Genomic DNA, 144,179 nt, shown 5'->3' with positions numbered 1-144,179 from the left:
CAGGTATCTTTCAGACCACAACACTGAGAAACTAGAAATCAACCAGAAGAAAAAAATCTGGAAAGAGCACAAATACATGGAGGTTAAATAACACACTACTAAACAATGAAGGGGTCAACCAAGAAATTTAAGAATAAAAAAATTACATGGAAACAAACAAAAATAAAAACACAATGTTCCAAAATTTGGGGATACAGCAAAAGCAGTTTTAAACAGGAAGTTTATAGCAATACAGGCCTACCTCAAGAAACAAGAAAAATCTCAAATAAACAACCTAGCCTTCCTCCTAAAGGAAATAGAAAAAAAAAAAAAAAAAAGAAAGAAAAGAACACACAAAGCCCAACTCTGGCAGAGGGAAGGAAATAATAAAGATTAGAACAGAAATAAATGATATAGAAACTAAAAAGAAAACAATATAACATGTCAATGAAAGCAGGGGCTAGTTCTTTAAAAAGATAAAATAAAATTGATTAACCACTACCCAGATTCAAGCAAAAAGGAGAAAGGACTTAAATAAACAAAATCAAAAATGAAAGAAGAGAAATAGCAACCAACAACCACAGAAAGAGAAACAATTATAAGAGTATTATAAAAAATTATAAGCCACCAATTGGACAACCTAGAAGAAATAGATAAATTCCTAGAAATATATAGCCTACCAAAACAGAAGCACGAAGAAATAGAAAATTTGAACAGACCAATTACCAGCAATGAAATTGAATCAGTCATAAAACAAAGAAGAAAGCAAAAATATTCTTGACAAACAAAGTTCTAAAACCAAATGGCCTCATAGACAAATTCTACCAGATATTTACAGAAAAGTTAATAAGTATTCTTCTTAAAGTGTTCCAAAAAATAGAAGAGAAAGGAAAACTTCCAAATACATTCTATGAGGCCAGTACCATCCTGATACCAAACCAGGTAAAGACACCATAAAAAAAGAGTAAGAACTACAGGCCAGTATTTCTGATGAGCATAGATATAAAAACCCTCAATAAAATGTCAGCGAATGGAATCCAACAATACATTAAAAAAAAAATTCACCAGAGGTGTCTGGGTGGCTCAGTCAGTTAGGCATCTGAGTCTTGATTTTGGTTCAGGTCATAATCTTAGGGTCATAAGATCAAGCCCTGTGTTGGGCTCTGCACTCAGTGGGGAATCTACTTGGGATTATTTCTCTTTCCCTCAGTCCCTCTGCCTGCTCATGCATTCATTCTCTCTCTCTCCCTCCCTCCCTCTTTCTCTCTCTCTCTTTAATAAATGAATAAATAAGTAAATCTTTTTAAAAAATCATTCATCAGGATCAAGTGGGATTTATTCCAGAGATACAATGGTGGTTTGATATTCACAAATCAATGTGATACATCAGATGATTATTTCAATAGATGCAGAAAAAGCATTTGACAAGATACAACATTTATTTATGATAAAAACTCTCAACAAAACAGGTTAGAGGGAATATACCTCAACATAATAAAGGGCTTAGATGAAAAATCCACAGCTAATATCATTCTAAATGAGATTTTCCACTAAGGTCATGAACAAGACAAGGATATCCATTCTCACAACTTTTATTCAACATAATACTGGAATCAATCAGACAACAAAAAGAAAAACGCATCCAAATTGGTAAGGACGAAGTAAAACTTTCACTATTTACATATGACATTATATATAGAAAATCCAAAAGACCCCACCAAAAATCTACTAGAACTGATAAATGAATTCAGTAAAGTTGCCGGATACAAAATCAATGTGCAGAAATTTGTTGCATTTCTTTACACCAATATGAAGTAGCAGAAACTGAAACCAAGAAAACAATACCATTTACAGGTGCACCAAAAACAGTAGAATACCTAGGAATAAACTTAACTAAAAAGATCCAGAATAGATCACATATTAGCCCGCAAAACAAGTCTCAACATTCAAAAGAATCAAAGTCATATCAGGTATCTTTCAGACCACAACAATGAGAAACTGGAAATCAACCAGAAGAAAAAAATCTGGAAAGAGCACAAATACAATGAAAGACCTGTATTCTGAAAACTATAAAACAATGTTGAAAGAAATAGAAGATGACATAAAGATTTGGAAAAACATTCTATTTTTATGGATTGGAAGAACAAATATTGTTAAAATGTCTGTATTACCCAAAGCAATCTACAGGTTTAATGCAATCCCTATCAAAATACCAACAGTATTTTTCACAGAACTAGACTAAACTATCCTAAAATTTGTATGGAACCACAAAAGACCCTGCATAGCCAAAGCAATCTTGAAAAAGGAATGCAAAACTGGAGGCATCACAATTCTGGGCTTCAGGTTTATTACAAAGCTATAGTCATCTAAATAGTAGGATACTGGCACACAAATGGACATGTAGATCAATGGAACAGAATAGAAAACCCAGAAATAAACCCACAATTATATAATCAATTAATCTTTGACAAAGGAAGAAAATCTACACAATGTAATAAAACACAGTCTCTTCAACAAATTGTGTTGGTAAAACTTCAGCTACATGCAAAAGAATGAAACTGGACCACTTTTGCACACTACACACAAGAATACACTCAAAATGGATTAAAGATATAAAATGTGAGACCTAAAATCATGAAAATACTAGAATAGAACACAGGCAGTAATTTCTGACATTGTTTGTGGCAACATTTTTTTCTAGATGTCTCTTGAGGCAAGGGAAATAATAGCAATAATAAACTATTGGACTACATCAAAATAAAAAGGTTTTGCATGGGAAAAGAAACAATCAAAAGAATGGAAGAAGATATTTGGAAATGTCCTAATAAAGGGTTATTATAAAAAATATGTAAAAAACTGATACAACTGAACCCTCCAAAACCAAATAACCCAATTATAAATGAGAAGACATGACTCGACATTTCTCCAAAGCTGACATACAGATGGTCAACAGAAATATGAAAAGATGTTCATCATTACTGACCATCAGGGAAATGCAAATCAAAACTACAATGAGGTATCGGTTCACTCATGTCAGAATGGCTAAAATCAAAACCATATGAAACAACAAATGTTGGTAAGCCTGTGGAGGAAACGGAAGATTTTTGCACTGTTTATGGGAATGCAAACTGGTGCAACCACTGTGGAAAACAATATTGAGTATCCTCAAAAGGTTAAAAATTGAACTACCTTACAATCCAGTAATCAACCTACTGGGTGATACAAAAATGCTAAATCAAAGGGATACATGTGCCCCTATTTTTTATAGCAGCAGTATTTACACTAGCCAAAGTATGGAAGCAGCCTAAGTGTCTATTGATAGATGAATGGATAAAGATTTGTGTGGAATATTATTGAGTCCTAAAAATGAAGGAAATCTTTGTCACTTGCAACAACATGGATGGTCTAGAGATTATAATATTAAGTAAAATAAGTCAGTCAGACAAATATTCTATTATTTCCCTCATAGTTAACAACATATGTGAGCAAAGGGGGATAAAAAGACAGAGAGGGACAGAGAGAGAAACCAAAAAACTTAACTATAGAGAACAAACTAATGGTTACCAGAGGAGAGGTAAGTAAAAGATGGGTGAAATATATGATGGGGATTAAGAGTACACTTAGCATGACGAGCACTGAGCAATGTATAGAATTGTTGAATCACTAAATTGTACCACTGAAGCTAATATAACACTGAATGGTAACTATACTTGAATTAAAATTTTAAAACTGACTAGCACATGATTAAATTAAAAATAAACTCAAGTAATATTCAAGCATCTTTAAAATAGACATTAATTAAAATTCTTCATAGTTTTCCAAATGGCCATGAGCCAATGCCAAGAGGCCATTGGCAACCAGGGATGCTGTTTAAAGCTCTGAATTAGGGCAGCCCTGGTGGCGCAGCGGTTTAGCGCTGCCTACAGCCCAGGGTGTGATCCTGGAGACCCTGGATCGAGTCCCACCTCAGGCTCTCTGTATAATGCCTGCTTCTCCCTCTGCCTGTGTCTCTGCCTCTCTCTGTCTCTATGAATAAATAAATGAGATCTCTAAAAAGAAGTAATGAAGCTCTGAATTACAGATTATAAAGGATTATCTCAAAGTTTTAGCATGCATTTTTATAGTCTGCTTGCATGCACATGATAAATGGTTAGTGGAAACCTACTATATGTCTATCTGATAAAAATCACCCATGTTGTGTGCTTTGTACTTGAAGGTAGAAAAGGATTAATTTAAAATTTCATCAAATTATACCACTATAATAAGTTAAACCTCTTAGTTTTCTTATGGTATTTTATGCTTCAGTAAGGTTTGTGTGAGGAAAATTTTCAAATGCTGATTACATATCCATAAGTTCCTATTTATCATAAAATAAACTTCCATTTAAATGGACTGGGATTGTTTTTCCTGGGAATACCATTATAAATTCAGATTCAACTATATTTTTATGCTTTGAAAAATAAAATATATTTGTTTAATATTTTGCTAAAATGATAGTAAAACTAGGAAATTTCCAAAATGTTCAAGCAAGGGCACCCTTTTAATTTTCTGAAGGAAGATAAATATTACTTTGTTGCTGAATTTATTCTTGCAATATTTACGTTCTAGGTAACCAACTAATCTTGACAGTCATTAAGTTCATCCAAGGTGCAAAATATTTAATATAAATAAAATAATGCTTAGCTTTATACAGACCAGGAAATGTTGATGAGGTTAAATGTCATGAGACAAAATATGCCGAGGTTATGAAGACACTACTTCAAATTTCCAGATCCTATTCCCATTTCCATCATGGGACAAGTGAAATAAAATTGTTTATTTACCTTTTCTATCCACAATATCTAATTATACAAAAAAATGGAAATTAAATTAATTGTACAAAAAAACCAACTTAAATGTTGAAAACAGTTGTTTAAACTCAGATGCAACATTAAAATGTCTAATTTGGCAGTTCTAGTCAACATTATGCTGAAATTCCTAACAAACAGTAAGAAAATCAGCAAAATTAAATGCATACACACTGAAGTGAAGGAAATAAAATTGTTATTATGTTCAGATAATGGACTATATAGAAACTCTTCTCAAGTTGTACAGATAATTAGAATCACTAAGAGATTCTACAGTAAGCTGCTGCATATAAGAGGAATATAAATTAGTCAATTGTACTTCCATGCATGCAAACAAAAAATATTTAAATAAAACTTGAAAATTGAAAGCAATTATAATAGCATCAAAACTATAAATATTTGAGGATAAATCTAATGACGAAAGGGCAAGGACAACATGTAGATTATTATAGAACTTTAATAAAAGATATATAGATCAATATTCCATTTCATTGAGAATACTTAATATAGTAAACATGCTACTATTCTTCATGCTGAGCTTAAGGAAGATCTTAGAATTCATTGTAACTTCAAATAATATTCCAAAAAGTTATTTAACTTAAAAAGTTGATTCCAAATCATACAGGAAAGAGTAAAGCCCCAAGCTCCATTGAAAGAATGACAGATTGACAACAGCAACAATGGAGGGAAAATATTATGAAATACTATCTTCAGTATGCTAAGAAAAAAATATCTGTCAATTTAGAATTCAATAACAAGAAAATATATCTTTCCATAATGAGAGCAAAAATAAAGGCATTTCAAACAAGCAAAAACTGAGCAGATCCTCCAGAAAGAAAATGCTAGAGGATATTCTTTAAACAGAACAATTAGAATTCCCAAAGGAACAGCCAAGATATAAGAAATGATGAGACTTTCACACTGAAACTACAAAACATTGTTGAAAGAGATTTAAAGTTAAAAAAAAATCCATTGTATGGATTGGAAGACTTAATACTGTTAAAATGGCAATATTCTTCAAGTTAATCTACAGATTCAATGCCATTATTATCAAAATTTCAACTTCCTTGGCCAGCCCGGGTGGCTCAGCGGTTTAGCGCCACCTTTGGCCCAGGGCCTGATCCTGGAGACTGGGGATCAAGTCCCACATCGGGCTCCCTGCATGGAGCATGCTTCTCCCTCTGCCTGTGTCTCTGCCATTCTCTCTCTCGCTCTGTGTGTGTCTCATAAATAAATAAATAAAATCTTTTTAAAAAAATGTCAACTTCCTTAATTATAGAAATGACAAATAGATCCTAAAATTTATATGGAAATCAGAGAAACCAGTATAGGAAAAATAATCTTGCAAAAGAAGAACAAGGTTAGAGGACTCAGACTTTCTGAAATTGAAGTCCACTAAAAACAGTCACCAAAATAATGTGGTACTGGTACAAATATAGACATGTAGATCAATGGAATAGAGCAGTCTAGAGATGAACTAAAACATCCATAGTCAATTGCGACAAGGGTGCCAAGTCCATTCAAGGAGGGAAGACTACTCTTTTCAATAAATGGTGCTGGGATAACTGGATGGCTACATATAAAATATTGAAGTTCAACCCTCTACTTCACACCATAAACAAATTAATTAAAAAGCATTTTAAAAATTAAATGTAAGACATAAAAATATAAAATCTGTAAGAAAATAAAGATGTAAATCATCATACTTGGCTTTAGGCAATAGTTTCTTAAATATGATACCATACCGAAAACACAAGCCATCAAAGAAGGAATAATTAGAACCTCATCAAAATTAACAACTTTTGTGACTCAAAGAACACTATTAGGAAACATAAAAAGAGAAAACAACCACAGGGTGGAGTAAAATTTGCCTATCATATATCTGATAAGTTATAGTATCCAAAATGCATGAAGACCTTCTTACATCCCAATAATAAAATGGCAGATAATCTAATTTAAAAATAAAATATTTGAACAGACATTTCTCCAAGATAGATATAAATGGCCAACAAGTGCATAAAAAGATGTTCAACATCATTAGTCATCAGGCATATGCAAATTGAAATCAAAATGAGATACTACTTCATACTCACTAGGACTTCTATAATCAGAAAGAAAAAAAAAAACAGAAAACAACAAGTGTGGATTGGGATGTGGAGAAAATGGAACCTTCATAGATTGCTGGTAGAAATCCAAAATAGAGTAGACTCTGTAAAAATTGATTTGGCATTCACAACAGCATTATTCAAGTGACCAGAGGTTGGGGCAGCCCCGGTGGTCAGTGGTTTAACACCGCCTTCAGCCCGGGGTATGATCCTGGAGACCTGGGTTCAAGTTCCACATCGGGCGCCCTGCATGGAGCCTGCTTCTCCCTCTGCCTGTGTCTCTGCCTCTCTCTCTCTCTCTGTGTCTCTCATGAACAAATAAATGAAATCTTTAATAAAAAGAGAGAGAGAGAGAAAGAGAGACCAGAGGGTGGAAGTAATAAGCAAAGTGCTCATCAAGTGATGAACAGAAAAAACAACAACAACAAAAAAAACCCACCAAATGAGATATATGGCCACAATGAAATGTTTTTCAGTAATAGAAAGGAGGGAGGTACTAATATTACAACATGGTGGAAACTTGAAACATTATGCTAAGCGAAAGAAGCCCATAAAAGGCCACATATTCTATGATTTATATACACAAATCTCTACAAGAGACAGAGAGTAGATTAGAGGTTGTCAGAACCTTGGGAGAGTGGGACAGGGAGTGACTAGTAACTCACATGGGCTTTGTTTTGCTGGGGGTGGGGGTGATAACTGTATTTTAAGATATTGGTGACAGTTGCACAACATTGTGAATATATTAAAAGCCATTGAACTGTACATTTTAAAATGGTGAATTTCATCATACGTAGATTATATCCGAATAAAAAAACCAATGAGAAATAATATTGGTAAAAACATCAGTTAATGTAACACTCAACTGTATTTTTTTCTAACTTCTTAAAGGAAATATAACAATACTTATTTTTTGGTAGGAAAATAAGCCAGATCTAAAATATAAGAAAGTATTAGCATAACGCTACAAACAGAATGTTTGTGTTCCCTCCAAATTCACATGTTGAAGTTCTAATTCCTACTTTGATGGCATTTAGAAATAAGGCCTTGGGAGGCAATTAGATTTAGATAAGGTCATGAGGATAGAGTCTCATGATGGGATTAATGCCCTTAAAATAATAAGAAGAGACCAGAGCCCTCTCTCCCTTCCATGTGAGACAGAACAAGAAGGTGGCCATCTGCAAACCAGGAAGAGAGTCCTCACCAGGTACTAAATCTTCTTGCACTTTATCTTGGGCTTTTAGTTTCTAGAACTATGAGAAATAAATGTCTGCTGCTTAAGCCACTGAGTTTATGCTATTTTGTTATAGCAGCCTGAGCTGACTAGAAAACATATCAAGCTGGAAGGGACAATCAGAGTTAAAGTGTGGTAACATCCTTGCATTGCTTGGGACAAACAAAGTGGTTGGTTATTTTAAAAATCTGTTAGGTTTGCATATATGTCAAAATATCTAGGCTATACATTAAAAGAAAATAATAAAGGCTATATAAGTCTTTGGAAACATAATTACAAAATCATAGAGCAAAAAGTGTAATTTAAAAAAGAAAACACTATTTAATAAAAATGCAAATAGGTACCAAATCATCAGAAAAAGTAGGACAAAAGAATTCATTAAAATATATTTCACATGTGTGGGAAGGATATGAACTATATGACCAAAGGGAAGACTGTATGTAGCATGTTATATTTTCTTAAAATAGTTACAGTAGCAGTTTTGGTCTGATGTGCTCTTCAGAACTTTGGCAATCCTTTACCAAGAAGTAGAATCCATTCCCATTTCTTTCAAAATCCGGTGAGCTTACATGAGTACTATGACAAATAGAATGTGGTGGATACAATATTGCATGGCTTTTAATGCTGAATCCTAGAAAGTGACACAGCTTTCATCTGCCTTCCTATCTAGACACTCACCCTTAGAACTGATACCATATCTTTGGGAAATCAGATTAGATGAAGATGCTGTGTGTGGGTAGTATGGCTGACATTTCCAGGTAAGGCCCAGCCTACAGCCAGTATCAAGAACCAGACATGTGAGTAAATGAGGATTCCAGGCCTTAACCCTTGAACGGTCCCAGTAGATACCAGAGTGGGAGAGATACACTGTCCTCAATGAGGTCTGCCAAAGTTACAAGTTCATAAGCAAAATAAATGTTGTCATAAGCAAAATAAATGTCATAGCTTCCCTCAAACCTGTAAGTTTCAGGTAGATTGCTATGAAGTATATTCAATCCAAACCATTAAACTCTTTAGTATAACAGCCCCTAATTTTGGGATAGCTGTTTTCTGTTATACAGAAGAAAATATTAGGCTTCCTTTCAAATGGCTTTATTTATTAATGCAGTGGACTTAGTTAGCAATGCAGTGGTTCTCAACTTTCTGGAATCTATGACTTGCTTTTAAATCCTAGATATGTTGGCAGGAACTTGAAAAAGTTATATGATTTAAAACAATATGAAACATATCAGCAACAACCAATGCCTGGTTTTTGATGAGAATCACAATATCTCACACAATTTCTAGAAATCCACAGCTACATTATCCACTTGGTCCTCCCTCAAGGCTGATGTGTTTTTGTAGAACTCCTTATTGACAGAGAAATGAGTAAATATACTTATGGCATCAGTAAATCCATAACCTTCCTTGGTATTGGATCTTGTTCCTCTTTCCCCTGCAGCCAGTTGTACCCTCCTCTGAAGCTAGTGGTATAATGTGCCTAGCTCAATGTTCCTTTTGACAACTGGTACAAGAATAACCCAACTCATTAATTGAGAGTTGGTGTCACAATTGGGATATCACCCACTACGCTGATGAGAAATAGCATCAATTATTATCTCTACAAGGGTTGGAAACATAGGAAATGGATGTTTCTATAGTATTCCAAACTTTCTAAGGAAATGGTTCAGCCTTACAAGATAACGAAATAAGGTGCTGTGGCAAAAATTGGAAAAATTACTTGTGGTTGTATAATTTTAGAAGAATTTACTACTATAGAAAGGCTTCTATTGATATTAAAGAGATGGATTTTTAGAACAGTTTCCTTGGACTAAAGAAAATGTCACTGCTGTTTACTCTCTATGCATTTTCTTTTTCAGGATGCAGATAGTAAACAGGTACAACTTATCATCTCCCTTAAACCTGCTTAAAAATTAAAACTGCAAAGAAACCCTGAGAGGAGCACAGGAAAATTAGTGGAGAGAATGAAGCAGGATTTTGTTATGAATTTACATTCTTCTGGCTTTCTAAGAAGACCCAGTTCATCAGAGCTTGAACTTGTCTAGATGATATACAAAAAGCTAACTATTGCTAAGAAGCACATTTTGCACAGGCTATCTTATTTAAAATAGGACATGTTTCTGGCTACTTATTTCACATATGGTTTTTAGGCACATATGCTCCTAGAAGCTGCATATAAGAATATATTATGATTTAAACATACATATAGATATCAGTATGGAATAGATATACTATATATATATATATATATATATACTACACATATATATAATCTATCTATACCATAATATGTAAATATATAATACAGATATGCATAACATCAACAAAATTTCTATCTTTTTGGTGTTCCTAGTCTATGTGGAGAGAAGCCCACTTCCTTGGAAGCGATGATCTAGTCTCTTAGAATTACTGAATTCCATTTTCTGGCTCACTCTATGGCCACCCATTATTGGTGGAGTTCTAAGATCTCTGGAAAAAGCCAAACTAAGAAGCATCCAGGCTCCATGCACTTCACACTGCATCAACTGTTACTGTGATTGCCAAGAAAATCTGAGAGTTTAAGATATACTAGAACTTTTTAATATCATGGAGGGATAAATTAAGGTTAGTAAGTAAGGGAAAACTTAAAACAGAGGCATCAGGATTGTGCCAATTTTCATAGCTACTGTAATGGGGGGACCAGGGAGGAGTTCAAGAGCTTATATTTGATTCTATAGTTTCCCTCAATATCCTAAATATTTAGAGTATTTCTTGAGATATGAGAAAAGAAAATATAAATCATATTTCATGGATACTGTGGGGGGGAAATGAGAACTTTTAGGGTTTTTTTATACAGCAAAGCTAAATTAACTTCAAAACTGAATTACTTCATAACTTTAAAAACTTAAATTTGGCAGGATGTAATATGATAGTCTTAGCATGCCCATTTTCCTTTTTGGTCCCTGTTTTCTATGATATTGCAGGCATTTGTATTTCTGTGATAAAGTATTATGTGATTTCCTAAAATATGATTTCATATGGAGACCAACTGTTTTGGGTGCTTCTGTAACTTCAAATACTACAGGATCATGAAATGAAACTTATACAATTCAATCTGCTACTTTTATTACTATACTTAGTATGCTAAATATAGAAATAAATATTACCCCGAAAATGGTTTAACTTTAGTAATTTAATTACATTTATGCAAGTAAGTATGTATGTTATGTATGCAATATATGTAATCTCTATACCACATGTGGGGCTTGCACTCATGACCCTGAAATCAAGCATCGCATATTTTCTTGAATGAGCTAGTCAGTTTCCCCTAATTTAATTACTTTTAAAGATGAAATTTTATTCTTTATCATAAGTTACTTGTATTCATGGAATATAGAATTTCTTAGTTTTTGCTAGTTTCACAAGGTTAGTAAAAACTTAAAGTCTACTATTGTTTTTGTAAAACAAAGAAAGTGACTTTTGGGCTCAAAGGTTTTTCATTTATCCTGTTTTGTTATCTTTTCACTTCGAACCATCCCATAGTGTGCTGTTGTTAAACTGATTTAAACGTGGAAATGTAAGCATTTAAAAATATTTTTCTATGCTATAATACAGGTAAGCACAGAGGATAACAAAGCACAGAAGGGTGGCATTATAAGGGCCTGGTTTTAGGATAGTGAGGTATAGGATTTTTATGTGGAAGTTACCCTTGAGTAGGAAAGGGAAAGAACATTTCCCTTTCGCTTAGAAGAATTTACTACTATAGAAAGGCTTCTATTGATATTAAAGAGATGGATTTTTAGAAGAACAGTTTCCTTGGACTAAAGAAAATGCCACTGCTGTTTACTCTCTATGCATTTTCTTTTTCAGGATGCAGATAGTAAACAGGTACAACCTATCATCTCCCTTAAACCGTGTTTAAAATTAAAAATGCTTAAAATTTAAAACTTAAAAATTAAAACTGTGTGCCATGTGTGAAAAGGAAGAACATTTCGGGAAGAGAACAAGAACAAAAGCAAAGAGGAAAAGAGAATATGTTTGTGCAATTGCTAATAATCATGTACTCACTTATGGTGAGAGCAAAGGGTACATGTGGAGTGGCTGGGATTGCAGCCAGGATTGGGAGGCCATGTTTGCTGTGCTGTGCTAAAACACACAGACAGGGGATCCCTGGGTGGCGCAGCGGTTTGGCGCCTGCCTTTGGCCCAGGGTGCGATCCTGGAGACCCAGGATCGAATCCCACGTCGGGCTCCTGGTGCATGGAGCCTGTTTCTCCCTCTGCCTGTGTCTCTGCCTCTCTCTCTCTCTGTGACTATCATAAATAAATTTAAAAAATTAAAATAAAAAAAATAAAATAAAATAAAACACACAGACAGAAAGTCATGGTTCTAGGAAGTCATGGTTTCCTATGAAGAAGGACAGCATGGTCAATTTTTAATGGCACGAATGGGTAGGTTATTTTTTAAGGTATCGAAAAATAAATATGTTTTGGGATGAAGAGAAATGAGTTACATTTTTGACATGTTGAATTATAAGTGTTGTTATGGTACCCAGCTAAAGTTATCAACAAGAAGCCTAAAGATACGATTGTGGATCTCAAGAGAAAGCTCCATGCTGGAAATAATTGCTTTGGGATTCATCGACATGTGCTAAAAGTGGAGAGTGTTCATTAACACAGATTACACCACATGAAAAGTGAGTAAGAGGACCAAATCATATCTTAAGAAAATATTATTTTTCCTAAGTTTATTTCTGACATCATTTCATTGTGCTTCTGTACATTCACAAATGTGGAAAAGATTTCAGAATGTGTAAATTGTCAATTAAGCAAGATGTTTATAAATTACATAAACTCCTCAGGGGCAAAATTTTGCATCTGTTTTACTCATTGCTATGTTATCAGCACCATGAATAGTACCTAGCATTTAATAGGTTATCAGTGACCTATTACAATATTTATTAGTTAAAAAACTAAAAAAGAAATTGATACCAAAGAGGAAGATGGGGGAGTAGGTAAATCGTGAGCTCAGATTCTCCCACAGACAAACTGAGAAAATAACATGTAATGTAACTCACTCTGATAATGACCCGAGTTTGGCTGAGCAGATCTTCCACAGCTAGAGGCATAAAAGAGAAGACCCATCGAGAAAGGCATGAAGGGAAGAAACAGGGTAGGAAACCAAACACCTCGCATACAGTGATGCATAAGTGGGAGAGATATTACAAGTGTGGAGGTCCTCCCTGAGGAGCAAGGGATCAAATCTCACAATGGGTACCCCTGTCTCTGAGGATTAGGCACTGGGAGAATAAGCTCTCATAACACCTGGCTTTGAAAATCAGTAGGGCTTAGATCTGGGAACTTTGAATACTAGTGGGCTTAACTCTGGGAGAGTGGAAGGAGTATAGGAAGCTGAGTCTCAGCTCTTCAATGGCCTACACACTATACCACTTGGTCTAAGACTCGTCATGGAGGTGGCAGTTTGAAAAATGCCCGAGGTTTGTTAAAGATTTATTGGCTAATTTTAGGATGTCTTGCCTTCTTTTAGCCTAACTAGCCAAATGCTTGTGGGAACCAGTTCTGACTCTCCATACACCTTGCTAGTACCAATTCCACACACCCTTCAGGCATTTCCTAGGAACCTGCCCTATCTAATTCACTTGCCCCAGTAGATGCCCATCCAAAGCAGCTCTGCCCTGCTACCTCCAGCAGGCAGCCTCAGTTGAGACCAGCATTTCCCCAGAGCAACTATCTCTATACCATATCTGGAAGGCAGCCCCAGCTGGGGCTGGTGCCCCTCCAAAGTGACTTCTGCCTTGGAAAGGGTGCCAGCTAGCACCACTGACCAGTGTACTCATAGTAGCTACAGTTGGGCTTATCAGTCAGCTGTAACAGGAGCCAGCCCCATACACCAGAATACCCATAGCAGTTGTAGCTCAGCCACAATATGAGGGTGCACACAGCCCACACAGGGGGACATACCTAGAGCACTTGGTTCTGGTGACAGGGAGGGATTGCCTTACAGGTACCAGAAGATGCCTTCTACAAAAGGCCACTACTTTCAAGTCCAGGAGATGTAGCTAGCCAACTTAATAGTAACAAGCAGATAGACAAAATGAGGAATATGACCCAAACAAAATAATAAAACCCCAGAAAAAGAGTTAAACAAAATGAAATTAAGCAAAATACTTGGTCAAGAGTTCAAAGTAATGGTCATAAAAATACTCATTGGACTTGAGCAAGAGTGGATGAACTTGTGAGAACTTCAACAAAGAAATAGAAAATATAAGAAAGAACCAGTTACAGCTAAAGAATACCATTACTAAAATGGAAAATCCACAAGAGGAAAACAAAAGGAGAGATTACAGGATGTAGAAGCAATCTGAAATACAGGATTAATGGGAAGTAAGCTGAACAACAAAAAGAAAAAAAAGAATTAAAAAAATGAGAAGAGGCTAAGGGGCATCTGTGATATCAGCAAGTGTAATAATATTTGTATTATAAGGGTCCCAGAAGGAGAAAAGAGAGAGAAAGGAGCAGAAACCCTTTGAAGATATACTAGCTGAAAATTTCCCTAACCTAGAGAATGAAACAGAAATGCAAGTCCAGCAATCAAAGAAAACCTTGAACAAGGTGAGCCTACGAGGTCCAAACAAAGACACATAAGAATTAAAATGATAAAAATTAAAGATAAAGAATCTTTTTTTAAAAAAGTTTTATTTGGGCAGCCCAGGTGGCTCGGTGGTTTAGCGCCGCCTTTGGCCCAGGGCATGATCCAGGATACCTGGGATCAAGTCCCATTTTGGGCTCCCTGCATGGAGTCTGCTTCTCCCTCTGCCTGTGTCTCTGCCTCTTTCTCTCCCTCTCTATGTCTCTCATGAATAAATAAATAAAATCTTTTTTAAAAATCTTAAAAAAAGTTTTATTTATTTGAGAGAGAACATGAGCAGAGGAAAGAGCAGAGGAGGAAGGAAAGCAGACTCCTACTGAGCTTGAAGTCTGGATACAGTGCAACCCCAGGACTGTGACATCATAACCTGAGCTGAAGTCAGATGCTTAACTGACTAAGCCACCCAGACACTCCAAAGAGATCATCTTAAAAGCAGCAAAATAAGGCACACAGTTATGCACAGGAGAAATCCCACAAGACTATTAGCTGATTCTTCAGCAGAAACTTTGCAGGCCAGAAGAATGGCATGATATAGTCAAAATGCTAAAAGGAAAAAAAAAAGAAAACAAACCCTACAGCCGAGAATACTTTACTTGGCAAAAATATGATTCTAAATTGAAGTAGAAACAGAGTTTTCCAGACAAACAAAAGTTAAAGGAGTTTATCACCATTAAGCCAAACTTAGCAGAAATGTTAAAGGGACTTCTTTAAAGGAAAAGACAAGACCATAAACAGAAGTAAAAAAATTATGAAAAGAAAAAATTTCTATGGTAAGAGCAAATATAAAGTAAAAGTAGAAGTTTAATCACTTACAAAGCTAGAATGAAGGTTAAAAAACAAAGGGTAGTAAAATAAATTATATCTCCAAAATTAGCCAAGAATTGCACAAAATAAAAAGATACATGACACCATATATGTAAAACACAGAAGGGAGACAGTAAAAATATAGTGTTTGAATCTTTTATAGTTCACAATGTTTTTGAACATAAGCAATTATTAACTTAATATAGACTGCTATATACATAGGATGTTATATATAAACTTCATGACAATCAAATCAAAAACCTATAATAAATTAAAAAATAAAGAGAAGGTATTCCAATCATAACACTAAAGAAAGTCTTTAAATCACAAAGGAAACAAACAAGAGAAGAAAGGAACAGAGAATGGCAAAACAACCAGAAAACAATTAACAGAATGGCAATAAGTATGTAATTACTTTACTTACTAATTACTTTAAATTGAAATGAACTAAATGCTCCAATAAATTACTTCAAATGGAAATGGACTAAATGCTCCAATAAAAAACATATGGGTGACTGAATGGATTAAAAAAATCAAGACTCATCTATGTGTTGCCCACAGGAGACTCACTTCAGCCCTAAAGACACATACAGACTGAAAATAAAGGGATGGAAAAACATACTTCGTGCAAATAGAAGCAAAAAAAAAAAAAAAAAAAACTGAGGTAGCAAAACCTTTATCAGACAAAATAGACTTTAAAACAAAGACTAGGGATCCCTGGGTGGCGCAGCGGTTTGGCGCCTGCCTTTGGCCCAGGGCGCGATCCTGGAGACCCGGGATCGAATCCCACGTCGGGCTGCCGGTGCATGGAGCCCGCTTCTCCCTCTGCCTGTGTCTCTGCCTCTCTCTCTCTCTCTGTGACTATCATAAATAAATAAAAATTGAAAAAAAAAATTTAAAACAAAGACTAGGGATCCCTGGGTGGCGCAGCGGTTTGGCACCTGCCTTTGGCCCAGGGCGCAATCCTGGAGACCCGGGATCAAATCCCACATCAGGCTCCCAGTGCATGGAGCCTGCTTCTTCCTCCGCCTGTGTCTTTGCCTCTCTCTCTCTCTCTCTGTGACTATCATAAATAAAAAAAAAAAAAAAAGAGGGGTTTTCCTAAAAAAAATAAATAAATAAATAAAAATAAAAAATAAAACAAAGACTGAAGCAAGAGACCAAGAAGTATGCTACATAATAATATAGGGATCAATCCAGCAAGAAAATATAACAATTGTAAATATCTATGCAACAAACATAGGAGTACCTAAATACATAAAGCAAATATTAAGAGACAAAAAGGAAGAAATTGACAGTAATACATTAATACTATGCTTCAACACCCCACTTACATCAATGAATAGATCATTCAGACAGAAAATCAATAAGGAAAGATCAGCTTTGAAAGACACATTAGGCCATATGTACTTATCATGTATTTACATAGCATTCCATCTGCGAACAGCAGAATACACGTTCTTTTCAAGTGCACCTGAAATATTCTCCAGGATAGAGCATGTAAGGCCACAAAAGGATCTCAATAAATTTAAGAAGATTGAAATCATATTTATCATCTATTTCAACCAGAATAGTAGTAGACTATAAATCATTGCAAGAAAGAAAAAGCTGGAAAAACCACAAACACAAGACTAAACAACATGCTACTCAACAACCAGTATGTCAATGAAGAAATGAAAGAGTAAATTTAAAAAATTACCTTGGAGACAAATAAAAATAAAAATACAATAGTTCGGGACAGCCCCGGTGGCCCAGCAGTTTAGCACTGCCTTCAGCCCAGGGCATGATCCTGGAGACCCGGGATCAAGTCCCATGTCAGGTTTCCTGCATGGAGCCTGCTTCTGCCTCTGCCTGTGTCTCTGCCTCTCTCTCTCCCTCTCTCTCTCTCTCTCTCTGTGTGTGTGTGTCTCTCATGAATAAATAAATAAAATCTTAAAAAAAAAGAAAATACAATAGTTCAAAGTCTTTGGGATCTAGCAAAATAGATTATAAGAGGAAGGTTTATGGTCATTCAGTCCAACTTCGAGAAACAAGGAAAATTTCAAATAAATGATCTAATGTTACACCCAAAGAAACTAGAAAAAGAAAATCAAACAAATCCTAGAATTAGTACAAGAAAGGAATAAAAATCAGAGTGGAAATAAAGGAAACAGAGACTAAGAAAATAATTAAAAAACCCAGTCAAGGAAATGAAGAGCTAGTTCTTTGGAAAGATAAATAAAATTGGTAAACCTTTAGCCAAACTAAAAAAAAAAAAAAAAAAAAAAACAGAGAACTCAAATCAATAAAATCAGAAGTTAAAGGAGAGAAGTTACAACTGATGACACTGAAATATAAAGGATTGTAAGAAACTACTATGAAAAATTATACCTCAAATATTGGGTAAACTTGAAGAAACGTATAAATTCCTAGAAACATATAATCTTCCAAGACTGAATCAGAAAGAAACTAAAAAACTGACCAGGCTGATTGTTAGTAGGGAAATTGAATCAGTCATTAAAAAAAAAAAACAAAAAAAAAACACCTCCCAATAAATAAAAGCCCAGGACCAGAAGGATTCACAGGTGAATTTTACCAAATTTTTTAAAGTAGAGTTAATTCTTACCTTTCTCAAAATATTCCAAAATATCCATGAGGAGGCATTGTTTCCAAATTCATTCTGAAGGCCAGCATTACCCTAATAACAAAATCGGACAAAGATACTAAAGAGAGAGAGAGAGAGAGAGAGAGAGGAAACAGCATGCCATTATTCCTGTTGAACATAAAGTAAAAATCCTCCACAAAAGAGTAGCAAACCAATTCAAAAAAACATTAAAAGAATTATTCACAATGATCTAGTGAAAATTGATTTGCAGTTATTGAACTATCCTTGGAATCAATCAACATAATACACCACATTAAAAAGTGATGGATAAAAATCATATGATCATATCAATAGATCCATTAAACAACACTTAACATCTTTCATGATAAAAACTTTCAACAAAGTATAGAAGGAACATATCTCAGCATAATAAAGGCCATATATGATAAACTCACAGCTAACATTACACTCAATGGTGAAAATTTGAAAATTTTTCCTCTAAGATTAGGAAGAAGACAAGGATGCCTATCTCACCATTTTTATTCAACATGGTGTTGGAAGTTATAACCATAGAAATTAGACAAGAATAAATGACAACGTGCAAACTAGTAAAAAAGGATTCAAACTGTCACTATTGACATATGACATAATACTTATATATAAAACCCTAAAAACTTCACCAAAAAACTATTAGAATAAGTGACTTTAGTAAATCTGTAGGATATAAAATCAATATACAGAAATCTGTTGTGTTTATGTGCAGTAATAATGAAATACCAGAAAGAGAAATTTTTTAAAAATCTGATTTACAGGGGCACATCATGGCTCAGTTGGATGAGCAACTGGCTCTTGGTTTTGGCTCAGGTCATGATCTCATGGATTGTGAGATCAGGCCCCATGTTGTGTTCTGCGCTCAGTGGGGAATCTGCTTGATGATTCTCTCCCTCTCTCTCTCTAAAATAAATACATACATAAATAAATCTTTAGAAAATCCCATTTACAGTCATATCACAGAATAAAACAACTAGAAATAAATTTAACCAAGGATATGAAAGACCTGTACCTTGAGAACTTTAAGACATTGATGAAAGAAACTGAAGACAAGACAAATAAATGAAAACATATAACATTCTCATGGACTGGAAGAATTAATATTATTAACATAGCTATACTATCCAAAGCAATCTACAGATTCAATGTAATGTCTATCAAAATACCATAGTACTTTTCACTAGACTGTAAAAAAAAAAAAATCCTAAAAGTTGTATGAAACCCCTAAGACTCTGAATATCCAAAGCAGTCTTGAGAAAAAAGAACAAAGTTAGAAGTATCATGCTCCCAGGTTTCAAGCTATACTACAAAGGTATAGTAATAAAAAGAATATGATACTGCCACAAAAGCAGACATAGATACCAGTCAAACTGAATAGAGGATCCAGAAATAAACTCACGTTTATATCATTAATCAATGATAAAGGAGGAAAGAATGTACAATGGGGACAAGACATTCTCTTCAATAAATGATGCTGGCAAAACTGGACAGCTACATGCAAAGGAATAAAATTGGATTACTTTTTTTATCTCATTCACAAAAATAGATTTAAAATGGACTAAAGAAGGCAGCCCTGGTGGCTCAGTGGTTTAGTGCCGCCTTCAGCCTGGGGCATGATCCTGGAGACCCGGGATCGAGTTCCACGTCAGGCTCCCTGCATGGAGCCTGCTTCTTCCTCTGCCTGTGTCTCTGCCTCTCTCTCTCTCTCTCTCTCTCTCTCTCTGTGTGTGTTTCTCATTAATAAATAAATAAAATGTTAAAAAAAAATAAAATGGACTAAGGACCTAAATCTAAGACTTGAAACCATAAAACTCCTAAAACACAACACAGACCACATACTCTTGGATATTTGCCTTAGCAATATTTCTCTGGATATGTCTCACTAGGCAAGGGAAGTAGAGCAAAAAATAGAAAATTGGGACTATATCAAACTAAAAAAGCTTTTGTACAGTGAAGGAAACACAAAAAGCAACCTACAGAATGGGAGAAGATACTTGGAAATGATACAGCTGATAAGAGGTTAATATCCAAAGTATATCAAAAACTTATACAACTCAACATCAAATAACGTCTAAATAACCTGATTTTAAAATGTACAGAAGACTTCGATACACAGTTATGTATTGAAGATATACAGATGGCCAACAGACGCATGAAAAGATGCTCAAGACAACTAATCATTGGGCAAATGTAAGTTAAAACCATAATAAGACATTATCTTATACCTGTCACAATGGCTAGTATTAGAAAGACAAGAAATAACAAGTGTTGGTGAGGATATGGAGGAAAAGGAACACTTGTGCACTGTTGATAGGCTTGCAAATTGGTACACCCACTATGGAAGACAGTATAAAAGTTGCTCAAAAAACTAAAAGTAGAAATATTATACAATTCAGTAATTTCAGTTCTAATTATTCACCCAAAGAAAATGAAAACACTAATCCAGAAAGATATATGTATCTTTATGTTTATTGAAACATTATTTACCATAGCCAAGGTTTGGAAACATCCTAAGTGTGCATTGATTAATGAATGAATAAAGAAGATGCAGTATATGCACATAATGGAATACTACTCAGCCTATACAAAAGAATGAAATCCTGCCATTTGAGACCACATGGATGGATCTAGGAGTTATTGTGCTAAGTAAAATAAGTCAGAAGAAAGAAAGACAAGTACCAGATGATTTCCCTTACATCTAGAATCTAAAAAACAAAACAAAAAAACAAAACAAAACAAAAAAAACGAGCAAATGAACATATAAACACATAAACAAACAGAAACAGACTCATAAATACAGAGAGAAACTGGTAGTGGCCAAAGGGGATAGGGAGGGGCTAGATGAAATAGGTAAAGGGGACTAAGAAGTATAAATTTTCAGTAAAATAAGTCATGAGGATGAAGAGTACAGCATAGGGAATATAGTCAATTATATTGTAATTGTACCATGGTGAACATTTCATAATATATATAATGTTTGAATCGTTATGTGGTACACCTGAAACTAGTTTAATCTTATATGTGAACTATACTTCAATGAAAACTATAGCAATACCAGATACTGTTTTAAGTGCTCGGGATGCAAAATGATTAAGGCATATCTCGTATGTTAAAGGAAGTCATTCTCTTGTAAGGAAGGCACATCACGAAGCAATAATTGTAAAATAATATGATAAACAGAAATTATGGAGGACAGTTTAACTGAGAGCACAGCAGGAGAAGAGGAATGAGGACATGAGAAAGCACAGTATTTACAGAAGAGTATTTGTTCAAGTGCCAGAAGCATGAGACGTTTCAAGTCCTAAACATGCAATATGGTTAATGTGGCTATATGTAGTAACTAGTCTCATGTTTCTGCTTTTGCAATTTATATACAAAAACTTTAAAGCTGAATACTTTTTATCTACAAATTTATTTGTTTGAAACTACCAGTTACATTATCAATCTGAATTGCATTCAACTGCAGTTAGCAGAGTCTGAAAAAAAAAAAAACACCTTTAACGAGAAAAGTAGTTCACTTTTATCATGCAACATCGAATTCCTATGTTGGGGTTCAGATCTGGGGCACCTGGTTAAGGAACCAGACTCTTCTGTCTTCTTCCTGCTTTACCGTCTTAATATGTTACATTCATTTCCTGGCTCCAAGGTGGGTGCTCCACCTCCAGGCATTGCTTAAAGTTCCAGGAAGGAAGAAACAGTTCACCACCACCACCCCCTTTTTTAAATTAGGAAAGTGAAGGGAGCCTCAGTCAGTGGAATTCCACTTCTACTTCTTTGTCCTGAACAAGGTTACATGGCATAATCATGCCACTATAAATAATCTTAATGTGTGTGTGTATATTTTTAAAGATTTTATTTATTTATTCATGAGAGACACACAGAGAGAGGGGCAGAAACATAGGCAGAGGGAGAAGCAGGCCCCCCGTTGGGAGCCCAATGTAGGACTCCATCCTGGGACCCAGGGATCCCAGGGATCTGCCAAAGGCAGATGTTCAACCACTGAGCCACCCAGGTGCTCCCTTAATGTATATTTTAAAGAAAAGATTAGTTAGAAACTATGGGACTAGACTTCCAGTTGTAACATTATGTTTGACTTGATAACATAAAAGCCATCTTTCTTAAAATATCTAGAAATTATGTAAAAAATAACACAGATTTGGTTATATACAAAGCTACAATCTTGAGAAAGATAACCAAGATGCTGAACATGAAAATGGACACAGAAATCACAGCAGTTAATGTTGATGCTCAGTGGGATGGGAAGGGAGCTGGGGATAGTTCAGCCTTCATATTCTAGGGATTTGGGTGAGAGTAGCCATGTGTGGAGAAATCACAGACCTTGGGCTACCTAAGGCAAGGTGTGAAGATTGAGAACCCACGTTAAGAAAACACCCTCAAGTAGTGATCCTCCCAAAAAGAGTGTGGCAGAAAAACATCATCCACCTCAGAGAGAGATGATAAGAAAGGTATTGTTTTCTTTTCATGTTTTTATGGAAAATGTTTCTCCTGAGAGTCTCACCTGGACCTTATAAGCATTTAAGGTACAAATTCTGGTTTAATAAAATCTAAGCCAAGAAACTAACACACAATACAAGTCCCTAGATAGTGATACACCTAAGACCACAGACAAAGCAAAAGCAAACTGCTCTGAAATAATACTCCCATAACTCTGACCAGCGTGGATTCCCACAAGAAGCCAGCCTATCTAAAGATGAACTCACAATTTTGAAGTGGTGTAACACTTAAGTAAACCACTTTGTAAACCACTTTTTTGAAGTGGTGTAACACTTAAGTAAACCACTTAAGTAAATCACTTTGATTAGAAAACATAACCCAAGAATTTAAAGAAAGAATGTAATAATCTCAAGGAAGAATATAAAAGTAATTTTAAAAATAATTACAAACATTAAAAAGAACAGAAATTCTATGGCAAAGGAAGCAAAATACTAAGAAAACAAGGTACTAAAAAGAAAGACTTTTGAAAAGATCTAAACTTTTTATTTATTTTTTTATTTATGATAGTCACACACATAGAGAGAGAGAGGCAGAGATACAGGCAGAGGGAGAAGCAGGCTCCATGCACCGGGAGCCTGACGTGGGATTCGATCCCGGGTCTCCAGGATCGCGCCCTGGGCCAAAGGCAGGCGCCAAACCGCTGCGCCACCCAGGGATCCCATGAAAAGATCTAAATTGAAATTAAGATGAAGAAAATATGGTCAATTAGATGCAGGTGAAGAGACAAAGAGATGGTAAGTAGGGAGATAGGAAAGAGTTACACAAAATATTGTCCAGAGAGGTGAAAGGTGGGCAAAAAAGGTGGGTGAAGGATAAGGAGGATAAATTTAAAGATCTCATGCATAATAAAAGCATTCAGAAGAAAGAATATGGAGAATCAGTGAGAAGCAATATTCAAATAGAATGGTAAGTAAAGGGCAGCCCCAGTGGCCCAGTGGTTTAGTGCCATCTTCAGCCCAGGGTGTGATCCTGGAGACCTGGGATTGAGTCCCATGTCGGGCTCCCTGCATGGAGCCTGCTTTTCCCTCTGCCTGTGTCTCTGCCTTTCTCTCTCTGTATCTCTCATGAATGGATAAATAAAATATTTTTTTAAAAAAAGAAGGATAAGTAAAAAATAATTTCCTAACTAAATATATTGTAGTGAAATTTTAGAAAAGCAAAATAAGAGAACATCTTAAAATTAATGAGACAGGAAAAACAGGTTATTTCCAAAGAGATAGGGATTTGTTAGATCACTGACTTAACAATAATGTTTCATGCTAAAACATTAGACTGAGGAAATCAGTAGAACTGGGAATTTTTCTACAGCAGCAATTCTAAACAGAATTCAGCAAATAAAAGCTTGGTACAGATCTATCCCTTTGGGTCAAAAACCTACCTATTTCTGACCAGAACAAATAAGTATTGCAGAGAAGAATCCTGCAGTATATAGACACTTTCTATCTTTTTATACGTTTAGGATAAACAAATGGAAAGCTCAGTGCTAGTACTAGTCAGTGCTTTACATAGCTATAAATAAAAGGAATTAGTTTATATCTTAGGTGGTATTATAGGGAATAGAGGTTTATATTTAAAAACTAATTGAGTCAAACATCTATCAATCTATCAATACAGAGGTCTAGTAAAAAAAAAAAAAAAAAAAAGTAAAAAAAAAAATACAGAGGTCTGCAGCACTACAAGTATTAACAAAGCTTAAATTTATCTCTAAAAACTACATCAATTTACGAACCTTAAGAATGTAAAATATACCAGATCTTTTGCTACAGTCTTTAAATCAGGATAGTTCTCAGCAGGGACAATGCACAGTTCTAATCTTCTAGACCTAAAAAATATTTGGCACATCTATCTTATACAGATGAAATGTGCTCTAATATATTTAATGACAATTTTAAAAATCTATGAGCTCATCGTGATTCTAAAATGGGAGGAAAGAGCTTCTTTATATGGGTGCCTGGGTGGCTCAGTGGTTGAGCATCTGCTTTCAGCTCAGGTCATGATCCCAGTGTCCTGCGATGGAGTCCTGCATCAGGCTCCCTGTGGGGAGCCTGATTCTCCCTCTGCCTATGTCTCTGCCTCTCTCTCTCTGTGTCTCTCATAAATAAAAAATAAATAAAATCTTAAAAAAAAAAAGCATCCTTAGGAAGAATACCAACTAATAATTGCAGAAATAATGGTATAATTAGAAAACTCACCACATTAACCATTGTAACCATTGTTACATTATTCTTACAACTGATTCAGGCTAACACCTCAACTTTAATAGTCAAACTATTAGGTGAAAAGTTGCTGGAGAAGAGGACCCATTCTCAAAGTGTTGCCTCACAGACTATCTTTCTGAAAAGGAACACGGAACCTGTATAATGATGAAATCTGGTAGATGATCCAAAAGATGAACCTTAATATCACAAAAAAATTAGACAGCATGCACTGCCTTTATGAAACATCCAGACATAGCACCAGGCATGGTAGTAACTGGCCAAGAAGCTGAACCTGAATCTAGGACTGAGGAAATAATCAGACAAGTACAAATTGAGGGACAATCTGTGAAACAAATGATCTATAGTCTTCAAATTAATGTTCATGAAAGATGAGAAAAAATGCTGGGGATTTTCTATATTAAGAAAAAAGAAACAGAACTACAAAAAGCAAATAGTGACCCCTGATCATTGTGTTCTGAATCAAAATAAAAATAGTTAAAAACAATATTATTAGGACAATTGGTAAAATATGAATATAAATAGTATGCTACCTAATAGCATATCAGTGTTAAGCTTCTTGAATGTGTTTCTTATACTGAAGGTGTGTAGGAGAAAGTCCTTGTTTCTAGGAGATTGCACATATATATTAAAACATGGAAAAGGGCAGATACAGCTAATGTGGTAAAAAGTGAACAGTTGGTGAATCTTGGTAAATATATAGTGTTCACTGTACTATACTGGAAGCTTTCTATGTGTTTGAAGTTTTTCAAAATAAAAACTTGGGAAAATGTGATTGTCTTAAGTCATTTATTACACTTAGAAATTCACAATTCCATTTTTTAAATAAAAATTCTCAGGAAATAGACAAAACTACTGCCTCATGATTGTAAGATTTCACCTATGTAATATGTTGATAATAATTATTCTTACCACTTACTATGTCAGATACCATCCTAAGCACTTTAAATATATTCTCTCATTTGCCTCTCAAAGCCTCTAACTTGTTATAACTTTTACATTTCACATGAGAAAATTGGATTTTAGTAACATTACATTAACTTGCCTGAGAGGCTAAATTAAGACTTAAATGCATCATTCTCTTCCCAGCGTCCAAGTTCTTACTTGTAAAATCTCCCTAGGAAATGTCTTTACATCAAGACTGTGCATCTGAACCAGGAGAGGTGCATGATAATAAAACAAACAGTTCCGTATTCAGCTGCAACTGTGAACTACCTGACACAGGTGGCACTTTATTCAAGAGAAGGGAAATTAAAAAAAAAAATTTTTTTAATTTAAAAAGAGAAGGGAAATGAATGAAAAATGCAGATTTAAGTCCAATTTAATAAATACAATCACTTTCAGAAATACTAAATATTATTTTTATTGAACTAATACTATTTGACAGAGTCTATAAATACATTTTTGGTTCTCACATTCATGATAATCTTTTACTGGTTTATTGCTTAATATATCCTATTATGATTCAGGTCTCATTCCTAATCAATGTAGATTAAAACATGACATGAGAATAAATCAGACTCTCTTAATAACATGAAGAAGATGAATTCTCTGAAGATTCTTTATCAGTTGATTCACACTTTTTTCTTTGATGTCTTTATTTTTCTGTTCTCTGAGATAACAAGGCATCTTCACATAATGCTTTATAGTTATTTTAATAATTAAGCTGGATAACCTCTAACTTTTTTGGTTAAGATTATAGGAAACAATTTGTGAATAATATTTCAGCTATTGTATGTGGAACCAACAGAAACAGCAAAATGGTAGGTATAGCATCAGGCAGATAGAGACATTTTTTACGGAAAGAATTGGAGAAAAAGCTTTGAAAACATCTGTCATAAAAGAGAATTTACCCAAAGTGGCATAGTTCTATTGGTTCTAGAAAATATTTGTCTTTTCATCCCTCCTTACTTAAAGGAACACCTAACATAAATAATTTCTTTCAGCCTAAGAGAACATTATATACTTTATAGAAAATTAGTCACTCAACATAATCTTGTCAAAATGTAGAAAATAAATCCATTCATGTAAAAACTTATTTGGTTCTTTCTATGCCAGAAATTATGCTAGTTGCTTGAAGGATAAAATGTCATTAAGAAAAAGATCAATTCATCAATGCCAATACCCGGTGTGCTAGTCCTGTAACACAGCTTCTACTGAACATTAAAAAATTTTAGCCATTGGCAAGAATTGTAGGTCAGAGCCAAAGGTTGTTAAATTCTCTGTAAACAAAATAGCTAAGTTAATTAAAATACAGGAAACTCTTTTTTTTTTTTTTAAGCAAAAGAGTAATGGCCTGATGACTCAGAATGAAACACTGCCATCTTCTAAAAGGTCAAAAATATATGACTTAGAGCTAATTAGCCAACCGACGAATGCAGTTAAGACTTGTTCCAAAGCAAGTAACTATTTTCTAATCATTACATGAAAGGTTAACTCCTACCCTCCTTGCTTTCTCTGAGCATACCAAGGTGAACTAAATAGCCAGTGGCATCTCCAGATCCAAAGTGGAAGAGAAAAAAGTACCTGAAAGTGAAGGTCAAAAACCATACAGCCAACCTTCACTGAAATTAAGGTAAATTCATAGGTTAACTTTTTAGACTAGATATTACAAAAGACAACATAAAAACTCTACCAAAAACAACAACAACAACAAAACACAGAAAGCAGAAACAAACCAACATTTAAAGAATTCTAGAGGGGAAAAAAAGAGAAATAAATTCATCAGTGACTCTAGAGTCTGCCAAGAGGAAAGTTGAAGGCTGTTTGGGAGCAGGATCTGAAAGTAGGCGAAGGTACTAATCAAGGCCCTGACACTATTACAGGTATCAGACCAAAGGCACTGAGTGGGAGGAAGATGGAGATGGAGTGGGTTTTGTGTTTTGGCATTTGGTCACTTTTTACTTGATATTCCTCTAATACTTCAAACATGCTGTTATTAACCTCCCCCATTGCACTGCGCATTATTACTAATGCCTCCCTGTATGACAGAGACTAGAATAGCTCCTGGCAGAGCCTCTTTGCATTTCCAGAATATATTTTTGAAGATTAAAGAGAAAAAAACTCACAAATACACCTAAAAGTCAGAGTGAGGATAGATTATTTTTAGTGTCCTTTCAGTGTCCTTTTCTGTTGCAGAGACAGAAGTGGAACACAAACTAGATTAAACAAAAATGGAATTTATCAGATCATTAAACTGAAAAGCCAAAAGCTGGCATTGGCTTTATCTACAGCAGGATCCAGGGCTCAGAGGATATCATCAAGGCTCCTGTCTTCCCTGGAACTCTGGGCTCTGCTTGTCATCAGGCAGCTTTATTCTGCATCTACCTATAAGCATAGGGCATGTCGTCCACATATTAATCCCACAAAATGATTCTGACAGTCTCAACCTGGCTCTCAGCTCACCTCTTTCTCAGGACTAGAGGAAGGTAGAGTGACCGAAAATTTTATCCTGTGAGGAGGAGGAGGAGGGACTGGTTTTCCCAAGGAGAGGTTATTCCCCACAGTATGCCATTACTGTTTCTTGAATGAATGAATGAATGAATGAATGAATGAATGAATGAATGAATCAGTCAATCGGTGAGATCATTTCTAGAATATCAGACATTTTTTTTGAAGTGGTCAAATTTCTGTATTCCTTCCCCTTACCTTATTTCTTGCTTCATTAAAATATTCTTAGCAACTAGAAAATAAAATGTTATAAATAGGAATAAAAAATACTGAGACAAGTACCTACTGTAAGTAAAATGCTACACGTGGAAGTGGAGACTTTAACAGTGAGGTAGTAAAACTGACAAAGATGACCTGACATTTCATGAGATTCTTAAGGATAGGGTAGAGAGGTATGGGGAAGAAAGGCAAATCCACAGAAGTTTGAGTCACTATACAGCAAAGTAGTAGATTCATTTGTTTTCTATTTTTAATAAACTTCAATTTAGGAACAATTTTAGATTTACAGAAAACTTGTAAAGATAATACAGAGAGTTCCTATATAACCTATACTCAGCTTCTTTTAATAATAATCTTTTTTTCAGCTTTATTAGGGTATAATCAAAAAATAAAATTAGAATATATTTAAAGTATCCAAACTAGTGATTCTTAGAGAATATAACTCAAGTAACCTTGGTAGCATATTCAAATCAACATCACTGTCCAAGAAAGATTCCGATATGTCCCCATAGAATGAAGAAAGACATCTATTCAAGATGTTTTTTTTAAAGATTTTATTTATTTATTCATGACAGACACAGAGAGAGAGAGAGAGGCAGAGACACAGGCAGAGGGAGAAGCAGGCTCCATGCAGGGAGCCTGACCTGGGACTCAATCCTGGGTCTCCAGGATCAGGCCCTGGGCTGAAGGCAGCGCTAAACTGCTAAGCCACCCGGGCTGCCCCTATTCAAGGTGTTAATAAACAAAACTCATTTGACATGCTTTTATGATGAGTGACAAAACTGGTTTTGACATGATCCAACAAATTTGAAGCATTGAGCCCAAGCTAGCAAATTTACATAAAACAGATATAGATGTCAAGTTCCATGAGTAAGTTTTAAATGTATGGGAACAGAACAGAAAGGCTTAGATCATTTGGAAGGGGGAACTCAGGATCAGAGAACTCAGTCAGGAAGTCACAGTTGCCATCTGTCTTTTTTTTTAACAATTCAAAATAATTTACTCATTCTACACATTTTGATATTTCCTTATATTGTCACCTTGCCTTCTCCATATAAAATTTCTCGAAACTGACATTTCTTAGCTCCCCTGGTTGCTAAGGTGAAGGCACATGACTTTTATTCCACCTCTGGGATGTACCTACATATGTCAGGTCAGAATCAAGCTGCCCAAGTGGAAGGCATTGATTCTGGGGGTGCAGGTGGACTCTGTTATTGCCAGAAACCCTCTAAGCTGTGGTTCCAGGCATTGTTTCAGGTTGCTTTTGTACCTGTTATAGAGTTGACCAAGTTTCTGAGAGCTAATATTTTGAAAAACAAACAAGCATATAAATAAACAAGTTCCCCACTTAAATGGGATTCTACTGTTTTTCTTTCTTTTTAAAAATATTTTATTTATTTATTCATGAGAGACACACAGAGAGAGGTAGAAACATAGGCAGAGGGAGAAGCAGGCTCCCCCTAGGGAGCCTGATTCAGGACTTGATCCCAGGACACAGAGATCGCAGCCTAAGCGAAAATCAGATGCTCAAACACTGAGCCACTCAGGTGCCCCTTTTGTTTTTCTTTCTGAACACTGATGACAGAGGCCTCTGCTGTTTCTTTGCAAAACTGAGATAACCATATTCTGCAAACCTTTCAGGTAGAATGAAATGAGGTGAGGTATGTTAAACCACTTGAAAAGGTACTAAGGAATGATAAATATGTAAGATTTAATGTGAAATAAACCTATTTTCAGATGCTCCCAAAGACAAATCTACATCATACTGGAGCCACAGCAAAGAGAGAAATTCTGAACAAATATTCCAAGAGATTAGAGTTGTCCAGTGTTGGGACAGGCAGACTGGTAAAGGAAAGAGCCTCTCATACCAAAGGTATCAAAGCATAACTGGGTGATTAACAAATATACAGCAACTGGGATTTTTATTTCTGAAAGAGACAGACTAGATGTTACTAAATTCTCCTATAACTTTACTATTCCCTGATGTTGCTTTGTCAATTTCACATGAAGAGATTTTCTGGCCCAATCTCTATATTTTTTCCATGTGTACATTGATTGTATCACATTTATTAATTTTATGCTATGATAAAATTATTTGGTATCCCTTTAAATAATATAAATATTGAGTCACTTAATTCATATATATATGTATTATAGATATATCAAGATACCAAATACATATGTGTGTGTGTATATATATATACATAATGTGTATATATATATATACACATAAATAAACTATTATATGTTATATACATATATATATATATCACACATATATATTTCTTTTTGAGAGAGAGAGAGAGCATGAGCAGGGGGTGGGGAGGGATAGGAACAGAGGGAAAGGAGGAGAGAGAGAATCTTAAGCAGTCTCCTGGCCTGGAGGCTGATGATGGGTTTGATCTCATGACCCCGAGATCATGACCCGAGCTGAAATCATGAGTCGGAGGCTCAACCATCTGAGCCACAAAATACCAAATATAATGATACATAATTAAAACTAAAATATACTGATACATGTCAATTTTTTCAAGATATATGTATAAAATTCCCTTACATCAATTAATATAATTACATTGACTAAGAGCATGTAAAAACATGTATAGTTACACTGCATGCATTTGCAAAATAACTTATGATATGGTTTTGTGCTTTTTTTTTTACTTTTTATAAAGAAAAGTACTATTTTGATCTCTATTTCAGTTTGAAATATATACTTTTTATCTGGGATAAGTTTAGTATATATAAGTTTAGTATAGTAGAGGTGCTTCTTGGGTGCTGAGGTTACAAACTCAATCCCTAGAATTATGAGGGTAAATACACACATACATGAGCATGTGATAATGTGTGGCTTCCCCACACTCTGCAACAAGGGGACTTGACTCATACTTCTACTATCACTAAAGTATGTATTCATCTGCCATTCTATCTGCTGGATTAGGAACTCTTCAATGACAGGGCTCATTAAAATAACAGCTTCATTAAGACACAACTCATACCTGGTATGATTCACCCATTCACAGTGTACATGTATATGTTAGTATAAATAATAATTGAATACGTTACTGATATCATGATTTTGAACAAACTATTATGTTAAATTAAGAGGAATGAGGATTTTTTAAAAAAGAGTTTAGTTATTTATTTGAGAGAGAGTGTATATGCCCACACATGCACTAAAGTGGCGGGGGAGAGACAGAGCCAGAGAATCTCAAGCAGACTCTGCCTTGAGCATGAAGTCCAACGTAGAGTTCAATCTTACAACCTTGAGATCACAATCTGAGTCAAACCAAGAGTTGGAAAGTTAACTGACTAAGCCACCCATGTGTCCCAAGAAGAACAAAATGCATTATTTATCTTTACTCTTCCTTCTTCATTGTTCAGATGTGAGTTTCTGATCTGTATTATTTTCCATTTCCATAAATAATTACTTTCAACATTTTTTTGCAAGGCAGATCTATTGGCAACAAATTCTCTCAATTTTTGTATGTCTGAGAAAGTATTTCTCTCTTACTTCTGAAGAATAATTTTACAGACTTCTAAGTTGGTGGACTTTTTCCTCTAAACACTGTAAATATTTCATTCCACTCTTTTATTACTTACATGGTTTTTGAGGAGAAGTTGAATGTAATTATCTTTGTCCCATTATAGGCAAGGTGATTTTTCTTCCCTCTGTCTTCCTTCAGGGTTTTTCTTTTCTTTTTTTTTTCTTTTTTTTCTCTTTTTTTTTATTGGAGTTCAATTTGCCAACATATAGCATAACACCCAGTGCTCATTCCATAAAGTGCCTCCTTCAGTGCCTGTCACCCAGTCACTCCATCTCTCTGCCCACCTCCCTTTCCACCACCCCTTGTCTATTTCCCAAAGTTAGGAGTCTCTCAGGTTCTGTCACCCTCACTGATATTTCCCACTCATTTTCTCTCCTTTCCCCCTTTATTCCCTTTCACTATGTTTTATATTCCCCAAATGAATGAGACCATATAATGTTTGTCCTCTGATTGACTTACTTCACTCAGCATAATATCCTCCAGTTCTATCCACATTGAAGCAAATGGTGGGTATTTGTAGTTTCTAATGGCTGAGTAATATTCCATTGTATACATAAACCACAGCTTCTTTATCCATTCATCTTTCAGTGGACACCAAGGCTCCTTCCACAGTTTGGCTATTGTGGACATTGCTGCTATAAACATTGGGGTAGAGATGTCCCAGCATTTCACTGCATCAGTATCTTTGGGGTAAGTCCCCAGAAGTGCAATTGCTGAGTCGTAGGGCAGCTCTATTTCTAACTATTTGAGGAACCTCCACACAGTTTTCCTGAGTAGCTGTACCAGTTCACATTCCCAACAACAGTGCAAGTGGGTCCCCTTTCTCAACATCCTCTCCAACGTTTGTTGCTTCCTATCTTGTTAATTTTCACCATTCTCACTGGTGTGAGGTGGTATCTCATTGTGGTTTTGATTTGTATTTCCCTGATGGCAAGTGATACGGAGCATTTTCTCATGTACTTGTTGGCCATGTCTATGTCTTCCTCTGTGAAATTTCTGTTCATGTCTTTTGTCCATTTCATGAATGGATTGTTTGTTTCTTTGCTGTTGAGTTTAATAAGTTCTTTATAGATCTTGGATACTAGCCCTTTATCTGATACGTCATTTGCAAATATCTTCTCCCATTCTGTAGGTTGTCTTTTAGTTTTGTTGACTGTTTCTTTTGATTTGCAGAAGGTTTTTATCATGATTAAGTCCCAAGAATTCATTTTTGCTTTTGTTTCCCTTGCCTTCATGGATGTATCTTGCAAGAAGTTGCTGTGGCCAAGTTCAAAAAGGGTGTTGCCTGTGTTCTCCTCTAGGATTTTGATGGATTTTGTCTCACATTTAAATCTTTCATCCATTTTGAGTTTATCTTTATGTATGGTGTGAGAGAATGGTCTAGTTTCATTCTTCTGCATGTGGATGTCCAATTTTCCCAGCACCATTTATTGAAAAGACTGTCCTTTTCCCAGTGGATAGTCTTTCCTGCTTTGTCGAATATTAGTTGACCATAGAGTTGAGGGCCCACTTCTGGGATCTCTATTCTGTTCCATTGATCTATGTGTCTGTTTTTGTGCCAGTACCACACTGTCTTGAGGATCACAGCTTTGTAGTACAACCTGAAATCTGGCATTCTGATGCCCCAGGTCCGGTTTTCTTTTTCAATATTCCCCTGGCTTAAGAGTCTTTTCTGATTCCACACAAATCTTAAGATTATTTGTTCCAACTCTCTGAAGAAAGTCCATGGTATTTTGATAGGGATTGCATTGAATGTGTAAATTGCCCTGGGTAATATTGACATTTTCACAATATTAATTCTTCCAACCCATGAGCATGGAATGTTTTTCCATCTCTTTGTGTCTTCCTCAATTTTTTTCAGAAGTGTTCTTTAATTTTTAAGGTATAGATCCTTTACCTCTTTGGTTAGGTTTATTCCTAGGTATCTTATGTTTTGGGGTGCAACTGGAAATAAGATTGACTCCTTAATTTCTCATTCTTCAGTCTCATTGTTAGTCTGTAGAAATGCCACTGATATCTAGGCATTGATTTTGTATCCTGCCATACTGCCAAATTGCTGTAGGAGTTCTAACAATCTTGGGGTGGAGCCTTTTGGGTTTTCCTTGTACAGTATCATGTCATCTGTTAAGAGGGAGAGTTTGACTTCTTCTTTGCCAATTTGAACGACTTTTATTTCTTTTTGTTGCCTGATTGCTGAGGCTAGGACTTCTAGGACTATATTGAATAGCAGTGGTGAGAGTGGACATCCCTGTCTTGTTCCTGGTCTTAGGAGAAAGGCTCTCAGTGTTTCTCCATTGAGAATGATATTTGCTGTGGGCTTTTCATAAATGGCTTTTAAGATATTGAAGAATGTTCCCTCTATCCCTACAGACGGAAGAGTTTTGATCAGGAATGGATGCTGTATTTTGTCAAATGCTTTCTCTGCATCTATTGAGAGGATCATATGGTTCTTGTTTTTTCTCTTGTTGATATGATCTATCACATTGATTGCTTTATGAGTGTTGAACCAGCCTTGCATCTGGGGATAAATCCCACTTGGTCATGGTGAATAATCTTAGTGTACTGTTGGATCCTATTGGCTACTATCTTGGTGAGAATTTTTGCATCCATTTTCATCAGGGATATTGGTCTACAATTCTCCTTTTTTGTGGGGTCTTTGTCTGGTTTTGGAATTAAGGTGATGTTGGCCTCATAGAACAAGTTTGGAAGTACTCCATCCCTTTCTATCTATCGGAATAGCTTTAGTAGAATAGGTATTGTTTCTTCTTTAAATGTTTGATAGAATTTCCCTGGGAAGCCATCTGGCCCTGGACTTTTGTGTCTTGGGAGGTTTTTGATGACTGCTTCAATTTCCTCCCTGGTTATTGGCCTGTTCAGGTTTTCTATTTCTTCCTGTTCCAGTTTTGGTAATTTGTGATTTTCCAGAAATGCATCCATTTCTTCTTGATTGCCTGATTTGTTGGCGTATAGCTGCTCATAATATGTTTTTAAAATAGTTTGTATTTCCTTGGTATTGGTGGTGATCTCTCCTTTTTCATTCATGATTTTATTAATTAGAGTTTTTTCTCTTTTCTTTTTAATAAGGCTGGCTAATGGTTTCTCTATCTTATTCTTTCAAATAACCAACTCCTGGTTTTGCTGACCTGTTCTACAGTTCTTCTGGTCTCTATTTCATTGAGTTCTGCTCGAATCTTTATTAACTCTCTTCTTCTGCTGGGTGTAGGTTTTATTTGCTGTTCTTTCTCCAGTTCCTTTAGGTGCAAGGTTAGCTTTTGTATTTGATTTTTTTCCAATTTTTTGAGGGATGCATGTGAGGTATGCATCCTTTTTTGAGGATGATACATTGCAATGTATTTCCCTCTCAGGAATGCTTTTGCTGTATCCCAAAGATTTTGAACAGTTGTATCTTCATTCTCATTAGTTTCCATGACTCTTTTTAATTCTTTTCTAATTTCCTGGTTCACCTTTTCACCTTTTAGCAGGATGGTCTTGAACCTCCACGTGTTTGAATTTCTTCCAAGTTTATTCTTGTGATTGAGTTCTAGTTTCAAAGCATTATGGTCTGAAAATATGCAGGGGACAATCCCAGTCTTTTGGTATCGGTTAAGACCTGATTTGTGACCCAGTATGTGGTCTATTCTGGAGAAAGTTCCATGTGCACTTGAGAAGAATGTGTATTTAGTTGCGTTTGGATGTAAAGTTCTGTAAATATCTGTGAAATCCATCTGGTCCAGTGTATCATTTAAAGCTCTCGTTTCTTTGGAGATGTTGTGCTTAGAATATCTGTGATTTGTAGAAATGCCGTGTTAAAGTCTCCCAGTATACGTGTATTATTATCTAAGTATGTCTTTACTTTGGTTATTAATTGATTGATATACTTGGCAGCTCCCACATTAGGGGCATAAATATTCATGATTGTTAGGTCCTCTTGTGGTATAGACTCTTTAAGTATGATATAGTGTCCCTCTTCATCTCTTACTATAGTCTTTGGGATAAACTTTAATTTATCTGATATGAGGATTGCTATCCCTGCTTTCTTTTGAGGAGCATTTGAATGGTAAATGGTTCTCTAATCTTTCATTTTCAGGCTGTAGGTGTCCTTAGGTCTAAAATGAGTGTCTTGTAGGCAGCAAATAGATGGGTCTTGCTTTTTTATCCAGTCTGAAACCCTGCGTCTTTTGATGGGATCATTAAGCCCTTTCATGTTCAGAGTTACTATTGGAAGATATGAATTTAGTGGCATCATTCCTATTCAGTCCCTGTTTTTGTGGGTTATTTCTTTGGACTTCCTCTTTCTGTTAGAGTCCCCCTTAATATTGCTTGCAGAGCTGGTTTGGTGGTCACATATTCTTTCAGTTTCTGCCTATCTTGGAAGCTCTTTATCTCTCCTTCTATTCTGATGAGAGCCTTGCTGGATTGAGTATTCTTGGCTGCATGTTCCTCTCATTTAGGAACATGAATGAACCCTGAATATATCCTACCAGCCCTTTCTGGCCTGCCAGGTCTCTGTGGAGAGGTCTGCTGTTAATCTAATATTTCTCCCCATATAAGTTAGGGATCTCTTGTCTCTTGCTGCTTTAAGGATACTCTCTTTATCTTTGGAATTTGCAAGTTTCACTATGGACGTCCAGGTGTTGAACAGTTTTTATTGATTTTAGGAAGAGATCTCTCTATCTCCTGGATCTGAATGCCTGTTTCCCTTCCCAGATTAGGGAAGTTCTCAGCTATGATTTGTTCAAATACACTTTCTGGACCTCTGTCCCTTTTGGCGCCCTCTAGAACCCCAATTAAATGTAGATTTTTTTCCTTCTGAGGCTGTCATTTATTTCCCTTAACCTTTCCTCATGGTCTTTTAATTATTTTTCTCTTTTTTCCTCAGCTTCCTTCCTTGTCATCAACTTGTCTTCTAAGTCACTCACTCATTCTTCTACCTCATTAACCCTCATTGTTAAGACCTCCAGTTTGGATTGCATCTCAATTGATTTTTAATTTCAGCCTGATTAGATCTAAATTCTGCAGTCATGAAGTCTCTTGAATCCTTTATGCTTTTTCCAGAGCCACCAGTAGCTTTATAATTGTGCTTCTGAATTGGCTTTCTAACATCAAATTGTAATCCAAATTCTGTAACTCTGTGGCAGAAAGTACTGTTTCTGATTCTTTCTTTTGTGGTGAGTTCTTTCTAATCATTTTTCTCAGTGCAGAGTGGCTAAAAACAAGTTGTACTGGAAAAAGGAAGAAAAAAATAGAAAAAGAAAATAAAAACAAAAACAAAAAACTAGGAGGGGTATCCTCTGGTTCTATATTCTGTAAATCCCTCAACTTCCTCTGGACCTTTCCAGTGCTGCTTGGTCAAGATCTTGCTCTTCCCCTGTCCCTCCAGCTGGTCTTCCAGGGGAAGGGTCTGTTGTGCTGATTCTTGGTGTGTGCACCTGGGGGAGCTGCCCTGCCCCTCCCACCAGTGCATGGCTCAGTGGGAGCTGTTTACCCCATGAGGCCTCTGTCCCCTGGGGTCTTGCTCTGTCTCCGGCACAGGGTGACACCAGGAAGAACAACCCCCCACTGGCGGGGGGTGGTGGCCAGCTTTCTGGCCCTGGAGTCAGTCAGCTCCCTCAGTAACTACCACAGCTCGCAGTCTGCAGTGGCCTAGATGCTCCCACCGCAGAGGGTACTGACCTGCACAACTCGGGGCCACCCAGTGGCAGGAGCATCCTCGGTTTTCTGTGCCCCCCCGGCTTCTGCCTGTCCCAAGTGGAGTGCAGGATCCTGGGCTGTGCCCCTGGCGCCCTGGGCTCCGGGGCCTGCGCCACTGGAATTGCGCTCCCGGGACACGCAGCCCCCCTGCCCAGAGCCACTACTTGAGCTGCTCCTGAGGCCCCACTGGGCATACGCTCCAGACTTTTACCGGATGAGCTGGTGGTGTGTGGCACACTCTCTCCCAGGGAGCATTTCCTCTGTTAGTGACCCCGGGAACCTGGAGGCTCCACCGCCCCTCCTGGGATCCTGGCCAAGTTCCCTGAGAGCGCCTTTCCCTCCGGGAAGAATCCAGTGCAGATTTTATTTTATTTTATTTTATTATTTTATTTTATTTTATTTTATTTTTATTTTTTATTTTTTATTTTTTCCAGTGCAGATTTTAAAAGTTCCTGCTTCTCCCCGGTGGGGCTTTCCTGTCCCAGAGGCTTTCGCTGCCCACCTTAGCCCAGGTGTTCCCGGGGCTCCTCCCCCACTGGATGCTTGCTTGCTTGCTTGCTTATTTATTTATTTATTTATTTATTTATTTATTTATTTATTCCCATCTTCCTACCTTGATAGAAGCCCAAACTCTTCTCACCATAGCATTCCAGCTGTTCTCTCTAAATCTCAGGCCGAATTAATAGTTATCTAAGTATGTTGGTGTGGACAGGTGACTTGGGGACCCTACTCTTTGCCATCCTGCCCCGCCTCTCTCAAGATTTTTCTATTTGCTGTTCTGTAGTTTAAAAATGATTTGCCAAAGTTATAGGTTGGTTTGTTTGTTTTATCCTCCTTGGTGTTCTCTGTGCTGTTCAGATCTGTGGTTTGGTATCTGACATTTATTTGTTCGTGGAAAGTCTCAGTACTCTCGAAAATTTCTTCTATTCTTTTCTCTTTTATCTCCTTCTAGTATTCCCATTATGTGTATGCCATTTGTTGTAGTTGTTCCAGAGTTCTTGAATATTTTGTTATGTCTACTTCCCTCTTTGCTTTTTGGTTTTCAAGTATTCTATTGATCTATCCCTCAGGTCAATTTTTTTTTTTTCATTAGCCATGCCTAGCCTATCATATCTGCCCATTAAAAGTATGCTTCATTTCTGTATTTTTAATTTCCAGTAATTTTTTTTTTGGTTCTTAGGATTTCCATCTATCTATATTGTCCATGTGTTCCTGCATGCTATTTTCACCAATAGGGTCCTTAGCATATCAATCACAGTTTTTACAGTTCTTGGTCTGACAATTCCACCAACACTGCCATGCCTGATTCTAATGCTTGTTCCATGTCTTCACATTGTTTTGTCAATTTTTTTCCTGATAGCCACAGTTAATGTACTGAGTGAAAGGAACTGCTGTAATTTAGTCCTGTGGTGGTGAGGTACAGGGAGGGCAGAAATGTTCTACAGTCCTGTGATTAGGTTTCAGTCTTTCAGTGAGCTGGTGATCTCTGGACTGGGAACTTCACAAATATTTCTTCATTGTTGGGCTTTTTTTTCTCCCCTCTTAGGTGGGACAAGATGGCTGTAGTGAGGTATTAACCTTTCCAGGTCTGTCAGGTTCTCATAGAAACCTAGCAGGTTAGGTCTGGTTAACCAGTTTCTCCCATGGTAAGTCTTTGTTAATAGGAACAGAGTGCTCTGGCATAGTTCAGAATAGTTATTTTTCCTCTTCCCCTGCTATAACCATAAGGGGACTGTACTGTGATACTTACTGTGCAAAATTAATGGAATTCCTGAAGCCAAATCTCACAATCTTATGGGGCCCCCTCTGACTGAGTTCCACTGGAATATTTAACTCTGGTAGTTGTTCACACTGAGGCTCCAGGAATTCATCAGTATGGTTTAGGTTTTCCTATTCTGGCACTGGGTATCACAAATGTTCTGCTCGTGAGTCTCTGCTTTGGTAAGTGTCAATGACCTGTAGTCACCTGTCTTTACAATTTGGAGGTCAATGGTTTGTGCAATGTATTCCCTTCTCTTATGACTCCAACAAGAATTGTTGATTTTTCAGTTTGTTCAAGTTTTTACTTATTGTTAGAGTGAGGTAGAAACTTCTAATCTCCTTGCATGTGGAACCAGAAACTAGGAGTCCTTGCTTATTGTATTTAAATTTATATAACTATGTGTGGCACCTTTTTTATTTTTTTAACACAACAGTAGAGTAAAAAGAAGCATTTCAGCCCTTTAATTCTGCTATGTGATTAATGTGACAAGAGTGTCTAAGCTCATGGTAAAAAAAAAAGGCCTGACCCAATGTCACAAAATAAAATCACTGTTTTTTAATATGTTTTTCTGTTATGTAATTATTTCTTGCCTGTAACATTCTATGTTCTTGTCAATTCCATTCTTGCATGTAGTGAAACAGTTAAATTTATAAGAATTTCAACTATGTGGTTTTTTTTGTTTTGTTTTGTTTTTTGGAAACAGAAAAGAGAGTTCATTTTGGTATTTTAGATCTTATATTCTTCTGAATTACATAAGTCCAAAAAGTAGAAATGCTAAATGAGAATGCTAGCAAGCCACTTAAAGTATATCAGATATAATGTCTATTTTTACTATTTGCCAGGCATTGTGATATCCTTTATGGACATGATCTCTTTTTATCTTTATTCCAACAATTGGAGGTACGTGCCATCAAACTGAGTAAGAATAGAAAACCAAAAAAAAAAAAAAAAAAAAAAAAGAAAACCAAAACACAGATAGGTTGAATAACTTAACTAAAGTCATAGAGGAAGATAGATTTGGGGCCAGTTATTTGAGTACAGTTATGATCAATTTGAAAGCTCATAATCTCAACAAATAATTACAGTAGGGATTATTATGATTTCTTCATTTTATGAATAAGGAAAATAAGATCTCAAGATATTTAATGATTAAACCTAACCATGCAGGGCCATGGAACACAGTTGCTCAGGTTGTGTATTATACAAATGTAGGAATATCACTTACACCATGCTGCTAGAACTTAACTCATTCAATCTTTTTTTTTTTTTTTGCCATGATAGCTCTCAAATATTTGCAGATTCCTATCATGTGCTCCTTAAAACTCTATATAACTACTTTTTATTTATTTAATTTTATTTTTTCTGCTTTTTATTTTTAGTCATGTGGTCAGATTTAATTTTTGATCTAATTCTCATTTCCAATAGTTAGATTTGTTTGTCACAGCCTGCACTGTGTCCTGGGATCCTTGAGATATTAGCTGAGTTTTTAAAAAGCTTTCATATGGTAAAAGTAACCTTTGGTTGTAACAAAGACATAGAACCAAGTATCTACCAAGCCAGTTCCAAAAAGAATACGTCCCTATAAAGTCACCAATAATCCTGGTTCCCTGGAAGAGAGATTCCTAGCACACAAGCTTTTGGTTTTAAAATTGGGACAATCTTGAGAAAACTAAGAGGAATAGTCAGTCCCTATTTCTAATACTTTACAATTTCCTGTCTGCAGTGATTTCACTTATATGTGGAATATAAGAAACAAATGAACATAGAAAAAAAATAGAAAGGAAAACCAAGAAACAGACTCTTAACTATAGAGAAGAGACTGATGGTCACCACAAGGCAAGTCGGTGAGGGATTGGTTAAATAGGTGATGGGGATTAAGGGGTGCACTTGTGATGAGCACCAGATGTTGTATAGAAGTACTGAATCACTAAATTGTATATCTGAAACTAGTATTACACTGCATGTTGATTAACTGGAATTTATATAAAGACTTGAAAGAAAATTCCCTTTTGCAATCTCTTTGTAGTCACCCTGTTTCACCAAATGTCAACCCTTGGCAATCACCCATCTATTTGCTGCCATGTCTATAGTTTTGCTTTTTTAAGAATGTCGTTTTAATGTTTTCATGTAATATATCCTTTCAGAGTCTGGCACTGTTACCTCAGTTCTTTGATGGACTTATGAATATTCATTAATTTATAGTTTGTCTAGATTTTCTTTTATTGTAAGGTGGAAGTGCTGCTTTTTCTTTTTCCAATTTTCCATGATTCTAAGACAAAATCATTCATCTACTTTTTGAATTAAAGGAAAAAAAAATAACAGAATCCAAATAGTGGTCTAAATTTATGAATTGCTTACATATGATAAGCAAATATGAAACATGATATTTTGATAGTTTTATTCAAAAAGTTATGCCAGAAAAGGAGTAGGTCAAAACAAAGGGAGGAAGCAAAAATACTCAAAATTGTGTAGAACACAACATGCAAGCCTCAGTGCTAGTTACTGTAGGAAGATAATGGTTCCCTTTTGAGTGTCTAGGGAAAAAAAGATACCTTTAAGCAGTTCTCTGCTAGCTGTTATTATACTCTGGTATCACCAATTAAAGACCAATGTTTCATGGCAAACAGTGATTGGTATCATAATTCTCTTTCCATGGTGCTATAAGGAATACACAGTTGGCAATCACTGTTTCCTAATAGACTCATCTCCTCACAACAATAATAAAATTATTACTCAGCAACCTTGCAAATGATTACAAATTACAGCAAAAGGTATTCAACCTCATTTTTACACAATCAAGGCATTTTAATATTAATCAAAGAAATCAGTAATGAGCAAATGAGGCATTTCTTCTTACAAATAGAATTGTATAGTTCTATTTAACCCCACTCCCCTTTCCCTGTAAATTATTTTCAGGTTTGAAAATGTAAAAGTAAATTATGATCCTCTTCAAAACACTGGCACTCGCTACATAGCACACTTCCTAGATTCACATTTTAAGTCTCCTTTATTGAACACAAGAGTAATAATTTTATGTCAATATTTAAAGAGAGAAATTTTATTCTGGATAGCTGATGAGAAAGCAGCAAAAGGGAAAAGGCAAATATTGTATCATGTAGTTCTTCAAATAATTTTCAGAAATCAAAACTGGCAAAAAAATTTTATTCACTTCAGTAATATCATCAGAAACATAACAAAGCCTAAGGTCATACTGGTAAAAGCAAGAAAGGACCATCCGCTTTTTCTCTTCTAACACATGATCTAAGATATAAGTGAGAGAAAAACATAAAAACAGAAGCACACACACAAATTCATTGGCTAAAATTATATGTACAGTGAGAACGACTTTGGGGAGCAAGATAAAATACCAGTTGCCAAAACTGGCACAAAGTCAAAGCCAAACTAATGTGACATGATGCCAATTCCAAACAATTTGGTCACAGATCCTGAAACTATTTCCAAAAAAGGGTTTCAAAGTTAAGTCAGGCATTTTGAATAGAATGGTACATGTTAAAAATAGAAAAGTAGAAGAGATTGCTAACCTGGCAAAGTCTGAAATAGCTAGTAAAAATACACAAGTGTACTTGATAAAACTATAATGCCTATTCAATGCACCCTTCAAAATCCATCTCAAAGAGCCTGTACTAGTATACCTATGAGAGGCTAACTGTTCTTAAGGATTTCAAAGCTACCCTGTGAAGCAAAGGATACTAGTTTCCATTCCAACTTCAATTTTCCCTTTGAGAGTTAAAAATAGATCTGCCCTATGACCCAGCAATTGCACTGCTGGGGATTTACCCCAAAGATATAGATGCAGTGAAACGCCAGGACACCTGCACCCCGATGTTTCTAGCAGCAATGTCCACAATAGCCAAATTGTGGAAGGAGCCTGGGTGTCCATCGAAAGATGAATGGATAAGGAAGCTGTGGTCTATGTATACAATGGAATATTACTCAGCCATTAGAAATGACAAATACCCACCATTTGCTTCAACGTGGATAGAACTGGAGGATATTATGCTGAGTGAAATAAGTCATTCGGAGAAGGACAAAAATTATATGGTCTCATTCATTTGGGAAATATAAAAAATAGTGACAGGGAATAAAGGGGAAAGGAGAAAAAATGAGTGGGAAATATCAGAAAGGGAGATAGAACATGAGAGACTCCTAACTCTGGGAAACGAACTAGGGGTGGTGGAAGGGGTGGTGGAAGGGGAGGTGGGCGGGGGGTGGGGGTGACTGGGTGATGGGCACTGAGGGGGGCACTTGATGGGATGAGCAGTGGGTGTTATTCTATATGTTGGCAAATTGGACACCAATAAAAAAATAAATTTACAAAAAAAATTTCCCTTTGCTTCTTGATAACAGAACCCCAAATTTTAGCTGGGCACATTGCCTCCTGGAACCAGAGACTACATTCCCTACCCTACCTCACAGCAATATATGGCCAAGTGACCAAATCCTGGCCAATGAGGTGTAAGCAGACATGAGACTCACAGGCTCCTTTAAAAGGGAGACAGACAGCTTTTCTCTTTTGTCCTTTTTGTTGCTGAGAGAAAAGAAATGAAGAATGGAACTCCAGAAGTTTTCTTGGACTGTGAGTTAACCTTGATAATAGAAGAGACCTGCTGAAGAGAGAACAGAAAGGTACATGAAAAATGGGACCTAAATCACTGGTGGAACAGAAAAGCCACCATAATAGTCCTGGGTAATGTATCTCTAGACTGTTTTTATGTGAAAGAGCAATAAAATATCTTTGAAACAACAATGTTATCTTGTTTTTGTTGTTGTGTAAAGTCAAACCTAATCCTAACAAATATGTTGTTTTTGTTTTAGACTATGGCATATTACCATGTGACTTTGTGTGTGTGTGTGTGGTTGGTTGGTTGGTTGATTGGTAAAAACCTATCTAGAGTCTATAGACTTTCAGAATCGTGAATGAATTATTTTTAAAAAGTAGCATATCTATGAATTCATATTCTCTGTGATGGTGAGTTTTATGTGTCAACTTGACCAGGCTATAATTCGAGTTGGTTCATCAGTCATTTAAGTGTTGCTGTAAGGTATTTTGAAGATGTAACTGAAGTGTAGTATCAGTTGACTTTAAATATGGAAGGTTATTTCAGATAATCTGAGTAGGTCTGATTCAATCACTTGAAAAGGTTTAAGGGAGAGTCAGGCTTTCTGATGAAGGAAAAACTCCACCTGTGTAGTTTCTACTTCTGCCTGTGAATTCCAGCCTGCCTTTCCTCATACCTTAATACCCTGTCATACAGACTTCCCTCATGCTTACCCAGACTCCCAAATCACATAAGCCAACTACTTACAATAAGTCCAATATATATCTGCTACTGGTTCTAATTTTCTGGATCTATCTTGACCAATACAGCCTGAGATTTAAAAAATAAATAAATAAATATAGAGCAAAAGAACCACTGTGACAAAAAAAGGAAAAACTTACATGAAGACATTTACAATTTTTAATCATATGTAAGTTTTAATTAGAGAAATTTTGTTTCTTCATTTCTTCCTCCGGGCATTAGAAAATTTGCCATCTTAAGCAAAATTACTCTGTGCTTTTAAAAAAATTCTCTAAATATTCTCTCTCAGATTATTTTATCCAATAACATTTCATCGGATGAATTTTTTTCCACATTTCCCTATTAAGAGCACAGCCAATAGAAACATTGTACTTTGTGTTAGGAAAGAGCATTTGTGATAAACTATAGACACTGGCTTTGATTCAGCTACTCCATTAGTTTAATCCAGTTTTCCATTTCTCTTTTAAGATAGAGTCTATAAATGGTTTCCAGTATTCACAAATTGGCTTGTGGATGGTTAATTTTCATCACTTCCTGACCTCTGTCCAGAAATAATGTTAGGGTTTCTGCTTATATTCTTTGTTCTAATAGATAAGAGAATAGGGTGTATATTTTGAATGTTAACAATTGAGACTGCATTTTTGTATATACTAATTATCTCTCGGATCAGCCGTGGGAGATCACCTATCACAATATTTTGCTGGATCCAGAATCACTGTGGTCTTTTTAAGTATTTTAAAGATGGCAGTTAGTAATGTTGAGACAATTTGACTTTATAAGCACAGCACTTCCCCTGATCTGTTTGTTTGTTTGTTTTAAGACAAACTGATAGAAATATTAGCATGTTTTATATGAAAAAAAGTAAAGATTTCATAGTTGTTATGGGCTGAATGTTTGTGTCCTCCAGAACTCATATGTTGCAGTCTAATCCTCAGTGTGATGGTATTTGGAGGTGGGGGTCTTCGGGAGGTAATTCAGTCATGAGGGGAGAGTCCTCATGAACAGGGTTAGTGTTCTAGCTTATACACTCTCTCCACCATGTGAAAGTATAGCAAAACATTGGCAGTGCCCCACCTGGAAGAAGGCCCCTATCAGCACCTGACCATGCTGGCACCTTGACCTCAGACTTCTGGCCTCCAGAACTGTGAGACATAAATGTTTGATGTTTATAAGCCACACAGTCTATGGTATGTCGTTATAGCAGCAGCCTGAATTGACTAAAGCAATAGTCAAGTAATTTGAGGAACAGTGAGTTAAGCAAAGTTAAAAGATGTCTCTACTATAGGATTTCTGAGAGCCATTGACATGCAATTGTGCATCTTAAATTCTCAAATTACCCAGAAGTGGAGTCAGCATACAGCATTTCCTATTCTACAGAAACCAGATTTGAGCCAACTGCCCCAGATAATCTATTTGATGGATTATTGCTAAATGTAATAGTCTGAGAGCTCCCACTAATACCTGAAATAGAGACACATTATCTTGTCATAGAGTTACTCCAGGTAACATAATGTAAGATACTCTCTATTCATCTATTTAACATTGATTTTGTGCTATACAGTATATAATTTAGAATTTGATACTGAAAATCCCAGAACCATCACAGGCCATATGTAATTTTTGCCTTATCTACAAAATGAGGTTAAGGTTTAAGATATTTTGTGACTACTTATTCATAGTTTCACTCCTGCTTCCAAACTCCACTGAATATTTTATTTCACTCCCCTCCAATACCTACTATATACAGGAATCGTCATCAATTTTTCACTACCTCCTCCTTGCAAAAGTATTCATGAAATCTTGCAAATGGGCAGGAACCTTACATGCTTTAAAATAACGATTTTCTAGTCTAGTCTGTGGGAGGCTAAAATTCATATAAAATTTGTTTTTGACTTTTAAAATATGATGTTTTTGCACAGCTCCTAAGAAAGCTGGGATCTTGGCCAATTTTCCCTTAGTAGGCCTTGGAAAATCTGCCTATTTAAATAAATGTGGAAGGGTATTATTTGCTCATAGAATTGGATATAGTCTTAGCTCATTTACATGGACAATGATAAATTGCCAAAATTTAGCACAACTGTAGCACTTGTGTACCTAGTACACATTCCATTTCTTTTCTGTGTTCTATTTTGTTTTCTTAGGCAGCATCTTTAGTATATATCCCTACTTGCTCTGATGCTAAAAGAAACATACATGTTGAACATTATTGGTGCACAGACCTTCAGCATACTAGGACCAGAACAGACACTGTCAAGGTCTATATGGTGTTATCACTTTTTCATTGTTGATGTCTAACATAAATGCTGTGGGGAAGGTGAAAAGATGTCTAGTTATAGTGAAAAAGGCTTATACTGATTCAGAAAATATTAAGGCAGAACTCAATAATATATTTTGAACTCTGCCTATGAAAATGTGTCCCTTTTCCCCTTTAGCCTTTTCTAAGGTTTTAATATTTGTCAACTTATTTTAAAAAATACAAACTTTGGGATGCCTGGGTGGCTCAGGGGATGAGTCTGCCTTCAGCTCGGGTCATCATCCCAGAGTCCTGGAATAGAGTCCCACATTGGGCTCCCTGCAGGGAACCTGCTTCTCCCTCTGCCTATGTCTCTGCCTCTCTCTCTGTTTCTCATGAATAAATAAAATCTTTAAAAAATACAAACTTTAATTTCTCCAATATTCTAAAGCTAAAATAAATGTGATATGAATCATACAGATTAACAATTAATTCTACAAAAATATTAAATTTGTTTTAAAACTGTAAGTTGATCCTCTTGATGAAGGAGCAGGGCTAGCAGAGGACAAAGCACAGCTGATATCCCACAAACAACCCCCACCCAGGATCAAATATGTATGACATTTTTAAGGAAGTTTCCAATTGTCTTAATGTTAATACTTTGCTAGAGGAAAAAGCAATCTTTGACAATGGCAAGGCCTTCAATATCTTGTAGGTCCTCCTTAACATACGAAATCCTTTTGGAAACTCCTTTTTGCTTAACTCTCCGAACCCCAGGGTATATAATCAGCCACTCCTCACAGGCCTGGGGCAGCAGCTCTTCCTGCCCACCAGTCCTGTCCTCATTCTTTAATAAAACCACCATTTTGCACCAAAGATGTCTTAAGAATTCTTTCTTGGTAGTTGGCTCCAGACCTTACCCCACAAAACCTCACCTATATTCCAAAACTTCATCACTCTTTCTTGGACAAGTTTTGTTTTCCTAAAAATAACTTTTTTAGGCAATGCCACTTTTAAAAATGATATAACCAATTTGTAAAAGTCTTACATTTTCTACTTTTTAAAACATATGTTTCTGAGGAGAGAATAACAAAAATAAATATATCATATCTAAAATACAGAAGAAAAAGCTTTTTTTAAAAAAAAGTCATTGGTGGGACGCCTGGGTGGCTCAGCAGTTAAGCATCTGTGTTCAGCTCAGGGTGTGATCCTGGAGTCCTGGGACTGAGTCCCACATCGGGCTCCCTGCAGGGAGCCTGCTTCTCCCTCTGCCTCAGTCTCTGCCTCTCTCTTTCTGTGTCTTTCATGAATAAATAAAATTTTAAAAAAAATCATTGGTTATCCTATATCCACCCAGAAATAACAAAAAGCATTTGGTCCTTCCCTCCCTTCTTACAGAAGACATCAAATCTTTATAAGTTCAGACATTCTATGTCTATAAGGTTATGTGTAAACCACGTAATGCTGTGACCCACACAGTTTATCCCAGGATCACTGCGAGAAAAGAACTGAGTATATGAAAACAATGGAAGATATAAATAAGCCTAAGTGGTTTACAGTAAGTCTTCAATAATATGTTAGAAATTCACTTTTCCCCTCTCATTTGTCACAATTGCTTCTGAATCTTTCTCCTTCACCAACCACAGAAAAACAACCCAAATCTTTCCCCAGGCTGCGTTCTCCACCTTCCCATTTTCCTTCATTTTCTAGCACATTGTTGAAAGGATCTAAGAAGAGGGGAAGGTAGTAATAGACCTCAATTTATTTGAGAAGATAGACAAGAGAAATGCCTTGGAAAATCTGAATTATTGTTATTTTCAACATGCTCTTGTCTAGTGCACATGTTCTTATATAATTATGAAGCCTTTGGGAATTGTTTCTAACATTAGCCTCATCTGTTTGTCAATCTGGGGGGTTTACTCTTTATCTTATTAATCTTTATATGCACCTAAATTTTTAATTAGTTATGTGCATTACAAAAATAATTTTCCCCAAGTTTATAATTCACATTTGTGAATTGCATATATATTTCCATCACCTGTTTGTCTACTTGGGTCTTAGTTATTTATGTATTTATTTTTAATGCGCTGTCAGTTATATGAATTACAGTTTGCTCAGCTCTATTTTCAAGTCATTTATGATAATTTGTCCATGCAGAAGTATAAATTTTCCTGTATTTAATTCTATTGTTCTTTTTTTCTTTGTTAATTGCTTTGGGGTATAGGTCCACAACTCACCTTTACAACAACATTTTGATGTGTGTTTCTCCTAGTACTTTTAATGCATTTAAAATAATTTGGAGCTATTTATTTATCAAGGGTTTATTTTGGTGTAGTGTGAACTAGAGACCCTAACTTTAATGTCTCATATTTGGTGTATTTCATCATTAATATAAGATAAATTCAGAAGCTTTACTTTAGTTGCTAAGGACTTAAAAAAATCTTAAGTACCTCTGCTTAAGTGCTGGAACACATTTATTCGTCAGTCAGTTTGGGATGAGGCCCTAATGTTATTAGGGAAAAATAATTTTTTGACTTTAACTCCATTATCTGTTTGTTGTGGTTTTTTGCCCTCTTGCCCTTTTTTGAGCCTGTTATTCTAATTTATATTAAAAATGGAAAGGTTTAAGTAATCTTAGAAAAGGGAATAATGTCGACTTCATAGGTATTCAAATATATTCTCCAAGACTACCAACAACTTGTTCTCACTTCTCCTAGGATGAGAAACTGCTTTGGATTTGTTGGCATCCAGGACAAAGAAGGCACTGTTCTAGAGGAGAGAGTTTCATGGCTTGATATTATTAGAGTTCTTTTGAGGAAGGTTCTCTTTTTCCTTTCCTATCCATTTGTTTGAGATGTTTGCCTGGCCTAGAGCAATCCTTAACATTGCAAGCTGACTTGCTGTCACTCATTGTTTTCTGTCTTCCCTGGCACTATTTGGTGTATGATCAATCAAGGTCTGGGTTTTACCTTAGGAAATAAGGAGATTAGTTAGTTTGCTAGTCTAGTCGACAATACCCTAGGTCAGTTAACTCGAGTTCAGATTAGATTGGGGCCAACATCTGTATGAGTGCCATAATTTTTTGTGAGTTCCTGTGTCATCATTTTGTTAGGTAACTCCCTTGATAACCTCTCAGAAAAAAAGAGCCCGTGTCTGATTTATTTGTTTCTAGGTTTGTAGTCCTAGTACCATTTAACACAAATGCAAATTTGCCATTAGTTTTCAGAAGCATTATATATAAGGACTTTTAATGTGAAAGAGCTTCATTCATTTGAATACAAATTGTATGAAGGCTAATATGGGTGGAATTGAGAGAATCATGGAAGAATTTGAGGAAAATAAGGCATAAGGGGCCATGTGGGCCCAGCATGAGCAGGATTTCTCAATAATACCTCGTGAAATACTGGCAAATTTCTCGTAAGAGTAATTGGGAAGGCTTGTAAGAGTTTTAAATAAGGGAGTAAAATGATAATAATCTCTTAAAATTCCTGATGAAAAAAAACTACTCTTGGTTTTTCCTTGCTTGACAACTAGCTTCTAATTGTTTAACAATTCTATCGTTAAATTAGAAGATTTATTAAGACCTCTATCATTTTTTTATTTTGCTTATTGATCAAAGACTTAAAATGGTATGTTATAATATTATTACTGTTGGTTTTCTCATTTTTTTACTCATGCTGATGTAATTTATTCAGCACATAAAAGTTCCATGAAAAATATGTCTTTATGGTAAAGGGGAATTCTTATTAAAATGCCAAATGCACACAAATCATGGAAAAATGAATGTTTACCAATAATTAAATTAACCTTTGCCAGGTGTGTGAAATATTTTTTTCTGAATCCAGAATATAAAAAGCAAAATTTGAAAGTCAACACAAAAAATACATTAGAATTGGAAGAAGGTGAAAGAAAACCACTAAAATTTTGTCATCACTTTAGCAGCATACCTAGCTCTCCAACTCATTGTCATTCACTGTTAGCTGGTCCCCTAGGGACCAATAAAAGATGTTCCGGTTGGGAAACTATAACTACTAGTGCAGAAAAGAATTGTGTTTGGTTTATTTTATCATGTCATGGAGCCTTAAGGAAGGCAATAAAAATCTCAGATGCTCTCCAGAAAAGGAGAAGCTTACCACATGGAAACAAATGCTCTGAAAAGCCTTTAGCCTTTGAAGAAGAGTTCAACTCCTTATTGGTGAAGGAAAAGAGAAGCTGTATATCCATGGAAAATGTAATATCAGCAGAATTAAAAGAACTCTATGGGAAATACAAAGACAAATAACCTAGATGAAAAATGGACAAAGGATCTGAATAGACATTTTTTCCAAAGAATATATACACATTGCCAACAAGCACATGGAAAGATGCTCACCATTATCAGTCATTGGGGAAATGCAAATCAAAACCATGATGACATACCACTTCATACCACACTAAGATATCTAGAATTAAACGGTCAGATAATAGCAAGTGTTAGCAAAAATGTGGAGAAATTGGACCCCTCACACTGTTGTAAAATAGTAAAGTTGCTTGAGGAAGTGGTCTGTTGTTCCTCAAAGCGTAAAACATATCTCTTAAGATCCAGAAATTCTACTTATGTATACTCTCAAGAAAAATGAAAGTATATGTCCACACAAAAACTTGAACATGGATATTCATGAAAGAACTATTCATGATAGGCAAAAATGGGAAACAACTCATGTCCATCAGCTGATCAATGGATAAACAAAATGTGATATATCCATATGACAGATTTTTTTTTCATAAAACGTACAAGGATCTGATAAACACTATGACAGGGATGAATCTTGAAAACATGCTAAGTAAAAGAAACCAGCCACAAACCCATTCCCACTAACTGCCCTGAATAGGGAAATCTATACAGATAAAACGTGGATATAAAGTTAGAGAAGACAAGGTTTTAGGTGGGTGGGACCTACAGTCATGAAGTTGGTCTCAGACTGACTGGTGATGATTGCACATATCCAGAAATATACTAAATATACTAAAAATCACTGAAGCTTACCCTTTAAATGGGTGAGTTGTATGGGTATGTGAATTATTTCTAAATAAGGTGGGTTATTTTAAAAACAAGAACTCAAGAAATTGTGCCATTTGCCCTACCTGTAACCTGTGATTTTATTCGATAGATTTTAATATGGATCCAAAAACCAAAACACAATAGTGCAGAATCATATTCCAATCATATTTCATATTATTGTGACACTTTAAAGAGGTAAATACTCTGAGATATTGCAAACTTTGCTGTTCAAAATTTGCTCCCTTTGACACAACATTAAAAACCTTCCCAGAGGTCAGATAGTGTGTGGGTTACACTAGCATTTGAAAACTATTCCCTCTCTTGTATGCTATTTGGCAGAAAACATAGATCTTATTGGAGGCACATAATAAACCACTTACTTTTACAAATTATGATTCTACAAAATATCCATGACGTTGAATTCCAGGTTTAAAAATAAGGTGATAAGCAATACTTGTATTAATTACAATTCCAGAGCAACTATCTTATTCTTACCTAGGTTTTATGTGGCTAGTAACATGATACTAGTATAAACTGAGCACTGGATTCACAATTATATACACAGAGTTTTCTGTGACTTCCTCAGTTTTAAATCACCAGTTTCAGTGTTTCTACATATTCATACCTATTAGGCAGCATATCCAAATTTATCACTTGATAATATAATCATTCTGTTTTCATAGACTTATTGGGTGATGGACTTCAGAAATGCTCCCTGTCACTAAAATATATATATGTAATTACATTATATATATGTAATTTTAAATATATATGAAATAATTGAGGGAGATTAATAAATTAATTCAAATCAATTATTTCATTTTAGAAATTTCTTTGAGAAGGTGAAATCAAGTATAGAGGCCATAATGTGCCACAATGACATCAAAATGCCATTTGCTAGGCTAGCACTATAAAACAGAAATATTACTGTGCAAGACAAAATAAACCTTTCTCTAAAGGGGAATTCTACTAGCTGGTTTTCTGGAATTGTCCCTCTAAGTATTCCCTTTCACTCAGGGTGATGGTAGAAAGCATGTGTTTTTAGATGCCTGCTTAAGTGCTATTATTCTCTACATTCCACAAAACCTAGTTATTTTAGACTTTGGCAACCAACTCTTTCCCAGAAGTCTCTATTTCTTAATTTTTTTCCCAGGAGATAACTGCTCCCACCCCATCAAGAGAGATTTACTAAGTCAGCACAATATGCATTTGAATATTCAACTCATGTTTGCTAGATTGAACAACCAATTGCCTTTGAACTCCTTAGCTATTCTCATCTAAATAACTAGATATATAAAACTACTATCAAAAACTTAAAAGTACTCGTTTATAATGAGCCAGGTCCTTCCAGGACTAAAACTACGAACAGGCTTGGTTAGGTACTTTTAGAAGCTATATTAACTCTTTAAAACCACAAGGGATCTATTTAGTAAATTGTTAGTTCTGTGCTAATTTGCATGGCCGACTTGCTCTAATTTTTAGTTGGGATGGGAACTTGGTAGGACACAGTGAATGAGCTGTTATTTTGAATGACTATATATGAATGAGCCAAATTATAACCGAACATTAGAACTTGGTAAGTTTACAAAGTATTTTCAATAGTTGGCATAAAGGCTGAGTACTGTAACAAAGATGCTTTGAAAAATAGTGGTTTAAAGAAACTTAATATAAACATTTCTTTGTCACATAATATTCTACAGGTTAAAGGAGAATATGATAGTTACCCAAATCAGTGGCAAATTGCTGATGTAATGGTGTTGAGAACAATTCTGCTTCTTGAGATCATGTAGAGACGAAGAATCTTCCTATCCTGCTGCGTTATGCCTTTGTTCTGTGTCAAAGCTCTATGCAGCAGTATATTTTTTCTCACACTTTTAGGCAGGATGGAAGGGAAGATTTAGAGCAGTGACATTTCTTTTAAGGAAGTGGTACTCATCATTTCCACTCATATTCCATTAGTGAAAACAGTCACATGGTCATTGTAGGCTGCAAAAAAAGTTGGGTAGCCATGTGCCTTGCTAAAACACAGTGAGCTTCTGTGGCCAAAGGGGAGGATGCAGGATGGTTCTGCAGATGGAACGTAGATTTGAAACAGTGGTAATGACGTGGTTCATTTGAACCTCATGGTGAGCTAGCTGTTGAATGCTTACTCTTTTCTTACCTTTTTACAGAGGATGAAATTAAACCTTGGGAGATGAAAACAAATTTAAATTTGTATCTATTATAACTGTAGCCAACAGATAATTTCTAAAGGAGATAAGTAAAGAATAAATATTAGAAGAATGCCAGAAGAAATGATTCAAATAGTTCAAAGTGAATGCCTCCAGGGAATAGGGCTTGAGATTTGTGGAGGATGAAAAGAGATTTGGTTTTCCTTGTAAATGTTTTGGTTTAATCTGATTTGCTAAAATATATGCATATATTGCTTTGATAAGAGTTGAAAATACAAAGAACAAATTTTCAAAAGATATATCCATTAAGTAAAATCACCAGCCATAATTGTAGCAGATTGCCTCTAGTTATCTCTAATGGCCCCTGATAATAGCAATGCTCTCTCTAAATGTTCTCTAGGAAATGTTAAATTCTAAGTCATGATATTCTTTTGAAAATAGATATGTCAAAAAAATTCATCTCATCGTACTGAAGTCAGTCCTTACCACCTCCACATCATAAATTCACCACAGATTTGGGTAGTTAGAAAAAAACACAGCTGTTATGCTTCATTTGGCTGAACATTTTCTAACACCTCCAATCTCAATGAGTAATGACCTTTACCCAGTTCTATTCAACTCTGGACAAATTGAAAATTTTTGTCATGGACACAGTCACATGAATGGAAATTTATTAAATATATAAACGAAATTAGAGTTTGTGGACTAACTGTGGGATACATTGGGTTTGCTATGGCTTATACCTGTCTCCTGGGAACCTGGGTATTGAGGACAGTGTTATCATGAAGAATTTGGTTTTATAGAGTGCATACACATACACTTAATTGTTATTTTGCCATGCCCTGGATGGAGAGGTAAAAATGACTTTCAACAATTACACATTTAGAAGATGCAATTCTTTTTTTTTTTTAAGATTGTATTTATTTATTCAAAGAGACACACACACACACAGAGGCAGAGACACAGGCAGAGGGAGAAGCAGGTTCCATGCAGGGATCCCAAAGTGGGACTCCATTCCGGGTCTCCGGGATCATGCCCTGGACTGAAGGCGGTGCTAAACTGCTGAGCCACCCGGGCTGCCCAGAAGATGCAATTCTTAAATTAATGACTGCCAACCACCAGTAAGGTAGGTCATGGAAGTAATGTTAGTATGTTGGAGGTCTCTCCATATAGAAATATGAAGAAGAAAGGCACTTCCCTTCTAAGATTATAGTTAAACCAGGCTTTCTCACACTATTTTATGCCATTAATTTCTATAATTGTACTGGGGGACTTTATTTTTTGTTACTAATATATTTTTAAAGATTTTATTTATTTATTTGGGGGGGGGGAGAGAGAGAGAGAGAGAGAGAGAGAGCACGAGAGCATGAGCAGAGGGAGGGGTAGAGGAAGAAGCAAACTCCCTGCTGAGTTAGGAGCCTGATATGCGGCTCAATCCCAGGACCCTGAGATCATGACCTGAGCCAAAGGCAGACGTTTAACTGACTGAGCCGCCCAGGCACCCCTGTTACTGTCTAATCCTATTGTTTATTTCAGATTGTAATTCTGAATTGTCAACTTTGTTCTATCTATCTGCCACTTAATGTACCAGCTTTGTGTAAATTAGGTTATTGATAAGTATTTCTATATTTATTAAAGTCATTGGCTATTCTTTTCAACAGAATGATACAAAATCCTAAAATAGGCCATTAGAGACTTCTGATGAGTGTGAAATTATGCCAGGGAAGCTGTTGTACCTGCTGGTCCCACAGTTACATGTCTTTATGTTATTGTACATGGTGCCCTAAAGCAGAAGCCACGTATTATCATTTGAGGTGGCAAAAAAGAAACAAATGCTACATCCCTGCATTATCACTTCTTGGTCTTATCTGTAGATCAATTTAGTTGATTTTACTTCAATTGGTAGACTGCTTCCAGTGTAGAGATATCCTCTTAAGGTGTAGGACTTTTCAGGAAACAAAATCAAGTTGAATACTCTTGATTTTCCTATTACAAATAATTCCCTGTAACCATGGCAGTCTGATCCCTTTAAGAAAAAAGTTTGCATTTAATACTTTATAGTTGCTGGCTATATTACACTTGTAGAGCTAATTCAGTCTTTCTATTCCCTCTCTTTCTTACAGATTTGTCAGGGAAGTAAGATTACCATGTGATTCACTCAAGGATCATTGCCCTTCACACATCTCAGAAGTGAGATTGTGCCATTATAGCTGTGTCATCTACAACTTTCATATTTTTGTTACTGAAAAAAATAGCCAAACCTTTTGTTTTTGAAAAACAAACAAAATTGTATTGTTACTGAATTTTCTATTTATAACATCAGAAAATTGGTTAGCACTTAAAAATGTTACATTTCAGTAAAATTGATCTATATGTCAGGATTTCTTAATTCTACTTTTACAAAAATTATTCAGATTCCTATTTTTATTCAAAGTTAATTCACATGTTTATTACAGATCTCAATTTTATATTATGCCTTTAAAACTCATAAGACCCACTGACTCATTTTTCTTTTTTGAGTTACAAAAGGAAATTATAAGTTCTTTCAAAAATAGCCTGTTCTTCCCATGATCTTTTCTTTTGACATTTAAAAGAGTTCTTACACCTATGTTTAAAAAAATTCATAATGAAGCACAATGGGTCACATCTAGTCACTCAAAACACATTCATGTTGATGCTGCCTTATATTTGCACAACACATCACAACTGAAACATGACCTCACATGTACTGTCTAATTTGTCCTATATAATTCCAGTAAATATCCTGGATAGATGCTATTTCCTCCATTTCATAGGTAAAGAAACAGAGCCTCAGAGATGTTATGTTCCTGTGATAAAACATCACTAGTGGCAGGACTAGAACCTGAGCCTTAGTCTGCCAAACCCATTCACTTTACTGTGACCAGTAACAGTAGGTGCTCTAAGAAATACAAAAGATAATGATGGTAACCTACGATCAAATTAAGGAAAAGATAATGGTGGTTCTCCATCATATTTAAGATGGTGGTTACATTTTTTTAAGACAGTTCTAGTTTTAAGAAGAGAAACATGTCCAAATAATTCTGTCCAATCCTGTTAAAGTCCCAGTCCTAGTTGACATTTTCTTCTTTTTGGATTAGTTACCATTTCAATCAACCAAATGCCAAGATATTGTGGCAGGCATTGAAGAGAACACTGAGTGCCATGACCCTGAAAAATAGCTCTGCGTGTGTGTGCAGGTGCGCACACACGCAGAGAGAGTTGTAATAAAGCTAAAGCACCAAAGACCTAGAATAAGATGTTGTTCCTGCCCAACCTGGTCACATTCTACTCGAGTGACCTCAGCCTGATTCATTCAAGTCCTGGATTCAGGTTTTCCTTTGTGCAGTGTGCAAATAAGAAACTCTACCTCATAGTGTTGAGAAGGGCGTTATGCATGAAAGTATTCCTGAACGTTTTTATAAACTACAAAGTATGTACAATTGTTAAAAGTTGTGGGGTTGTTTGTTTTTGTTTTTTAGAAAAAGAGTGTGAGTGGGTGTAGGGCAGAGGGAGAGGAGAGAGAGGATCTTAAACAGGCTCCACATCCAGCATTGTGCCCAACTTGGGGCTCAAACTCACGACCCTGAGATCATGACCTGAGTTAAAAATCAAGAGTCAGACCCATAACCGACTAGGCCACCCAAGCATCCCAGAAGTTATTTTTTTAATAAAGGTTTTATTTATTCATGAGAGACACAGGGAGAGAGGCAGAGAAATAGGCAGATGGGAGAAGCAGGCTCCATGCAGGGAGCCTGATGTGGGACTCGATCCTGGGACTCCAGGACTATGCCCTGGGCCGAAGGCAGGTGCTAAACCGCTGAGCCACCCAGGGATCCCTGCAGAAGTTATTTTTAATCCTAAATCATTTTCAGATTGGAGAAGAATATAATATGGATTAACTCTGCTTCTCGGAAAAAGCCTATAAACATAGATAACGTTCCCTTTTGAACAAATACATAAGCTACATCTAAGAACACAAAATTCAACCTCTGAATTGTTTGCTTATACTTTATACCAATATTCTGAGAATAAAGAAGAAATTGTCCTGTTCTTTTGCTGTGAGCACAATATCCGCATATGCTATTACACTTACCCCAAACAAGACATAATTTGGTCACTGGGAAAGGATGCTTCTACTCTGGTGGCATAGTAAAAGCAGTATTTCTATCAAGTAAAAATGTGATCTCGTTGATATCCTCCCAAACACAAACCTAACAGTTCACAGACTCAGAGAGGGAGGTCATGGCAAACACGGCTGTAATCCATAGGCCCACTGGACTGGTCTTGGGCTGCATCACCTGCAGCTGCAGCAAGGGGAGGGCAGCCAACAAGAAGTCACAACTCTGCAGTGCTGATTTGCACATCTGTGTTGGTGTTCTCTCACCAGTTATGGTGCTACCAGGACACCCCACTGTCTTCTAGGGGAGCCCTCATTACCCTTTCAAGCTCTGGTTCCAGGTTGCTGATAAACTATGCCCAGTGTGGTCTGGCCTCTGAGTGGTGCTGTGATCACAGATATTCAACCCAAAAATAAATTTAAATCACCTGGAATTCTTCAATTGCTTTGCTTAAACTCTTTTTGGGTCTCTCATCCATATACATACATACTTCACCTGCTTCCGTACTTGTACTTGCAAATGATTCATCTCCAATTTTATAGGACACTTTTTTTTAAAACTCTCCCTCCCTAGTCTTTCCTTCAGATACTATATTGTATGCATATGTGCATGAACAGGCACACGGGCGCAAATGCACACACAAGCTGTCTGGTAGGGCAGCTCTGTCACTCAAGTGCAGAGAGGGGAAGACATTGAGAGAACCAAGGTGGAGTCCTTTGATGGAAGGCAGCAAGGCAACATTGAAGAACCTTCTTATTTTAGTTTTTATCCCCCGATAGTTCTTTCTGTGGTTACTTTCAGAATAGCTAAGATAAAATGTAATACTCAGGGAGAATTTATTAAACATCAAGGGGACATATGAAAATAACCTCAAAATTCATAAGGAATCAGCTTCCTCCTATGACCAGAAACACTGCACTATATATAAAGTCTGATAAGAAAAGAGAACCTTGTGCTAGATCCAAACTTAATGCGTGGCCTCAGACACTATTTGAATCTCTTGCTCTTGTCATTTCATTTTTTACCCCAGAATCCCAGAAACAATTTTTACTTGCTCCAAATTCCTGCTTTTGGCTCCAGAAGGTACAGTCACCTTTTTCTTTCTTCCTTTTTTAAATGTCAAATAATTTTCTTTCCTGGAATAAAGAGAAAGATGTGAGATCTTCAGATGGATTTTTGGTCACTGCCTCTTGAGGAAAGTCAAGTGTGATTCAGTGCAGTCGCTTTAAACTTCATTGTGGCTCAGAATCCTCTGAACCTTGATAAATGTAGATTTGTGGATCCAACACACAAATATTCTGATTCAGTTAGTTTTGTCTGGAATTCTGTATGTGCATTTTTCATAAGGGCCATTTTGTTTTCTTATATAGTCCATGAAGCATGGACCATAATTTAAGAGCCAATGATACACTGGAAAAGGCATTTGCTTTGAAGAGGGCAAGATAGTGATCAGATCCAAGCTTTGTCATCTACTCACTCTGTCACATTCAAGGAATGTTCCAATTTCTGAGCCTCAGCTTATATTTTTGCTTAAAAATAGAATAAACCACCAGAAAGGTACATAAAATACAAAATTTCAGCTTGGCAAGTGATTAGAAAACTAGTCTGTGTGAGAACCTCTGGTTCAAGACAAAATAACCAGCTCCCCGAGGTCATCTTTTTCAGTCATCACCTCCTCCTGCCTGCTGGCAACCCACTCTTCAGAATTGGGAGGCACTCCTTTCCTCATGTTTCTTCACAAGTGTATTATCTATGTGTCTCTAATATGTATAATTGATTCCTACTTCCTTTTTGAAGTTTATACAAATGGCATGATGCACTGTTCATTACCATGTGTCTGCTTCTTTTTCTCCACATTATGCTTTTATGATTTGTCCATGCTACTGTATGTCTGTAGTTCATATCTGATGCTCTCTGATGTCCAAGGTTTGAATATACCACACTGTGTTTATCTATTATATTATTGGTGGGCACGGACTGCTTTCCTATTTGGACCTCTTTTTGAACACTGCACTCTATACTCTTTTGCATGTATCCTAGTACATATAAACATATATTCTGCAGACTATGAAACCAAGAACAGGAAAGGGTAGATGTATCTTCAGCTGTAGTCAGGACTGTCAAATTGTATTCAAAGTGGTTTTATAAATCTATATTTCCATTAACTGTGTATAGGAATTCGATTGCTTCATTTCCTCGCCAACACTCGCTATTGTCAAGCATTTTAATTTTTATCAATCTGGTGGACTCATACTAATATCATTGCAGTTTTAAAATTAATTTTGGGGGATTCCTGAGTGGCTCAGAAGTTTAGCACCTGCCTTCGGCCCAGGGCGTGATCCTGGAGTCCCAGGATTGAGTCCCACATCGGGCTCCCTGCATGGAGCCTGCTTCTCCCTTTGCCTGTGTCTCTGCACCTTTCTCTCTCTCTCTCTTTCTCAGGAATAAATAAATAAAATCTTTAAAAAAATAAAATAAAATTTGTTTTGGTTTAATTTGTATTTCCCCATAGTTAATGAGGTTGAAAACATTATTATAGGTATATTAGCCCTGTTAAAATTCTCTTTTGTGATGTATCTGTACACATCCCATGCTATTTTTTTTATGAGATTCTTATTTTTCCTCTTGTTAATTTTGAAGATATTTACGCATTTTCGTGCATCCCTTTGTTAATAATGTGAAAAATAGATTTTTCATAATGTGGCTTTCCTATTTCCTCTATGTTGTCGTTCAATGATTTCAAAAACCTGGTCAAATTTGTCAATTTTTATCTTATCGATTAATGATGAGTCTAGTTTTTTTTAAAAAAATGTGTTTTTTTTAACCTGGAGATCATGAAGATATTCAATATTATATTACTGTCAATATGAATTGATTTTTTTTAAATTTTTATTTATTTATGATAGTCACACACAGAGAGAGAGAGAGAAAGAGGCAGAGACACAGGCAGAGGGAGAAGCAGGCTCCACGCAGGGAGCCTGACGTGGGATTCGATCCCGGGTCTCCAGGATCACGCCCTAGGCCAAAGGCAGGCGCCAAACTGCTGCGCCACCCAGGGATCCCTGAATTGATTTTTTTGTGTGCACAAAGGTAGAAGTAGGTTTCTTCCATTTTTTCCCCTCAGTATGGATAGCTAACTGTTCCAGCATCATTTATTCAAAAGACTACTCGCTCTCCATGCTCTGCAGTCTGCCTTTGTCATAAATCATGTGTTCATAGACATCTAGTTCTGCTCCTATTCTGCTGCACTCAGTTTTTCTATCTCTGAGATAGGATCACACCCATTCCCATTGTTTTAGGCTAAATCTTGACTCTTGATGAAGAGATCCTCTCCCCTTGGCTCTTCCAGAGTTTCTTTGCTATTTTCTGTTTATCACATTTTCCTATAAGTTTTAGAACCAGGTTTTCAAGTTCCACCAAAAATAAAACAATTTTTTAAGTATTCAGATTTTCATTAGGATTGTATTGAATCTATAAATCTTTTGGGGTAGAATTGACAACTTTTAAATATTGAGACTTTGAATCCATGAACATGATTTATGCCTCCCCATTCCTATATTTCTTTAGATGTTTCTCTCATTATAATTTTACAGTTTTCTTTGTTGCATCTTGCATATCCCTTGGGGGATATATTTCTAAGTACTTAATAATTTTTCTATAGATTCTTTTGCATTCTTTGTATATCAACCACAATAGCATCATAATATTTTAATTCCTTCTTTCAATTTTTAAAATATTGGTACTCTATCTTGTCTTGCAGCCCTGGCCAAGACCTCCAGTACAATAATGAATAAAAACAGACATAGCATACATCAGTTTTTTACCCAATCTCAAGGGAAAACATGTATCCGATTATGATTCTTACTGTAGGCTTTTTGTAGATAGAGTTAAATAGTAAAGAAAAAGCATTAAACAAGAAAGTTATCCAAGACTCTTGCAAATCCCTTACTTCCTACATCTTTCCTGCCAGCATTTCTCACCACTTTCAGGTAGGAGTATCAGGGACCAAACAATCATTACCTCTTGCCTGAATTATTTGAAAAGCTCCTAAGTGCTCTATCTGATTCTACCTTTGCCTGCTTCCTCCAAACAATCCTCGGATGGCACTTTATAAGGAGACTGTGCCTTTGCTCTGCCTACCCACCTTCAGTGACTTCCCATCCTACTTGCTGAGAGCCAAACCCTATGTGGCCCACAAGACTCCCAGTATGGGACTGATAGATGCTGATGTCACTCCTCCTGTTGTACCTTCATGCCTCACATGCACACTCCAGCCACCTGACCTCCTCTATGCCCATCTTCAAACACTCCAGACTGCTCTTGCCTGAGGGCGTTGGCCTGAAAGTCTCTTCTCATACCCCCATATCTGCATGGGTCAACTCCTGGTTTTCTTTAGGTTTCAGCACAAATATTATATTCACCTTAGTGAAGCGTAAGATATTACTTTGACAATGAGACTTGTGCATTTATACTTACTCTTTTGGGGGCCATATCTTTATCCATAGACCTTATCACTATATTTAGTTCCTCATTTTCAATTTGTAATTTCCTTCCAGTATAATTTTCTTACAGGTAATGACAGCAGGGGACTTTGTCTGTTTTTGTCCACTAATACATCCACCATACCCAGAATAGTCCCTGACAGTCAGTAGTCACTTAAATCATTTCCAAATATTTTAGATCTGTGAATATAAATTAAGGGATAGCAAACACATTTGTTATATTCTCAAATTTCACAACTTATTTAAAGTTTGGAGCTTTCTCCTAAAGGACCTGGAATTTAAATTAAGAATCTAGAAATTACTGTTTTTCTAAACAACAAAAAATAAACGTATAAATCCTAAGTTGTATATAAAAGTTTAATCAAATGCCTTATTGACACATACATCCAGTCTGCAGCCTGTGTCTGCGCCCTTTGCTTTACAGATAATTTTTGTCTCTTAGTGCATTCTGGCCAAGCCGTTGGACTTAGGAACAACTCCATGCCTATCCTCATCATCAAGTTATTTTCAAAGACATAATCCATTAATAAAATGGATAATAAAAATGCCATTTACCATTTCTTATTGTTTTTTACCTTGTACTTTACTGTGTAACTGATATCGCTATATTTGGATTTAAGCAGGCTTGGTTCTATTTGACATACAACTTTAAAAATGTATTTTAAAACAATGCTGTTAGCATGCTGAAACCATTCAGCAAATCTAACATTTTCTTTCAATGGCATGACAGTATTCTTCAAAGTAGTCCTGCAAATCGGCTTCTATTAAAATGAATGTGAAAGGAGAAATTGGAATATTTTCATAGCAGAAAGTAACTTGCAGTTATCTTAAGGGCAGGGAAGTTATTTAGGAGATCAACGTGTCAAATTTCACTTTTTGCTACCTAATTTTTGTGGATACCATCTCTTCAAAAAAGTTTCTAATGCCCAAAACTTAAAATCCATTCCAAGTTAAAGTTGTTCTACAAAATGCAGTACAAGGACAGCTTAAATGATGTTACTAATATTCTCTGTTTTGAATTGAGGGTTCATTCTACTAAAACCTCTAATCAAGTAGTCTACCAGTAGGTTGCAGTGCCCTTATGGGCTCAAAGTAAATGTGTGCTGAATTAATAATTGAAAGAATTATCTTATAACTTTTTGCATGAAGTTAAAAAGATTTAGAAAGAGTAGAAAAATAATTCTCCTGACTTTGTGAGGAAATTCTAATCATCACTAAAATCATATAAAGGCTAGAAGCAGAAAATTGATGAAATTAAAATATTCTATAAACTGTAACTATTCTCTATCTTATATTGATGTTTATAGTAGCAAATAAAACAAAAAAAATCTTATTTACCCCAAAATTTATAGTATATCAAGACAATGAGCCTTGAGCTAAGAATTTTGCTTTTTTGAAGTGGTTTAAGAAAAGGAAGAAAAAGCATCAGTAGCACCATCAATGGAGACCATGTGTTTTCTGCAAAGCCTAAAATATTTGCTGCCTGGCCCTTTAAACAAAAAAAAAAATTGTCCATCCCTGATCTAGAAAATTGAATACTACACTGTCATTAATCATGACAATGTAAAAATTACTTTTGAGGTAAAATAATGTCATTATTGATTAAGCTCAAAAAGCAAGTTAAAGGATTTTGGGAAGTGGCCCCAGTAGGAATTATCTAGAATCTATCTCCTCACCTAGACAACAATTGTACCAGTAGAATCTGTCCAATGTAACTCTTTTGGAACACTGGCATCTATTGAAAGCTTGTAACATCCAGGATAGGTTGGGACAGTGAATTATTGATGTTAATTTTGGTCAATTTCAGCTTTTAGCACAGTAGCAACTATTCATTTCTCCCACCCCCAAACATGTGGCAGGCACCTATGTAAATGTCTCAAAAGCAAACTGGTCCACAACTTGCATGAGCCAGAATGGGCAAAGGGACACTGTCTTCCATATATCAAAGATCTGTGCTCTGGTCACATCAAAATGCAAAGAGGCAAGTGCTGATTGTTGTTGAACCTCTTTTCATTGTTGCAAGCCTATCCCTCTCTGTTTGAAGCGACTTCCAAGGGACTTAAAGGGCTGATATCCATACCTCCCCCTTCATTTTTCTCTCCCCACCTTTTGGGGATACGTTAAATACTGGATATAAAAAACAACTGTATATATGTGGAAAATTAGAAAATGACTGTGGATGCCTGGGAAAGGCACAGGCTCAAAAAGATCTGAGGGAATCTTAAGTTTATACTTTACACTTGTCCTTAACACAGATACAGCCTACAATCAAAATCAAAAACAATAAACAAGCATGCTTAGGTATCTCAGTTGGTTAAGCTTGTGACTCCTTTTTTTTTTTTAAAGATTTTATTTATTTATTCATGAAAGACACACAGAGAGAGGCAGATACAGGCAGAGAGAGAAGCAGGCTCCATGTAGGAAGCCTGACATGGGACTCCATCCTGGGACTCCAGGATCATGCCCTGGGTGGAAGGGCAGGCACCAAACCGCTGAGCCACCCAGGGACCCACTAAGTTTGTGACTCTTGATCTCAGCTCAGGTCTCCATCATGGAGTTGTGAGTTCAAGCCCTGCATTGGGCTCTATAATCTATATAAATTCATATATATATGAATAAATAATAAAACAGCAATAAATAAAACAGAAAACAGCAATCCCTGGAGAAGAAGAGAGTCTGATTTCCAGAATTATCACAAATATCAGTTTTCAACAACAACAAAAAAATAAAAATGTATATAAACAAAGAGGTAAGTATGATCCACTTAAAATAAAAAAATTAGGGGTGTCTGGGTGGCTCAGTTAAGCCTCTGACTCTTGGTTTTGGCTCAACTCATGATCTTATGAGTGGTAAGAGTGAACCTTGGGTCAAGCTCCCTGCTCAGCCAGAGTTCTGCTTGAAGATTATCTCCCTCTGTTCTTCCTCCCACTCAAGCATGTGCTTGTGCTCTCTTTCTCTCTCTCAAATAAATAAATAAATCTTTAAAAACTAAAACAGTAAATCAACAGAAATTATCCCTTAAAAAAAACCCTGATGGTATATCTACTAGACCAAGAATTTAAAACTGTCTTTCTTTTTTTAAAGATTATTTATTTATTTGAGAAAGAGAGCAGGGAAAGGGGAAGAAGGAGAGGGAGAGAAAGTCTTTTTTAAGCAGAATCCATACTGAATGTGGAGGCTGACATGGGGCTGGATCCCAGGACTCTAAAACACACTGAGATCACAACCTAGCCAAAACCAAGAGTTGGATGCTTAATCAACTGTGCCACCCAGCACCCCTAAAACAACTGTCTTAAAGATGCTTAAAGAACTAAAGGAAGAGGTAGAGAAAGTCAAGAAAACAATGTCTGAATAAAATAGAACTATCAATAAGAGATAATAATTTAAAAAGAAATTATGGAGCTTAAAAATATCAGTGAACTAAAGTTAGAACAATGGAAATTATTGAGAGTGAGGAAAAGAAAAAGGATTGAAGAAAAGTGAACAGAGCTTAAGGGACCTGTGAAACACCATTAAATAGATCAGTATACACATTGTGGGGGGTCCAAGTAGGAGAAGGATAAGAGAGAAAAAGAGAAATATTTGAAGAAATAATGTCTGAATAGTTCCCAAATTAGATGGTATAGATGAATATAAACATTCAAGCTCAATGAATTCCAAGTAAAATGAATTCAAGGAACCCACACTGAGCAACATTATAATTAAACTTTTGAAAGCCAAAAGCAAAGAGAGAATCTTGAGAAAAGTAAGAGAAAAGCAACTTGTCACATATAAGAGATCCTCAATAAAATTACCAGTAGATTGTCATCAGAAAGTTTGGGACCAAAAGTCAGTGGGACAATATATTCAAACTAATAATAGGGGGAAAACCCTGTCAATCAAGAATCTTCAATCTAATTGTCCTTCAAAAGTGAAGAAGAAATTAAGACATTCCCAGATAAATAAAAGATGACCGAATATGTTACCACTAGAACTACCATGCAAGATATGTTTAAGGGAAGACTTGCAGGGTGACATGAAAAGACATATGAAGAAATAAAGATCTTAGTTAATGTGACTATATGGGCAATTATAAAAGCTAATATTATTATAACAATTATTTGCCACTATACTTTTTTTCTATGTGATTTTATAGACTGATGCATTTCTTTATTAGTCTAAAAGCTAGATTACTCTAATTTTGGTTATAATGCCACATTCCATTTTCTACATGATTTCAGAGATTACTGTATTTAAGAGAATTATTTTTGTTTTAGTTTTATGATATCAATAATCAAAACAGGTGGAGATAGAGCTGTTAAATGAGTAAAGTTTTTTTTATAAGTTATACATTAAAATTAGAGCATTATAACTTTATGATATTAAATGCAATCTCCATGGTAACCACACACACACACACACACACACACACACACACAAATAGCTATAGAATATATACACATGGAAGTGAGAAAAAAAAATTAAACATTTTACTACAAAAAAAAAGTTAACCCAAGAAAATAGAAGGCTATAATTCAGGAAGAAACGAGGGTCAAAATTTGTAAACAATAGAACTAAGTATTTTCTTATCAGTAATTACTTTAAACATAAATAAGTTAAAGTCTCCAATAAAAGACAGAGATTGGCAAAATGGATAAAAATACATGATCCAACTATATATTCATTTTAGATCAAAAGACATAAATTGAAAGTGAAAAGACAAAAAAAAATATGTTCCATGAAAACAGTAAACAAAAGAAAGCATAGGTGGCTATATTAAGATCAGACAAAATATATTTTAAATAAGTTTACATGAGACAAAAACATATAACATATTAATAGAAGTTTCAAAACAGTAAGAAGATACTACAATTATAATTATTTGTATACCTAATAACAGATCACCAAAGTATATGAAGCAAAAACAGAACTGAAGGGAGAAATCATTTATAATAAGAGTTGCAGATTTCAATACTCTATTCTCAAAATTGGATAGAAATATCAGATAGGAGATAAGGAAACAGATCTTAAACACAATAAACCAACTAGATCTAACAGACACATACACAACACTGTACCTAATAACATTCTTCAATAACATTCTTCTCAAGTGCACATGGGGCATTTTCCAGGATAGACCATATTTTAGAACATGACTTAAGTCTCAATAGATTTAAAATGATAGATATTATGCAAATTATCTTCTTCTACCACAACAGGATAAAGTTAGATCAATAATAATAACAGAAATAAAAATGGAAAACCACCAAAGGATCAAATAAAAAAAAGTCACAAAGCAAATTTAAAAATACTCAGAGACAAAGAGACAGGACAACACAACATACCAAAATTTATGAGATTCAGTGAGTGGGGTGATAAGAGGAAAATTTATAGGTATAAATGCTTATGTTAGAAAACAAGATCTAAAATCAACAATCTAGCTTTGTAACTTAAAGAATAAACCAAACTCAACTAAAATAAACCAAAAGCTAGCAAAATGAAGGCAATAATAAAGATTGCAGCAGCGATAAATGAAATAGAGAATAAAAAGAGCAACAAAATTGACAAAAATTTAGCTAGATGGGTTAAGAAAAAATGATAAGACAAATTACTAAAATCAGAAATAGAAGTGGGAACATTACTGCCAATTACATAGAACATAAAAAGGATTATAAAAAATACTGTGAACAATTATATACTTAAAATTGGATAACTTAGATGGAACACACAAATTCTTGAGATAACAAAACGTTTTTTCAATATAGGTTGAAAAAAAATTTGAATTAATCTCTAACTAGTAAGGTGACTAAATCAGTAATCAAAAAAATCTCTTTAGGGCAGCCCCGGTTGCTTAGTGGTTTAGCACCACCTTCAGCCCGGGGCATGATCCTGGAGACCTGGGATCGAGTCCCATGTCAGGCTCCCTGCATGGAGCCTGCTTCTCCTTCTGCCTGTGTCTCTGCCCCCCCCCCCCATAAATAAATAAAATTAAAAAAAAATCTCTTTATAGAGAAAAGCCCTGCATATGATGACTTTACTAGTGAACTCTAACAAACATTACAAAAGAACTAACTTCAATCCTTCTCAAACTTTTCCAAAATAATAAAAACGAGGAAACTCATTCTGTCAGGCCAGTATTACCATGAAATCAAAGCCATACAAAGATACTATGAAGAAAGAAAACAACAGATCAATATCCTTAATGGACAGTGATGCAAAACCCTCAAGAGAACACTGGCAAACATTATTCAACAGCATATTAAAAGGATTATACATCATGTGTAAATGAGATTTCTTCCTGGAATGCAAGGATGGTTCAATATGCAAACTTCAGTAAGTATAATATGCCACATTAAAATCATGCAGGAAAAAACCCCTAGATGATAATTTCAACCGATGCAGAACAAGCAACTGACAAAATTTAATACTCTTTCATGATAAAAAAAATCAATAAATTAGAAATTGAAGGAAACTACCCTAACATAATAAAAGCCACATATGAAAAGCCTACAGCAAACATTATGCTCAATGGTTAAATACTGACAGCTTTTCTCTTAACATGAGGAATGAGGCAAAGATGCCAGCTTTTGCCACTTCTATTCAACATAGCATTGGTGGTTGTAGCCACAGCAATAAGGAAAAGAAATAGAAAGGAACCAAATTGGAAAAGAAGAAATAAAATTATCTCTGTTTGCAGACTATGTTCTTAGGTAAAGAATGGTCTAAAGATTCCAGAAAAAAATCTGTTAGAAGTAAGAAATAAATTCAGCAAACAGCAGGATACAAAGTCAATATGTGAAAAATCAGTTGCATTTCTATAAACTAACAATGAACACTCTGAAAAGGAAGTTATGAAAATAATTCCATTTACAATGTCATTAAAAAGAATAAAATACTTAGAAATTAGCCAAAGAGGTGGAAGACTTGTGCAATGACAACTATAACACACTGGTGAAAGAAATGAAAGAAGATGTAGATAAATAGAAACATATCCCATGTTCATGGATTGAATGACCTAATATTGTTGAGATGTCAATACTAACTTAAGTGATCTATAGATTTATTGTAATCCCTATTCAAATCTCAATGACTTTTCCTTCTTCAGAAATTAGAGAAATCTATCCTAAATATTATGAAATCTCAAAAGGACCCTGAATAGCCAAAATAATCTTGAAAACGTATAAAGCATGGCAACTGGGTGGCTCAGTGTTTGATCATCTGCCTGCAGCTCAGGTCATGGTCAGCCCACATCAGGCTCCCCATGAGGATCTTGCTTATCCTCCTGCCTGTGTCTCTGCATCTCTCTCCATGTCTCTCATGAATGAGTAAATAAAATCTTAAAAAAAAAAAACAAAACTCATTCCCTTTGAATGGTGAACTCTAAGGAATTTTAATTTCCTTTCCTAATCAAATCTTTAAAAGCATCTCCCTTCTAGACCCCCATTCATGCAGTAAAAGTGATGCAAAACCAGAAGCAACTCAATCAGGAGCTCCAAGCATATCAAACTTTTCGGGCAATGGCAGAACACTGTTGGTAGGAAATCAGTTGTACCAGCAGGTTCTTCATTGTCTGCAACATTGAACCAACATATATCCTATGAGCTTGTGGCCCTCAACACAATAGGCTGCTCAACAAAATGCTCAGGACAGTGACCCAGAGCACCAGGGGTTAGCATGGCATTTGGCAACCACCTGGTACTGCTGTTGGAGAAACTGATGCAGCTAGTCATCTATATGTTAGAGAATTCTTTTAAATATAGGTTTCTGGGCAGCCTGGGTGGCTCAGCAGTTTAGTACCACCTTCAGCCCAGCGCGTGATCCTGAAGATTTGATGTTTTTAGTTAAATGGCTCTAGCTTTAGACACTTTTTTTCATCAATTGCCCATGCCTCAACAATGGAAGTATTTAATTTACTATTATAATTTCTCTTCCCCTTTCTAAATTCTAACCTAAGACATTGACTTTAACTGGTTTGCTTCTGAATATGTGAATATAATGAGGAAAAAAATATTCCAGTTTTTATTTCCTAAAAAAAAAAAAAAAAAGAGTTGTCTGTAATATAGCTCCAAGACTGGTTCCTTAAATGATCCTGGCTCCTGGCAATGCAAAAATCATGTTCTTGGGGCTTCTGTACTGTGTGAACTTCTAAAGTCATCACAAGGAGAATCAGCAAGACCACTAATGATTTTAATCTCTTTATTGAGGAGATCTGGTATTTGGTCTATATTTGTAGATAGTTATGTGTTTTCATACACTTACATTTGCATAAAATCTGTGTAATTCTTAGGTGTTTTATATGTAAGAATTTTACACGATGATCTTTAGAAAACCACCACTGTTTTCTCACAAGCAAAGAAGAAGGAGGAAGGAGGAGGAAGAGGAAGAAAAAAATCAAAACAAACCCAAAACCTAAACAAACCCTCAATTTCTGTAGGGCAGCAGGAGACCAATATATTGCTTTTCTTATTCCCTTAGAGTACAACTGAATTATCTTAATCAGACACTGTTGATATATTTTATCTGCTTAGGTCTTGTTTGCAAGCTACAGAACTCTCTGTATTCAACTTAGGATAAGGACACTTATTGAAAAATCATTTAGCCTTGCAGAATGGGTAGAGAAATAGCAGAATTAAACTAATGAAGATGGAGGAATAAACCCAGACAAGATTTACTCTCCCACCAGAAATTCTCACATATGAGTAACAATATATGAAACCTGGATTTTAAGACTGTAGATATCAGACACTGAACAGCAATCCCTGAAACACAGGAAACAAATGAGGTGAGTTCTATTATTTTCCCAGCTTGCAGACCTGAAGTGAGTTGCCAGGCAACAGTGCAAGGAAGGGGGAACCCAAGCAGAGTCTAGCATAAAGCAATTGAGTAAAACTCAATTTCAGTCTCTGGGTACAACAAAGCAGCTAGAGTTCACAGGACAAAGTGCCAGAGAAGAGAGAGTTGCCCAGAGAGAGAACCTCAGACATCTGCAGAACATCCTCCTGTGTATTCAATTGGGTAATGATCAGAGCTTACATTTGAGGAAAGTTTCCAAGGCTGGAGAAGGACCCATCAAAAAGGATTAGAGATAAGAGTACTGAACCAGGAACAGGATATCTTCTGATTGAATGAGACCACATGAGTAGAATCCACGGAAGGATTTTGGTTTCTGTAGCAGAGAACGATAAGCCCAAGACTGAATCTGTTCCAGCCCTGCCTAAAAACTCAGAAAAGTAAGACTCAAAAGCAGCTGTCAGCAAGGTATGGCCTGTAGACAAAATCCAGCTTGTATCCTATTTTTGCATGGCCTTCAAGCTAAGGATTTAAAAAAAATTTTAAATGTTTACAGTATTCGAGATTATAAGAAAAAATATCTAAAAATATTCAACAAAGATTTTTTGCAGAAAATGTTGGCCGACACCTACTCAAAAGGATCAATCTTTCCAAGCAACTTAACTGCCTCATTGAATGAGGCTTGAGAACATTTATATGAATAAATAAATATATAAATGAACATCTGCACAAACTATTAAAACATGAGAGGCATTTTCTTTAAAAAAGACTTGAATTGAACTTCTAGATAAAAAAGATAATTGAACATGTTAAATAAAACACAAACTAGAAATGATTAAATGCTGCTTAGACATCAAAGCAGAAAAATCGTAAACTTGAAACCACAGCAAGAGGAACCTTACAAAATGAAGTACAGTGAGAAACAGGGAGAGCATCAGTGAGTCGTGGGACAATTTCATGTGCCTAATAACATGTTTTGGCAATTTCCAAAGAAGAGACATAGAGAGAAAAATACAGCTGAAAAAATAACTAGTGAAAAGTTGCCAAATCTGATGAAAATAAAACCAAAAAACTGAAAGAACCCCAATCATAGGAAATGTGAAGCCAACTACACCAAGACACAACACAATCACAATGCTCAATACCAGTGATAAAGAGAACATACTAAGAACAATGAGAGGGATGCCTGGATGGCTCAGCGGTTGAGTGTCTGCCTTCAGCTCAGGGTGTGATCCTGGAGTCCCGGGATCAAGTCCCACATTGGGCTCCCTGCATGGAGCCTGCTTCTCCTTCTGCCTATATCTCTGCCTTTCTCTGGGCTTCTCATGAATAAATAAATAAAATTAAAAAAAAAAAAAACATGAGAGAAAAAAACATGTTGTAAACAAGGAAATATTGTTTTCATTGGCAACACTGGAAACAAGAACAATATCTTTCAAGTGATGAAAGGGAAAAACTGACAACTTAGAATCCTCTAACCACTGAAATTATATTTCACAAAATGAGGTAAAGGACTTTTCAAATGCACAAAAGCTAAAAGAATTTATCACCAGCATATCCACACTACCACAAATGTTAAAAGAATTTCTTTAGGCATAAAGAAAATTATTCCAGAATGAAATGTGAATCTACAGAAAGAAATGAAGGCCACAGTGCTATTAACTATATAGGCAAATATATAAGATTTCTTTTTTTAAAAAATTTACAAAAACAGTAACAACATAGTGTGGGGTTGATACATATAAAAGTAAAATGCATGACAATAACAGCAAAGTAGGGAGGAGAGAAATGTAAATGTAAATAAGGCACTTATACATTAAAAGATGTAATATCATTTTAAAGCACAGTTTTATAAAGTAAATATCTATACTATTAAACCCTAAAACAATTACTAAATTAACAGAGTTATAGTCAATAAGCCAATGAAAAAACAAAAGTGAAGTGAAAAGAGAGAAAAAGAAGAGCAGATGTAAATAGAAAACAAATAGCAAGATAATGGATTTAATCCCTAGCTATATCAAAAAGCTCACTAAATATAAGATTGATTTAATCCTAATCATATGAATAACCACACTAAATATAAGTATAAATAGCCTAGATAGTCTAATTAAAAGAAAATATTTTTCAAGTCTGGAAAAAAGAAACAAGACAATTATAAAAAAGATATGACATGACAAAACTAGCCAACAGAAAGTTGAATTAAAAAAAAAAGAAAGTTGAATTAGCTATATTAATATCAGACAAAGTAGAAAAGTAGATTTCAGGGTAAAATGTATTATAAAGGATAAAGCAAGCTATTTAATAATAATGGAGGGATTAATCAAACTGATATAACAATCCTCAATGGTTATATATTTTAAGAGTTTATAAATCATAAGGCAAAAATGAAAAATAGATACAAATTAACCCTAAATAGGCCATAGATCCAAACAGAAAACCTAAAAAGTATATAACTTAATAAGAAATTACAGAACAAAACTTTGGGTTAGGCAAAGAGTTTTTAGATGTGATACCAAAAGCATTAAAAGAATAGTTGTTAAACTGGGGTTCATCAAAAGTAAAATATTTGCAAATTATATACCCGATTTAAAAAAACCTGAATACAAAATATATACAGAACTCTCAAAACTTTTTTTAGAGCTACAAATGACACAAATGTATTATCTTGTAGTTCAGTAGGTCAAATGTTCAATACAAGTTTAACTGTGTTAATAATCCTCAGAATTAGAAAAAAAAAAAACAGTCAAGAAATAAATGGACCAATGATTTGAACAAGTACTTCCTTAAGGATGAGAACTGGATTGAAAATACACACATGAAAGATATTCATTATCATTAGTCATTAGGGAAATTCAAATTAAAACCACAACAAGATGGCACTACACACTTAGTAAACTGTCTAAAATTAGTAAGATTGACCATACCAAGTGTTGGTAAAGATGTAGAGACCTTGGAACTCTTGAATACTCCTGTCAGGAATATAAAATGGGACAATCATTTTGGAATTTCTTATATTTTTAAACATACATCTACCATATGATATAGTCATCCCATTCATATGTATTTACCAAGGAGAAATGAAAGCACATGTCCATACGAAATGCAGGACATGCCTGTTCACAGCAATTTCATTTCTAATGTCCTAAAACTTAAAATAATCCAAATTTCCATCAACAGATGGGTAAACAAATCATTGTATATCTATATAATTGCATACTACTCAGTAATAAAAATGAATAAATTATTGATATATGCTACAATAGATGAATCTCAAAATACTTATGCTAAGTGAAAGAAGACAGATAAAAATACTTTGTATGAATCTATTAATATAAAATGCAAACTAATGACAAGTGATAAAGAATAGATCAGTGCTTTCCTGGGGACTAGGAAATATGGAGGAACAGAGGGTAAGGATTACTCAGTGGCAAGGAAATGTTTAGGGAAAATGAATATTGACTGCAGTTTGATGGTTTCATGAGTATCTGCACATGCCAAAATTTGTCAAAATGTATACTTAAACATACAATACAGTACACATATTTTATTATACTTCAGTAAAGATATTAATAAAATGAAGGAGGTTGGAAGAGATTTGGATTGGAAATGGATAAAAGGAGAAAAAACAGGGAGCAGAGAGATGTTTCAAAGTCAGCAGACAGGACAAGTCACCATTGACACAGTTGCTACTACAGATCTAACAACCTAGGAGAGAGAATCTGATTGGATCGGCTGATGTCAATGCCAGTCCTAGTGATGCCCTCATCCACTATGGGGAGTGGACACCAAGAATGAGCCTCCTTTCCAAACTGCTGATATCACATACCAGACCTGGTGATCCCCTCATTTCCGATATGAGGAGTGGACACCTAGAATGAGCCTCCCTTCCTAACTCACAAAATGTAGGGAATATAACTCCCCAAAAGTAAACTGGGGAGGCTGTTTGGAGTAAAAATGTATGTAGGAAAGCAAACAAATGAAAAAAAATTAGTCACCCTAGCTACATATGACTTTGCATTTTATTTGTTATTGTTCTAAGTATGCTTCTTTCTCTTATAAAGATAGAAGCAGTAAAGAATTAAAGACATCAGCTTCTGTTATTTTTGAAGTCTACTTATTGAAACTCTCACATTTATTCTTCAGTAAGATTTTATATAGAATTTTTGCTATGATGCAGCACACTTCTATTTGTGAGTTTGTGCAAGTGTGTGTTCATCAAACATCTATCACCTAAGTAAGTTAATATGGATCTTGGAACCAAGTGCTTTGTTGTTCACTGCTTCTTAATAAAGTAAAAATATTTGTATGTTTGTTTACCCTTAAACTCAGTAGCACCCCTCTTCACCTGTTTTTTTTTTTAAGATTTCATTTCTTTATTCATGAGAGATACACAGAGAGAGAGAGAGAGAGGCAGAGACACAGGCAGAGGGAGAGGCAGGCTCCACACGGGGAGCCCCAAGTGGGACTCGATCCCAGAACTCCAGGATCAGACCCTGGGCTGAAGGCAGTGCTAAACCGCTAAGCTACCCAGGCTGCCCTCACCTGGTTTTAATAACAAGTTATTGGCACTCACTTCATACCTGACACAACATCAGCTCCATTATCACACTACAAGCTAAAAATGTTTGAACTCCACATGCTGACAGCATTATACTATACTGTTTTCCTTTGTCTCTAAAACAAAGAGATGTATTATTTCTGTCTTAGAAATGTTCATCCATAAATTTCCTGTTTTCTTCCAAGAGTAGAATGTAGGGCAACTTGTTAGAGGCTGCATAGTTAGCACACTGGATGGGAAGCCAGTTCTCATGGCTTTATTTCTGCTTTTCATGCTTCATTTCACAGAAAATTCACTTTTCTGTGTCTTAATTTCCCCAGCTACAAAGAAAGAAGAAACGATTTCTTTTGTAAACATAGGAGTAAAGTTTTAATGACTAGGTTTAATGGGTTCCTTTAATTTCTTACCTAGATCTATTACTAAGCATGCTCTAATTTGAAAAAAAAAAGTGCTGCCACTTTTCAAGGCTGCTAGCTTACATAAATCTATATATTAGAACCAACCAGTTTGTGCACATTGTCATGACTACAGAAATTCTTATGCATATGATTTGAGAAACATTTTATGGTATTATGGAAAAGTGGATGAAAATGGCCTTAGGTTCCATTTAACCAGTTAGGTTTAAAAGTCACTGGTGAAACAAAGGAGAACATAGTTTGTAAAGAACTAAGTCAACAATTAACTCCTTGAATGCTCCTCTAAAATAATAAATCCAGAAAATGAAGTAAATTATTTTGTATTTAGTTCCTCTAGATATTGTTGCCTTGTAGATATTTGGTAGGATTTTTCTCTTCTTCATTTGAAAAACATTTGTATACCCTTGTCTGAAAAATAATTTCTTTCTAAACCTCCTGAATTTGTTGAGGTTTGTTTTGTGGGCTAATATGTGACCTATTTTCCTTGCCATTTGCAACAACATGGAACCAGAGAGTATAAAGTTAAGTGAAATAAGTCAGAGAAAGACAAATACCATATGATTTCACTCATATATAGAACTTAAGAAACAAATGAGCAAAGGGAAAAAAATAAGAGAGAGAGAGAGAGAGAAACCAAGAAACAGACTCTTAACTATAGAGAACAAACTGATGTTTACCAGAAGGGAGGTTGGGTGGGGGGGGATGGGTTAAATTGGCAATGGGGATTAAAGAGTATACTTGTTTGATGAGCACAGGGTGATGTATGAAACTGTTGAATTACTCTATTGCAGACCTGAAACTAATATAACAGTGTATGTTCACTAACTAGAATTAAAATAAAAACTTTAGGAAAAACAAATATATAAAATATAATAAAATTAAATGAAATAAAAAAAGGAAATCCCTTCTTTTATCATATTTAGAGATTTGTAGAGTTAAGAAAATTAGCGTAGAGGCATAGTATAATGCTGACTTTGTTCCTGACTAAAGGTCTTACCCTAGTTGTATATCTTAACCCTCCAATGTTTCAGCTTCTTCAGCTGCAAAGTAAGGCACAGCACAGGGAAGATCCAAACATCTGCATGCTCACTGCAAGCATTACTCATCAAGGATAAAACTCTTTCCTGTTGACCTCACATATTGCCTCAGAATCCTTTTCCTCACAGCATATTTCTGAATTAGATTTTACCTGTTTATTGAATGCTTACTATATGCCAGGCACTGTTTTCAATGCTTATTTGTTTAACTAATTTATTTGTTAACTAATTTAATGATGGCACAATTATATGAGGTATGCACAATTAATATACTTATTTTGGATGAGAAAAATGAGGCCTAATAATTCACCTATATTAAGTGACAGAGCTTGAAGTCAAGCAGCCTACGTTTTTCTACACTTTGATGCTCTGCCTTTGGGTTCTATAGAGTCCATTTAAACACAAACACTATGGTTAGTTCTGAAAGCATGACACAAATATTTGACAGTGATAAGCATCCTCTGCTCTTTGGGGACTTTTTAAGTTTGTTCACAGCTTTATTCCCAGCATGTAGCTCAATGCCTGGCACAATATCTGGCATAAAATGGGCACTCAGTAAATAATGATTGAATAAATGAATGCTGACCTTTTCCTGGTGGTTTTATAGTGCTCTTTTAAAATACTTCCAGGGATCCCTGGGTGGCACAGCGGTTTAGCGCCTGCCTTTGGCCCAGGGTGTGATCCTGGAGACCCGGGATCGAATCCCACTTCGGGCTCCCGGTGCATGGAGCCTGCTTCTCCCTCTGCCTGTGTCTCTGCCTCTCTCTCTCTCTCTCTCTCACTCTGTGACTATCATAAATAAAAATAAATAAATAAAATAAAATACTTCCATATTATTTTCTTTTTATGCTATATCAGTCTGTTATTCCACAAAGTTTCTATCGATCATTTTTTTTTTTTTTTTTTTTTTTTTTAGTTTTTTTTTTTTCTATCGATCATTTTTCAGACAGAACCCTAATCCTAACCAAAGCTCTATCTTAGTTCTTCACTAGTGGAGTGTTTATTCTCATTTTAACAGTTTATTTGGACCCCACAGGTTCTGCGGTCAACAATGGGCAAATTCTTAATTGTTGGGATGGTAATGATACTTCGTATGAGCTGCCTTCTTTCATGTAAGAGAAGCAGCCTGAAAGCAGGGTAGTCAATTGCCAAATTGGGGAAAGCCTTGAGTGGCTGAGGAACAGATTCTCTTCAGTATAATTAGTAGAGACTTGCAATGACCTAGGTGGTTATTTAACTAAAAAAAGAAACATAAATGAAACCAAAATTGGATAATTTTCAGGGGATTTCATGGTGAGTCACTGAACGTTAGAACTTAATGACACAAAAAGAACAAATTGGTAAGCTAGTATTTATGGTAAACTATATGGAATTAGAGTCAAGACAACTTAAAATCAATGACATTTTTTCTTAATTATTATGCACTAACAGATTAATACCTAACTTACCTGAATTATAAATAACGTAAAAGCTACAGATAACCAGAAAGGCACACAAATTTAGAGTATGCTCACCAATGTTATTTTCTACAAAGAACTACAAGTATATTCGGGGAGTACATAATCTTAGAAAGCTCCTGACATATATGTCTGACAACCATGACTTTTGATACCATTATATTTCTCCCAAACACCATCTCAAATTCAGAGATGAAGACTTGGGGCAACTTCAAACAACAGAAATAAGAGTGTACTGACATCTACTGCAGTGTATAAGAAAAGAGCTAGAACAGAAAGGGAACAAAGATATACCCCCTCAAAAGCTGCTGACAGGAGAGCTCAAGGCGCTCCTGCTTAAAGGGCAGAGAGGAGCCCAGGGGGAGCTCCTTACTGGTGCTAATTGTACTGTACAATCAACTGCCTCACTCAGTTCCTTTCTGGCTAGTACAATTCCTCCCAAAGCACAGAGTACCAGCTACTGTGCTCCAGGGATAATTCTGCACAGCTCTGAGGAGAAAGCATTCCCTGTATATATGGAGTTGAAAAAAAAAAGGTGTCCAAAATAAGATGGAGATATTGTCATTGTAGTAAAATGGAGAAACTACTTATTTTAATTAAAAATAACCAACACTGGGAGACAGGATAGAGACAGAAGAGACTTGCCATGCATATGCCACTGAAGAGACTTGCCATACATATGCCACTGAAAAGTTATGGCCCCAGAGAGAGGCCAGCATAAACAGACATCAACAGTTCATATGACATGACATTCCCTCCTCTTAGAAGGAGGAATGGGTGCCAGTGAGTCCAAAATCAAATGGTGAATTTTGCCTATACATTGTCAAGATGCTTTGGCTACTTTCCACCCTTTTGGCAGCCCCTGACCCAAGTAGCAAACTCATAGCATTTTGTCATAGTCCAAAGAGCCACCTTCTCAGGTTTATCCATTTCCAAAGAGGCCTATGCTCCAAAACTGTTCTTCTCACCCTGTTATGGACTAAATTGTGCCTGCTCAAAATTCATACATTGAAACACTAACCTCCAATGTGATGGTTTTTGGAAAAGGGCATTTGGGAGGTTAATTAGGTTTAGGTGAGATCTTGAGTGTAGAGCACCCATGATAGGATTAGGGCCATAAGAAGAAGAGACAACAAAGAGCATAGCTTTCTCTCCTTCATGCACAGAGAAAAGGCCAAGTGAGGACATGGTGCGATGGCAGTGTCTGAAATCTAAGGAAAGAACCTCACCCTACTTGCATCTTGACTTCAGACTTCCATCTCCAGAACTGTGAGGACTAAATTTCCCTGTTTTAGTCACCTAGCCTATGTTATTTGGTTATAGCAGCCTGAGGTGACTAAGAAATCCCATCTGCCCATGTCATCCAAAATTGTATTAAAGCATAGGAAGAGAATGGTATTTAAAAAAATGTTTTTCTCACTTACAGAGTCAAATGACCCAGGTTCCACTAGAAGCAAGTCATGTAGACTTGGCCAAGGTACTCATCTGCTTGATGTCACCCACAAAACTGTATGACCCCTAACCTAATGGAAACTTGGGAGACAAGACTGACTTCTCTTCTGTGAGGGATCATGGAAGAGTAAAGGGTGCAAATTTTCAGTGCTGGGGCTAGAGAGTGGGGCATCACCATATTCATCCCACTCCTCAGTACTGAAAGCTTTCAGGGAGCAAAACAATGCCACCTAGTGGAGTCCAGAGCCCCTTAGACCAAGCTCTGCCTCCCTTTACACTGGAGGCACATTTCCACTAGGGCAAGTCCATCTGAGAATCAATGCAACAGGCCCCTCTCCCCTAAGTCCAGCTTGCACATAATTTACTGATCATAGAGGGTTGCAAAAGTTCAGCTCTGGGGGAAAATAGTAGCTAGCTTCCTTTGTACATTTTTCATTAGTTATTAATTATAAATGTTTCAGTTGTTTAATTTTCTCAATTCTTTATTCCTTTTTAATTTTTATTTATTTTTTTATTTTTAAAAAGATGTGTTTATTTTAGAGAGAGAGCACAGGCAGGAGGGGCAGAGGGAGAGGAAAAGAGAATCCCAAGCAGACTCCACAGTGTGAAGCCTAATGCAAGACTTGATCCCAGGACCCTGAGATCATGACCTGAGCTGAAACCAAGTCAGATGCTCAACCAACTGTGCCACCTAGGTCCCCTTAATTTTTATTTTACTCTGGGGATCCCTGGGTGGCGCAGCGGTTTGGCGCCTGCCTTTGGCCCAGGGCAGATCCTGGAGACCTGGGATCGAATCCCACGTCGGGCTCCTGGTGCATGGAGCCTGCTTCTCCCTCTGCCTGTGTCTCTGCCTCTCTCTCTATCTCTCTGTGACTATCATAAATAAATAAAAATTTAAAAAAAATTTATTTTATTCTATTTTATTATTTATTTATTTAATTTTTTTTAAGAGTGGACAATTTATTGAGAGCTGCCCCGCCCCACACTTGCAGTGTCTAGGTCACTTTTTCCTCTTGTAGATATTGTGCACAAGGCCTAAGAAGATGGATGGGGGCAAGGGCAAGGCGCACTGCTCGATGAGGCTCATGAGATGGCTGTAGCTGTCTTCCTCATACTGGGTGAAATTGGCCAGCAGGTTCAGCTCCTCCTACAGCACCTTCACCCAGGCCACCTTCTCTGCCTCCTTCTGCCCATAATTCTCCTTCCAGTCCTCTGGAGATGCCTGCTGCAGACACTGAACCACCAACCAGCTGCACTTGTTGTCCTGAATACCTGTGCCAATCTTACCCGTCACACTGGGATCCCCAAAGAGATCCAGGAAATCAGCCTGACTCTGAAAGAACTCCTCCATATCCAGCAGGATCTTCTTAGCATTGGCATGCTCTTTCTCCCCATCGATGCCTTACATATACATGGCAGCAGCCATGGGAAGATATAACGAGTAGAAGGCCATCTTGCACTTGACAATAGACTTGTACCTCTTCTCAGTGAACCTGCTGAGATCCACGCTGCCCTGTGGGGAGGTGATGAGGTCCAGGGTCTGTCCAATCTCAGTCTGGTAGGAACTCTGGAGGAAAAGCTCAATCAGGTCCAGGTTCCTGGCAGGGCTGTTCCTGGCAGTAGACCTTCAGCAGGCAGTAGATACATGCTTCCAGAAGCAAAGCATCATTGATGGCATCCAAGCCTCTGCCTGGCTTCTGATACCAACAGATCTGCCCCCGTTGGGTGAGAGACGAGTCCATGATGTCATCTGACACCAGGAAGAAAGCCTGGAGCAGCTCCACACACCAGCCCACAGTCAGGGCTCACTGCAGACTTGCAGCATCCTGCATCCTGGGCTCCACCAGCTCCTGAAATGCTATCAACACTGTCAAACCCTGCTGGTACTTGCCTCCAACAGCATTGTACTCCAAGACTTCCTTGAGCTGGGCAATGGCATCTCCCATCTCTAGGTGGCCCATGCCATCCTCGGTCAGCATCTTGACAATCTGGGGGAAGTGCTGGATGAAATCCTGTCTTGCTTGGGCATAAGTGTCCAACTTCTGGTCTCCATTCATTCTGCTCCTGGATGCCAGCTCTACTAATTTTTATTTTTATGTATATTTTATATTTTTATTATTTGTTTCCTTTCATCATATATATATGTATATACATATACATATATATATGTATGTGTGTGTGTATACACACACACACACACACACTTTTCTTTCTTTCTTATTTTGAGATCTAGTTTCTTTTAACAAGCAGACCAAAACATACTTAGGATTTAGTTTGCTGTTGTTGTTTTGTTGTTTTCTCTTTTTCTCTCTTCTTTTCTTTTCTGGGAAAAATGATGAGACAGAGAAATTCATCCCAAAAGAAAGAGGAGGAGGTAGTACTCCCAGCCAGGAATTTATATGGATAGAAGTAAGATGTCTGAACTAGAATTTAAAACAATGATTATAAGGATATTAATAGGGCTTGAGAAAACTATAGAAGACACTAGGGAATCTCTTACTGTAGGAATAAAAGAACTAAAATCTAGTCAGGCTGAAATTAAGAATGTTACAACCAAGATGCATCCCAATTGGAGGCCATAAAAATGAGTGTGAATAAAGTAGAAGAGCAAAACAGTGATAAAGTAGATGAAATTATGGAAAACAATGAAGCTGAGAAGAAGGGAAAAAAACTATTAGATCACGAAGTTAGACTTAGGGAACTCAGTAACTTCATAAAGCAAAATAATATCCATATTACAGGACTTCCAGAAGTAGAGTGGGGAAAAGGGGGCAGAAGTTTTATTTGAACAAATTAAAGTTGAAAACGTCTCAAATCTGGGGAAGGAAACAGGCATTGAAGTTTAAGAGGCGCAGAAAACTCCCCTCAAAATCAACAAAAATAGGCCCAACCCATGACATATTATAGTGAAACGTGCAAATTACAAAGATAAAGAGAAAATTCTAAAAGCAACTCGAGATAAGAGATCCCTAACCTACAAGGGGAGACACATAAGGCTGGCAGCAGACCTGTTCACAGAGACCTGGCAGGCCAGAAATTTGCTAAAAGGGAAAAATATGCATCCAAGACCTTTATCCAGCAAAGCTGTCATTCAGAATAGAAGAAGAGATAAGGAGGGGGGTGGGGGTGGGGAGGATCCTAAAGGAATTTGAGAACATTAGACCAGTAGTGCAAGAAATATTAAAGGGGACCCTTTGAACAGAGAGACCAAAATTAACAAAGACTAGAAAACAGGGATAATCTACAGGAACTCATAGCAATGACAGATCATCTAAGCAGAAGATCAACAAGGAAACAATAACTTTGAAAAACACACTAGGCCAGATGGACTTAACAGATATATTCAGAGCATTTTATCCTAAAGTAGCATAATACATATCCTTATATAGTGTACATGGGACATTCTCCAGAATAGATCACATACTAGGTCACAAATCAGGCCTCAACAAGTAAAAAAAAGACTGAGATCACACCATGCATATCTTCTGAACACAATGTTATGAAACCTGAAGCCAACCACAGGAAAAAATTTGGAATGACCACAAATACATGAAGGATAAACATGCTACTAAAGAATGAATGGAAATCAAAGAAGTAATTTAAAAATATATGGAAACAAATGAAAATGAAAACACAACCATTCAAAACCTTTGGGATAAGCAAAAGTGGTCCTAAGAGGGAAGTATATTGCAATACAGACATACCTCATGAGGCAGGAAAAATATGGAAAGAACCCCATGTACATCAACAGATGAATGAAGATATGGGTTATAAGCACACATGTGTGCATGCACACACATGCACATACACACACACAAATGTAATATTACTCAGCCATCAAAAAGAATGAAATCTTAACCATCTGTAATGATGCGGGTGAAACTAGAGAATATTATGCTAAGCAAATAAATCAATCAGAGAAAGACAAATTATCATATGGTTTCACTCATTTGTGGACTTTAACAAAAAAAAACAGATGAGCATGTGGGAACTGGAAAGGAACAATAAGATGAAAACAGAGAGGGAGGTAAATCCTAAGAGATTCTTAAGTATAGGGAACAAACTGAGGGTTACTGGAGGAGAGGTGAGGGAGATAGGGTAACTGGGTGAGATAGGCATTAAGGAGGGCACGTGATGTAATGAGTAGTGGTGAATCACTAAATTCTACCCCTGAAACTAATAATACATTACATGTTAACTAAATTGAAATAAAAAATAAATAAGCTACGTAGTTTATTTATTTTTTATTTCAATTTAGTATATATATATACTAGTATATATATATATATATATATATATTAGTATATATACACACACACACACACACACACACACACACATATATATATATATATAAATTCCATTCTAACCCTAAATAAAAAGAGGAACTCAACCACCCTTGCTTCAGGGAGTCATGGCTTTGGAAGCCATTGCTGGTGATCTTATTCACTGCAAATAAAGTTTTCTTCCTATCACAATTCAGTCTTATGCAGTGTCTGACTCACTAAGGATCAAACTCATGTTGGTTTAGTTACACTAGTTCTGACCTTTTCATCCAAAAGTACTGAATTTCCAAGAGCTGCTTATTTATCACATGAATGCAATTGGCATAAAGTCCACAGGAGATATCTTGAGAAGGGGAGCTCCCTGTGCTCATTTTTAGTATATGACATTTATCTCCACCATCATGATAGAAAAACAAGGGCTAGCAAATTAACCCTCTGCTTCTGCAGCTGATGACCCTTGGTAAAGAATGTTAGAACAGACATAAGCTAGCCCTGGAGACTTGGACTAATGCCAACAGCAATAAATACAGCTTGCTTTGTGGCTGTCATGCTGTCTTAAGGACTGAGTGGTCAACGGAAGCCACTATTTCACATTGCTGTGCTGTGTCTGTGTTTCCCACTCCGCTGAGCTGAAGTTGGCAGTACATTTGCACAGGAAGAATCAAGCCGTTCAGTACATACAATGTCCAGTAGTTGGGCATTGCATCTGGTTATGGTTACTATATATCACTACCTTCTTAGGGCTTTCTTTAGGCAAAGAAATCCATTTTGCCAAATTGGAAAGGCAAGCATCTCTATCTACTTCCTGTCATCCAGGACTTCAAATATATCCATAAAATCATGTTCCAGGGTATTATGAAAATTACTCCAAGACATTTCAGAAAAACTGGTTCACACTATTCTGGGATCTCTACATTCTTATTTCAGTCCTTGACTAAAATGCGAACGGTATACAATAGCAACACTGTGTTCAAAGAAAGGAGACTTCTCTTTAAGCCTTAGGTAAAGGAAGGCAATTTAAAGGAAAGCAATTTAAATGACAATCCTTTTAACTTTTCCTCACCTTTGCCCATGCAACTTTGTCCTTGTTCATCTAAATTCTAACAGAATGGAGCTAATGTAAAAGGAACTCTGAAATAAATGACAAATGTGAATGACTGGGACAGATTTGAAAGATGTCTTTAGGGTTATTTGGACTAAAAATAACTTCCATAATCCTTACAGCTTTCCTAGGAAGCAATGAAAAACTATGCAGGGTACACTGTATTCATGAGAATAGGACTTTTGCTTTTGAAAAGGACAGTCTTAAAATACTGTGAAATGGGAAAATGTTCAAAGTGATACCATGTAACAAAAACCATGGTTGGATCCCAGAGAATGTTTCACTGTTCAATTCACAAAATCATTGCTAAATCTATATAGGTATTGTAGGAAAGAAAGGAAAATTCTATCCAGGAAAGTGCATCTTTAAATATTAATTTTAGAATTACATTCCTTAGAAGTCTATCTTAAATATGTGGTACAACCGTTTGTCGTACAGATGCAAAGCAGTGTTTCTCAACTCAACATTTGAAAATGTTTTTAGTGTTTTAAATAAGTGACAACTAGAGAAAATTTTTGCTAGGTGCATGCACACAAAAACTAAACCGAAAGTAGGAAATTCTTTTCTTTTCCTCCAGCTGACCATCCCTCAGATGTAATGGACTTACTCAGAGCTTGAAAATTCAAGTGGAACTCAATGCCACAATGTTCTAGAACGTAAAGGATCTGAACGTAAAGGATCTGAATGACTGGGACAGATTTGAAAGATCTGGGAGGACTCTCCGAGGAAAGTAGATCTTACCGGATTTAGAAATCATTTTCACTCACAAGGTGGTGAAATAAAGAAGGATGTTTTATAACTATATTTTGTGGCAATTCCAAATGACAATGGGTATTGATCCTCTAGGCAACAAACCAATGTGAAAGGAGCCCAAAGTGAATATGTCAAGGGTAGGTTTAAGGAAACCAGATATTACTTTTAATTATCAGTTTATTAAAATATAATATGTTGTTCTTTTACATTAGGACAGAATTAATGAATTCAGCTTCTCTGCTCCATGCGATAATACCCAAACATGAGTTAAGAAACAATTATTTTCAAAAAAAAAAAAAAAAAAAAAAGAAACAATTATTTTCATACTCATATGTAATTTAAACCCTTTAGTAAATAAAGATTGTACAGTATGAATATGGGAAAGAGAATGTATAATTTTTTTCATATTTAGTAAAAAAAGGGAAATAATATCAAAGGCAGAAAAATGTATAGTCTTTTGTTTCAGAGAAGTAGAACATAAAAATATGCAAATTTAGACTCCCCAATAGAATGTAACGTGCTAAACATTTATTAAATAACTAACATGACACCACAAATATTATCCTGTATAAGATTCAAAACAACCTATGAATGAATTTTTGTCATACTTTCATTCTTTTAACAGATTACAGAACTAGCTCAGAGGGGCCACAAAGCTAATAAATGGCAAGCCTAGTCAGATGACTGGAGATAGAGTGCCAAATAGGGATGCCTGGGTGGCTCAGTGGTTGAGAGTCTGCCTTTGGCTCAGAATATGATCCTGGGATCCTAGGATTGAGTCCCTCATCAGCCTCCCAAATCAAGGAGCCTGATTCTCCCTCCACCTATGTCTCTGCCTCTCATGAATAAATAAATAAAATCTAAAAAAGAAAAGAAAAGAAAAGAAAAAGTGTTAATTATTCATGCTTGTTGTCTGTGTGACATTGGTTAGGGCACTGAGAAGCAATAGGGGAAATAGGCATGCCTGGGTGACTGAGTCAGTTAAGCTAGTGACTATTTCAGCTTAGGTCTTGATCTCAGGGTCCTGTGTTCAAGCCCCATATTGGGCTCCACACTGGATGTGGAAGCGACGTTTTAAAAAGTGGGGGAGGGAAGAAGAAGAAGCACAGAGGAATTAATCCAGCTCTTTTAGACTTTACAGGCTCTTCTACAAAGTAAATGCTATGAAGTTCTGCAATGGAAATATGAAGCCCACTGGAAACACCAAAGGAATAGTCCTCATTTCTCCCTCACAGAAGAAATGTGGGGAAAAGGAGCAAAATATGATGGGAGATGTAAGTTCGAATCATAAGAAGTTTACTCTTCAGGCCTGAGCAGTCTGGCACAGGGAGGGAGGAGACAAGTGGAGTGCATGAGTGGAAACGTAGCAGTAAGAAGCAGCTTGGCATCATTGGAAATGCTTGTGGCTCAGTATGGCTGTTTAACTGGAGGGCAGAAGAGGCAGAGCTAAAGATGGCATAGGAAGGTGAGAAATGATGCATCTAAAAAAGATGAGAAAAAATCATGAAGGGTTTTTTGTCCTTTGATAAGAATTTTAGGTTACATTTTTTCTTTGCCATTGAAAAACATGAAAAAATGTAAGCAAAAATGCTCTTCTAAGCATTCTCAATATGCTTAGAAGAGAGAGAGGGTGATAAGAAATAAAACAGGAAGGAAAAGGAACAGTTGGGAGAGTATTCAATTATGCAGACTAGACATGATGATGGCCCTGAGCAGGAGCTTGGCTTGCTTTTTCATGTTTCACACATTGCTGTATGTAAATTTACAAAAGTATTATATAAAGCAGTTTAGCAATATGTAGCTAGAGTAATAAAATTGCCCCTACTGAGGGAAACAATTGGTATTATTTCTAAGAGAAATATCAATAATATATTCAACAGATCAGAGCATCTTTACACTGGTAAGAATAGAATAACGGGCACAAAAAAATTCACAAGACAACTTCAAGTGAGAAATGTCTTTAACAACTAATAATTTAAGACCTGGATTTGAAACATGAGGTCTATCATTTAAAAAAAAATCCATAGTTGGCAAGACAAAGTGACATTTCCAAATACTTGTGGTGAGACTGTAAGTTGATCCAAATACTCTAGAAATAAATTGGATAATAGGTACAAGGAAAAGTTTAAAATTTTTGCATTCTTTATTTCAATAATTAAACTTCTGGGAAACTATTCAAATAAATAACAAGGAGCCTACTAGAGTGGTATGAATGTTAGAGCACTGGATCACTAAGGTTTAAATCTAACTGCTGTATGACCTTAGTGAAATTAGATAACATCTTTGTTTCTTCAACTGTAAAATGTGGATCATAATGGGACCTGCCTGAAAGTGTTGCTTTGAGTCTGAAATGAGTTGACTGTTAAGTACTGAAAACATGTACATAGTATTGAATGAGCATTTATTTGTTAAATAGATGTGTGGAGGCCGAGAAAATTAAGGCCATTCCACTTTAAGTTCAGTGTTATCACAAGTACAGCCATGCCAGGCCCCTGTGAATAAGAGCTGAACTTTACCTTACTTCAGTTACAGGAAGAAAACAGCTCACAGCTTAATGTCCTAGAAAGCCCCATATTAGAATAAAAACAGAGCCCAAGCCAAGGGCAGGAAGCCCCTATTAGAATGAGAACAGAGCTCAATGCCCTTGAAAGCCCCCTATCAGAATGTAAACAGAACTTGAGAAATTCCTCCACCCCTTCTGGAGGTCCCCTAGACCAGCCCATAAAACTAAGCTGAAACCCACCTCGGGGTCCAAGTCCCTGCTCCGTTGTGTCGGGTATACTTGGACCCAAGCTCCAGCTTGTAAATAAACCCTCCTGTGTTTGCATCAGTGTCAGCTCCTTGGTGGTTTCTCGGATTCGCAATCTTGGGCACAACATTTGGGGGCTCGTCCAGGATCTGAGAAACCACCAGGACCCCATCTGGAGGGTTTCACGCATGGTGAGTGCACTCAACTTTTTCCACCTTTTGCACGCATATTTTCTGAGAGCTCTAAACTGTACTTTTACCTGTAGGAATTCCGATCTGTATTGGGTCGACATTGGCTTAGGCGGACGCGCTGGCAGGCCGTCGACCGGGGGTCTTGAGGAGATGTCCTTTGCCCCTGCAAGGAGGACGGGTCCTCATCTGTAAGGAGGACAGAGGGTCTGTAAGGAGGGCTGGCTGCCAGCCCTTCGGGTTAGTTTCTCTTTTGTCTCTGCAGTCGCATTGGAACATTGGTCTGTGTTACTATGTCCTTGTTAACTGTGCTTTTGTCTGTGTTGTTGGGTCCTTGTTAATTGTCTTTACTGTCTGTGTCTTGGTGTGGATTGGGGACATAGTGGGGGAGACAGAAACCACTCCCCTGTCTCTTATGCTCTCCCACTTCTCCGATGTTAGGGAAAGAGCTCGTATTCTGAGCATAGACATTCGAAGAGAGAGATTCCAAATTTATTGCATATCAGAATGGCCAACCTTTGACGTGGGATGGCCCCAGGAACTTTCCACCTACCTATTATCTTACAGGTTAAGGCCATGATCTTCAGGGACAAACCAGATGGCCCCTCTGCCCAGGTGCCCTACATCCTGATCTGGCAGGACATGATCGAGAATCCCCCTCCTTGGCTAAAACCATTTTTACCCCCCAAAGCAGGACCCACAAAGATTCTAGCCCTGTGGAAAGCCGAGAAGGAGACTGACTCTACGCCCCAAGCACCCCTTTATCCGGTCTTCCAGGATTCCTCCCCGGAGGACCTGATTCTCCTGCTGCCCTACCAGGCACCCCCTCCTCCTTCCGCCCCTCCATTGGAGGCACTGGGGGCTGCAGAAGGGGCACCACCCATCCCTGAGGAGGGAGTCCCTGTGCGCGGGCCATCAGCAGAGACACGTAGCCGGACCCACCAGATGGCCCCACTTCTGGATGCGGGGCCAGCCGACTTCACCGCCCTTCCTCTCCATGCCATGGGGCCCCCCGACAAGACTGACGAACAGCTAATGTTATATTGGCCATTCTCCACCAGTGATTTATATAATTGGAAAACCCAAAATGCTAAGTTCTCTGATAATCTGAGAGATCTAATCGGGCTTTTAGATACTGTTCTCTTTACCCACCAGCCTACTTGGGATGAGCCAACAGCTCTTGCAGGTTCTCTTCACCACCGAGGAGAGAGAACGAATTCAGGTGGAAGCCCGGAAGTCTGTCCTGGGAGAGGACAGACAGCCGACTCAAAACCCAGACCTCATTAATGCTGCCTTCCCTTTATCCCGCCCCACCTGGGACTACAACTTGGCTGAAGGTAAGGAGAGACTCTGGGTCTACCACCAGACTCTAATGGCAGGTCTCAAGGCTGCCGTGCGCAAGCCTCCCAATCTGGCCAAGGTCTATGATGTGAGGCAGGGTAAGGATGAGAGTCCAGCAGCCTTCTTAGAGTCATGGAGGCTTTTAGGCAGTACACCCCTATGGACGCAGAAGCCCCGGAAACAAAGGCTGCAATTATCATGGCTTTTGTTAACCAGGCCGCTCCGGACATTAAAAAGAAATTGCAAAGAGTAGAGAGACTGGGAGAGAAGAGCTTGCAGGACTTAGTGATAGTGGCAGAATGAGTCTATAATAATAGAGAAAGTCCAAAAGAACAACAAACCAAACTAAGTGACCGGCAGACCCGAAACCTGGCCAAGATCCTGCTGGCCACAACCATGGACGACCCACAGGAAAGACGGAGGCACCTCAAGAAGCTGGCTTCAGGGACAGGTAAGGAGGATGGCCCTGGTCCCCCTCGGGAGCGCCCTAAGCTGAACAAAAACCAATGTGCTTATTGCAAAGAGGAGGGCCACTGGGTGAAAAGCTGCCCTAACAAAAGATCTAAGGCACCTGCCAAGATCTTAAAAATGGAGGAGCTGGACAATTAGGGGAGTTGGGGTTCAGCACCCCTCCCCGAGCCCAGGGTAAATCTTAGAGTGGAGGGGCAACCTGTTGAATTCCTAGTGGACACTGGGGCACAACATTCGGTTTTATTACAACCCCAAGGGAAATTGGCAAGCAAGACTTCATGGGTGGAAGGGGCCACGGGCACCAAACAGTATTCATGGACTACTCGAAGAACTGTGGATCTTGGCATGGGCCAGGTATCCCACTCCTTCATGGTCATCCCTCAGTTTCCCTACCCGTTGTTAGGTCGGGATTTGCTCACCAAGATGGGGCACAAATTCGCTTCCATCTGGAAGGGGCAAAAATCCTAAACAAAGAGGGGCACCCGATTCAGGTGCTTGTCCTGAGTTTAGAAAACAAATATTGTCTCCACCAAATGCCCTCAGCCCCAATGACTGACATTGACTGTTGGCTGCAGGAATTTCCCGAAGCGTGGGCAGAAACTGGGGGAATTGGGCTGGCCCGGCACCGACCAGCCATAACTAAAGCTGGAGGCCAACCATGTCAGAGTCCGCCAATATCCCATACCTCTTGTCTCCCTAACCCAGACTGGGACCCCCCTCTGCATGACAGTCAAGAAATTTTGGCACAGGTGCACGGAATCAGAGCTGATCTTTAGGACCAGCCACTGCAGAATGCAGACACCACCTGGTACACGGATGGCAGCAGTTTCATCTGAGAAGGAATCGGATGCGGGGGCAGTTGTAACCATGGAAATGGAGACCCGATCTGGGGGCACCGACCCTGCCTGACACCCCCCAACTATACTGATGCTGATTTACACTGGATCAAATGCTTGCCCATGACCCAGTGCTTGCGTGGCTGGTGGAGGGCCACAGACTCCAGCATCATCCTGCCAGAGGAACTAGGACAGCAAGTCCTATCCAAAATGCATTGGAGTACTCATATGGGAACAAGAAAGATGGAAGACCTCATACGACATGCAAAGATCACTATTAAAGACTCTGGAGCAAAGATGGAGCAGATTGTGGCAAGCTGCCACACATGCCAGTTAACTAATGCCACTGCCCATGGATCTAACCAGGCTCCGAGGCGACCGCCTAGGAGCCTACTGGGAAGTGGACTTCACTGAGGTGAAACCTGGAAAATATGGATACAGGTATTTACTAGTGTTTGTAGATACTTTTTCAGGATGGACAGAGGCATTTCCCACCAAACATGAAACGGCACAGATCGTGACCAAGAAACTGCTGGAAGACATCATACCAAGGTATGGTTTTCCCATTAGAATTGGGTCAGACAACGGCCCAGGATTTGTCTCTAAGGTAACACGCGGAGTGGCACCAGTACTTGGGGCAGATTGGAAATTACATTGTGCACATAGGCCCCAGAGCTCAGGACAGGTAGAGAGGATGAACAGAACATTAAAGGAGACCTTAACTAAATTAGCCCTGGAGACTGGCGGGGACTGGGTGACTCTCCTCCCCTTTGCCCTATATAGGGTGAGGAACTCCCCATATAAGATGGGACTGACTCCCTACGAGATCATGTTCGGTCTTCCTCCACCTGTTATCCACAATTTAAAACCTGAGGTGCTTGCTGAATTTGATGACCACCAACTTCTTTTATCCCTCCAAATGTTACAACGAACCCATGAGCAGGTGTGGCCTAAGCTGAGGGCCCTCTATGAGACTGGGCCACCCCCGGACCCCCATCGATATCGGCCAGGTGACTGGATGTACATGCGGAGATACCAACACCAGACACTTCAACCTCGCTGGAAGGGACCTTACATCGTGATCCTGACCACTCCCACTGCTCTCAAGGTTGATGGGATTACTCCCTGGGTCCACTACACCCACGTCCCACCAGCTGACCCACAAGCCCTTCTCAAGGACTTTGTTCCAGAATGAAAAAGCCAACCGGACAAGGACAATCCCCTAAAGCTAAGACTGCACCATTTTCACTTATTTCCCACCTCCAAGACTCCCTAGTCTGAGCTTGTCCTTCAAATTAAAAGGGGATTAGACTTAGTCTTCTTACAACAAAGGGGGGGGGTATGTGCTGCCTTAAAGGTAGAATGTTGCTTCTTTGCTGGAATGTAAATGGGAGTGAGAACAGCAACAAGGTTGGTTAGAATCCTGATTTAATCATTCCCCCTGGCTCACTCTGAGAGCAACCTGGACCCATGATTCGGTCCTTCCTTAGGTTCCTCTGAGAGTGGGAAATGTGGAGGCCGAGAAAATTAAGGCCATTCCACTTTAAGTTCAGCGTTTAGCACAAGTACAGCCATCCCAGGCCCCTGTGAATAAGAGCTGAACTTTACCTTACTTCAGTTACAGGAAGAAAACAGCTCACAGCTTAACGTCCTAGAAAGCCCCATATTAGAATGTAAACAGAACTTGAGAAATTCCTCCACCCCTTCTGGAGGTCCCCTAGACCAGCCCTTAAAACTAAGCTGAAACCCACCTCAGGGTCCAAGTCCCTGCTCCGTTGTGTCAGGTATACCTGGACCCAAGCTCGAGCTTGTAAATAAACCCTCGTGTGTTTGCATCGGTGTCGGCTCCTTGGTGGTTTTCAGATTCGCAATCTTGGGCACAACTGTATGTAGAGATGTATGTATAAACACGTTCATCACAACATTATTATTGTGCAATATAAGAAACAACCTCAATAGCTAACAGTAAAGAAATAAACTACATTATGTTTAGTAATTGCAACCATAAATGAGATGAAAATTCCCCAAGTTTGAAGTACCAGAATAGGTAGTCCAATAACTAGAAATGTGATAAATAGATGACACAAACAGGTTGGAGGGTAGACAGATAGATGATAAGTAGGCATATAGGAAGGAAAGTTAAAAAAAAAAAGAAAGAAAGAAAAGAACAAGGGAGGGAAGGAAGAAAGGAAAGTGGGAAGTGGAAGGGAAGGTGATATGCAATCCTCATCACTATCTCCAGATCGTTATTTTTCTAAACTTAGACTCTGTATGCATTGAACAACTCTCCATTCCTCCTCCTCCCAGTTCCAGGAAACCACCATTGTACTTTCTCTCTGAATTTAATTATTCTAGGTCTCTCATAGAAGGAGAACCATAGAGTATTTGTCCTTTTGTATTTGGCTCATTTCACTTAGCATAAAGGTTCATCCATGTTATAACATGGATCAGAATTCCATTCTTTTTTGGCTCTTGTGAATAATGCTGCTGCAAACATGAGTGTGTAAATACTTGGTTTGAGTTTCTGCTTTCAGTTCTTTGGGATATATACCCACAAATGGAATTACTGGATCGTATGGTAATCCTATTTTCAATTTTTTTACTTCTTTCATAAAGGCTACACACCACGACATTTCCACTGGCAACAGAGAGGCTTCAAATGACCCAAATCCTTGCCAACATGTTATTTTTTGTTTCATTGTTGATGTTTTGGTAATAGTCAACCTAATGCGTATGAATTGGTATCTCATTATCATTTTGATTTGCATTTCCTTACTAATTAGGGATGTTGAACATATTTTCATGTGCTTACTGACCATTTGTTTACTTTCTTTGGAGAAATGTCTATTCAGATCCTTTGCCCATTTTTTTAAATTGGGTTGCTTGTTGTTTTGTTGTTCTTGTTGTTGAGCTATAGAAATTCTTTATATATTTTGAATATATAGATATGTGATTTGCAAATAATTTATTTCCTTTCTTGGGTTGCTTCTTTACTCTGAATAGTGTTCTCTGATACACAAGAGTGATTAATTTTGATAATTTTGATTTATCTATTTCTTTGTTATTGTCTATGCTTTCAGTGTTATATCCAATAAATTGATACCAAATTCAATGTCATGAAGCTTTCGCTCTAGATTTTCTTCTACAAGGTGAATTATTTTTTTTTGTTTATATGAAATAAGTATTTTAAAAATTGAACTATAACATACAATTTTATATTAGTTTCAGGTATATACCATATCAATTTGACAATTCTCAATGCTCACCACAGTAATTGTCATCATCATGTGTCACCATACAATAATTATTGACTGTATTCTCTATGCTGCACTTTTCTAAGAGTTGAATTATTTTTTAATTAGTTTATTTTTTAGAGATCCTTTCTTTTACCTATTGGCCCAAGAATAAAAATCCCCAAGGAATATAGTTTTTAATTTGTACTCTAATATCTAGTCTCAATGATGCCAAAACAGATAATGATTCAGCCCAATAGTAATTTAAAAAACAACAAATAGGTTTTTTGGGGGGAGGGTTATGTATGCAGTGGCCAAAAGACTCTAAAGAAAACAAATTGATACACTGGAATATAGTTCATTATATTTCTCATAGTTAAAGGTACATTTTTTTGAAAATAGATGTTTTGCACTTGTAGTATATGAACAATATATGAACTATGTCAAATCACTATAAATTGAGTAGTTGTGAAAAATAAATCCCATCTGTGAAGACAGACTATCTGGAAATCATTCATCATATGAATATTACATATTCAGTTGATGTGGACATAATGGAGCTAAATAATAGAGATGATATTAAAGAACACTTAAGTGCTTATACATTGACTACTTAACCAACTGCTAAATGATAGACTGCCTGCATTTTGGACTCAAGAGGAAAGAGAAAAATTTAAAAGACCAATAAAGTTTTTGGTTTTTTATAGCTTCATTCCAAAATATTAATAGAATGATTCACATTATGGTTTTGAAGGTTCTAGTTTCATAGTGGTAATAATGGAAAAGAGAATAAGTAAGGAATTGGGGCCAAATGTCACTATTAAGGTCAAAAATATTTTTTGCTGGTTTTAATGAATATATTCTGCATTTATTAAAATTATATTGGTGCTGCAGTGCCAAGACAATTCAATTAAACTATAATTCAGTTTTTCTCAAAACTAGATAACCACTAGATATAAACTGGATTGAAGTTTATGAGAAAATCTTACTCTCAAAAGTAAATCTTCATGATTTTGAGTTGGGCAAAGCCTTCTTAAAACACCACCAAGGGATGCCTGGGTGGTTCAGCAGTTGAGCATCTGTTTTCAGCCCAGGGTGTGACCCTGGAGTCCTGGGATCGAGTCCCACGTCAGGCTCCCTGCATGGAGCCTGCTTCTCCCTCTGCCTGTGTCTTTGTCTTCTCTTTCTTTCTCTCTCTCTCATAAATAAAATCTTAAAAACAACAACAACAACACAAAAACCACAGTGACAACAGAAAAAAAAAAAAGGTAAATTGGACTTCATCAAAATTAGAAACTTCTGTGCTTCAAAGAACATCATCAGGAAAGTAAAATTATAAGATGCAAAATGAGAGAAAATGTTTGCAAATCATATCTGATAAGTGACTTGTACTCAAAACATGTAAAGAACTTATACATCACAGTAATAAAAAGGCAAATAATCAAATTTAAAAAGTGGGCAAAAAAATCTAAATAAACATTTCTCTAATGGAGATATGCATATGTGTAATAAGCACATGAAAAGATATCCAACATCATGAGCCATCAGGAAATACAAATCAAAACCACAATGCGATATCACGTTATACTTCCTATGATGGATAGAATCAAAAATCCAATACAAAAAAAAAAAAATGTTAGTGAAGATATAGAGAAACTGGAACCCTCATATATTGCTGGTAGGAATGTAAAAATGTAAAAAAAAAATTTTTTTTTTACAGATAAAAGCTTAGTGTTTCCTCCACTGAATTAAACATAGAGTTAGGGTATGTCTAATCAGTTCCACTTCTAGGTATGTACTCAAGAAATAAGATCATATATTTACGAAAAAAAAATGTGTCCATGAATGTTTATAGCAACATTATTCATAGTAGTTAAGTGGTGGAAACAACCCAAATGTCCATCAATTGATGAATGGATAAACAAAATGTAGTATATCCATACACTGGAACATTACTTAGCCACTAAAAGGAACAAATAACTGATGCAAGCTACAGCATAAATGGACCTTGAAAATAATATTCTGATGAGGAGAGGAGATGACAGTAGAGGACTAGGGGGACTGTAAACTTGCCTCCTCCCTCAAACACAGCTGGGTAAATATCAAATCGTTCTGAAAACCCAAGAAGTTAATCTGAGGACTGAGAGAAACAACTGAACACCTAGAGGTAGAAAAATGGCCATATCATGGAAGGTAGGAGCTGTGGAGAGTTGATTTGAGGGAGAGAAGAACTGTGGATGCTGAGGGGAGGAATCCCTGATCATGGAGAGAGGAGTGAGTGGGGGGAGGGGGTGGAAAAAGCAGCATGCAGGAGATTGCACAAGAAAAAGTCCTTCCCAAAACCATTGACTGGGAAAAGGAGAGGAGTTTACAAGTTTTTGTAAGCAGCAGAGTTCAAAGTCAGAAATTTTAGAAGTCTGTACCATTGCTGGGTTTATGGTTGGTGGGCTTAGCAGTGCTCCTTTCCCACTGGAGCATTGGGTAGAGGCCCAGGAGAGGGCAATGAGGTCTGAGGACCCCTATGTTATTTGGGGAGAAACAGTTCCCCTTCTTGGAAGGGGATGGCAGGATGGAGGAATTCACCCCAAAAGAAAGAACAGGAAAAAGTAACAGCTAGGGAATGCATGTTGCATTGGAGTGTATTTGAGATGGGTGGCATGGCCTCTCCAGGGATAAAAGAGATGGTGAAACCAACATGCTATCCTGTTCATTAGGCATAGGAACAGAGACACCTGCTGAGGGCAGTAAACCTTGGTGCCAGTTTTTTGCTGTGCTTTACCATAAACTCTGAACTGCAGCATGATCTTGCAATTATTTTTGTGGGATAGACCAACACTAGCCACAGTGTGGTGAAATCCTCCCCTAGAGGATCAGTGTGGGTTCACACTGCAGAGGTCCCTAAAATTTGGAGTTTTGAAACCCAGTCTGTGCCTGAGATAAAACACAGGAGTACTGTGCTAGCTGGTAGAGAGACAGCTCAGGTATAGACAGAGTGAAGGCAGGGATACAACAGAAGCCAGAGACACAAGAGGGCAGATTGTTTGCTCTTCTAAGAGGGCTTCCTGAAGAATGGCAGGTATGAAAGGGACACTCTAGGGACAAGAAAGCAGGCCTGTGCCATTTTCTCCCATTTTCCCATCAGCACCAACCAACCTCAGTGAGCAACATGGTGACGTCACCCAGTGGATGCTGGAGCCACTTACACCAAGCCTTGACCCCTACACTCTGCAGGTGCATCTCCACTAGGGCAAGTCAACCTGACAATCGACAATCAGTGCCGCAGGTCCCTTCCCCAGGAGAGTAAAAACCTCTTGCATGCACCAAATATACTGGTCACTGAGTGCTAGAAAGCTTCAGCTCCAGAAAAAATAGGATCTAACTTCTTTTAACAAGTAAATGAAAACACACCTAGTTAAAAAATGCCACACAGTGGACAAGGTCCAAATATGTGCCACTGTAGGCAAGGAGAAACTGCAGAAGACTGACCTGCAGGAAAGAGAAGCCACAACACAATAGCAGAGTGCACACTCTGAAACACCTCCTGAAGCACCAGGCCCAAGACAATATATGACCTCTTAATATAGCTATTACTCTCATGAGTAGAAATATAACAGGCTTTCCTAACAATCACATAAGAAAATAGTGCCATAGACAAAAATGACAAGATAGAGGAATTCACCCCAAAAGAAAGAACAGGAAAAAGTAACAGCTAGGGATTTAATCAATGCAGATATAAGTAAGATGCCTGAACCAGAATTTAAAACAATCATAAGGATACTAGCTGGACTTGAGAAAAGCGTCTAAGACACTGGAGAATCCCTTCCTGTAGAGGTAAAAAGAAAAACAAAACAAAACTAGCCAGACAGAAATAAAAAATGCTATAACCAAGATGCAAAACTGAATGGATGCAATGACAACAAGGATGGACAAAGTAGAGGAATGAATCAGTGATATAGAAGATAAAATTATGGAAAATAATGAACCTGAAAAGAAGGAAATAAAGGTATTGGATCACGAATGTAGAGTTAGGGAATTCAGCAACTCCTTAAAGAATAACATTTGTATCATAGAAGTTCCAGAAGAAGAAGAGGGGGGGAATGTGGGCAGAAGTTTTATTTGAGCAAATACTAGCTGAAAATTTCCCTAATCTGGGGAGAGAAAAAGACTTCAAAGTCCAAGAGGCATGGAGAACTTCCATTTAATTCAACAAAAGCCAGTCATCACCAAGACATATTGTAGTCAAATTCACAAAATACACAGATAAGGAAAGAGTCCTAGAAAGCAGCAGGAAAAAAAAAAAAGTCCTTAACCTCAAGGGGAAATCAGATCATGTTCACTGTAGGTCTACCCACAGAAACTTGTCAGGGCAGAAGAAAATGGCATCATATATTCAACATGCTGCATGGGAAAAATATGCAGCCAAGAACATTCTATCTAGCAAAGCTGTCATTCAGAATAGAGGGAGAGATCAAGAATTTCCCAGATAAACAAAAACTAAAGGCGTTCATGACCACTAAGCCAGCCCTGCAAGAAATATTAAATGGGACTCTGGGGAAAAAAAGACCGAAAGCAATAAAGACTTGAAAGGAACAGACTAGAAACACCAACTTTACATGTAATACAATGGCACTAAATTATTTTCTATCAATAATCACTCTGAATGTAAATAAACTAAATGCTCCAATCAAAAGACATGGGGTATTGGAATGGATTTTTTAATCCATTTAATCCATTTAATCTCTTGCCTACAAGAGATTCATTTTAGAACTAAAGACATCTGCATATTGAAAGTGAGGGGATGAGGAATCATCTATCATACTAATGGTTATCAAAAAAAGCTGGGGTAGTCATCCTTATATCAGACAAACTAGATTTTAAACCAAAGACTGTAACAAGAGATGAAGGGCATTATATCATAATTAAGGGGTCTATCCATTAAGATCTAATGGCTGTAAATATTTATGCCCCCAAAGTGGAAGTACCCAAATATATAAATCAATTAATAACAAAAAAACTCATTGACAATAATACAATATTACAGTAATAGGAGGGGACTTTAACACTGCTCACAGCAATGGACAGATCATCTAAGTGGAAAATCAACAAGGAAACAATAGCTTTGAGTGAAACACTGGACCAGATGGACTTCACAGATATATTTTTTAACTAGAAAACAGATATATGGAGGTTAAAGAGTCCCTTACTAAAGAATGAATGAGTTAACCAGGAAATTTGAGAAATTAAAAAAAAAAATACATGGAAGCAAATGAAAATGAAAACATGACAGTCCCAAACCTTCGGGATACAGCAGAGGTGGTCCTTTTTTTTTTTTTTTTTTCTTATTTATTTGTGTATTTTTTTGTTGGAGCTTGATTTCCCAACACATAGTATAACACCCAGTGCTCATCCCATCAAGTGCCCTCTTCAGTGTCTGTCACCCAGTCACCCCATCCTCCTGCCCACCTCCCCTTCCACTACCCTTTGTTTGTTACCCAGAGTTAGGAGTCTCTCATGTTCTGTCACCCTCACTAATATTTCCCATTCATTTTCTCTCCTTTCCCCTTTAATCCCTTTCACTAATTTTTATATTCCCCGAATGAATGAGACCATATAATGTTTGTCCTTCTCCAATTGACTTATTTCACTCAGCATAATACCCTCCATTTCCATACACATTGAAGCAAATGGTGGGTATTTGTCGTTTCTAATGGCTGAGTAATATTCCATTGTATATATGGACCACATCTTCTTTATCCATTCATCTCTTGATGGACACCAAGGCTCCTTCCATAGTTTGGCCACCATGGACATTGCTGCTATAAACATCGGGCATTTCACTGCATCTGGCGTTTCACTGCATCTGTATCTTTGGGGTAAATCCCAGCAGTGCAGTTGCTGGGTCGTAGGGTAGCTCTATTTTTAACTCTTTGAGGAGCCTCCACAGTTTTCCAGAGTGGCTGTACCAGTTCACATTCCCACCAACAGTGCAAGAGGGTTCCCCCTTCTCCACATCCTCTCTAACAGTTGTTGTTTCCTGTCTTGTTAATTTTCACCATTCTCACTGGTGCAAGGTGGTATCTCATTGTGGTTTTGACTTGTATTTCCCTGATGGCAAGAGATGCAGAGCATTTTCTCATGTGCTTGTTGGCCATGTCTATATCTTCCTCTGTGAAATTTCTGTTCATGTCTTTTGCCCATTTCATGATTGGATTGTTTCTTTGCTGTTGAGTTTAATAAGTTCTTTATAGATCTTGGATACTAGCCCTTTATCTGATATGTCTTTTGTAAATATCTTCTCCCATTCTGTAGGTTGTCTTTTAGTTTTGTTGACTGTTTCCTTTGGTGTGCAGAAGCTTTTTATCTTGATTAAGTCCCAACAGTTCATTTTTGCTTTTGTTTCCCTTGCCTTCATAGATGTATCTTGCAAGAAGTTGCTATGGCCAACTTCAAAAAGGGTGTTGCCCCCAAAAAGGGTTTTGATGGATTCTCGTCTCACATTTAGGTCTTTCATTCATTTTGAGTTTATCTTTGTGTCTGGTGTGAGAGAATGGCCTAGTTTCATTCTTCTGCATTTGGATGTCCAATTTTCCCAGCACCATTTATTGAAGAGACTGTCCTTTTTCCAGTGGATAGTCTTTCCTGCTTTATCGAATATTAGTTGACCATATAATTGAGGGCCCATTTCTGGGTTCCCTATTCTGTTCCATTGATCTATGTGTCTGTTTTTATGCCAGTACCTCACTGTCCTGATGATCACAGCTTTGCACTACAACTTGAAATCTGGCATTGTGATGCCCCCAGCTCTGGTTTTCTTTTTCAATATTCCCCTGGCTATTCGGGGTCTTTTCTGATTCCACACAAATCTTAAGATGATTTGTTCCAACTCTCTGATAGGGATTGCATTGAATATGTAAATTGCCCTGGGTAACATTGACATTTTCACAATATTAATTCTTCCAATCCATGAGCATGGAATGTTTTTCCATCTCTTTGTGTCTTCCTCAATTTCTGTCAGAAGTGTTCTTTACTTTTTAAGGTATAGATCCTTTACCTCTTTGGTTAGGTTTATTCCTAGGTATCTTATGCTTTTGGGTGCAATTGTAAATAGGATTGATCCCATAATTTCTCTTTCTTCAGTTTCACTGTTATAGTATAGAAATGCCACTGATTTCTGGGCTTTGATTTTGTATCCTGCCACACTGCCAAATTGCTGTAGGAGTTCTAGCAGTCTTGGGGTGGAGTCTTTTGGATTTTCTATGTACAGTATCCTGTCATCTGTGAAGAGGGAGATTTTGACTTCTTTGCAAAGGTGTTCCTAAGACTGAAGTATAGTACAATACAGAAATATCTCAAGTAGTAAGAAAAGTTTCAAATACACAACCTAATCTGAAGATGCTAGAAAAGAAATAGCAAATAAAGCCTAAAGCAGAAGGGAAATAGCATTAGAGCAAAGAAATGATATAGAAAGAACAACAACAACAAAATAGAACAGAACAAAACTAAGAGCTGGTTCTCCAAAAGAAGTAATAAAATTGATAAACCCTAGCTAGACTTATCAAAAAGAAAAGAGAAAGGACCCAAGTAGGTAACATCATGAACGAATGGGGAGAGATCACAACCAACACCACAGAAATACAAACAATTAGAATATTATAAAAATTTATATGCCAACAAACTGGGCAATCTGGAAGAAATGAACAAATTTTTAGAAATATACAGACTACCAAAACTGAAACAGGAAAAAATAGAAAATCTGAACAGACCCAAAACCAACACAGAAATTGAGTCAGTAATCAAAAAATCTCACAACAAACAAATTTCAGGGCCAGATGGCTTACCAGGCGATTCTGCTAGACACTTAAAGATGATTTAATACCTATCCTCAAATTGTTAAAAAAAATATATAAATGGAAGGAAAACTTCCAAACTCATTCTACAAGGTCAGCATTACCTTGATTCCAAAACCAGACAAAGACCCCACTAAAAAGAATTACAGGCCAATATCCCTGATGAATATGGATGAAAAAATTCTCAACAAGACACTAGAAATTAAATCCAACAGTACATTAAAAGGATTATTCACCACGACCAAGTGGGATTTATTCCTGAGCTACAGACATAGCTCAATATTTGCAAACCAATCAACATGATACACCACATTAGAAAAAGAAAGGCTAAGAACCATATGATCCTCTAAATAGATGCAGAAAAAGCATTTGACACAATACTGCATCCATTCTTGACAGAAACCATCAACAAAGTAGGAAGGGAGGGAACATATCTCAACAACATAAAGGCCGTATAGGAAAAGACCCACAGCTAATATCATCAATGGGGAAAAACTGAGAGCTTTTCTTTTATGGTCAGGAACAAGACATGATGTCCACTCTCACCATTAGTATTTAATATAGTCCTGGAAATCCTAGCCTTAGCAGTCAGACAAGAAAAAGAAATAAAAGGCATACAAGGAAGAAGTCAAAATTTCACTCTTTGCAGACTACATGATACTCCCTGAGTCCATCTGTATTCAGTGCTTTTCCCATGAATGTGGACAGCCTTTTTAAAATGTCCATAGTTGTCCCTAGCAGTGTATTAGGAGATGATGTATGTGCTAGCTTCGAGCTCAAATTCACTTGTTTTTACATGTATAGAGCACCACTCAAAAATAATCTCCTAAACTGGAAAGCTCAAAGACCCCATCTAAAAATTGCTAGAACTAATACACGAATTCAACAAAGTTGCAGGATATAAAAATCAATGTACAGAAATCTGTTGCATTTCTATACACCAGTGATAAAGCAGTAGAAAAAGAAATCAAGGAAACAATTCCATTTACAATAACACTAAAGCCCATCAGATACCCAGAAAGACATATTAACACAGAGGTAAAAGAATTATATTCTGAAAACAGATGAAAGAAATTGAAGAAATGGAAAAACATTCCATGCTCATGGATTGGAAGAACATATTGTTAAAATGTCTATGCTACCCAAAGAAATCTACATATTTAATTCAATCCTTATCCAAATACCACCAGCATTTTTCACAGAGCAAGAACATATAATCCTAAAATTTGTATGGAACCACAAATAACTTTTGAATAGCTGAACCAATCCTGAAAAAGAAAAGCAAAGCTGGAGGCACCATGATTCCAGACTTCAAGCTATATCACAAAGCTGTAGTCATCAGGATAGTATTGTACTGGCACAAAAACAGACACATAGATCAATGCAACAGAATAGAGAACCCAGAAACAGACCCTCAACTTCATGGCCAACTAATATTTGACAAAGTAGGAAAGAATATCCAAAGCAGGAAGGAAAGATGGTCTCTTCAACAAATTGTGTTGGGAAAATTGGACAGCAAAATGAGTAAGAATAAAACTAGACCACTTTCTTATACCATACACAAAAATAAACTCACAGTGGATGAAAGATCTAAGTGTGAGACAGGAAACCATCCAAATCCTAGAGGAGAACACAGGGAGTAACCTCTTTGATGTTGGCTGTAACAACTTCTTACAAGATCACTGGAGGCAAGGAAAGCAAAAGCAAAAATGAACTATTGGGGCTACATCAAAATAAAAAGCTCCTGCACAGTGAAAAAAACTACAAAACTAGAAGGTGGCCTACAGAATGGGAGAAGGTATTTTCAAATGACATATCTGATAGAGGGCTAGTATCCAAAATATATAAACTACTTATCAAACTCAATTACCCCCCCCCCAAAAAAAAACCACAATCTACTAAAGAAATGGGCAGAAAATATGAATAGACATTTTCCAAAAGAAGATATCCAGATGGTTAATAGACACAGGAAAGAATGTTCAACAACACTCAGCATCAGAAAAATACAAATCAAAATCACAATGAGATACTACCTCACACCAGTCAGAATGGCTAAAATGAATACTACAAGAAATGACAGATGTCGGTAAGAATGTGGAAAAAGAGGGACCCTCTTCCATTGCTGGTGGGAATGAAATGGGTGCAGCTACTCTGGAAAACTGTATGGAAGTTTCTAAAAAAATTAATATATAACTTCTCTATGATCCAGCAATTGTACATCTAAGTATTTTTCTAAAGGATACAAAAATAGTGATTTGAAGGGATACATGCATTTCAATATTTATAGCAGGATTATCAACAACAGCAAAATTATGGAAAAAGCCCAAATGAACATAAACATATATATATGCATATATCATCTCTTTATCCATTAACCAGTTGATGAACATTTGGGCTTTTTCCATAATTTTGCTGTTACATGATGGAATATTACTCAGCTATCAAAATGAATGAACTCTTACCATTTGCAATGACATGGATGGAGCTAGAGTGGACTATGCTAAGTGAAATAAGTCAGTCTGATAAAGACAAATAACATATAATTTCACTCATATGTGGAATTTAAGAAACAAAACAGATGAACATATGAGAGAGAAAAAAAGAATGAATCAAACCATAAGAATTTCTTAATGATAGATAAAAAGTGGAGGGTTGATGGAGGGAGATGGATAGGTGATGGGCATTAAGGAGGGCACTTGTTGGGATGAGCACTGGGTGTTTATATGTAAGTGATGAATTACTTAAGTCTACTCTGAAGCCAATATTACACTATGTGTTAACTAAATAGAATTTAAATAGAAATCTGAAAAAGAAAAAAAAAAAAGATTACACTGAGAAAAGCTGCCGGACAGAAAAGACCATACATGTATGATCACTTTTATATGAAACGCACAGAATTGGCAAATCTATATATAGAAATGTTATATTAATGATTGGGGCTGGGATAAGGACACGGTGAAGGTAATAGAGAGTGACTTTTAAAAGGTGTTTTTTTTAAAGGTGATGAAAATGTTCTAAAATTAGATTGTGTTAATGGTTACACAACTATAAATATATTAAAAACAATGAATTGTATACTTTTAATTGGTTAATTTTATGTAATAATGAAATTTTAAAATATGCATTGGTACTAGAAATTTTATTTGAGAACATCTCTGAAATTGGGAGAAGAGGAAATTAGGTGTTGAACTTTGCAACTTAGATAGGGAAAAGTCATACAATCTGAATGGTTTTTATTACATCATTGAATTTGACAAATAATTAGCAGATTGTTCCTCATCAAGGATGTCATTTATTCACTGATATTTGGTTACTGCTATATCTTAGGCATTGGAGATACAAACATGAAAAAGAACATGCTTGATCTCAGGTTTACCAAATGATGAGAAAAGGAAAAATTATATACAGTAAGTATGATTGAAATATGGACTCAATGCAATGGGAGTACAGTGCAGAGGACCTAATTGTCCATATGTATAGTTGGGAGTTGGGCATAAAGACAAAGGCAATTAAAAGGAACGTCCTCGAAGGGTGAACTGAAGTTTATCAAGTGGTCAAGAGAAGACATACACAAAAGAATGAAGACGATACAGGAGAGGGAAGAGTCAAGGATGATGTTTTTTTCCTTTAATTCTTCTGGACTTCATGGAATGTTGATCTCAAAGTTTTAGGAAGAAGAAAGCAATATAGTTAACCATAGGAAATGAGTTTACTCATCAGGTTAACAAAGTCTACTTGTGGCCAGAAAGTGGGAGGTTTTTATCTTCTGCCTTGCTTTTACTGACAAGGTTTGTCTTCCATTGAAATATCTCAATAATTGTTTTCTAGATCCCTAAGTTTTAGGAAAAGTACACTTGACACAGAAGAGAAATCTGAATTGGAATCTCTTCCTTCTTACTTACAAGCTATATGCTTAGTGTTAATTTGTTAATTCCTAGCTCTCTGTAAATTGCATCACAATAATTAATTGGTGATGTGGTTCTGTAAAGATGAAAGGAGATAAAGCATACAAAGTACTTTCTACATAGAATTTTAATTCATGGTAGCTAGTATCATTGTATATTTTATTATTTTCTTATATTGAATATATGAAAATATATTTTAATTTCTACAGAATATTTTAATCTCCTAGCTTCCTCATTTTAGTGAGCAGGACCTAGATGATTCAATGAACCCATCATTTGCTGACAAATGTATTTAAGGAATAAAGAGACAAAATCAGTCCTTTGTTATAATAAAAATGCCAGAGCTCAGATGCACAGCTGAAAGCTAAGGAAATGAAAACCAAATGGGCAAGGGAATCAGGCCATGTATAAATAAGAAAGGACAAGGCAAAGACTGCTTGTGTGACAGGCAGATAATCTAGTGAAGGTGGAGAGCCAGCTGGACTCAGAGGTCAAGCTCAGCCCACATAGGCTGTCAGGCAGCAGTTAGGGGCCAGGAAATGAGCAGGGACTAAAACATTAGCTGCTATTTGTTTCTTAAGACAGAACAAGCACATATTTTGGGGGTCTTATCTCCAGCAAAGAAGATGAAGTATTCTCATAACCTTCCTCTGGTGCTTAGCAGACTGATTTGCAAAATTAGAAAGATTTCTGCTGTACAAATGAGACAGAACATGCATGTATCTGTATACATTCATATGTATGTATATGTATGTATGTATGCGTATATGTGTGTACATATATACATATGTCACATTTCCAAGTACATTGCAAATTTCTTTCAGAGTTAAATAACCTAAGTGCCGCTTCTTTCCATGTGTGACCGCTTTTACTGAGACCACTCCTACATTTTCTCTCTGTAGCATCAGTGGAAAGTTGGTTTCTTTAATGGTTCTTGTATGTTGGGTTTTGATGAATGCTGAAATATCTACACTGAAAAATGGGTAATAGAAAAAGGTCAGTTCCTACATTGGGCTTTCATCAAGCTTTGAATGGCTTTTCAAAAAGCTATTCCATGGAGCAGGTAAAATGCTTTATAAAACATCTTGATATGCAAAGTAGAAGGCACCAATATTACTGCTCGTACAAGATCCTGCCTATCCAAACAATGATCTCCATTCACAGATTCTCCTTTGTCCAGAAGCTTTCTTTCTAAAATAAATGGAATGGTCATTCAATGTCCCTCTACTGAATAAATGTTATTGTGTCCTCACAGTATGATTCTTCCAGACCTACTTTTAAATTTGCTTCTGAAAAGAAAATTCACTAATCACTTTGGTTATTATTATCATAATTAATAAGCATTTGGTATGCCATTTTAAAAATGAGCAGACTATAGGCCCACTGAGTAAGGACTCTATTGAACTTAATGCCAGAGATTGTAACTTATTCATTGTTGCTGCCCAGCGAACTTAGACTAATAATTACAGGACTGGTTATTAGACACCAGGGAGAAATACTACATTAAAAGTAATAAAAAAAAGTTTGGATATACTCAAGTTAATTTTTCTTTCCTGTGAAGAATAATCATTTACTGTAATTCCTTTTATAAACATATTTAATAATGATTATTTTTTGAAAAAAAGTATTTTGCATCAGTCTGTTTCATTATAGTCATATGCAATATGGTTTCACATGTGTCTCTGACACTAATCACACTAATGACTTATTTTAGTCTCATTGCCAAAACAAGTCAGCAGCTGGGACAATTTTTAAAAAATGGAACAAGAGCTTATATTTTCCAAGTGAGAGATTTGCTATGTGAATTTCTACCATTACTGGTCTCACTTTGCTATTCTTTAGGTGTACTACCTTTTAAATTACCATCTTCAAAATTAAATTAAATTTCAGAAAGAGTATCTATTTAGTGCTTGCTTAATATGGATACTTTGGAGAACTCAGGAGAAACATCCATGTTCAAGGGGTATATGTACATTCTTCATGGGGAGAGAATGTAGATCTCAATCTTTATTCATAACTAGTGGTCATCATTTAAAACTCTGCCATTTAATACTAGAAAAATATCTTCAGGGAAAAAAATGAGTGGAGAAAGCCTATTTGTCCTTATACTATTGATTTCGGGTACACTGTATTAGATTCTAATTCTTCTTTCTGTCAGCTTATATTTCTTGTTACTTTCAATCCTCCCCTGATGGTGAGATGAAAAGTCCATAAGCTGAAACTGTTCATTTCCTTGAAAGCTTAGGAACTCCTTCCAAGGATAAGACTCTATGGTATCTCTTATTCAGATTACATGGTGTGATGAATTTCCTAAATACCTCAATATTTTATCTAATTAATCAAGAACTACTCTATGAGGTATTATTCTCCCATTTCAAATATGAGGTAAATGAATCTTAGAGCTGCAAAGTGACTTGTTCAAGACCTCAGTGCCAGTGAGTAATATACACAAGATCATAGGTACAACAGTGTCTGATTCTTCCTCTACCAGCTCCATGACCTGTAGCCTTAAATGCCTCATTTTACCTCTTTAAGGATCTGTATATGATATAATGTACTAAAAAAAAAAAAGAATCAAGTGTCTCTTATATTCAGTATGTCATTCACAGGTTTGGTAGTTTGAATAGAAAGAAATCTCTTTTCACTAAAATGGCTGATATTGGCTTTTTACAGGAGCTTGGATACAACTGGAGGATTTGATACTGAAAAAGGAAGGAGTTACCTACTTTCCCACTGACTTTTCTACCAAAGATTTCTGTTTATCATCATTAACTATCAAGTTTGAATTCTTAATAGAAAGTCTATTACAAAAGAATCCTCCACAACAGAAAAATATGAAAGTAACTGTAGAGTAAGAAAGCATATTTCCCTTTAAATAAAAGTAATTAAAATGTTTATATTTTTTCTAATCAAAATATATTGTTGATCTTTCCCTACAGGTAAATTTGTGTACCTCAGTTAAAAAAACAATATACATGTTAGTTCACAAATGTATATTAAATAAAGCAGATTTTGTTGACATGAATACATTTTCCCTCTACTTGTCATGAGAATTCCTTTGAGAAAAGTACTATTGTAGAATTATACCTTTACATAATTTGAGCTTAATTTTTTCAATATAATTCAAAGTACATTTTCAATTTTTTAAAATATCACATTTCCATTATCAATGTAACTTTTCTTAGTGTTTTCAAAAATTATGCCAGATTTACTAACAGATATTTACATTTAAGATACTGAAAAATACCAACAGATTATATAAAATGTATTTCATTTAGAAAGATGTTTTTAAATGGCATTTGTTGATATTTTTCTCCATGAGCCAAGATGTCAGTCTTTTACTTAACTCCTTCCTCAAATAAAAGACCACAAAGGTCTTCGGTCCATAAAGTTAAAGAGTACAGCAAGTGAGACTTCTGGAATGATGAAATGAGGACCCCAGTGAATCCACTTCCCTGGCAAAAGCAACATGAATAATGGAAATAGAAAGTATTTTTAACTATATGAAAATAAACTTGGATGTGAGCATGATGGTAGAGATTCCAATCTATCCTCTACAAAACACTTAGAAAGCCATCTACAAATGAAAATAATTCTGTGAGGTTCAGGAGTCCAATTATGATTCTGAAGTATCACAGTAGAAAAATTCCTGAGAATAGCTGCACAATGAGGTAGGAAGAACTGTTTTGATTTCACCTGAATCATCCTGGCTGGCACTGCCCAGGTTCAAGAGTGAATTCCACAGCCTGAGAGAGAAGGGTGAGTAACCAGCTTCCCCAGCCTTTCAGAGCACTGTGTGAAGAACCTACTTTGGTTTTATCGTGCTCAGATGACTGGGGAAACTAGCACAACTAAGATATCTACACATGGCTAATAACAAAGACAGAGGGCAGAAGCAACTAGTAACAACTATGCAGCAGGAGTGACTGAGGTTCCCAGTGGCCCTCTCTGAAGAGGATCCCAGCAGCATTCATCTGCAATTGTCCTTGTGGATGATACAGATCTCCTCCACAGTGTTTGCCTTCATGGACCCCAGGGACCTGCCAGATTTCACCACTGAGGAAACCAACAGCATCACAGCTGCACTCTTATGTTCATTACAGCATTATTCATAGAACCAAGATACAGAAACAATGTTAATGTCCATCAACAGATGGATAAAGAAAATGTATACATGCACAATGGAATATCCATCAGCCTGCAAAAAGAACATCCTGCCCTTTGTCATAATATGGATGAGCTTAGATAAAATTATACCAAGTGAAATAAGCTAGACACAGAAAGACAAATGTCACATGATCTCACTTAGATGTGAAATCTTAAAAGGAAGGAAGGGATGGAGGGAGGGAGGGAGAGAGAGAAGCAGAGAGAGAGAGAGAAAGAGAGAGAATGAAAGAACTCATAGTAACTAAGAGGAGAATGGTGGTTGCTAGAGGCTGGGGGTAAGGGAGTACAAACTTTCAGAGATAAATTAGTTTTAGAGAGCCTTAATGTATAACATGATGACTATTGTTAATAATAATGCATTATATACTGGAAATTTGCTGAGAGTAAATCTCAAGTATTCCCAACACACACACACACACACACACACACACACATACACAACACTTGGTAACTATGTAAGGTGATGGATATGTTAATTAGCTGTATTGCAGTAACATTTCAATGTATGAATATACAAAAATATCACATTGTATACTTTAAATATATACAATTTTCAATAATATCTTAATGAGGCTAGAAAAAATGAAACCTGTAGCTTTATATACCTATATATGAAAAAAAAAATCAATTACCTAAGCCTTCACCTTAAGAATTCAAAAAGTAAGGGTAAACTCAACCCAGGCAAGGAAAAGGAAAAAATGCTAAAGATTGGAGTCAAAACTAAAAAACAGAGAACAAAACAACAACAAAAAAGAGAAAAAAAATCAATGAAATCAAAGGTCGTTCTTTGAAATAATGAAATTGACAAGCCTTTAGCTAGATTAACCAAGAAGAAAAAAAAGACACAGATTACTAGAATTAAGAATCATAAAACAGACATTGCCAGTGACCCTTCAGAAATTAAAAGGATTATAAGAGACTACTATAAATAAAATTTTATGCTAACAAATTTGACTCCTTATATACACATGGCAAATCCATAACACAAATTACCAAATCTAACTCAAGAATAAATAAATATCTTAAAAGAAGTATGACAAATAAGGAAACCAAATTAGTGATTTTAAAAATCTCTCTTCAGAAAAGCCCAGGCCCAGATGGCTTCACATTTAAAAAGAAATACACCAATACTCCACAAACTCCTCCAGAAAATAGAGGAAGAAGAAATACATGTTAACTCTTTCTATGAGGTCGATATTACCCTGATACCAAAGCAAAAGATATCACAAGAAAATAACATTATAGACCAATACTGGTCATGAATATAAATGGAAAGTTTCACAACAAAATATTAGCAAACTAGTTAATAATATAAACAAACACAAGTGGGATTTACTTTAGGAATAGAAGATAGGCTTAATAATTGAAAATCAATTGTTATCATATGTCATGTTAATAAGATAAAAGACATAATCCAAATGATTAACTCAATAGACTCATAAAAGGGCATCTAGGTGGCTCAGTCAGTTAAGTATCTGCCTTTAGCTCAGGTCAATCTCCCTCCTCAGGAGAGAGTCTGCTTATCCCTCTTCTTCCCCACCCCCCATGCTTTCTCTGTCTGTCTGAAATAAATAAAATTTTTAAAAAAATAAATGAATAAAATAGATGCATAAAGACAATTTAAAAAAATTAACACGTATTCATGATAAAATATCTCAATTAACTTTGAATAGAGGGAAGCTTCCTCAACTGATAGAGGACATTAAAAAACAAAACAAAAAAATCAGTTATCATCATACTTAGTGGTAAAAGACTGAAGGTTCTTCTCACAAGACTGAGAACAAAGCAAATATGTCTACTCTTGCCATTTCATTTTAGTATTACATAGGAGAATATAGCCAAGATAATCAAGCAAGAAAGAAATATAAGGGACCTAGATTAGAAAGTAAGAAGTAAAATTATTCTTCTCAAACAATATGATCTTGTTTAGAAACATGAATAAGTTCAGTATGTTTGCAGGATATAAGATCAGCACACAGAAATCAAACTATTTACTAGCAATGAAAAATCTGAATCTAAAATTAAGAAAAAGATTTCATTTACAATAGCATTGAAAAGAATAAAATATGTATCAACTCAATAAGAGAAATATAATACTTAGATATGTACAAGTCCAAAACATTGATGAGAGAAATTTTAAAAGATTTAATTAAATGGAAAGATATTCCATGTTCATGGACTATAAGACTCACATTGTTAAGATGATATTTCTCCCTAAACTGCTCTATAGATTCACTTCAATCACTATCAAAATGCCAGCAAATATTTTTCAGAAACTTGTGTGATGATCCACAAATTTATGGAATTACAAAATGCTAAAAATAACCAAAACTATTTTGCAAGATTTAAACATACGAACTAAAACAGTAAGCTTTTTGCAGATAATTTAGGAGAAATCTCTGAGATCTTGGATTAGACAAATATAGGACATCAAAATCTAAAAGACCTAAAATTGAAAAATTGGATCTCATCAAAAATAAAAAGTTCTGCCTTTCTAAAGGCATCCTTTAAAAAGTGAAAGACAAACAAGAAATTAGGAAAAAAAATTATAAAACACATACCTTCTACAGGACCATCCTGAAATATATATAGTCTTATAGCTCAATCCTAAGATGTAAACAACTCAATAAAAAATGGGCAAAGTATTGGAAGAGGCATTTTATCAAAAAATATATATGACTATGGCTTACAAATACATGAAAAGATAGAATACCATTAGTCATAGGGAAATGCAAATTAAAACCACTAGAATGGCTATAGATTTTTTTAAAAGATCGACAATAACATCACTTGGTGAGAATGTAGAAAAAAACAGAAATCCTGATACAATAGTGGTAAAATGGTTTAGCCTTTTTGGAAGTAATTTGGAAGTTTCTTTAAAAGTTAAGCAGAAATCAACCATAAGAACCAGCAATTCCACTCTTTGGTATTTATCCAAAGGTGATGAGAACATATATCCATGTAAAGACTTACACACAAATACTCCTTGAAGTATTAATCATAATTGCCAAAAAATGAAAAAACTAAATTTCAACTAGTAGCCAAAAGGTGGCATATACAATGAATGGAAGACTAATCAACAATATAAAGGAACAAATTACTGATACAGTCTAAAACATAAATGAATCTCAAAAACATACTGCAAATGAAAAACCAGTACCGGGGATCCCTGGGTGGCGCAGCGGTTTGGCGCCTGCCTTTGGCCCAGGGCGCGATCCTGGAGACCCGGGATCGAATCCCACGTCAGGCTCCCGGTGCATGGAGCCTGCTTCTCCCTCTGCCTGTGTCTCTGATCTCTCTCTCCCTCTCTCTATCATGAATAAATAAATAAAAATCTTTAAAAAAAAAAAAAAAAAAAGAAAGAAAGAAAAACCAGTACCTTTGAAAAGGGTAAAATATATTATACATAAAATATGCCCAATAAGGTTTTTTGAGGCTTTTTGTTTAAAGTGATCTGGTAGTAAGCACGTTCCATTCTCTTAACTCCCATGAAGCTGAGAGGAAAATTCCCTTTGCCCTGAGCAGAACTGACGGTAGAAACATTCTTGAGAGTTATATCCTTAAGCAGGCCCTCATGTGGATATTAGCCCAAATTATGCTTACAATAAATAAACCATAAGCAATGAGTTAAGTTCAAAATCATTCCTAACTAATATTTTCCTGGCCACCTGAGAGAAACAAATATAAATGAACCATCATCTGATAACCCCAAAAAAATCCCTAAAGCACTTTTAGTAGAAAATTAATATCTCATAATGAAAAATCACCAAGCACACAAGGAAACAGGTCACCAAGCAATATTGCAGACAAAAGAAAGCTGCTTAAGCTGTCAAAGTGTGAGATTCTGAATAATCAGATTATAAAATTACTATGTTTATTATAAAAGAAGAACTTAGAAACACGCAGAAAATTATCAAGAATCACCAAGCTTATCTAAAAAATAAGAAATTTTAAGCAAAATGATAATTGTCAATGGAAAATTTAAATAACACATGAGACACAACTGAAAATGTAAATAGTAAACTTGAAATATACCAAAAGAAATTATGTAGAATGTTTTACATAGAGAAAAAGAGATTCAAAGTAGAAAAAGTTATAGGACATGAAAAAAAAATTATTAGAGTTTTAGAAGGAAAGGAAATAACGTGGTAGATGCAATATTTCAAGAGATAACTCTCTGTGGTAGAGTCATTGCAAAAACTATTGCAATTCTTCACCCCTCCCCATATACATACATTTTATAATGTGACCTTGGAGAGATTCCCATCAAAAGGTGGAATTCCTTTACCTATCCTTTGGAAACAGGCTGATCTCTTGGCTTGCTTTAGCCCAAAGAATGTGGTAAAAAGTATGCTTGTATGACTGTACTACATAGGCTTCAAGATTTCTTATGTGATTCCCCTTTCTTTTGGATCCTTATCACTGTATGAAAAGCTTGTCTGCTGGAAGATAAGAATCAATGTGGAGGAAAACCAAGTTGTCCCAGTTGAGGCCATCCCAGACAAGCCTAGAGGCAGCTCAAGCCCAAACGTGTGAGACAGTCCTGTTTAGCTCATCAGAACAGATTACCTGTTCCATTGACGATCAAAGATCCAAGAGTCCACACAAAATGGATTAGAAGACTTAGAAACAAATCACTGTAGACTTCAAAGCTAGAAAGAGGACACTCTGAGCTTTTGAAATTGGTTAAAATCACATCGAGGCAGAACATAGAAAGTAGCTGGGTGATGCAGACCCGAAGAGAAGAGATGAGCTCATAGAGAACTCACTATTGTGCAGGTATAATGTAAAAGATATATAAGGAGTTCCTATAAATTTCTGGGTTGGAAAAAAGATTTTTTTCACCTCTAATCTTCCCAGTTAGTCAATATTCTCAATGTAAAATGAGGCCTAAGGATTCTGAGGTCAAACCAAGAGCATGACTGTGAGACCCTTCTTGAAGAACCCTGAAAGAATGTTTTTTCCCTGGTAGGCCTTCTCAACTGGACCAAAGTCATTCTAGGAAATTTGAGGGCAGAGTCCCATAGATGCCTAATACCTAAAGAGAGGTCATTAAGTCTCAAATAAAAAGGACTGAGTATTTAAATTGCAGTGAGGCCTCTGGGCTCCCAACTTGCTTTGAGCAAGAAGCAGGTGTGAAGCTACTCAGCTGACAAAATGTCATTCTTTAGAGATGGTCAGGAAGATTAATCAAAAAGGATAGGTGTTGTAGATACAAGAAATCCCATTAGGAGGACATTACACCTCTTAGTAGGATAGAAGATTGATTTTCTTAAATATTCTTCAATTTTATGGAGGTAATAATCTACAGGATCCAGAAGAGGGATAATTCATATGGTAATCTTAGAGCATTCTTAATGAATATATGTAGACACAGAAAAAAACACCTCATGGTTTGGGTCATTTGTATTATCATCAGTGGGTTAGTCAACAAGTCCACTGTCAAAGACTTTACCAAAAAAAAAAAAATTTCTCACTCCAATAGATAACTATTGCTAGACATAGGGTAGTGTCCGACATCATTTTTCAATCTAGAGTTTCTGTCCACTATGCCACAGATTGCCTTCATTGTACTGTAAAGTGATATAAACACAGAAAAAGCCCCAATTCTCTTCAAACACAAGAGGAATAAATTCTATCCTACTATTTGTAGTACAAAGTTTTTTGATTTCCTATAAAATATATGTATTTCTGGACAAAATGCCACCCAGAAAATAGTATTCCCTCTTCCTTAATACATAAATCATAAAATTTAAAGTTTACTCATTAATGCTAAATAAAAAAGTAATCAATGGCACAGAATTCATTCACCTTACAATTCATTCTGTTCCATTCTTTAAAATGTAGCCTTTGTATTAAGAACATAAATTATACAAAATGGATTTTCCCCCTCTAACTGCAAACCCTTGTTGTAATGATGTTATACAGAGCAGAATCAATAGATAAAAAGTGACAGCTATTTACAGGATTTGCTTCAAAATGAAGATTATACTATAAAATCAGTAGCAAAACAGCTCTATCCAGTTTGTTGCATTACTGTTATTATAAGTATACAAAACAATCATCTTTATCTGAAGAGACTGAAAGTGTGATAATACCCTGAATGATTATTAGGATTTTGGGGCTGTATATTTTTATCTTTTACTGAATATCTAAGTATTTGACAGTTTGTGATGACAAGAGTGAATTTAGTAAATTTAGTTTCTCCTTTTTAGGAGCTTCTAAATTCTCCTTTTAGAATTACAATTTTGTAATTGTACAAATTACAACAATGTTAACGACATAGATTCATTTTTCAGCTATTTCCCCAAACTAAGTTTTATAATTCTAGTGACAGAGCTATGATCCTCTTTCATAACGGGCAATGTGGTCTGGGGGAAAAGCCCTCAGGTGGAGGCAAAACGATGTTCCTGTAGGCTTCGTTACTTAAACTAGCTATTCTTCAACTCTAAAAGCTGTAACTTTGGATAGGAGCAATATCCTACTTGTCTAACTGAGGAGTTGCTAAGATGCTAAATGTGATAATGTATATAAAAGACAATAATTTTAAGTTGCTATGGAGGAGTAAAGTAACAAAAATCCAAGGCAGTAAGTACATTGTGTGGTTTAGTTGTAACAGATAATGACTTGGAATTCAGTGGGGAGAAGAATAGTAGGTGGGAAGGAAGTTTAAAGGGGGACTAGGGGAAGAAGGAAAAGTTGAGTTCATAGAGAGATTCTGGGTAAAAAGTTGGAGGAAAAGGTTCCTAAGCTAATTGAAGCACAAATAGAAAATAACTGTTAGAAAAATTCCTTAAGGTTAGTGACTAAGTCTGAGCACATATTTTTATTTCTGGTACTGCCTTGTATAGTATTTTACTATTTTACCTAGTATGTGTTGTAGATGCTTATTGTTAAGTAATCTGGAAAACAAAACTCATGTTTTATTTGAGAGCTACAAACTCAAGGCTTTGGTTGGATCTTAAAGCTTTATTTAACAAAAAAAAAAAAAAAAAAGGAAATCTACTTCCTACCCATCCAACAGTATCCCAGCTCCACTGCTCATCATCAGTGTTTTGATTGGACTTTTAATTCTATCACCCCACAGAGGCTAGAAAACAGTAATTGCTCCCACACAATTCAGGTAATAGCTTTCTATTGTTTAAATTGGCCTTATGTCTCCCAAATTTCTGCATGATTTTCTCTTCTCTTGACCAATTTACTTCCTACTGGCCTTGGTGCCTCTGTTTCTGAAAAGTACATCTGCTACTCACTCAATTCACCCAATGTATTAACTAAAGTTTTTATGTTCTTAAAGCAAGGGAGTTTTGATTAGCACTGAGAAATTTAGTTTGTATGCAGGGAGAAAAATAATGTTTTTTTGCCAATAGTGTTGCTATGCAACCACTGTAATATGACAACTAGCACTAAAATAAAATGTAATTTCTTAAGTGGGGGATGGTTTAAAAAGAAGATGGTTAGAGACTGCTAGTCAAAGCCAGCACCTGTTTGAACCTTCTAAAAGGAATGAGTTGGAGAGGAAGTGAAGGGCTTTATAGTAGTTTATAACAAAATTTTTTAAAGGAAGTCCAAGTGCAGATCCATGGGGTTGTTCCTTAAATTCTATTATTATCTTAGGCAGTGCATCTAGAATGCACAACTAATTATGATTAAAGTTGTAATGGGCCACCTACACGAGTTATGATACAAAAGAAACACATCACCATTAAAATTGTTTAAACATTTAAACTGTAACTGAAATAGAATGTTCATTTTTGTAATGCAGAGAGTATGATCACAAAGCTGACTAGAAACATGAACTCTATAGCACCTCTATGAAGTATAAAACCCAGTCATTTTAATTTTGCCAAACATTTTTAAAATAATGTATTATTTTAAGAAATTTTAGTAAATCTTATAATGCCATTAGGTATTACAAAAAATATTTCTTGGGGATATTTTCTCAGTGTGAGACAAAGTATCTCCTATCACTCTTTTTTTTTTTTTTTCATTTTCCATGGGGTGCCAAAAATGTAGCCTCAAAATTCACATGTGAATGAAGACCTTTTATCTCTCCTTCCTTTAGCAAGAAGAAAGTAATTATAGGGCCAGTATTAGGGTTCTTTAGAGAAAGAGAACCAATCAAATACATAAATACATGGAGAGAAAAGATTCATTATAGGAAATTGGCTTATGTAGTTATGGGGGCTGGCAACTCTCAAGATCTGCAGGGTACTGGAGACCCAAAAAGAATGGATAGTGTTGCAGTTTGAAGGCTGGCAGGCTCAAGACCAAGAAGGGCTGATATTTCAGTCCAAGTCCAAAGACCAAAAAAGAGCAAGGTCTTACCTCAACAGTGAGGCAAGGGATGTTGCCTCTCACTTAGCCCTTTTGTTTTATGTAGGCCTTCAACTGACTGGATGAGGCTCACCCATGTTAAGGAGGGTAATCTGCTTTATTCAGTCTAATAATTCAAATGTTCATTTCATCCACAAATAACCTATGGAAACATCTAGGATAATATATGACTGAACATCTGAGCACACTGTGGCCCAGTAAAGGGCCTTACAAACTATTTTTGTAAGTTGTCATATGTAATGCAGTAATTACTAGATTTTTCCTATATTAGCAAACAGTAATTGGAAGATAAAACAAAAGAAAAATATTTCTCATTCACAGAAACAAAAACAAAAAAATACCCACATGAGATATAATTAGCAAGAGAAGTTTGCAGTTCCTATGAAAACAAGCTACAAAATTTCACTGGAGGATGAAATGTGAAAGCTGAAAGGAAATGGGGTCACATATGTCAGAGTCTTTACAGTTGGAGCCAGCAGGCCATCAAGGATGGGGCCTTATCACATCCTCACCAGGTAGGTTCATGAACTTCTAAACTGGGCCGAACTGAAAATACTCCAGAGACTCAGCCTGAACACCTGTAAGTTGCCTACAACAAGGAATTTTGCTTAGTGGTAGCCTTAGTAACCAATTATATTCAGCCAAGATTAGTTTTCTGCCACCAACACTAATCAAAAGTCTTTGTAAACCGTACAAAGGAGCGTTCCTTTTTGTCTTTAAGAACCCTTGACTTTTATTCTCTGGCAGTGTGGGATACTACCGTAGGTTGCTGTCCAAATCTGTATTGCCCTGAACTGCGATTCTGAGACCCCAGATAAATACTTTTATTTTAGCTCAGCCTCTTTTCTTGGTTGACAAAGTGAGATCAAATATATGATGATACACATTTTTTTTCTTCTAGAACAATTATTGAAAAATAACACTTCCCAAATTAATATAATAGTTAATTCAATCATGATATTTTTGTGAATTTGACAAAAATTATTTTAAAGTTTATTTGGAAGAATAAGTATAACAACAATTTTCTCCAGAAGTCTCAAACAAAAAAGTTACCATAATAAGTTACCCACAAAACACATAAAACTATCACAAATAAAATAGTATGGAATTGGTGCAAACATGTCATGAGTGACACAGGAGAGATATCCTTGAAACACGGCCTAACTCAGTGATAAAATGTAACTCAGAAAGGACCTTCATAAAATAATGGGGCTAAATTATCTAAAAATAACTTTTGGGGAGAATAATAAATCCGCATCTCACTTTATACTCTAACATAAAGGGTTCAATGCAAAACACAAAAAGTGGGGAAAAATTATCTATTTAACTGAACTTGGCATGGGCAAAGAGTCCTGAAGCATATAAGAAATAAAAGAAAACACAAAGGAAGGTATAATAAATTTGTCTAGGTAAACACATAAAAGTTACCTAGCCAATTAAAGGCATTCTTCATCCCCGGCTCCCTAGCCTTCTCATTAACACCAAGGCTGTCCTGTGTCGGACTTACCTCATTGCCAGGGCTTCGTGATCCTTTGGATATTTTGACTCTGAGTTCTACTCATCAGCCATGTTTTCTGAGTTTCAGCAGGTCCTAATGCTGCCTCTGTCTCCTTTGTTTCTGTAGCTATCTTCACAAAAGCAAGAACCCAGACCAGGCCCTCAAATTAATGGTGGACTCCCGGGTTGCTCCCTAACGCTTGGCCACCAATTGCTCTGACACTAACTTGATTCAGGCATTACCGATTGACAAGTGAAACCACACTGCACTTATTGGATGATGTGCTACAACAGTCCTGAGGGAACTGTAAGTGGAACGTTTCCCTTTTTTCTCTTGACATTTGGCTTTGCACTGGAATTTTGAATCCCACAATTTTAAACACCTTCTATATTCCTCCCAGACACTTCCAACAGCTTTTATGTCCCTTAACTCTCAAGGGCCACCAGCTCTTCCTCAAATCTGGCCACTCCTGCAGCAATTTGGTGGCCTGTTCAAAGCCTGCTCTAAATCTTCTCTCCTTCCTGATTCAGGAAAATCCATTCAACGTTCTCCACCTGCAGTTTACAGGACTTCCTAATCAGCTGTCCCACATTGGCAGGCTAATCTCTCAGAATTTAGCCACAGCTGGAAGACTAGGGAGATGACTTTGAAGTTACAACAGGCTCTCCACTTATTGACAATTTAAATTAATTGTTGCACCTAAAGTCTAAATACAAATGGCAGTTCTACCGATCTAAACCAGGAAATTGGCTCATGATCTTTTACCCGTAGGGTAGACATATGGCTTTTTTCTGGAGCGGGCGATGGGGTATCAATCTCTCTTTTTCTCTATCCGCTTTAACATCCTGAATCAACCCTTTGCCGCCTTTGCCACCCACCATGACATGACTTTGGTAGCTGGGGCACAAAGTCTTTGCCTTTTGTATGCCAGTTGAGGACTAGCCACCACTCCTTACCAAGTGATGCGCAGCCTGACCCAAAGACATTTCAAATATCTCTTAACTCAGAAACTTTCCCCCAATATGACTACATATAATTTGTATTCCTAGACCCTCAGAATATCTTCATATGGACATTTCTGGGCCAGTATAGTATGCTGTGTGTGAATCCCCTCCCTTCTTCCAATCTTTCCTTCTTCCTGTTATATTTCTGCATCTATTTATATCTATCTTTTAACTTATTCATGAAATCAGAAACTGTCATGTTTATCTGTGTATCTGCTGAATAGTTCCTGGCACATAGCAAACATTCAGGAAATATTAGTTGAAGGAATGAACGAATGAATGACATAAATTCCATTTGTGAAAAGCCTCCCTCCCATCAGTTACAAACACCTGGACTGGAAATTGTCTAGTTAGCATGCATAATAGAGGAAGGGCTAGCATTGCTTTGCGAAAGAAGTGACTCTAAGAGAACAGAGAGATGACTACAGAGAAACTATTTTCAGACACAATTAGAAAGTCTCTTAGAGGAGAAAGGGTGAAAATAGAAATGGATTGGTTTGATTCAATTAATTCTTAGGATGCTGAGGTCATCTATTTTTACCTCCATTGTCCTAAGAGGTAAAATTATTCTACTGCTCAGAATATGTGAGTCTTTTAGCGTCCACCAGCCTTTGCCCTGATATGCTCTATTAATGTCTTCACATAACGATTTGATTCTGTATAAATGGGAATATGGTAAAATGCAGAGCCTTTTAAAAAAGACCTCCTTCCTAAAATTACAGTAATTTAAAAATGTTTTCAAATCCATTTTTCTTTTGTTTAAAAGCATGACAACATACTGAACATGATATTTGCTTGAGTCCCTAGGTATTATATTTTAATTTGTATTTTTATTATTTATTTTCCCTTTTTTTGTGCTTTTTTTTTCCTATGGTGTGGGCATTCCTGCAGAGTTGGATCAAAGTACTTTAAAGTAAACACTTCCCCTCTTTTATTTATGAAGCTAAAATTGTGCTAGCTTTTGGGTAATTTCTTTTCTTTGCAACAGATTTTTAAAATTTTAATTTTTAAAACTGATCACAATTTAAAGTTATTATAGTTCTTTGCTAGATAAAGGGACCCTCCAGGAAATTCTTCCATATAGTAATGAAAATAGTATTAATTTAGAATTTACAAAATGACTTTATATGAAAATTAGTCTTTTCAATAACTATAATATTTTGATCATATCCACTATAACTGTTTTTGTAAGTAGATTTTTGCCTAATGTGCATTTCTGATTTATTTATTCATTCTTGATACTGAAAAAATCTTAAGGGCAAAGATAACAAAGGTCCTGTTCTCAGAAGATTTATCTATTTCTTCTCAAATTCCTAAAAAATACTTCTTCAAAATAAAACCAAAAATGTTTAGTGTAACAGAGGTTGGTTTTTATTTTGCTTCAGGTAACATTGAAATATCAGTACAAAACTATCAGAAGTCTCTACTAATGTCTTGCGGATAAGGACAAGTAAGAAAATACATACATAAATATCTAAAGATCCTTTTCTTCTTTTAAAGATTTTATTTTTAAGTAACCTCTACATTCAATGGGAGGCTGGAATTTAGAACCCCTAGATCAAGAGCCACACACTACACACAGAGCCAGTCAGACGTCCCTACAGATCCTTTTCAATGACTCTAGTAACCTTTCAAATTTCAAATACTGAATTTTCTAACACCATTAGTTTTCTCCATTTTTTTTCTAGAGGAAATGAATATCTGAAAAAAGACTTTCTAAAATATTGGTCAGTTGTCTTGTATACTGTGGTTACTTTGCTAGTATCCTGATGAATCTTTCAACTAAAAGAATACATATTAACTTGCAAAAATGAAAAAGAAGATGTAAAACGGATGTTTAAGATTCTCAAACACTTATTAGATATAGATGGCAGTTTGGAGATTGACTTTCTTAACACAAAGCTTTAAATTACAACAGAAAAATGGCACATCATTGCTATACTAGGATCTTCAAAACTGAACTATAGTCAATCATTTATTTGCAAGGTCCATTCTAGTCTGCGAATAGTTATTGGACTTTCCCACTTTATGGACATTCATTCAAAGTCTGTAGTCGATTTCAGGAAATTTTGTATGAAGTTCTGGAGAATTCTGAACTGTTTCATATTCCTGATGTAATATAAGTAGTTTGAAAATAGGCTGAAGGGAGAGGGACAATATAGTTCAATATTTTAACATAGGCATGCCTGTTTTTTTAAAACCTCCATTGTATTTCTTCTGTGAAATTCTGTAATTTCTTGAAGCAATATTTTAGAATATATTGCTAGCCAAATGTTTTTAATACTTTATAAGTTGAGATCATAAAAACAAAAGGAGTATGTTTGTCAAAAGCCTAATAGTTGTTCATTTATTAGGTGGGAAATAGTATGTAAAACATCTGTCTCCTAGTTTATTATCTTACCTATATTGTTCTGTTAGAAAATACTTTATCCCTTTTAAAAGTAGGAAAACTATAACTTAAGAAGGTTGAGAGCTAGTCTTTGATAAATGTCTTTAAATGACTCCAGGAATTGTGTTAATCTCTCTGAACTTCAGTCATCTCATCAATAAATGGAGGCATATACTATTCCTACTTTGTTTCTCAGAGTCATTAAAAAGCTTAAATGAGTTCCACTGTAAATGATGTGCATCAAGAAGATGTCAGCATCATTGGAAGTGAAAGTGAAAGGAGGTGGTAAAACTGGATATAATAGTATGTAGTTCAAGCCAGGACCCTAACAGCAGGTCTCCCAAAGGCATAAACTTTTAGCTTTAATCTCAGATGGGCAACCTGTTGGACAGAAATAAGTAGAGAATGTGAAGAAACTTAGGATAGAGATTCAACTGTATCATGTAAGTAAATGTGGTAACTGGACAGATTAAACTCATGGGCATTCATCTCTTCACAATGAAAATGTGGATTACTTCTATCATGTGTGTTTTTCTAAATATTTTACAATGGTCAAAATTTGATTTTATACAAATGAGGGAAAAATCCTCATTTGTGAAAAATATGAAGGAAGAGTCGACCCTTACAGGTTTGCTATAAGAATTAAATAAGATGCTATAATAAAGCACCATTGATATGTGACCGTTTTTTCTTTATTAGAACGCTAAAGAAGCCTAGTGATAACTTTAGCCAAATTTCTTCTTTTGAGAGATGAGCAATCTGAGGTCTAAAAGATGAAGTTATTTAGTCAAATGCTTATGATAGTACAACCTCTTGATTCATATTGCGTTTAATATGCCATACTATTTTTTAAAGATTTTATTTATTTATTCATGAGAGAAACAGAGAGAGAGAGAGGCAGAGACACAGGCAGAGGGAGAAGCAGGCTCCCTGCAGGGAGCTCGGTGCAGGACTCGATCCCAGGACCCTGGGATCATGACCTGAGCTGAAGGCAGATGCTCAACCGCTGAGCCACCCAGGTGCCCCAATATGCCACACTATTAAGAGTATTATTAACATAGAACTTAAGAGAATAAGATTAGAAAAGGAATTTTTGTGAGCAAAAAGGAAGGAAGCACAGCATGTAGGTTCAAATGAGCTGAACCCTGGACTTTGCTCCTTTTGAATCAACCAGGTGTTATATACCTGGCAGCCAATGACAACAGGGAGTCTAGAAAGACACAAAAACTCTGATAATTAGGGACAGACAGAAGGCTGAAAGTTAAAAAAAAAAAAAAAAAAGAAGAGAGAGAGAGAGAGAGAGAGAGAAAAGAAAAGAAGGCAGTGGGAAAATACAAAAATTAGATGCCAGGTTTGTCTATTCTGTTATCTAACAAATATTTGTGTAGTACAGCAGAAAGAACACAGACTTGAAAGTGGAAACTGAATTTGAATCTTGATTCCAACAAAGACAAGATATTACTTGAGAAACTTAACACCATTGTAAAGTAGCACCATTTTCTCCATTAATGAATTGTTTCTGCTTTTACCATATATATATATGAATACCTATTATGTGTCAAGGATGGTACTCATTGTTTGGTTTATTTCTGCCCTCCCCACCAAATTTTGCAAAGCCATTCCATGTATCGCTAATTTACAGAAGAGAACCCTAACACTTAGAAAGTTCAATAAATTTATCCATGATCAAAAGCCAATAGGGACTGAAGTGCATATGGAAATCCCTGTCAACCATACACCAAAGCTCTTTTTTTTTTTTTTTTTTTACCATATAATGTTGCTTATCTTGTTTCAGGGCAACAAAATAGTCAAATGGTGTTCAACTATCAGTCCCACAAATATCCAAACTCTCTCATGAAAATATCAAAGTACAGAAAAGTTGTTTTCAATATTGTATTTCAAGTGCCTAGCACTTACTCAATAAATACTTATTGATTGATGGTTTCTTACTCTCTTTCCCTCCCTTCCTTCCTTGCTTCCTTCCTTCCTTCTCTCTCTTCCTCTCTCCTTCCCCTCTCACTTCCTTTCTTCCCTTCTTTCTTGTATCGCTTGATAATTTTTCTACTGTGAAATACTTTTTAATTGCAAATAAACCCTTTTAAATGTGACATTTGGATAGTTTAAACATGAGTTCATTTGTTCATAGTGAGCAATTGTAATAACTTGTAATTAGCCATTTTATCATTTTTTTGCTTCTTTTTACGTTTATTTGTATTTTTTTCTATAATTTGTTCCATATTGGTTTGACTGCTTCAATTTTCTCTTGACTTAAAAAGTGTATATCCTTGAATATTTTTTACAAAATTACTTTGTTTTTCAAAAACATTTTCAGAATTATATTCTTTAATTATTAAAAATAAAACTGAACAGGCTTTTATTGCCTGGTTTCCTACCAGTACCTTTTTTAAGTCTTCTGTTTAGACTTTCTACCAGGACATAAAATTGTAGAGAACTTGGTTACTAAAATTAATTTAGATACAAAGATCACATTTGTGGTTTAAAAAAAAAACATAAAAGCATAGGTTGTAGGAAGAATAAAATTGGATTTTCTATTCTTAATACAGCAGCCAGAATAATCTTTTCAAACCTGTGTCATAACATGTCATTCTTCTCAGCACCTTAGAGCAGTCATAATTCACTCTGAGAAAAGCCCCAAGTTCTTACAGGGGCTAGAAAGCCCTATGCTATCTGTTTCACATTGCCTATCTGATCTCCTCCTCTGTCACTTTCCCCATCACTCAATCCACTGCAGTCGCACTAGCCTCCTTCTTTGTCCTTTAACACGTTAGCCATACTTTCACCTTTGGACTTTTCCATTAACTCTTTCCTCCATCTGAACCATCCTTCTGCCAGATATGCCTCTTTCTGTCTCCTTTAACTCCTTCAAGTCATGGTCAAATGTTACTTTCTCACAATCTTAATTAACATTCTAGGCTCCAACACCCCCAATCACTCTTATCTTGCTCATTTTTTTCTTGGTGGTAATAAGCATATTTCTGGTATATTGCATAATTTATCATATTGTTGCTTATTCCTTTCCTCCCTTTTCCACTAGAATATAAGTTCTACTGAAGCAGGGGTTTTATTTTGTTTTCCATGATTCCTAAAACACTCATTTACTAAATGAACTTTAAATTCTCTGCCATAAGTAAAAAAGGATTGCAGGAAGATAGTAGTGACGTTTTCAAGTACAGGCCAATGTCAAGGACTCTGCTCAGTAGTTTCAGAATGGAGGTAGTGACTGGAAGGAATACTATGCCATCACATAAACTCCATCATAACAAATGATCAGTTCCAGTTAAGTCAGTGTGGAGATCACAAATGCGTAACAATATAAATTGCAATATCACAGGTATCACAGAAACAACTTGAAAGTCCATGAAAAAAAAGGGAAGAAGGTTATATAGATGAAATTAAGCTATTACTAATATTTGTTTAGTACTTATTATCTGTAAATAATTATGCTGAGTATTTTACCATATATCACCTCAAAACTTCTTAGAATAACCCTGTGAAATTGGTGTTATTATCATATACTCATTATCCAGATGTGGAAACTGAGGCTATAGCGTCATATAACTTTCTCCAGGTCATGCAGCTACATGCAGCTATGGATGTAGGTCTCAAGTTTAGGGCTGTCTCTTGCCAAATTATGGGTTTTTATTTCTACTATGACACTGAATCTGATAATTAGATGAATGTAAATCTACCAGAGTTCCATGAGAAAGTGATATCAGGTAAAATCTTCAGGAAAGCAAAATAAGATGTTTCTTATTCAGGATTGGAAGAGTTGGGAGGAAGGAAGGAAAGGAAAAAAAAAGTAAAGCACTGAAGACTAACTTCAATCCAGCCAGAATTCATCAGGGAAAATATTGTTCTTACACTAAAGAAGCACATTTAAAAAAAAAAAAACCCAACCCTCAGAAGACTCCATTTGCCTCAAGTTCGTAGAGGAAGAGAAAGCAAATATAGCGGAGACAGAGTTTAGAGAATTTACAAAGGAACAAAATCTCTAATCCCAGAGGAAATTGTGCCCTGCTACAAAGGGAATCTGAATGAGAGAAGCCACCAGAGGAAAGAGAAAGGGAAGTCAGAGCATGCCATGAAAATACGTAAATATGTTGTGAAAGGCATTACAGGAAATAGGAATCTATGTTGTAAACAGTATAGGTACACAAGCATATCTTTGAGTGAAGATAACAGACTAAATTTGTTTTCAAACAACATAAAAACAATATTACATTGATTTGAACTTTCCTATCAATCAACAGAGAAAAAGCTCCCTATGTAAGGGTGTGTTTTATGTTTATCACACCAATATCAGGCATTTGAAAGATAAACATTCTCTGAGTGCAAGGTAATGCATTGTGAAATGGAGAGAATAAACCTTAGTGATCTTTATTTTAAGAACCTAAACAGGGATCCCTGGGTGGCGCAGCGGTTTGGCGCCTGCCTTTGGCCCAGGGCGCGATCCTGGAGACCCGGGATCGAATCCCACATCGGGCTCCCGGTGCATGGAGCCTGCTTCTCCCTCTGCCTGTGTCTCTGCCTGTCTCTCTCTCTCTCTCTGTGACTATAATACATAAATAATAAATAAAATAAAAAAAAAATCTTAAAAAAAAAAAAAAAAGAAGAAAGAGAGGTAAAATGACTTATGGTTGGACATGCTGGTTGTTCTTTAAACCATGTGACTTACCAGAAAAGTTGCTAAAACATCCATTATTCATTCATCATACCAAACTGTAATTTATTTCTCACATATATTCATCCACTTATAGACTTCAGCTCCTAGAGGACAGTAATCATGTCTTATTCATCTTTGGATGCTGAGTGCTAAGAACATAGCAAACTCTTTATGCATATTCACTGCACTAAATGGATATGTGAACTTACTGTACATTGGTGCAATTAGCATCCTCATGCTAATTCACAAATGAGAAAAGAAACTAAAAGTAATCTATGGACAAAGTTGAGGTTGTTTCTAACTGCACATGTGATCAATAGGAAAACTCAAAAGAAAATACACATTAAATTTGAAAGTAATAAAGTATAAATTTGAAATGGGATTTGGTGCACAGTAGTCAAAATGTATGCAGGCAACATCATTTTTGAGAGCACCCCCTTGATCCATCAAGACTACAATTCCTTCACCAGTGATACTATTAAAAATCAGATGGCAATAGGAGAAAGTGGTAAGTATTTAAAATATATAAATTGTCTGTTTTGTAGCTTAGTTAGATAACATTAGGGGCACTGGTGAGTTTCAGGTGGCTAGGCTTCCAGCAGTAAGGACAGTTGAAAGGCTCATGTGAGATGCTAAGTGAAATGAGAATTGTGTATCCCCAAAAGCTCATAGGTCAAAATCCTAAACCCTAGTATCTCAAAATATGACAGTATTTGGAGAAATGTATTTTATTTTATTTTATTTTATTTATTTTTTTTTTTGGAGAAATGTATTTTAAAGAAGTATTTAAGATTAAATGAGGTCACTGGACGAGGGGACCCTAATTCAATATGGCTGGCCACCTTATAAAAAAAGTGGTTGGTTCACAGAAGCTCATAACTTTAGTTAAAATAGATTAAGGACAGGGACGCCTGAGTGGCTCAGTGATTGAGCTTCTGCCTTTGGTTCGGTCGTGATCCTGGAGTCCCAGGATCAAGTCTCACACTGGGCTCCCTTCATGGATCTTGCTTCTTCCTCTGCCTATGACTCTGCCTCTCTGTGTCTCTCATGAATAAATAAATAAATAAAATCTTAAAAAAATAAAATAAAGGACAGATTAGATAGATGATAGAAGTAGAGCTACATACATACAAGAATATGTACCAATGCAGAGTGTTTCATGAACCAAAGATATAATTAATCAAATTCTGTACATAAAAGTTCCAATAAGAAAAAAGAGAAAAAGGAAAAAATACCATAGATAAAATATTTGGCTTTAATAATGAAGGCTACTTTGTCCTCTGTGACTTGACAAGATAGACAAAATAGATGTAAATACATATTTATATGCAAGGTGTGAGATGGGAGTTTGAGTCTTCCACAGCTGATATTCCCAACTTCCTTGATTATGTGGGAAGATAGAAAATATTGGAGAATAGTAATGGTTGTTTGAAATGGATGCTGAAGATTTAGAACAGTTGGTGATAGAAAAAACAGAATCAAGAGTCATTGTGTATTTTCAAATTACTTTTCTTTGATAGTATATACAGTAATGAATTATAAATTTTGAGTTCTTGTCAACAATAAGTAGATATGGAAGAGATCTTGCTTACAGTTGAGTGCTAAGAGCTGATGGGTAATTAAGGAGGGAGTTCTGGAGTTGGAAAATCATCACTTTGCAAATATGGTATAGATTAGGTTAGCTCAACACCATTGAGGAAAGCAAAATCTAGGAAGAAGTTGTAATGCGGAGCAGGCTATCTGCATGATTAAAAAGTCTCTCCACAGACCACTTATTGTTTGCAAGGGAGAAAAACAAACTGTAATTATACATTGGAGAAATCAGGCCATAACTTGACCAACTAACAGCACCAGTGAAGGACAGATGAACACCACGCACCTGCACATGTGGCATTCTGAGAAGGCTCCAAGGTCATCCATGCACGACTATGGCAAGAATATATAATGTCAATCTAATTAAGGAGAAAATAATAAAATAAATTGCTGAAAGTTCTATTAATAAAAAGATGAGGCTAGAGTGTACTCTTCAAAAATGGCATTGTTACAAAAGAAAAGAAAGGCTGTGGAAATATTTCTGATTATTGGAGACTAAGCAGTCATGATGACCACTACCTGACTCTAGACAGGATCCTGTATTGAAATGGAGGGTATAATTATGCTATACCAGACTTTACTAGGTGAACTGGCAACATTGGAATCTGTACAGAACATTAGATCAAAATATCACTTTGGTGAATTTTATGAAGTTGAGAATTGTAGTGCAATTACATAAGGGAATTGTCCCTAATCACTGAAGTATTTAGAAATTAAAGATTCTAATGTATGCAATTTACTTTCAAATTGTTTGGGAAAATCAATATGCATATGTATATAAAATAGATCGATTGATCGACAGGCAGGTAGGAAAACAGAGAACAAATGAAAAATAGTAAAGCAAATGGGTCAATAACCAACAGGTGAACCTGGGTAAAGGGTATATGGGTGGTCTTTGTATATTTTTATTTTTGCAGTCTTTTCAAGTTTAGAATTATTTCCCCCACAAAAAAAAAATCTTTAATTTAAAAATTTGAGGGTAACCACAATAACAATAGGAGCAGAATTATAATCTCCCCTAAGGTCTCCAGAGGTGGTAAACCTTGCTGGAGCTGAGTGGCCAAGGAGACCAAGCAAAACAAGCCTGACAGACTGTGAAAATAGCCTATCCATTTGATGTACATGAGACAGAGCATGGGATTCCCCTTGCCCGAAGCTCTCTTTTCATGCCCTTAGTATCATGGGAATACACCAGGCAGGATGCTGGCAAAGCAAGTTTAAGCAAAGGCATAACATGAAAGTAAGAAGCCTCCAAACAGATACTCCTCCTTAACAAATTAATGAAGTGCCTTCTCTTACATATCTTTAGAGGCTATGTCATTATACCTTGCTGAAAGATAGGGTCAATCTTACAATTTGTATAAGAAGAGAAAAAATCCTATCTGATTAATGCCTCTATATACATTGCAAGTGATGGAAAATGTGTTGGAAAATTCTCTTCCAGTCACGGAAATCAAATACAGTTTTTAAAAACAGTTTAGATAAGTTTCATTCATCCCACATTCATATGAGTACATGTCTACCTCAGTTTGCCTAAGTTTTAGAGGATTTTCTTTAGTTTATTCTATTAAATATAGGGGAAATATCAATAATACATGCTGAGCATATAGAAATAAAATGTATGCTTTTGGATAACTCAAAGATGTTTCTAAACATGCTACTACTATATTTTAAGTCCTTTATGAACACACTTTTTTTTAAAATTTTATTTATTTATGATAGTCACAGAGAGAGACAGAGAGAGAGAGGCAGAGACATAGGCAGAGGGAGAAGCAGGCTCCATGCAGGGAGCCCGACGTGGGATTCAATCCCGGGTCTCCAGGATCGCGCCCTGGGCCAAAGGCAGGCACTAAACTGCTGCGCCACCCAGGGATCCCCATGGACACGCATTTTTTAACACACATTTTTTAACATGGTCTTATTCTCATGTGTTTAGCAAAATGCCCCTTTTGTAATCCTATTTAAAATGAAAAGCCCAACAAGGAGATTGATTCATTAGTCCACAAGTCACTTTGGACAACCAACGATAATTATTTTTAAATTAATTACCCTCCCCCCAAAATATGGATTTAAAAAATGGATGACTTATGGTATTCTTTTAGTGATTAATCACAGAATGTTAGGATAACTGGCTTGACTCCCCTTCAAATCCTCGAGCTGCTTTCAGCTGAGCACTTATGTTATACACATTAAATATTTAATGAATTTTATTTATGGTATTATGGGAGGAATCCATTTGGTGATGATCTTTGTCTTACCAGTCATGCATACAGATAGATTTTTTACTATTTTTCAGATGTCTGTTTTATCTGTTTCTTACCTCTCTGCTGCCTGCCCACACTGGCACTTTCCAACTTACACTGGATCCCTCTAGTTAATCTCTGAGGTAGTAGGAGCTGTGAAACCATCAAAGCCCCATAATGCAGCCTCCTCTAACAACATGCTTCATTCATTAAATATTTTGAATTGTAAATTATGATACAAATAGTTGTAAACTATTGTACAAATAGGCAATTGAAAATTTGAAATGCAGAAATTTATCTCCTAGAAAGCACAGGTAGATATGTAGCTATAATTTTTGTTATAAATAGCTTCCTCCCTACTGCATATGAAGTTCATTGCAGCCAAGGTCTCTTGGTTGAAGGAAAACATAGTCCCCACATGGAACTCGGAAAAAGATAATATCGCTCCAAATCATTTTGCCCCCATTGTAGCAATCTCAAGAGACCACAGGGATGAGGTGTGGTACCGCAACCAGTTCAGGAATCTAGCAGCTACAACTCTGAATTCTTATCTCTGATTATGTATGTACTTGAGCAACAGCCAGAAGAGATGGGAAGGAGAGAGAGAGAGAGAGAGAGAGAGAGATAGAGGATCTCATTTTGAACTTTGGCTCCTCAGGGTTTCAGGTGGGTTACATACAGTGGAAAGAGATGACACATATATATCTAGCTATAAACTGCCCAGTTTATTTAACCAAGCTTACAAAACTTTTAAAAGAGGAGGCCATATAGCACAGGAGCTAATGCAGCATGTCTTGGTATGGCTTTGCCCTAATGGGACAAATTTCAGGGAACATTCTTAACATCCTTAACATATCAATAAAGACCTGCCAGAAGTAAAGAAATCACCATTCTTGTTACACAACAGAAGTTTTGTGCCTGGAATTTATATTTCCATCCTGAAACACCAAACACTCCCAACAGATGCATTTTCTTTCAAGCGGCTGTTTTTGTATGTAAGGCACTGTTTTCTTGATGCCATTTAACCATTAGCAAAGTCCTCTATCTGGAAGGAAAAATCAGAATCAACTCCCAATGTCTCTGGTCATTTCCAGAGATCCAAAAATCCATTTTCCTGATTCTTGAGGGGATTTGATCTTAAGTTTGGCTTAAAGACTATGATCACCAAACCATTTCCCCTCTAGAGAGGCTTTTGCTGGAGCTTATACAAAAAAGGCCAGGGTCCAAACATTCTAAGGCAATTACTTAATTGCTCATAATTGCTGCTTAAAATGTTTGTGCTTTTAACCGCTGAGGAGACATAGCTCTCTTTGACCTCTTTCTATATAAAACGTCAATTCCTTCTAACAAATAGCAAACCTCACTTATTTATGAAATAGGGAAAAACAGATTAAAAAAAAAAACCCTTAGTTCTCCTCTTGAAGTTTTGTATGTGATTACAATAGCTAGTTAGCATCAGTTAATTTGAAACACCACTGAAAATTTTCACAGGAAAACCTATCCCTTCTTAAAGTAGCACTTAAGATTCCGTTTTTATTTATTTATTTATTTATTTATTTATTTATTTATTTATTTATTTATTTATGATAGTCACACACAGAGAGAGAGAGAGGCAGAGACATAGGCAGAGGGAGAAGCAGGCTCCATGCACCGGGAGCCTGACGTGGGATTCGATCCCGGGTCTCCAGGATCGCGCCCTGGGCCAAAGGCAGGCGCCAAACTGCTGCGCCACCCAGGGATCCCTAAGATTCAGTTTTTTAAACAAAGTGAATGATTTTTGCACTACTTTCCCCCCCCAAATCAAGATCATTATTAAGATATTTCTCGGTAAGATTTTGAGTTTCCTTTGCTCCAAGCACCATACTGACCAGCCTTATCCACACAGGTTGAAAAACAAATGATGACACTTTAAAATGATTCTCTATGAAAATGGTTCTTGAAATTATTTGTGAACCAGAACATTTTAAGAAGTGAGTAACATTTATGGATCTTCCATTTTCTCAAAATCCACCAATCTAAAAATAATTTATAATAAAATCTAAGCATCTTAAGGATTCCCTACATGCCAGGCTATCCTGAGTCTATGTGAAACCCTTCTCTAGTACAGTTTTTGATAACATTGGACCAGAGTCATGGACTTGGCCTTCTACCTGTCCTTCTAATTTACTGGTAATGCAACTGAACCATTTACCTGCTCCCCCTATGCCTCAGTTTCCTCATCCATATAAGAAAGATAATTAAGTGTCTTCTCAGTAGAAGCAGAATGAGAATTATACTCTCCACAAATATTTGCTACGTGACTAATATATGATGGTCATTTGTGTCAAGTGTAGAGCAATGCACAAGTGAACAAGACAAATAGAGTCTTCACTGAACTTAGAGCCTAATAAGCAGTAAACAAATAATGACAATAAGCAGTTAATTCCATTTTGAAAGGTACGATGAAGGGGACACACAAAGAAAGCGTAGCAAAGATCTGAAGGATGAGCCAGTGCCTTTTTTATTACTTAGGTAAGGGAGTCTGGGAGAAGGGCACTGTAGACAGATGAAAGACCAGGGGCAAAATCCCTGAGGATTCAACCTTCAAGGAACTGAAAAAGATGTAATAGTTGTGATCTGGAAAGCAAATGTGAGACAGAACCTATAGAGGAATGAGGGGCAAGATCATATTGGGTATGATCTTCAGGGCTTGGCACTTTATCCTAAGAGCAATTGAGTAGTCATTAAGAAATGTTAGGTACAGCAGAGAGAAGATTAAGGTTGTGCTTTTTAAAAGTAGGTCTAGGTGCTGGGTGGCTCAGTTGGCTAAGCGTCTGCCTCTTGATTTTGGCTTAGGTCATGATATTAGGGTTGTGAGTTGGAGCCTGGTGTCAGGCTCTGTGCTGGGCATGGAGACTGCTTAAGGTTCTTTTTCACAGGACACCTGGGTGGCTCCATGGTTGGGTGTCTGCCTTTGGCTCAGGGTGTGGTCCCAGGGTCCCAGGATCCATCTGGCATTGGGCTTCCTTCATGGAACCTGCTTCTCCCTCTGCTTATGTCTCTGTGTGTCTCTCATGAATAAATAAATAAATAAATAAATAAATAAATTAATTAATTAATTAATAATAAAGATTTTCTCTCTCCCTACCCCCCTCTACCCCATCCCACCCTCCCCAGCGTTTTTTCTCTCTTTCTCAAAAAAAAGTAAGTGTAAATAGGCAATCTGAATAGGCCTATATTTATTAAAGAAATTGAATGAATAATTAATAACCTTCCAAAATAGAAAGTACCGTGCCCAGATGGGTTCAATGGTGAATTTTACCAAATATTTAAGGAAGAAATTATACCAATTCTCTACAATCTCTTCCAGAAGGTAGAAGCAGAGGAAATATTCCCTGATTCATTCTGTAAGGCTGGCTTTACCATAGCACCAAAACCAAAGACGCCATAAGACAACTGCAGGCCAATATCGCTCATAAACATAGATACAAAGTCCTCAATAATATTTTAGTGAATCAAATTCAACAATGTATAAAAGGAATTATATACCAAAACTAATTGAGATATATTCCAGGTATGTAATGCTAGTTTACATTTGAAAATCAATTCATGTAATCTAGCACATCAACAGGCTAAAGATGATCTCATGATCATATTGACAATATAGAAAAAGCATGTGATAAAATATAATAGTCATTCATGATAAAACCTCTCAGCAAACTAGGAATAGAAGATAACTTTTTCAAATTGATAATGAATATCAAACAAAAACAAAAACCTACAACTAACAACAAACTTAATGCAGAGAAACTAGAAGTTTGCCTGCTAATATCAGGAACAAGGCAAGGATGCTCCCTCTCACCACTCTCTTTCAGCATTGTACTCTAAGTCCTAGCTAATTCAATAAGACAAGAAAATTCAATTAAAGGTGTACACACTGGGAAGTAAGAAATAAGGTTGTTTTGGTCACAGATAACATAATCATTTATGTAGAAAATCTGAAAGAACTGACCAAAACACTCTTACAACTAATAAGTGATTATAGCATTGTTGCAGGATATAAGGTTAATATGAAAGCATCAATTGCCAATCTATATACCAGCAACAAACAATTGAAATTTGAAATTAAAAATGCAATATCACTTACATTAGCACCTTCCAAAATTTAATAGTTAAAAATATGTACAACATCTATATGAGGGAAACTACAAAGTCTTGGTGAAAGAAATCATAGAAGAATCAAATAAATGGAGAGAGTTCATATTCATGGATAGGAAGACTCAATATTGTCAAGATGTCAGTTTTTTCCAAATTGATCTTTAGGTTCAATGCCAGTCCAATCAAAATCCCAGTAAGTTATGCTGTGGATATTGACAAACTGATCATAAAGTTTATAGGGAAAGGCAAAAGACCCAGAATAACCAACACAATATTGAAATAGGAAAACAAAGTCAGAGGACTGATACTACCTGACTTCAAGACTTAGTACCAAGCTACAGTAATCAAGATAGTGTAGTACTGGCAAAGTAATAGACAAAAGATCAATGGATTGGAATAGAGATCACAGAAATGGACCGCTATAGTCGACTGATCTTTAATAACAATGGAAAAAACATAGTCTTTTCAACAAATGGTGCTAGAAAAACCATACTTCTACATACGAAAATAAATGAATCAAGATACAGAACTTACGTTTTTCATAAAAATTAACTACAGTTGGATCATAGATTTAAATGTAAAACACAAAACTATAAGCCTAATAGAAAATATCATAGGAGAAAACAAGGACTGAATTTGCATTATCTGACTTCAAGTATAGAACAAGGATGAATAAATTGCAATTTCATGGAGAAATTTTCATTCAGAATCATAAAGAGCACCTGGGTGGCTTAGCAGTTGAGCATCTGCCTTTGGCTCAGGGCGTGATCCCGGGGTCCTGGGATCAAGTCCCACATCAGGCTCTCCACAAGGAGCCTGCTTCTTCCTCTGCCTATGGCTCTACCTCTCTCTCATGAAAAAATACATAGAATCTTAAAAAAAAAAAAATAGAAGAGAAGGAATTCAGTGGAGACTCCTCTCTCTGAAATAAATAAATAAATAATAAATAAATAAATAAATAAATAAATAAATAAAACCATAAAAACTATATCCTATGCTAGTTTCCCAAGGAAGGAGTATGCTTCCTGGCAAGGTAGTGAGTTTTCTGCCAGTGGAGAATTTGATATCAGAGTGTTTTTTCCCTTAGCCAGATGCTATCCTGGTGGTTCCCAACTTGGCAATTTAACAGAATATGTTAGGGGAACTTTATGAAATTAGAGATTTCTGGGGTCATTCTTAAGCCAGCACTTGAAGCCACTGCTAACTGAGAATTTAAAATGGGGATTTTTCCATTAGATCAGATTACTTTCAATAACCTAAAGTTAATAAAAATTAGTAAAGTACTGATCCTTTTTGCTAAAAACTCCTTAGGTTTTTCATGTGTCAGAATGCACTTCTTTTTTCTTTGTTTTCCCCTGAGTTTTGCCTGTAAATGTTCCACTTCTACATTCATTTCCTTCCTAAATTCATTTGCTTTCAGCTTTTTCTTGAGAAGAACAGGACCTTTGTCTACTTCATCTGCCACTTCTCAAAGAGTTTAGTGCAGTGTCTTTCATAGACCATTCACTCAATAAGCAGTGGTTAAATTTCAGCCATGGGGATGCTGGATGGGAAAAAGTTCTCTTTCCAATCAGATCACTAAACATCTTCTCAGTAAACTAATTGAATCAATGTATCTTCCTGAGCTTTCGCAGTCACAACCAGGGAATAATTTTAGAGACAAACTTGCTGAAAAACATCTGAATTTACACTGCTATAGAAACAGGGAGAATATTTTTATCTTTACCATAATTGATAACTGATTTTATAGATTATACAAACAAAACTGTCATACTTACAACCACCTATGGAGAATCCCACTGGGTAGGAAAATATCAGTTTCCTGAAGTCTAGAAGGTTGAAAAGCTCTTAGGATGCAAATCAGGTATTATTTCTAATAATAACAAATTTTAAACAGGAAGACCAAAACAGAATTCAGAAAATTGCAAAATAAAATCTTCTAAGTGGAAATTTTGCAATAGAAAAATGAACTTTCAATATTGTCCCGAATTGTAGTAAAGCATTAATGTATGAAGCAAATGAAATCAGAATATTTGGGGGGATTTATAAGGAGAATTTTCACTCCTCACTCTGTTGATAACACTATATAGATACAACACTCATTGTTATGAAAGTTATAATGGTCACTGAAGATAGATAGAGGATATGGGCACGTAAGAGCTTCCAAGTCAAGCCAATTAATATCTTTTCAGCACTCTCCAGATATTGGAAACAACTCTGAAGTTGTTCAAGACATGGTCTTGTCCTGCAAGAAACTCTACTTATGTTCTGATGTCACTTTATTTTCAATCACCCTTCTCCATCATTTTTCTGTTACTTCTCTCAATAATTCCCTTCTTCCCTCTCCCTTTCCATTTTCCCACTTGATGGCTGTGTTGAAGTCGATTTGCTTAAATGGCCACACCATATTTCTACCATCTTATTCTTACTGTATTTCACTGCACCATCTTCAACATATGATGGCACTTGCACATTTGCTGGATTGGATTATAAGCTCCATGTGTAGAGGGCTCAAATCTTTTCCAATGACCTAACTGTAATGACCTGTATCTGTTGAATGTATAAATGAACAAATAAATAAATTTCATGGGAAAGTATATTATATTAGAATTATATTTATTCACATTATGACATATCTATTTTCAAATAAAAGAGAAATAAAAAACAAGTCCACTAGAATTTTGATTGTTGGTTTTAACTCCCGTCCTGTTACTTTTTGTAGAGTTGCCTTTTCGCATATATTATGTTCTGGTTTGCTCTTGGATACTATGGTGTCTGGACCACAGTGTAGCAATGTCAAGACAAGCATAGCAAAACAGGAGCTCTTAGGCTTCTAAGTAATATGTTGTTGATGGATTTATTTTTATATTGCTCATGCATGGTCACTTATATCTCATGGGAAAAGCCCACTATAGGGAGAATAAAGCTCCTGATCTGGAAGTATGTCTTGATTACTGCCTCCAGAGTAATCTGGCTTCATGCTAGGACCATACCAGGCTCAGTGGGAAGCACACCTGATGAATGGTAGGCTATATTCTCTCACCAGGGAGTATAATTTCTCTTGGTGATCGGGGAATTTCATCTCTAGGCCTACAGCATGCTCACTTCTAAATGGGCAAGTCAAGGAAGGCAAGCCTTTGACTTGGTGGTGCTATGCTTTGGTCAATAGCATATTATTTAATACACCAAACTTTCTTTCTCTCTTTTTCTTGTTTTTGTATTGATTTTCTGTGAATGGCATCTTATTCCAGGGATATACAAATGACAAAGGAGTTGTTTATGTTGTTATCAGAAAAAAATATATATTTCCACAGCCAAGATATTCAGCAGCTGAGGAGAGATAAAGGCTCAGAGAGGAGTTACAAGACATAAATCTTTCCCAAAGGAACTGATCTGGAGCTGGAGAAGCACTAACCACAGCAGGATGAATGGGGTTGATGTCATTTTGCATGGAGGAAGAGAAGTAGAAGGATTTGGGATATAGAGAATGCAAAAATAAAAAGTGAAAGACTATAAGAATGTACTTTATTTGGGGAGTTCTCTGTTATTAATGTGGCGTACCCTCTTTGCTGAGCTTCTGGATAATACCTAAACTTCACTCAACCTAAAAGTACCAGATTCATAAGCCTTCATATGGGATAGTAAGTGAAATAAGGAGAGCTTACATAGAAAATTCCAAATAGCAAGTGGGCTGTGGGTAAGGCATAGGAGCTGGACGTGATTCCTAAGCTAATATACCTTCCTATGAGATAGGAATGCTTCCAGAAGTAGGAACAAACTCTTCTGAAAGCTGGGAAAGCAACCTTACCTTGATCCTCATCAGGATGCAAAACTTCCAATATCACTATTAACCACTTCATGGAACATTTCTCCTGAGCGTTCAGTTGGAAATTTGATAACTAATGGCACTATTTAATTGGCATTCAGATGAAGACACTATCAATTCTTCCTATTTTTCTCCACGTAATACTTATAATCTGCCTTTGACAATGAGGACCTAGATTATAAGGTATTGTGGCTTCTGGGGTGGGGGGAATCCCCCATGTGAGATATATTATAGTGGAAAAGAAATTGGCACTAAACTTTAAAGCACTGTGATTCTGTGGTTTGATGCTTCATGAATTTTTGCATGCTGAAAAAAAAATGTTATAATGTCATTTTGTGTCCTATTGCTTTTCTGAAAGTTTAAGGAAATAGGAAAATAGGAGTCTTGAGGTTTCAGTGAAAGATTCCTCTCTCAGGAGCTACTCAAAGAAACACATTCTAGACATACTCCAGAATGAAAAAAATCACTGGTTGAAATAGCAAATGTAAGGCTGAGTGTGAAGACATTTTATACATATTTGGGCATTTTTATTTTTGTGTGGTTCTCTAGAGAAATAGAATGAAAAGGAGATATATTTCCCTATATCTCTATGTCTACCTACCTACCTATGAAACTATCTATCAAAGAGATTTTAAAGAAGTGGCTTATGTGGCTTATGCATTGCAGAGGTTCAGTGAGTCCAAAATATGATGGGTGAAGCCAACAAGATGGAGATGTCCTTTTTTCCTGGATGTGTGCTTATTTGATTTAAAAACTTCTTCAAGGAGATTCTGGAAAAACCGTGGTTGTGGTGGCACAGGATTAGGATTAGGACTGGTTTAGGATTTTCACTAATTGCCTCCCCACCTCCCTACTTACTACTCCCTATGATAAACACACAGACCTTCCTCTCCCAAGAGAGTAACGAGGTGGCAAAACCAAAAGTCCATGGACACATTTACAACAAAACCTAGAGATAAGATGTCCTTAGCAATCCTGAAATACAAGCAGATGGGAACAAATCATCAGTGGTTTACCAGTATGTTATTGGCACACCTGTGTGTATTGGCATCTGTGCCAGAGAAAGCAGAGGGAACCACAGGGGTGCCTGAAGGATCTGAGAATAAGAAAATTCCCAAAAGCTGCGGAGTTTCACTGAAAACTATGGAGGGCTAATTTGAGAACAGCAGTTGAAGCTGGGAGCTGTGCTACCCTTTCTAATAGCAGATAGATGTAAGCCCCCTACCCCCTCCTATGCTTTCCCCTAAGGCCTGGGGGCTGGAGCAGTCTAGCCTTTTATGAGCTCTCAAAACTGACCCACAAGGGCTCTCTTGCAGGACAAGTCTCCACACTAAAGAAAAACTGTTGACAGTGAAACAAAAATTCAGCAAGATAGGCAAAATAGAAAAAATAAAAGGATTGTCCACATAAAATGGGGGAAGTGGACCAAGTCAGGATATTTCAGAAAGCAAGCCACTTTAAGTTAACACTACACAAAAATAATAGTGTAGTGCTCACTCCCCTGTGTAGTTTCTCACTCCCCTTCCAAATGTTTAGGGAAACTAGATTTGCATAAAAATCATAAACAGAAAAGCATTGAGGTCCAGTCTCACCCAGAATTGCTCGAAAAACAAAGAAGGTAGAATAATGGGGTCCTAGAAATCATGAAATAGGGGCACCTGGTGGTGCAGTTGTTTAAGTTCCTGACTCCTGATGTCAGCTCAGGTCATAATCTCAGGATCCTGATCTCAAGGTAATGAGATGGAGCCCTGAGTCTTAGGGCTCTGGGTTCAGCATGGAGTCTGCTTGAGATTCACAATCTGTCCAACCCACTTGGCCTCTCTCTCTTTTTCTCTCTCTAAAATAAGTAAGTAAATAAATATATTTTTAAATCATGAACTATAGGGATGCCTGGGTGGCTCAGTGGTTGAGCATCTGCCTTCAACTCAGGGTGTGATCCTAGAATCCCATGATCGAGTCCCTGCATGGAGCCTGCTTATCCCTCTGTCTGTGTCTCTGCCTCTCCCGCTCTGTGTCTCTCATGAATAAATAAATAAAATATATTTAGAAATAAATAAAAAATAATAAAATCATAAACTATATGCTTAAAGGAAAAAATCAAAACTACAAGTACTATTTTAAAGTACGCTAAAAGGAAATTAAGATAAACAAAACAATGTGAATACCAATTTTAATTCAAGGACTGTCAAATTATCATGTACAGTTACCTCATGGTGGGGAGGGGGAGATAAACATGATAAAAATCCTGGCTTCCAAGAGCATAAAGACCAGTGAAGAAGAAAACTCAAATCACTTAATCACAGGGATTCTTTTAGGTGAATGAAACCTAATATAAGAAGTTTGGAGTTAAAAGTTACCCTCCAAATTCACCACTTACCAAATGCCTATCATCTATAGGTTTTACTTTGGAGGACTCCAAAATACCTTTCAATTTACTATTTTCTAGCAAGTCTGAAATAAAATCAGAGATAAAGTACTGGTCGAGTGAGTAAATTATTCTGGAAAAAAAAAAAAAACAGTATACATTTTGAATGAAATTCTTCAATCTAGTGTGACTAAGTCACAGCAGGAAAAGCACATTTTCATGCATTTTAGGCCACCATCAGTGCTGGTAAAAGAGGCCAGGAGCTCATGTAAATAAGGAAATACAAAAGCAAGCTGTCAGGAGCCAAGGAGAGGGGGGAACATAACCTCTTTTCCCAGAAGCAGATGGCTGACCTCTTTACCTGCTTTGGCTCTGCTCCTATCCTCTCATTTTTCCCAACAGGGAGACCTTCCCCACTGTGGTTTATTGAGTCCCTGGTACTCTATCTTCCTTGGCTGTGACTCCCAAAGCAGATGA

At 36.4% G+C, this 144,179-nt stretch overlaps 1 pseudogene; it reads right to left on the bottom strand.

Moving 5' to 3' along the window:
• Nucleotides 1-81,748: 81,748 nt before the first annotated feature.
• Nucleotides 81,749-82,805, bottom strand: LOC121473412 (annotated as a pseudogene).
• Nucleotides 82,806-144,179: the final 61,374 nt, after the last annotated feature.

Source organism: Vulpes lagopus, chromosome 1 (genome assembly GCF_018345385.1).
Source record: "Vulpes lagopus strain Blue_001 chromosome 1, ASM1834538v1, whole genome shotgun sequence".
Lineage (NCBI taxonomy): Eukaryota > Metazoa > Chordata > Mammalia > Carnivora > Canidae > Vulpes > Vulpes lagopus.
Note: the sequence above shows the minus strand (reverse complement) of the source record. Positions and strands in the feature narration are given on the sequence as shown.